Source organism: Balaenoptera musculus, chromosome 18, assembly GCF_009873245.2.
Source record: "Balaenoptera musculus isolate JJ_BM4_2016_0621 chromosome 18, mBalMus1.pri.v3, whole genome shotgun sequence".
Classification (NCBI taxonomy): Eukaryota; Metazoa; Chordata; class Mammalia; order Artiodactyla; family Balaenopteridae; genus Balaenoptera; species Balaenoptera musculus.
The window spans coordinates 79,541,907-79,663,398 of record NC_045802.1 but is presented as its reverse complement, the minus strand read 5'-3'; the positions used below and the strand labels follow the sequence as shown (position 1 = coordinate 79,663,398).

The 121,492-nt window shown below is 42.6% G+C and overlaps 3 protein-coding genes across 16 annotated transcripts; 1 reads left to right on the top strand and 2 right to left on the bottom strand.

The window, feature by feature from the left end:
• The first annotated feature begins 1,004 nt into the window (after positions 1-1,004).
• Positions 1,005-10,007, top strand: CHAMP1 (chromosome alignment maintaining phosphoprotein 1). 4 transcript variants are annotated; one of them, XM_036831860.1, is made up of 5 exons: positions 1,005-1,418; positions 4,095-4,218; positions 5,394-5,624; positions 6,146-6,218; positions 6,508-10,007. In XM_036831860.1, the coding sequence occupies exon 5, from the start codon at positions 6,546-6,548 to the stop codon at positions 8,991-8,993; it is 2,448 nt and encodes an 815-aa protein (XP_036687755.1). In that variant the 5' UTR covers positions 1,005-1,418; positions 4,095-4,218; positions 5,394-5,624; positions 6,146-6,218; positions 6,508-6,545; the 3' UTR covers positions 8,994-10,007. The 4 variants fall into 4 exon arrangements, with proteins under 4 accessions (XP_036687755.1, XP_036687753.1, XP_036687752.1 ...); XM_036831858.1 differs by lacking the exon at positions 5,394-5,624; XM_036831857.1 differs by lacking the exons at positions 5,394-5,624; positions 6,146-6,218 and having other exon boundaries at positions 1,006-1,418.
• An 8,536-nt stretch (positions 10,008-18,543) lies between these two features.
• UPF3A (UPF3A regulator of nonsense mediated mRNA decay) lies at positions 18,544-47,937 on the bottom strand. 9 transcript variants are annotated; one of them, XM_036832090.1, is made up of 10 exons: positions 47,619-47,937; positions 46,781-46,887; positions 45,046-45,152; positions 43,765-43,863; positions 43,520-43,630; positions 40,164-40,219; positions 39,892-40,074; positions 31,384-31,544; positions 29,372-29,666; positions 18,544-19,663 (listed from the first exon to the last, which is right to left on the bottom strand). In XM_036832090.1, the coding sequence occupies exons 1-10, from the start codon at positions 47,823-47,825 to the stop codon at positions 19,511-19,513; spliced, it is 1,479 nt and encodes a 492-aa protein (XP_036687985.1). In that variant the 5' UTR covers positions 47,826-47,937; the 3' UTR covers positions 18,544-19,510. The 9 variants fall into 9 exon arrangements, 6 of the variants coding, with proteins under 6 accessions (XP_036687985.1, XP_036687986.1, XP_036687987.1 ...); XM_036832091.1 differs by lacking the exon at positions 29,372-29,666 and having other exon boundaries at positions 47,619-47,932; XM_036832092.1 differs by lacking the exons at positions 29,372-29,666; positions 31,384-31,544 and having other exon boundaries at positions 47,619-47,923.
• Positions 47,938-63,901: 15,964 nt separating this feature from the next.
• On the bottom strand, positions 63,902-92,220 carry CDC16 (cell division cycle 16). 3 transcript variants are annotated; one of them, XM_036831963.1, is made up of 19 exons: positions 92,081-92,220; positions 90,777-90,831; positions 90,579-90,676; positions 89,431-89,469; positions 89,031-89,171; positions 86,727-86,886; positions 85,648-85,739; positions 85,015-85,148; positions 84,100-84,179; positions 82,969-83,018; positions 82,002-82,075; positions 80,299-80,424; positions 74,603-74,755; positions 73,250-73,313; positions 70,737-70,798; positions 69,692-69,827; positions 68,015-68,105; positions 64,129-64,380; positions 63,902-64,024 (listed from the first exon to the last, which is right to left on the bottom strand). In XM_036831963.1, exons 1-19 carry the CDS (start codon positions 92,126-92,128, stop codon positions 63,987-63,989), a joined length of 1,893 nt encoding a protein of 630 aa, XP_036687858.1. In that variant the 5' UTR covers positions 92,129-92,220; the 3' UTR covers positions 63,902-63,986. The 3 variants fall into 3 exon arrangements, with proteins under 3 accessions (XP_036687858.1, XP_036687859.1, XP_036687860.1); XM_036831964.1 differs by having other exon boundaries at positions 63,902-64,380; XM_036831965.1 differs by lacking the exons at positions 90,777-90,831; positions 92,081-92,220 and adding an exon at positions 89,764-89,980.
• Between the last annotated feature and the right edge of the window lie 29,272 nt (positions 92,221-121,492).

Genomic DNA, 121,492 nt, shown 5'->3' with positions numbered 1-121,492 from the left:
CTTTTTCATAAGTTAGGAGACAAAAGTTCATTCCAGGGTTGGGCGTTGGAGGATGGGAAGCGTTTGTCTAGGTAAAGACGAATGGTGTTCATTTACTTGTGGTCCCGTCACCCATTCCCCCTCCCTCTCCCCTCCCACCAGTGAGTTTACAGCGCACCTGGGCAGGTACTCTTCAGCCCAGGCGGTGCCTCCATCCAGGAGTCCACGCAGCTCAGGTAAAAGATAGCTGAGAATTGTAAAGCCTTTAATTACGTGGAAGGTCTTCCTTTAAAGCTATTACATCTAGGGCTTCTCTGGCGGTGCAGTGGTTAAGAATCCGCCTGCCAGTGCAGGGGACACGGGTTCGAGCCCTGATCGTGGAAGATCCCACATGCCGCGGAGCAACTAAGCCCGTGCGCCGCAACGACTGAGCCTGCACTCTAGAGCCCGCGAGCCACAACTACTGAGCCTGTGTCCACAACTACTGAGCCTGCACCTTAGAGCCCATGCTCCACAACAAGAGAAGCCACCGCAATGAGAAGCCCGCTCGCCGCAACTAGAGAAAGCCCGCGCGCAGCAACAAAGACCCAACGCAGCCAAAAATAACTAAATAAAGCTATTAAAACCGGTCAAAAGTATGGATCATTTTGCTACAAAAACAAAAATCTGAAAATTTCCTAGAAAGCACCCCAGTTACTATTTAAAGTTAGACTATTTTCATTAGTTAAAAGAATGCAAGGTTTTAAATTTGGCGTGAAAGTGAGCATAAAACAAAAAACACAGGCATAGACCAGAGATGCCTGCAACTCAGGTAGTGGATGCCCTTGGCTCCCGCAGGGAACCTGGCGGCCAGCCGTTTCCCTCCCTACGCAGCACCGTCTCGGCGGGGCACTTAAGCGCTACGGAGCTGTTAACTTTAAAGAACCCGGCCAAAGACAGAAACAAATCCAAAACTCATAGCGGCCGGGTGGTCCCAGGCCGCGGATCGGACCCGCGACCCGGCGGGAGGGACAAGTGCGGCCGTCCTCCCACCGCTCACCGTCCAGGGCAGCAGAGCCACTCCCTGAGGCCCGCCGGCTCGCTGGAACTTCTGGGGCGGAGCCGGGGCGGGCGCGTCCGGGGGCGGAGTGGGAGTACGCGTCACTTCCGGGGGCGGGTCGGGCCGCTCGACAGACCAGCGCTCTCTCCACACAGCGGCGCTCCGCGACCAGCGATCTGATTGGTCTTCGCGGGAGGGCGCGCGGCGCCAAACTCGCTTCCCGTCAGCCCCCTCCGGCCCATTCTGTGGCCGCGCGCACGTTCGCGCGCCCGGAGCTCGCGCCTGCGCCTCGTCGCCATTCGGGAGGCCGCTGCGCCGCAGGGCCTCGCGGAGCCGTCTGGGACCGCGAGCCCGGCCTCCCGCAGTCCTTCCCCGCCTGGACGCCGCCCGCGGCCCACCGGTGAGAAGCGGGGCGGGCAGGGAGGGGCGTCGTCCGGGCCGCAGTCCCGAGGAAGCCTGGGGCGGCCGCCGAGGAGGGGCCCAGTCGCTGGCGCCGGCGGAAGGACCCCTCCCCCCAGAGCCGCGGGCGGGGTGGGGCCGCCGGCACTAGGGGCGGGAGGCCCTGCGTCATCCCGTGGAGGCACGAAACGTTTTGTTTAAAACCGCGCTGGGAAGGCGGGACCCGGCCCCGCGGGTCCGGTCCTGGAGGCAGTTTTCTCTGCCGCCCTCGGCTGCATGGGCTTTGTCATCAGTGCTGTTCAGAAGTCGGCGGGGCAACCCACGGAGGGGGAGAAATGTGGTGTGCATCTGATAACCCAGCAACAAAAAGCTGTGTAAAAGTGGGCAGAGGGCTTGAGTGGGGGTCTCTCCCGGGAAGATGTGCAGATCGCCAGGCAGCACGTCAAAGGATGCTCTTAGCCGTCAGAGTTACGGAAAGGGAATCCAGAACGAGATGCCACTTCACACCCAGAGTGTTTGTTCGGACGTGGAGAAATTAGAACACTCCTGCACTGGTGGCTGGGAATTAAAATGGAGCGGCTATCAGCTGTGGAAAGTGGTTCAGTGGTTCCTCAAAAGTGTCAACATGCAGTTGTCACATGATCCAGCACTTCCCCTCCTAGGTGTGAACTCCAAAGAATTGAAAGCAGGGACCCAGGTACTTGGACACCAGTGTTCAGAGCAGCCTTCTTCGAAGCAGCCAAAAGGCGGTGACACTAAATGATCATCAGCAGGTGAACGGGAAAAAAGTTGGAATGCTGTTTATCCTTAAAAAAGAATAAAATTATGATACATGCTTCAGTTTAGACGTGCTAAGTGAAATACGTCAGACACAAAAGAGCAAGTGTTGTATGATTCGACTCAGAGGGTATTGTTGAACGGGTATAGAGTTTCTGCTTTAACAGTAACATGTTATTTGTTTATCGGTTGTAACAAATCTACCGCACTATACAGGGTGTTAATAATAGGAGAAAGGATGTGCAGGGGAGGAAAGGAGGTATATGAGAACAGAGAACTTTCTGTTCAGTTTTTCTTTAAACCTAAAACATCTCTAAAGTTTAATAATTTTTTAAAAATCAGCAAGGGTGAAGAGCCGTGCTACTGTGTATATATTAATAGAGCAAATTAGCTTTAGACATGCTCTACATATTGAGTTTACATGGGAGAGCTGTGCATCAAAATGTTTTAAAAGACCAATGGTGCTAGATGTTAAGAAAGAAATTGGATGGAAAATGGAAATAGGTGTGATACCATATGGTAGAACTTCACTGAAAAATACAGGATGATGGACTGGCAAAACACTCATGATTAAAACTTATGTTTTTTAGACACAATATGTGGTCTGTAGAGGTGAAATGTAGGATGAGAAATTTTTATTAACCTGCACAATGTAGAGTTACTTTCATAGTTAGGCTAAGGAACTCTGAAACTTAGGGGGAAAATTGCTATAATCTGGAAGCTGGAAGTAATCTCAGTTTCTAGCCTCTACCCAGCAGCTGAATTCTGAGCTCAATTCTGCAACATCCCCATGGGGAAGACATCATTATTGTTACAGCAGAGATCCAGAGTCAGGAAATCAGGGTCTTCTGTTGTTTTCTTTGACCTAATTGTTGTGATCTTTGACAAGTCACTTCTCTCCCTCAGCATCACTTTTCTCAATTATAAAATGATACGGTTGGACTTAAGTCCGCTGAGGATCCTTCTGGTCCTGTACTAATCATTGGCCCCCGGTTACGGAGGGCTCCTGCCTGACAGAGCAGCTCATTCTAGTCCGTGATTGAGTACTTTGTAAAACTTTATGTTGAGCTGAAATCTCTTTTCCTGCTGGCTTCCACTTGTTTTTGGACAGCTTGCATATTATCCTTAATTCTTCCTCTTTTGAAGTTAAGTGTCTGTGCTCACAAATGACGTGTTTTTAAGGACTTCCTACCATTCTGTTTGCTTTCTTTTGCGTATTCCCAGTGTTTGGACTCAAGATCTTAAAGTGTCCTTCCTGCTCAGAGCTGGAGACAGTGATCCACTGGGATACTGCCCAGTGCAGTTCACTATACTCCGGTGCTTTGTAATTGATATTTGGATTCTAAATGTTTGATAAATTTCATCTGTCTGATTTGGGCCCATTTACTGGCTTTACAGGATCTTACTAAATTCCACTGTATTAGCTTGGTCAAGATATATGACAAAGAGACCTGGATAGATAGCGGAACGTTAGTATGGTCCTTCATCAGACGCGGACTGCCTAACCTTGAGCAAGTTATTAATGTCTAGGTTTGAGTTTCCTCAACTGTAAGAAGTTTTAATCGACAAAATAGCCTGTAGTCACGGCAGGAGTCTTCTGAGTGCTTGTCACGTTAGCCGAAGTTAGATGGTGGGTTTGAGAAGGGTTTGGCTGGGTTAGGGTCACGCATTAATTCCATAGTGGATCATTAAAGTAAAATTCAACAAGGATGGTGTCGTGGATAGTATCTGCTGTAGTCTTTGGTGTCGTTTCATTAAAGTTAGTGTCCAGGCTTTGGATTGGACCCCTCTTGCTGTTGGAAGGGGCAGGATAGTGAGGGAAATTGGCAGAATTCTATTACAGAGGACACAAATTTTCACAGAGAAGTCATTTTGATTACCCTTCCTTTGTTTTTTTCAGGTTCAACTGCTCATCTTTGTCCTTCTTCACGTACTACACACTGTCTTCTGTGGTTTAGTCGAAAAGCCATGTAGACTTGCCTGCCCTTTGAAGACCGCTTTTAAGACTTCTAGTAAGACAGCTGGTAAGTCTACTAGGGAAAAAGCATGTTGGTCTATATTTCTTCCCCATTCTAAAAGTACTTGTCCTGGATTTATATTGTAAATTAAATATACAATATTTAATAACGGTATTGTACCAGCATTGCTCTGCATGTATTTTTGTGTGCTTTTAACATTTCTTTCTAACGTTTAAGAGAATATTTTATGATGAGTACGTTTTTAAAAAGCGCTTGGAGTTCTTGAGGGAAAACTGTAAAAGCATACACACCCATATATATGATGATGCATGAATATGTTAGTTACAGAGTCTGTTTCAGCAGTTGTTGGATACCCACGCTAAGAAGAGCATACCAGATGGAGCTGGTGGGGAATAGAATAGAGCCCAGAGTAGCATCGTACACAAAACTTAGTAATTGCTAAATAGAACATTACGTGTCATTGGTTACATGTGTAATCAATGTTGAGACGACTGAACTATCCATTTGGGGTCAAAAATAGGCTGGATCCCAGAGGATTAAAGATACAAATGTAAGAAAAGAATGAAGTTATCATTATCATAGGGAAAATATTGAGTGATTAAAAAAATAATGGAATGGAAGGCATAACTTAAAACACAGTCATAAGGGAAGCACTTTTAAGTTTTTAATTTTTATGTAAACCAATTGTATGTAGTAAAAAAAAAAAATCATAAAGTCGAGACAAATAATAAAGTGAGAAGATAGTTTCCATAAAAGGACTGACTTCTTTCACATACAAAGACTGTTTACAAATAATTAAGAAAAATGGGCAAAGCACAGCCTAGAAAAAGAAATACACATGGCTAATAAACACGGGGAAATATTCAGTCTTTGTCATTAAACTACATTAAAACACTAGTGAGATATCAGTTTTCACCTAAGAAGTAGAAAGGATTAGAAGTTTAACGATACTGTGATGCCGAGGGAGCTGGGGAGTTAGTTTTCACGTCGACACTCTTGGTTGGTGTGAAATAGTACCACAACTTTTTGAGAGTTTGGTAAAATGTCAGTTTCAATTGCAGATAGCCTTTGAACCAGGTAATCCATTTCTAGGAATTTCCCTTTCAGAAATACTCTCCCATTCAAAGGAAATTCAGTGCTTACTCTGTATGTAAAAATATCCTAGAAAATGCCTTCTAATTCAACAGAACTCCTGAAACCTGTATCTGCCCTTACTATAGAAACACAGAAACCTGGCCCAGTTGTTTCCAGAATCACCAAAACATGTACTTCTCACTTCCCTGGAGTCTGGCCCTGTTGTTTCTCCTGAGCCACAGACACCTTCTCTTCCTTAAATGAAAGCTCGTTGCAGAAAAATATGCTTAATATCTCATTTGTGTAGAATGTGTAAACATAGACCTTCTCTTCGGTGACACATAAGTACAGTGGCTACCCCTGGGGAGTGATACTGTGTGAGTACCTTGTACTGCGTGAATGAGTATGTTTTTAACTGTGAGCTTCTGTTACTTTTACCACCTTAACAAGGCTAGCTTAAAAGTTTAAAAGTCTTGTTTTCTGGCAAGCAAGTTGCCTCAAGGGTGTCCTCCATCTGAATTGCCGTTTTTGGCAAACTCCATCACATCATTCAAGATCTCTGCTTGAGTGCCTTCTCTGTGTTGCCCTCCACATTCTTATCTTCCCAACTGATATGAGCACCATATTGCAAGACACCCCTTTAAACCCAAGCACCTAGAAAAGCATGGGGCACAAAATAATTAATTTATTAAATGAATGGGTAAAAGTATATTAGGATGGATAAAACATTACAAGATATGTTGACTTTTTTTTAAAGCTGTCTTTTCATGTTAGATTTAGTTTAACAAGTGCTTTCTGAAATGGACCTAAAGTTTCTTGCTCTGCCTTAATAGCCTAGCTTTAGCTTTGATATTTACTCAGCTTTGCGTACTGACAGCTTGTTGATTCGCGGTTTTAGAGTCAAAGTGTAAGGCACATGCAATACATAATTCTGGAGTGAAGCTTGGGTCCCTGATAGTCCTATAACCTGGGTAAGTCATTTCTTTGAACATTATTTTCTTCATCTGTAAATGAAAGTGATATTTGAGTCATATTGTTAGGAGTGTTAAATGAGATGATGTATGTAAAAATAGCAGAGTTCTTGGGACTCACTTTAAAATTAATTATATTTTTCCCATCTCTTCAAAATCTTTATAGAGATATTATCAAATAAGTGCATGTGCCATTCTAGACTTATTATGCAAGTATAGAATGGACTAGAAACAGCATTTTATTCAAAATTATGTTCTCTGAAAATCATTTATCTCCACTTTATTGCAGCACTGTTTTTAAAGAATATAATCGTGTATGTTAGAAAAATGGAAGTATTCCAGGAACTTCGTAAGCCATCGGCACGTTTGGAGTGTGACCACTGCAATTTCAGAGGCACGGATTATGAAAATGTACAAATCCACATGGGTACCATCCATCCAGAATTTTGTGATGAAATGGATGCTGGTGGGTTAGGTAAAATGATATTTTACCAGAAAAGCGCAAAGCTATTTCACTGCCATAAATGCTTTTTCACCAGCAAGATGTACTCTAATGTATACTATCACATCACATCCAAACATTCAGCCCCAGAGAAATGGAATGAGAAACCAAAAAATCAGTTAAACAAAGAAGCAGATCCTGTGAACAGCCCTTCTGTTCCTGAACACCAGAAAATGGCCTCTAATTCAGCAGAACTCCTGAAACCTATACCTGCCCTTTCCATAGAAACACAGAAATTTGGCCCAGTTATGTCTCCAGAATCACCAAAACCTACTCCCCTTACTTCCCTGGACTCTCAGAAACCTGGCCCTGTTGTTTCTCCTGAGCCACAGACACCTTCTCTTCCTTCTCCCGAGCCTCCAAAACCTGCCCCTGTTTCTTCTCCTGAACTTCCAAAACCAGTCCCTCTTGTTTCTGAATCTCAGAAACCAGTCCCTGTTCCTTCTCCAGAACCACAGAAACTTGCTCCTGTATCTCCTGAGCCAGTAAAGGCAACTCTTACTAATCCCAAACCCCAGAAACACTCCCATTTCCCAGAAACACTGGGGCCACCTTCAGCCTCATCTCCAGAGTCACCAGTTCTAGCTGCCTCCCCTGAACCTTGGGGACCATCCCCAACTGCGTCTCCAGAGTCTCGGAAGCCAGTCCAGACTGTCTCCCCTGAGCCAAGGAAGCTGTCCCCATCGGAGTCTCCTGAACCTTGGAAGCCATTCCCTGCTGTGTCCCCAGAGCCTCGGAGACCAGCCCCAGCTGTGTCACCAGGTTCTTGGAAGCCAGGGCCACCTGGGTCCCCCAGGTCTTGGAAATCCAGTCCGTCAGCATCATCAGGACCTTGGAAGCCAGCTAAACCTGCTCCATCTGTGTCTCCTGGACCTTGGAAACCAATTCCTTCTATATCACCTGGATCTTGGAAACCAACTCCATGCATGTCACCTGCGTCCTGGAAGTCTTCATCAGTCTCACCTGGTTCCTGGAAGTCTCCCCCGGCATCTCCTGAGTCGTGGAAGTCTGGCCCACCAGAACTCCGAAAGACAGCTCCCACCTTGTCACCTGAACATTGGAAGACAGTTCCTCCAGTGTCGCCTGAGCTTCGCAAACCAGGCCCACCACTGTCCCCAGAGATCCGTAGTCCAGCGGGATCTCCAGAGCTCAGAAAACCCTCAGGGTCTCCAGAGCTCTGGAAGCTTTCCCCTGATCAGCGGAAAACTTCTCCTGCTTCACTTGATTTTTCTGAGTCCCAGAAAAGTTCCCGTGGTGGTTCCCCTGATCTCTGGAAGTCTTCCTTTTTTATTGAACCTCAGAAACCTGTCTTCCCTGAGACCCGGAAACCAGGTCCTTCTGGGCCATCTGAGTCCCCTAAAGCTTCCTCTGATATCTGGAAGCCCGTTCTCTCTATTGATACTGAACCTAGAAAACCTGCCCTGTTTTCTGAGCCTACCAAAACAGCCCCTCCTGCTTCTCCTGAACCACGAAAACGTGCTCTTTTTCCAGAGCCCCGGAAACATGCCCTTTTCCCCGAACTTCCCAAAGCTGCTGTCTTCTCAGAATCTCAGAAGGCAGGTGAGCTTGGCGATGAACTACAGGCAGATGCCATAGATGATCAAAAGTGTGACGTTTTGGCTCAGGAAGAACTGCTAGCTACGCCTAAGAAACTCGTAGAAGACACTTTATTTCCTTCCTCAAAGAAGCTCAAGACAGACAACCAAGAGAACTCGGATGCTGAGCTTAGCAGCAGTGAGTATATAAAAACAGATTTGGATGCGATAGATAGTAAGGGCCAAGAATCGAGCAGTGATCAAGAGCAGGTTGATGTGGAATCTATTGATTTTAGTAAAGAGAACAAAATAGACATGACTAGTCCAGAGCAGTCCAAAAATGTGCTGCAGTTTACTGAAGAAAAAGAGGCTTTTATCTCTGAAGAAGAGATTGCAAAATACATGAAGCGTGGAAAAGGAAAGTATTATTGCAAAATTTGTTGCTGTCGTGCTATGAAAAAAGGTGCTGTTTTGCATCATTTGGTTAACAAGCATAATGTCCACAGTCCTTACAAGTGTACAATTTGTGGAAAGGCTTTTCTTTTGGAATCTCTCCTTAAAAATCATGTAGCAGCTCATGGGCAAAGTTTACTTAAATGTCCACGTTGTAATTTTGAGTCAAATTTTCCAAGAGGCTTTAAGAAACATTTAACTCATTGTCAAAGCCGGCATAATGAAGAGGCAAATAAAAAGCTAATGGAAGCTCTGGAACCTCCACTGGAGGAGCAGCAAATTTGATTTTTAAATACAGTGTGGTTATATGCTCTACAGAGTTGTTTATTGAACCCATTTGTTGAAAGTATAGTTAAATAGCCTAGTTGGATCAGTAGATGTTGACGTGTATGGTGTACTGTGTCTCAGTAGTGTTACAAAGCATAAGCGTTTGGTTATTTTTTTCTTGATCTCTGTTTATGTGGTTGTCGTGTAAGTCAATAAATTCATATTGTATATTCCAGATGGGTAAAATTAATTTCAATATATTTGAACAATATGAAGAGGTAGGCATTCCATTTAACAAGAGCAAGTTGTACTCAATTTAAAACATCTAGTTAAAGTGTATCTTTTTTTGTGCAACTAATTTCAGACGTTGGAAATTATTCGTTAGAATGTTTAAGAATTAGGCATGAAATTTTTGAGAAATGTTGTTCTCAAGTATTTTCACATCATAAAAATTATTTTAAAGTTTCTATTTGGTCATATAAAATTAATTTATTTATAAATCTTGAACCACTTCTAGGTGTTTATTAACTTTTATATTATGGAAGATTGGAGTCTCAGGGTTGCTGATTTTCTGCTAAAAGTGGGGAAATTGAGTCCACTTAAAAAATAGTTTGCAGCCTCCTCCTGTAGGAAACTGAGAAACATGAGTGTGATTTTAGGTCTTGTCTTTAGTTGTTTCCTTTGGAGTCTTCCATTCTGGACCTTACCCCAAGATCTGGCCCTTCACTTCCCTGTGAGCTCAAACCAACAGATGATCCTTATTTGCCAAATGTTTTAGAGTTGCACCTCCTACTCCTGGGCCTTATGCACCATCTGTCGGGGCTTCAGACCAGGGTAATGAGCAGAACTGAAAGTCTTCCGGATTCACAACAAAAAATTTTATAAATAGACATTACTGTTTAAGAGTACATCAGTTTTATGTTTTTCACAGTTGTTACTGTAAATACCTTGTGCCTGTTAATGGATTATTTTATTCTAAAATATTTTGTCAACTGTGTATCAATCAAATTAAAAACAAAGGCTTTCATGTTAGCAACATATTCATGTGTGTTTTCTTTTGTGTAACTTTCATTGTATGATACCAAATTCCATTATTCTTTCCTATTTCCACTTGTTTTTAGCATACTAATTTTCATACCTGGAGCAGCATTTTCTAAGCTCGGTTTTCTCAGAGTTCTGTGGTCAGGTAGGTTTAGGGAAACACTGTACAGTCATCCCTTGGTGTCCACAGGGAATCAGTTCCAGGACCCCCTGCAGATACCAAAATCCAGGGATGCCCAAGTCCCTTACATAAAAGCATGTAGTATTTGCATACAACCTACACATGTCCTCCCATATGCTTTAAATCATCTCCAGATTACTCATAGTGCCTAATACAATGTAAATGCTATGTAAATAGTTGCCAACAAGTGGCAAGTTCAAGTTTTGCTTTTTGGAACTTTCTGGAAATTTTTTTCTAATATTTCTGATCTGTGATTGGTTGAATCCACGAATGTGGAAACCAAGGATACAGAGGCCTGGCTACATTAGGCTCTCTGTATGAAAATTCTCATTAATCCACATTAGCCTATTAAAGGTCATTTAATCTCAGTGGTGGTCAATCCTGAGTGCTTCATTTAAACAATGGGAAGCATTTAGTGCCATAAGGACTCTGATACATAGCCAGGGTTGAGATACTGGCTTTTATCAAGGTGTTCCCAGACACTTGAACAAGGAGCGCTTTATTCATGGCATCCAAATGAATATGCCAGTTGGGAATACAATGTTTAGATAATACTGGGAAGATCTTACAAGCTTCAGACCTGTCACTTCTTTGGAGAGCACAGTCTGGCAGGGAAGGTACTGGTTGATGGGATTGTTGGTTTATACTGGGCACCTTGACAAGAAGCTTCCAGTTCTGGAGTTTGCTTCTAGGCATGATGCCAACAAGTAGGAGAGGTAAGATATCTTGGCTATATCTGTCTTGTATACTGACTTGATTAAAATTATGGGTAGAAAAACGGGCCTCCAGTGCCCAGAAACCCTTTTGAAGCCTGCGATCAAATCAGCCATGTTTGAGCATGTAACAACATGCAACAGATTCTTAGGACTTCACACTTTCTGGTGCAGACTTCTCAGAGTCCTTCCTATATCTTTGCTCAAGGGGGAGCTAACTAGATCCTACGACTTGCCATCTCATGTTGGTTTTTTAATAATATTTTTATAAGAGGATATTACACTAGGGTAAGCAGTGGTGATGCCTGTGTAGTTTTGGCATTAAAAGACCTTAATTTTAGTTGACCAAACCACGATGTTCTTGGCTCACCCCAGTTGTGGTTTCCCACTTTTTTCTCCTTTTACCTCCAAGGTCAAGGGTTAGCTGTGCCCTTACTTTAGAACCTGTTTACGTTCCTTTTAATCGTTGGTAACTTTGCCTTCTATACAATAGCAACCCTCACTAATCAATATGACCCACTCTGTATCTTTTCATTTTCTTATTTACCTGTGAAATTACAACTTTCTAATGAACCCTCCAGTGATTTTACATAACATGAAAGGGAATAAAAGTTACTGTACCATTTTTACACAGCATTCATGGTCTTGATGCCGTTATATTTTAGGTGGCCAATTTAGTTTTCATTAATTTGACTCTGAGTACATGAATTGTAATGTGTCTGTAGCAGATGCTGCTTTTGTTTTTAATATTGGTGTAGATTCCATAGCTTTGTCTTGCATGAAGACAGACTGATGCTTAATCAAATCTGATCTGCAAGCATCACAAAATGAAGAAGGGTGCCTCTTTAAGATGAATTACACCCTTAGATTAAAAAAAAAAAAACACCCGGAAATTGTCTCCTTTCTCAATCTAGCTATTTCTGTTCACATGTAATTTTGATCATTCATTTCTTATTGCTGCTATACATTGCATGAAATTTTGTGGCTTGAAACAATGCAGATCTGTTTTCTTACAGTTAACGAAGTTCACTGGGCGGAAGTCAAGGTGAGAGCAGGGCTGCGTTCTTTCCTGGGGGCTCTAAAAGGAAATTCATTCCCTTCCCTTTTCCAGCTTCTAGAGGCCAGCTGCACTCTCCTCATGGTTCCCTTCCTGCATCTGTGAGCTAGCACATAGCATCTCTGACCCTGCTTCTGTTATCACATGTTTCTCTGACTCTTTCCCTCATACACTTAAGGACCCTTGTGATTACATTGGGCCCCTAGATAATCTAGGATGATCTGTATTTTAAAGTCAGCTAATTAGCAACCTTACATCTCTGACATAAAAACTACCACACTCACAGATTCTGGCAATCTTGTACTTTGGGGGCCATTCTGCCTTCCACACCTGAGCTTGAAAATTGGGGTTTTGATTCCTCTGCTTAGCCTATAGCAAGCCAGGTTGGGTTTCTTTGGCAACATGTCTGTTGCTACTGCCTCACAGGTCTAGGCCCTCATCGTTGGTGCAGTAGACTGCTCCATAGTCTGGGGCCTCCAGTATCAACCCCAGCCCACCCTTTACACACCAAAATAAGGTCTCCACAATACTGATTGTGTGTTGCATTCTTTATACAAAATTACCCCTTAAGGTACAGTTACTTAAGGCCTTCCATTGGCAAACCACACCTTACTCAATAACCTTCTCACCCCACCTCATAATACTTGGTCAGTCTTTCCTATTAAAGTCCTACCCTTACTAAGCCTGGCACGGTTCTCTCCACCTTCCAAGTCTACTATTGCAAGACTACTTTTTTCATTTTATGAATTGAGGAAAACCTATAGGACTGATTTGGACCTAATTTAGCGTTAATGCAACACGGGAATGCTATTTGTTGTTACAAATACCCCACACTGGATGCTACATTCAACCCTAAAACTGAAAATGCTGTTGGAATAAAATATGACATTTCAACCCCTTTGATCCTGATCAACTACCAGCTTAGTTGGATTGAGCATACTTTCAATTAACTTTGCTTCTAACAAACACCCACCGATCTCTTGTAAATGTTTGCCATGGGCCACAAGGAGGATTTGATGAAGTCGATGGGAAGCCTACTAAATTTTTACTAGATTTGTATAAATGGAAGAGTTCTAGGTCAAGTGAACAAAATTCTAACTTGAATCATAAAAACAGTCATGGCCCCTCAGTCATTTCCCAGACTTGAGCCAGTTTACAGACCTTGAATGAAGGGGAGGCTGGGTCCCCTTGAGCAAGAATCCCAGTACACTGCCAAAAATTTATACTGTTAACCTTTTTCCCAGCCTTCCCCAAAGGTACAGATGGCCATTTACCAGGGTGGCTGCACTGGGGAAAAGGAACTAATCAGACCCTTCAGGAATGCCTGGACACTGGTTCTGAACTGACACTGATTCCAGGAGACACCAAGCATAACTGTGGCCCTCCAGTCAGAGTAGGGGCTTATGGAGGTCAGATAATCAATGGAGTTTCAGCTCAGGTTCATCTCACAGTGGGTCCAGTATCCCCAAACCATCCTGTGGTCATTTCTCCAGTTCTAGGATGCATAATTACAGTAGACATACTCAGGAACTAGCAGTATCCCCACGTTGGTTCCCTGACCTGTGAGGTGAGGGCTATTATTGTGGGAAAGGCCAGTAGGAAGCCTCTAAAATTGCCTCACCCTAGGAAACATGTAAATCCAAAGCAATCGGGCAGAGAGGATTCTGGGAAGATGGTGGAGTAGGAAGCCCCAGGAATCTGTCTCCCCACCTAGACAGGAACTGCACTGGCAGAATTCATCTGATATAACTATTTTGGAACTCTGGAGTCTGTTGAAGGCTTCCAACTTCCAGGGGAAGAACTGGACAGAAAATTGTGGTTAATTTTGGTCAATTTTGGCTTTTTCTACTTTTCACAGAGTAGCAGCTACTTGTTCCCTACCCACAGCCATGCAAGCATCTTGCACACAACTTGCAGGTGCTAGTGTGGGTAAAAAGGGCCCTGTCTTGCAAATACCGAGCATCTGTGCTTTGATTTCTAGTTGCTGCTTTTGATCACAGAGGTGCAGACAAAGAGGCAGGCAGCCATTCCTTTTGTAAATACCTCCACCTCTAGCTGAAGTGACTTACAGGTGATTTAAAGGGCCAGCACCCTCTCCCACCTCCTGCCCCTGACACACTTCATTTTTTGCTTTTCTCCTTTTGGGAGCCAGACGTTAAATACTACTGCATATACAGGGAAAATTAGAAAGTGACTGTGCCTGACCAAGGGCAGGCTCAGAAGAGACATAAAAAAAGACATTATTTGCACTTCAGGCTGATCCTTGGCACAGAGACAGCCTACAACAGTAAAACAAATAAGTACATAAATAATAAACACGGCAAACCCTGGGGAAGGGTTTTTTTCATGTTCCTGTTGGCCATCTGCATTTCCTCTTTGGAAAGATGTCTATTCAGTTCTTCTGCCCATTTTTTAATTGGGTTGTTTTCTTGATGTTGAGTTGTATGAGATGTTTATATATGTTGGATATTAACCCCTCATTGGTCATATCATTTGCAAATATTTTCTCCCATTCAGTAGATTGTCTTTTCATTTTGTTGATGGTTTCCTTTGCTGTGCAAAAGCTTTTAAGTGTAATTAGGTCCTATTTGTTTATTTTTGCTTTTATTGCTCCTTGCTTTAGGAGACAGAGCCACAAAAAGATTGCTACAATTTATGTCAAAGAGTGTTCTGCCTATGTTTTCTTCTAGGAGTTTTATGGTTTCTGGGCTTACATTTAGGTCTTTAATCCATTTTGAGTTTATTTTTGTATATGGTGTTAGAGAATGTTCTAATTTTACTGCTTTACATGTATCTGATTTTGCCAGCACCACTTATTGAAGAGACTGTCTTTTTGCCATTGTATAATCTTGCCTCCTTTTTCGTAGATTAATTGACCATAAGTGCATGGGTTTATTTCTGGGCTGTCTATTCTGGTCCATGGATCTGTGTGTCTGGTTTTTGTGCTGGTACCATACTGTTTTAATTACTGTAGCTTTGTAGTATAGTCTGAAGTCAGGAAGCATGATACATCCAGCTCCGTTCTTAAGATTGTTTTGGTTATTTGGGGTCTTCTGTGTTTCCACACAAATTTTAAAATTGTTTTAGTTCTGTGAAAAATGCTGTTGGTATTTTGATAGGGATTGCACTGAACCTGTAGATTGCCTTGGGTTATATAATCATTTTAATATTAATTCTTCCAATCCATGAACACAGTATATCTTTCCATCTGTTTGTGTCATCTTCAATTTCTTTTATGTGTCTTATAGTTTTCCAAGTACAAGTCTTTTACCTCCTTATATAGGTTTATTCCTAGGTATTTTATTCTTTTTGATGTCATGGTAAGTGGGATTGTTTCCTTAATTTCTCTTTCTGATAACTTGTTGTTACTGTTTAGAAATGCACAGATTTCTGTGTATTAATTTGTATCCTGCAACTTTACTGAATTCATTGATGAACTCTAGTAGTTTTCTGGTGTCATCTTTAGGGTTTTCTATATATAGTATCATGTCATCTGCAAACAGTGACAGTTTTACTTCTTCCTTTCCAATTTGGGTTCCTTTTATTTCTTTTTCTTGTCTGATTGCTGTGGCTAGGACCTCCAATACTACTTTGACTAAAAGAACCACTCTGTCTTTAGATTGGAGAATTTAGTTCATTTACATTTAAAATAATTATTGATATGAACTTACAATTGCCATTTTGTTAATTGTTTTCTGGCTGTTTTGAAGTTCCTTTCTTCCTCTTTTGCTCTCATGCTTTCTGATTTGATGATTTTCTTTAAAGGTATGTTTTGATTCCTTTCTCTTTATGCCTTGTGTATCTACAACAGGTTTTTGCTTAGTGGTTACCATGAGGCTTACATAAAACATATTAAAACTGTTCACTTTTAGCTGATAACAACTTAACTTCGAATGCATACAAAAGCTCTACATTTTTACTTTCCCACCCCACATTTTTTTCTTGATGTCACAATTTGCATCTATTTATATTGTGTAGCTATTACCAAATTATTGTAGTTACAGTTATTTTAAAACTTTTGCCTTTTAACCTTTATACTAGTTATAAGTGATTTACCCACTACCATGACAATATTAGAACATTTTGAATTTAACTATATATTTACCTTTGCACCAGTGAGTTGTATACTTTCATATGTTTTCCTGTTGGTAATCAGTGGCCTTTTGTTTCAGCTTGAAGAACTCCTATTAACATTTCTTGTAAGGCTAGTCTAGTGGTGATGAACTCCTTCAGCTTTGTCTGGAAAACTTATTCTCCTTCAATTCTGAAGGACAACTTTGCCGGGTATTCTTGGTTGGTGTTTCCCCACCCTCCCCTCCAGTATGTTGAATATAACATCCCACACCCTTCTGACTTTCAAAGTGTCTGCTGAAAAATCCACTGACAGTCTTGTGAGGGTTCCCTTGTGCATAACAAGTTGCTTTTCTCTTGCTGTTTTTAAGATTCTGTCTTAACTTTTGACAATATAATAATATGTCTCAGTGTGGGTCACTTTGGATCCATCTTATTTGGTATTCTTTCGGCTTCCTGTATCTGGGTGTTTCTTTCCACAGGTTATGGACGTTTTCAGCCATTATTATTATTTTTTAAATAACGTTTCTACCCCTTTCCCTCCCTATTCTCCTTCTGGGACCCCCTATAATGCACATATTGGTCTTCTTGTGGTATCCTATAAGTCCCTTAAGCTATCTTTACTCTTTTTTATTATTTTTTTCTTTTTGCCCCTCTGACTGGATGAATTCTACTGCCCTACCTTTGAGTTTACTGATCCTTCCCTCCACTCAATTTAGTCTGCTGTTGAACCCCTCTATTGAAATTTTCAGTTTAATTATTGTAAGATTCAGCTCTATGATTTCTGTTTGGTACTTTTTAATATTTTCTATATCTTTGTTGAAATTCATACAGTGTTCATGCATTGCTCTCCTGACCTCAGTGAGTACCTTTGTGACCATTATTTTGAACTCTATTGGGTAAATCACATACCTCCATTAAGATCAGTTTTGAGATATTTACCTTGTTCTTTTGTTTCAAACATATTCCCCTATTTCTTATTTTCCTTGAGTCTCTGTGTTGGTTTCTGTGCATTAGATAAAACAGCCACCTCTCCCAGTCTTGACAGACTAGTCTCATGTAGGAGATAAACCTTGTCAATCAGCTTGGCCTGAGTATGTGGTTGCCTCTCAAACCTTTATGATTGTCCATGCTCCTGTCTTTTTGTTCTTAGTGGCTTCCAGTAGTGGAAGGTGTGCCAAGACCCATCGATGTCTCAGTCCACTTCCACGCACGTGCAGGCTGATTAGAATCTGGGCCCTCAAGTAGCAACCAGGAGAGTACACAGTCAAACCCTTCCAGGGAGAATCTGGTAGATGAGTGTTTTTGCCTGCTCCTTCTGTGCGGAGACCTGGGGGGATAGCTGCAGAGAGGGCTCTCGTGCACACCTGTCTTGTGGGTCTCATGGACAGAAGCCCCATTGGCTTTCAGAACTAGGTGATTTAAAGGTCCATCCCTCAGATGGGGAGCCTTAAAAGTTGGGGTGCTAGATGTGGCAGCCCTAGCTTTTCTTCAGGAAGAAGTTGGGAACTGGGGGTTCCCTTCTGATTGTATGGTGCTGTGCTGGGGTTTGGGCTTATGGTGAGAGGTTGTCTCAGACTTTCCCACCTGTTTCGATGTGGGTATTGGTCTCATTTGTCTGGTGTGTAGGAGTCGCTTGGCTAGTTTCTGGATTTTTCTCTGAGGGAACTTCTCTGTGTGTAGCTGTACATTTGGTGTGTCTGTGGGAGGAGGGACGTTCAGGAGCCTCTGATGTCACCATCTTGGTCCCTCCCTTGGGTATAATTACGCATTAAGACTAAAAGACATTACTCGCCTTTTTACTGTGATCTTCTCACGGGTGTATAGTGGAGTTTTCCAGAGGCTAGAATGATGTGTGTTGATGTTATTACTCTGACAGCTATAAAAGGAACATGTGTTTATGTATTCTTGTGCTTAAACATTTTTGCTTTAATTTTGAATACAGTAAACATCAATAGATATAATCTAGCTAATAAACAAAAGTCCTTTGGGGTTGTTAATAATTCTTAAGAACGTAAAGTGTTCCTGAGACCAAAAAGTATAACAACCATTGTTTTAAACCATGAATCTTGAACACTAACCAACTGTGGCCCACAGGCCAAATATGGTGTGCTGCCTGTTTTTATATATTAAGTTTTATAGGAACACAGCCCTGCCCATTCATTTTCTATTGTAAATGTATTTTAAGGCTCACTATGATGGCAGAGTTTAACCGTTGTGACAGAGACCGTATAGCCTATAAAGTCTAAAGTGGTTACTATCTAGCCCTTTTCAGCCAGAGTTGATGCTGCTGGATCACCTGGAACTCACTGAATCCACAGCAAGTTCTTCTCTCCCCTCCCCCACCTTCTGGAGCTCATAAGTCAAGAACAAGAGCACAGCAATGCTTGAAACTGACTGTATGTCTAACAGTCAGAGGTTTTTTTTTAATAATAAATAAGTCTCAGTTTTTTTAAAACATTTTATATTTTATAAAGAATAGATATAATAAGCAAAATATTCAGATGATTAAAGCTGCATTTTAAAAAGCAGTATTTTGTTACATATAATTCTATATAGGAAAAGTACCATAACTGGAGTTCAAATTCATAGCAACCAAAATTTTTATTTAATAAATGGTTCAAAGCACAGTGCCAAAAGCATTAACATTTAAAAATTTCACTAAAAGGAAAAAATACTGTAGAATGCACAGCTGCAGAAAGCTACATTAAGTTATCATAAAACTGCCTCAGACTGCAAAAAGAAAAACTCCAGATGCGATACCTAATTATTCCTCTCTAAAATAATGCCATTTATGTTATAAACCACGAGCACGCCATCAAAAGACTGGAACTATTTTTGTTAATTCAGTGGCCATATTGTTAAAAGGGCAACAATTAAAGCTGTTGGGCTTTATACAGTGTTAAAGTTCCTATCAGAGGGAATACAGCACAACAGACTTCAGCTAATCCTTATGACAGAAGGTGCATGAATGACTGAATTACAATGGTTATAAGAAATGAGAGCTGCTCACTTTCCAGAAACTACAGCTCACAGAAAACCAACAAAAAGCACAATGAGATACAGATAACTGACTTAAAAATGTGTAAAACTGAAAGTCCAAGTTATTCCTACAACATGTTTAAAGTGCTTCAGAATTCACACTGATACAATAATAGCTTTCTTCTGGTTTTGGTCATACTTTTCTGCTTTCTGAAGGAGATTATTTTTCTTCTGCTTTGGCTAAATTATATATACTAGTTTATATCAGAAATGGCAAAATCTATAACTCTGTTCAAAGTTTTAAAAGATCGCTTGAGAATGGTTTCTAGGTATTTCTACGCCACCTTTATAGTTCTAGTTTCTCTATAAGGAGTAAATTCACCTTGTCGGTTTTATTCCAGGCTAATTTATGCACTTCCAGAAGGAATGCCCTCTCTAATCCACAGAGTGTGGGTGGGAGACCACCCACGTCACCAACATGCACATTGACTCACTCTGCCTCTTTGCTCTTCTCAGCTCCAGCCCCTGTTGAATCTTCCACCTCACCCCTCCTCCTGTCACGGCCCTCCTCAGGGGATCTTCCATCACATTCACGGGCTCGGATGCCACCTCTGGGCTGGTACAGCTGCAAGCCTGGTCGGTCCTGCCAGGACAGAGGGCGTGTTACTCTTCCAAGGGCCAGAAATACAGGAGGAGGCAACAGCTCTACCTATTTCTAGGGCCTGATAATCCTAATTATCTAAAGAAAATCAGTCTTGCAGCTAAAAATCAGCCTTTTTCACAGCACTATCTCAGAAATCAGGCATTTTGAGATTAAAAAAAAAAAAGAGCCATGAAAAGAAAGACAGTTAATAATAACTTGGAAGTAAAGTTAGCGTCTGGGAAAGTGTTACCGCTCAAAGCCAGAACTCTGTGGAATTAATACAATCACGGCAATTCCCTCCTATTCTGAGAGCTGAAAACTCAAATGCCCTCATCTCAGCCCCTCAAACTCGCCACACAGGGTGGATGCAAAGTCTGGAACAACGTGACATGCGGCATGGTCTCTAGAGAGATGGCTCTTTAGAGCTATGAACTGAACAGTCACACACATTTGTAATTAGCAATTCCTGTGCAGCTCATTCCTCAGCTGCCCCTTCATGGAAAACGCTAACCAGCTATCACACGAATCTCTTGGAGGTGGTGGGTACAAACACTCCTGGGTAAAGCACACGGAATGAAATGAAACTGCTTCAGGGCATGAGGAAAGCAAAGCCGGGGAAGGACAAAGCGATTCTACAGGCCAGGACCAGCCTTGGGGAAGCCAGCTCTCTGCCGTGGACCCACCCCTGAGGGGGCCGTCTGCTTACGTGGGCGGCGCAGCGGCCTTAGCCTTCCACGGCCACCTGGGAGACAGGGCAGTGTGACTCAGGTGGGCACGTCCTATGCTGTTTCTCCAGGGCTCACCACTCACCTTTGCCCACTCCTGGGCTGTGTGTGGAGGCCCCACAGTCACCACCATGGGGTTTACCAGAATGTTCTTTTCCTTAATATCAGCCTGGCCAATGAGAAGGGTGGGAAAGGGCTTGGCAGGCCGTGCAGACCCGAATCCCGTGTAGACAGAGAGGCAGGCTTCACACACCACCTCTGCCTGGGGCCAAAAGCATGGCTCTGCTTTCGCAGGGTAACGTCTGTGTGTACAGACGGATTCTAGAAGGACATCACAACTCACCTCGTGAGAAAGGAGCTATGACACATAGCACCTTATTACCACTACAGCACCACAGCTTTAACTGAGCCGAAGAGTCACCTCAGGTTCCCACTCCCCAAGCTGTGCCAATAGCCAAGTCACTCGCTGCTGCTAAATGCAGAGGCAGGTGAAAAACCAGTGCTCATGTGAACGAACCCAGCAGAAAGCCCTGAGGTTACAGTAACTGCAGAAACCTCTGAGTGTATGGACGGGGCCGGTCAAGGCTGAAGATGAGTAGACTCCCTCTGGCTAGGGCTGGCCTTGCCTTCACTGCAGACACTTTAAAAATCAACATAGTGGGACTTCCCTGGTGGCGCAGTGGTTAAGAATCCACCTGCCAATGCAGGGGACACGGGTTCGAGCCCTGGTCCGGGAAGATCCCACATGCCGTGGAGCAAATAAGCCCGTGCACCACAACTACTGAGCCTGCGCTCTAGAGCCCGCGAGCCACAACTACTGAGCCCGCACACCTAGAGCCCACATTCCGCAACAAGAGAAGCCACAGCAAGGAGAAGCCCGCGCACCACAACAGAGTAGCCCCTGCTCACCGCAACTACAGAAAGCCCGCGCGCAGCAATGAAGACCCAACGCAGCCAAAAATAAATAAATAGATTTATAAAAAATATAAATAAATAAATAAAAATCAACATCGCTGATACCCACCATCCCCTGGATGGATCTGTGGGGGTTATGCTGAGTGAAAAAGCCAGCCTCAAAAGGTTACATGCTGTGTTCCCATTTCTACAGCTTCCTGAAATGATAGAATCAGACACAGGACAGAGGGAGGCTGCCAGGGTCAGGGGTGGCGGGAGAGGTGGATACGGCCTGCAGCCCAGGCCTCCGTCCCCTCAGCTCACCTGGACGCCAGGCTGTGAGGGCTGACCAGCACCATGGGGCCGGGCCTGGCAGGGAGATGACCCCATTACAGTGCTTCTCTGCAACGATGTGATCCCAATCCCATGCCGGTTGTGCAGAGCTGACCTGGGCGTTTATGGCCACCTCATTATCCACTAATAATCAGAACAGTCTTGGGGGGATCAAGATGGAGGAGGACATGGAGCTCACCTCGCCCCCACAAACACATCAAAAATACATCTACCTGTGGAACGGTTCTCACAGAAACTGGCAGAAGACCCCCTACACAGCCAAAGCTGCAAGAAAGAGCTCCATGTAACCGGGCTGGACAGAAGAAAAGGCATCGGGTCAGGACCTGTGCCCCGGGGAGATCTGTAAGGAGGAGAAAGTCCTCGTGGGTGGACCCTCGCCCTGGGGAGCAGGCAGGCTGAGCAACAACCTGGGCATCCCAGTCCTGGGGTCCCGCACGGAGGAGACGGCCCCCCTGCCTGCTGGGAAATCCGCTGAGACAGACAGAGGCACTGGAGAAGCTGTGACTCTAATCACAAGGAGTGCCTGTGTGCAGCGTGCTGACAATCAGGGTGGAGAGAGCTTTGCAGTCGCAGCTGCCACCTCTCTGCACTCCAGATCTGAAGGCGTGAACACCCTGGCAGGGCTCACTGCACACCACAGCCTGGCGTGAGATCTGGGCAGAGACTCGGTCTAGCAGTGCAGAGACAGACCTGTGTCTGGGGTGGGGTCCAGGTGGGGCGGCGACAGCCATTGTCAGTGGGAGCCCCTGGCTCCGCCCAGCCCTCACGGCAGCTTAGTGCCGGATGTGGGGCAGACAGGTCTCCCACAGCAGCGCAGCCACCTCAGTTCCTGTACCCGCAACGTCCCAACCCCCAGCCCCAGCCTACTCCACACCACAGCCTCGCGTGAGATCTGGGATGAACACACCAGAGAAAGGGATGCGACTCCGGGCTGCTTCCGAGCAGAACTGTGGACACCTACACAGGTGACGCCTAGGTCCTCTGTGGCCTCACCTGCTTCAGCACTCACCTCCTTTGGGGCAGACACTCAAGAGCAACAGAGCCTGATCGAACTCAACCCTCAGAGCTCCTACTCCAACAACTGGGGAGCAGAGCCCCCGCCCCCGACAGGGCAGTGACAGCCACGGAGCAGAGAGGAGGCCCCACCTCACACCCAGCCCAGGCTCTGGATAGTACAACACTGACCACACCCCTATCAAGGGGCTTACAGACAGCACACCCTGAGGAATGACGTGGCTGGCGGGCATACCAAAACCAGCCCTTGCACCAAAAACACTGAATACACACAGTCTGCACAGGGACATTCCCACATAAAAACACACTTTCAAGACCACAGTAGATAACTGTTTCTCCTAAATTCTTAGAGACAGAAAATTAAGTAGGATGAAAAGGCAGAGGAACTCCCAATTAAAAGAACAAGAGAAATCCCCTGAAAGAACAAATAATGAAACAGAGCTCATCAGTCTACTAGACCCCAGGTTCAAAAAGGAGGTAATAAAAGTGCTACCTGAATTAAGAAAGATTATTGATAGAAATGTATATCACTGTAACAAGGAACTAGAAACTATAAAGATGAACCAACCAAAAATAGACAATTGCTGAGAGAAAAAACAATCAAGCAATGAACAGCAGACTAAGTGACGCAGAAGAATGTATAAGTGATCTGGAAGATGGAGTAATGGAAATCACCCAATCAGAGAAGCAGACAGAAAGACAAATTAAAAAAAAATGAAAACAACATATGAGATCCATGGGATAATATAAAATGTGCCAACCTACACATAATAGGGATTCCAGAAGGAGAAGAGAGAAAGAAGGGGATTGAAAATGTATTTGAAGAAATTATGGCTGAATACTTCCCAAACCTAAAGAAGGACACAGATATCCAGGTATAGGAAGCACAGAGGGTCCCAAACAGGATGAATCCAAACAGACCCACACCAAGACACATAATTAAGATGACAAAAGTGAAAGATAAAGAGAGGATTCTAAAGGTAGCAAGAGAAAAACAAAGAGTTAGTTACAAGGGAACCCCCAGAAGGCTATTAGCTGATTTCTCTGCAGAAACTTTCAGGCCAGAAGGGAGTGGCATGATATACTCAAAGTCCTGAAAGGGAAAAACCTGCAACTAGGATACACAGCAAGATTATCATTTAGAATAGAAGAAGATATAAAGAATTTCTCAGACAAGCAAAAACTAAAAGAATTCAGCAATACTAAACCTACCCTAAAAGAAATATTGAAGGGTCTTCTCTAAATAGAAAGGAAGCAAGGATCTATAGGAAAGGCAAGTATATAAAATGATTGAAGATCACTTAAATAAGCCAGTACATAGGTTAAAAAACAATAAAAAAAATTGTAAAAGCAATTATAACTACAATTAACAGTAAAAGGATAAGCATGAACATGTAAAACAGGACATTACAAGTCATAACATGTGGGGGAGGGGAGTTTTAAAATGTAAGTATTTTGGAATGTTTTTGAACTTGAATTACTATCAGTGTAAAGAAAGTAGATATAGTGATGGGTTAACATACTCAAACTCCATGGTAACCACAAATAAAAAATACACAGTAGATTCACAAAAACCAAAAAGAAAGAAACTCAAGCATACCACGAAAGAAAATCATCAAGCCACAAAAAGAAAAACAAAAAGAAGAAATGAACAAAGAACTACAAAAAACAACTGGAAAACAAGGATTAAAATGTCAGTAAGTACATATTTATTGATAATTACTTTAAATGTCAATGGTCTAAATGCTCCAATCAAAAGAGTGGTAGATTGGATAAAAAAAACAAGAACCTACAATATGCTGCCTACAAGAGACTCACTTCAGGGTGAAAGACACACACAGACAAAGTGAGGGGATGGGGAAAGATATTTTATGCAAATGGAAATGACAAGAAAGCGGAAGTAGCAATACTCAGATCAGACAAATTAGACTTTAAAACAAAGGCCATAAAGAAAGACAATGAAGGGTATTATATAATGATAAAGGGATCAATACAAGAAGAGGATATTATACTTGTTAACATACATGTACCCAATATAGGAGCACCTAAATATGTAAAACAAATACTAACAGACATAAAGTGTGAAATTGACAATAATATAATAATAGCAGGAGACTTTAACACCCCACTGACATCAGATCCCTGGACCAATCATCCAGACAGAAAATCAAGAAGGCAACAGAAATCCTAAATGACACAATAGACTAGTTGGACTTAACTGATATCTACAGGACACTGCATCCAAAAAACCCCAGAATACACATCTTTTCAAGTGCGCATGTTACGTTCTCTAGGACAAACCATGTATTAGGTGACAAAACAAGCCTCAACAAATTTAAGAGGACAGAAATTACTTCAAGCATCTTTTGTGACCACAGTGGTATGAAACTAGAAGTCAACCACAGAAAGGAAAATGGGAAAAGAATGAACCCATGGAGACTAAACAACATGCTACTAAAAAACCAATGGGTCAACGATAAAATCAAAGAAGATATCAGAAAATACCTTGAGACAAAAAAAAATGAAGACACAACCTTACAAAAATCTACGGGATGCAGCAAAAGCAGTTCTAAGAGGCAAGTTCATAGCGATACAGGCCTTCTTCAAGAAACAAGAAAAATTTCAAATAAACAACCTAACCTACCACCTAAAAGAATTAGAAAAACAAGAACAAACAAAACCCAAAGCTAGCAGAAGGAAGGAAATAATAAAGATCAGAGAGGAAATAAATGAAATAGAGATTAAAACAACAACAGAAAAGATCAATAAAACCAAGAACTGGTTTTTTTAAAAGATCAATAAAATTGACAAGCCTCTAGCCAGGCTCCCCAAGAAAAGAGAGAGGACCCAAATAAATAAAATAAGAAATGAAAGACATGAAAATAACAACCACATAATAATACCACAGAAATACAACAAATCATAAGAGAACACTATGAACAGTTATATGCCAACAAATTGGACAACCTAGAAGAAATGGACAAATTTCCAGAAATATACAGCCTAACAAAACTGAGTCAAGAAGAAACATATAATTTGAACAGACGAATCACTGGATGTGAAATAGAATCTGTAATAAAAAATAACTCCCTACAAACAGAAGTCCAGGACCAGACAGCTTCAGTGGGAAATTCTACCTCACATACAAGAACTTATGCCTATCCTTTTCAAACTATTCCAAAAAATTGAAGAGGAGGGAACACTCCCAAATTCATTCTATGCAGCCACCTTCACCTTGATACCAAAACCATACAGAGACTCTACAAAAAAAGAAAATTATAGGCCAATATCTTTGATGAATATAGATGTTAAAATCCTCAACAAAATATTAGCAAATCAAATCCAATAACACATAAAAAGGATCATTACACCATGATCAAGTTGGATTCATTCCAGGCTTGCAGGGATGGTCCAACATATACAAATCCATCAATGTGATACACCACATTAACAAAAAGAAAGAGAAAAACCACATGATTATCTCAGTAGATGCACAAAAAGCATCTGACAAAATTCAACATCCATTCATGATAAAAACTCTCACCAAAGTGGATATAGAGGGAACGTATCTCAACATAATAAAAGCAGTTTATGGCAAACCCACAGCCAACATAATACTCAACGGTGAAAACATAAAGCCTTCTTGCTAAATTCAGGAACAAGACAAGGATGCCCACTCTCACCACTTCTATTCAACATAGTATTGGAAGTCCTAGCCACAGCAATCAGACAGGAAAAAGAAATAAAATGTGTCCAAATTGGAAGGGAAGAGGTACACTGTCATTATTTGCAGATGGCATGATACTTTCTATAGAGAAACCTAAAGTCTCCACACATAACTATTAGAACTAATAAATGAATTCAGCAAGGTAGCAGGATACAAAATTAATATACAGAAATCTGTTGCGTCTCTTTACACCAATAATGAAATATCAGAAAGAGAAAGTAAAGAAACAATCGCATTTAAAATCATGTCAAAAAATAAAATACCCAGGAATAAATTTAACCAAGGAGGTGAAAGATCTATATGCTGAAAACTATAAAACATTGATAAAGGAAATTGAAGATGATACAAAGAAATAGAAAGATTTCCCATGTTCTTGGATCAGAATAATTCATACTGTTAAAATGGCCATACTACCCAAAGCAATCTACAGATTTTATGCAATCCCTATCAAAATACCCATGACATTTTTCACAGAACTAGAACAAATAATCCTAAAATATATATAGAACCACAAAAGGCCCAGAAGTTCCAAAGCAATCCTGAGGTAAAAGAACAAAGCTGAAGGCATAACCCTTTCAGATGTCAGATTATACTACAAAGCCACAGTAATCAAAACATCATGGTACAAAAAACTGACATATGTATCAATGGAACAGAATAGAGAGCCCAGAAATAAACCCACACACCTATGGTTAATTAATCTATGACAAAGGAGGCAAGGATATACAATGGAGAAAAGACAGTCTCTTCAGCAAGGGGTGTTGGGAGAGCTGGACAGCTACATGTAAATCAATGAAATTAGAACTCTCCTTCACACCATATACAAAAATAAACTCAAAATTGTTTAAAGACCTAAATATAAGACATGACAGCATGAAACTCTTAGAAGAGGACATAGGCAAAACATTCTCCGACAGAAATCGTAGCAATATTTTCTTAGGTCAGTCTCCCAAGGCAAAAGAAATAAAAGCAAAAATAAACAAATGAGACCTAATTAAACTTAAAAGCTTTTGCACAGCAAAGGAAACCATCAACAAAACGAAAAGACAACCTACAGAAGGGGAGAAAATATTTGTAAATGATGTGACAAACAAGGGGTTAATATCCAAAATACATAAACAACTCATAAAACTCAATATCAAAAAAACAAACAACCCAATCCAAAAAAATGGGCAGAAGACCTAAATAGACACTTTTCCAAAGAAGACATACAGATGGCCAACAGGCACACGAAAAGATGCTCAACGTCACTAATTATTAGAGAAATGCAAATCAAAACCACAATGAGGTATCACCTCACACTGGGCAAAATGGCCATCATTATAAAGTATACAAACAGTAAATGCTGGAGAGGGTGTGGAGAAAAGGGAACCTTCGTTCACTGTTGGTGGGAATGTAAATTGGTGCAGCCACTATGGAAAACAGTATGGAAGTTCCTTAAAAAACTAAAAATAGAGATAACATATTATTCAGCAATACCACTCCTGGGTACATATCTGGAAAACACAAAAACTCTAATTTGAAAAGATACATGCACCCAATGTACACAGCAGCACTATTTACAATACATAAGTCCCCTACATATGAACCTTCAAGTTGCGAACTTTCAAAGATGCAAACGTGTGTTCCATTAACGTCAGGTGTGAGTGAGATTGCAGCCTGCCCTCCATCTCCTATTGCTGACGACCCTTCAACTCTACCATCTCCCACCTCCTCTCCCTCCTCCAGTCAGTAACTCTTCTTGCCTGTTCACTTGATGCCAGCCCCTGTATGCCAGCTGTTGTACTGGACTACTGTACTTTTCAAGGTACTGTATTGTAAGATTAAAAATGTTTTCTTTATTTTTTGTTTTTTTATATATTATTTGTGTGAAAAGTATTATACACCTATTACAGTACAGTACTATATAGCCGATTGTGTTAGTTGGGTACCTAGGCTAACTTTGTTGGACTTACAAACAAATTGGACTTACGAACATGCTCTAAGAATGGAACTCATTCATATGTAGCAGACTTGCTGTAGTCAAGATATGGAAGCAACCTAAATGCTCATCAACAGATGAATGGATAAAGAAGATGTGGTATATATACAATGGAATATTACTCAGTCATAAAAAAGAAGGAAATTCTGCCATTTGCAGCAACATGGATCAACCTAGAGATTGTCATACTAGGTGAAGTTAAGTCAGACAGAAAAAGACAAATACTATATGATATCACTTATATACATAATCTAAAGATAATACAAATGAATCTATATATAAAACAGAAACAGGCTCACAGACATATAAAACAAACTTATGATTATCAAAGGAGAGAGGGAAGGAGGGAGGGACAAATTAGCAGTATGGGATTAACAGATACAAACTACTCTACATAAAAATAGATAAGCAACAAGGATTTACTGTATAGCACAGGGAATTATATTCAATATCTTGTAATAACCTATATTGGGATATAATCTGGAAAAAAATGTCTGAATCAGTTTGCTGTACACTTGAAACTAACACGATATTGTAAATCAACTAAACTTCAATTTAAAAAAATCATAACTCTGTTAATGATGTAAAAGAAAGCACCATGACATGTCATTAATATTTTCCTTACTGTCTTAGGGGTAAAATGTATAATCTTTCCATTACTTATTCTCAAGCAAATAGTGTGAATGTGCCAGTTTTATACTAAATAAAAGGTTCTTTTTCTTTCCTGGTTAAAAAAAAAATTGATTCTCTGAGAAAAGATGATGCTGGTTTCATTTCAGGACTTGGTGCCCTCTCACTGGACAAGAATAACTGCTCTGCAAATACAGACTCTCAGGGCAGTGAGCTCCCTAGGACGCTGTCAGAACCTACGATCCTGCACCTCAAGACACCTCAAGACTCTTGGTTAGGTAAAACATTTCTGCTTGGAAAAGCAGTTGTAAGCCTGCAGGATTACAGCTGACTCTGAGCAGACGAAAACGAAGTGAAAGACTATCCCCAGTGAATAAGAGAACCTTGCTTCCCGTGCGCTCCTTCTCGGCTGCCAGCCCACCTTCACTCTTCTCCCTTCCTGGTGTCTCTGCTGCCCCCACAGGGCCGCCCCCATCCTGGCTCCCCTTCTTCCCTCGGTCTGGGGTGAATCCTTTCCCCCTTTTCAGCTCTTCTGCGCTTCTTCCTGAAAACTTATCCAACTCATGGTGAGCTCTATGTTTTCTGCTGTCATCCAAGTGGTATCTTTGTGCTTCAAGTTCTTTTTCTCGGAATCTTCTCTCCATGTCCCTTTGCTCTTTATCACTGTCATTTTGTGACCTGTGATTCAACACAAATTATCAATAATCTTACATAAACTGCTTGTCAGTTACCTGTCTTCCCTTCCAGACTACAAGTTCAAAAACAGGCAGGGGATATATAAGTCTGCTCACCACTGCAGTGCCAAGTTTGCACACGATGGGCACACGACAGGCATTCAACAAGAAACTTTTGAAAACATGAATAAACAATAGTAATAACAATATTTACTGTTACACTTGAGTCACACATATGTAACAGGCACTATGCTAAGGTACCATATGCACATATTTTTATAATTCTTAGTAAATATAATCCTCCCTTTTTTTACAGATAAAGTAAATGAGACTAAAAGTACTCAAGGGACTTTCCTAGTAGCCCAGATGCACATCCATCGTGACACAGAGCTGGTATTTACAGCTGAGTTTCTGTTCCAAGCAGAGCTAAAATTAACTAAAAAAATTAATGCACACATATATCAAACTGTTAAATGAACAGTAAGTAAATAAGCGGCTGCTTAGCTCATCTGGTTCTTAAAGTCTTTCTCTCCACGAGCCTCACGTACCGTCTGTGGCTCCCCGCACGCAGTGGCCGCAGGGCTGATGGGAACAAAAAGAGCTACAAGCACAAATCTGTGCCAGAAACATGACAAAGGCACTGCTGTATCATAAGCAATAATAAGAGATATGCCTGTAACATAAACCAGAGTGATCATAGATTTGATAGTCATGTACAAATTAATCTTATAAACAAACCAATTAACCAGAACTCCTATAAAGAAGAAAGAAAACCTTTATCACAACTCTGTGCAAGAAAGGTAGTAAGAAGTCATTCCGAGTACTGTGATTCTGGCAAAAAGCAGCCTAATCCCATGACCTTGCCATCTCCCCTCCAAACTCAAATCTACTTCCAGCCACCCCTCTGAGCAGAGTGGTCCTGGGCTCCAGGAAGCTCTGCAGGCGTCCACATGCAGGACATGGGGAGGAGCCCTGGGCCAGGGGAACAAGAATCCCAGCTGCACATGGCCCCCTGACCGTGGACCCAGGAGGGAGGGGCTCCCTGCTCAGAGACTGCCGTGCGTCCTGTCCCCAGAGCACTGCTCAAACTCCTCTCATGGGCCGCTTGTGCGTGAGCAGGCGCAGGACACCCCCGCCGCACAGAGGCAGGGCCGGTGGAACACCAGCATCCAGAGCCGCCGGGCAGATCCTGGCGGGACCGGAGGGCTGACCACTCCAACAGAGGAAGGACAGCACTTGGGACTCCATTTCTGTATCACAGAAGATCTCCAGCGCCTAAAAGTTTGGGCTCTCCAATTTACAATTCTGCAGATACACTGAATGTGGTCTGGAAGATCAAATGGGCAAGATATCTCAAAACACAGAGGAAAATTACAAACTGATAAAAATCACCAAGTAAAGAGAGTGGGAAGAAGATCTTGAAGATGGGAAGTGCAAAGACAGGAACCCAAGAGAATAACCAGGAGAGGAGATAGTGGAGGAAACAATACCAGGACACTTCCCTGTTTGAAGACAGCCTTGAGGAGGCAGACTGAACAGTTCACCATCAGCGTGACTGCTGGCCAAGGAGACAAAGATGTGCGCAAGCGCATCCCAGCAAACTCCTGAATTCCAAGTAGATTATGAAATATAAGCACTCATACTGACAAAGGATATACAACCACAACTCAATGACAATCTTGGGTGCTTAACATGGTCAGAGAAACAAAAGCACGGCTCACTTTTCCCTGAGTTCCTCCAGCGAGCTCTCCAAGGTCTTGGGCTTCATGACTACACAGCTGGGACCGGGTTCCTGTTTCCCATCTCTGGTGTCAATTTCCTCTCCTCTTTCTTTTGGCTTCTCAGTGCTTGACTCCTCTCCCTTTTCTGATTTCTTGAGAAGCTGAGAAATTATAATGCTAGTAAAATATCACTTTAGGAATATATTATAAAAGAAGGTATTTAATAAATAATTTAAAATATACACCAATATTGAGCCCAAATGTTTGAATAGCAAAAAAACATAAGCTAAAGGTCCAATGAACAGGTTTTTGGTTAAATACACAGGGGAACATTCTTTCAATGAAATACTTTCTAGTTATGAAAAACAATTTAGGATAATGTGATAAAAAGATATTATATTAATGAAGAAAAGAATGTTACAAAGTGGAATGATCCAATTCCTATTTGCATGTTGATTCACACACATAGAAAAACGTCTAAAAGGCTTACAACACTGTTAAGAGTTATTATTTTTAGTTGGCAGAAATTAAATTATTTTCTTTCCTTTCATCTACAGGTTCCAGTTTTTCTTAAATGAACAAGTATTACTTTGGTAATAAGGAAAAAAATGTTTTTAAAGGATGGCTTTATATTAATGACTTTGAGAATCGTTTTAAAAACACCTATTACTCTCTTTTGAAACAGATTTAGAAGGTTCCTATGATACATTCATTTTGGTATGAAATTGGGCCTTCCTCCCTGTTCTTGCTCTTTGAACTCTTAAGTACCACAGGTAGAGTCAGTTTGTAGAACATGAACCGAAGTCTACTTGTGAGGATTTTGTTCTCACTTATAAAAGTGAACTTATGTAAGTTGCAGTAGAGAAAAACTATACACAGATACACTTAGACTAAATGAGTTCATTTAAGGATGAAACATAGACTGTCAGGCAAATGCTGCAAGCTGCTTCTCATCAGAGGTGTGGGCTATGTTACCTGCCTATGGGGGATCCTTTCAGACAACAGTGTATCTTTTTTTTAGTTAAAAAAGTAATATATGCAAACCACAGGGGAGTGCAACAGTTTAAGTCTCCATCCATCCAACAAATAATTTTGTGCACCTATGAACTGTTTTTACAATATTTCTAAAACCAAAGCTTTTTCCAGCACCACCTCCCCAGCTGTCCAGCACAGGCTGGGTGTCCTATGACTCAACCCAGTTCTGACACTATCCAACTGGAATCAATGTCAGATCCCACAGGACTGTCCCCACTTCAGAGGCCTGTTGCAAGTCCCAGGTTGTCACCAGTACTTCTGACTGGCCGGCTATAAATTCAGGGGGTTCTTGAATGAGACTGACTCACGGAACTCAGGGAAGTGCTTTACTATTACTGGTTTATTATAAAGGCTACAACTCAGGCACAGCCAGATGGGAGAGATGCACAGGGCTCCCTCGGGCTCCACCCCCTTGGCAGCGGGATATGTGTGTTCACCAGCTTGGATGCTCTTCAAACCCCACGCTTCAGGGACTTCTATGGAGACGCCGTTACACAGGCATCATTGATTAAACCTCTGACCGTTGGTGACTGAACTCAATCTCCAACGTTTTCCCTCTTTAGAGGTGGGGATGGGGCTGGAGGTTCCAATGCTCTAATCACACCTGGTCTTTCTGATGAGCAGCTCCCATCCTGAAGCTATCCAGGGTCCCAGCCACCTGTCAGCTCATTAGCATACAGAGGACACTCCTGTCACTCCAGAGATTACAAGGGTTTTAGCAGCTGTGTGCCATGAACTGGGGTAAAGACCCTGGGCTCAGTGCTAGGAATGCAGTTGTGGGTAAGAGACAAGTGCCCACAATTAAGGACTCACACTTGATAGTCTTGCCAAGGCAGTGGTGGCCATGGGGGTGGGAGAACGGTATACACAGTGACAAAAATAGAAAACTGTGAACCAGATAATCTCAGGTGGTATGAAACGCTACAAACACATGATAAACAGACTAAAAGGACAATGAGGTGTGGGGCAGGGGAGGAGGAGGAATGGTTTCTCAAGGGGGTCAGGGAAGGCAGGGACCAGACAGTGAGGTGGGCCACTCATGAGAGGCCGTGAGTCTGGTGGGGGGAAGCTCCCTGCGAGGGGAGAGGTGGTGGGGGGGAGGGAGCGGGGAAGGCAGCAGGGGTCAGGCCAAGTGTCCCTGGGCAGCCCACATCTGTGCTTGTTCTACATGCATGTAACCTGATCTCACACACACATCTGTTTTTTTTTTTTTATGGTGTGTTAGTTTCTGCTTTATAACAAAGTGAATCAGTTATACATATACATATGTTCCCATCTCTTCCCTCTTGCATCTCCCTCCCTCCCACCCTCCCTATCCCACCCCTCTAGGTGGTCACAAAGCACCGAGCTGATCTCCCTGTGCTATGCGGCTGCTTCCCACTAGCTATCTACTTTACATTTGGTAGTATATATAAGTCCATGCCACTCTCTCACTTTGTCACAGCTTACCCTTCCCCCTCCCCATATCCTGAAGTCCATTCTCTAGTAGGTCTGTGTCTTTATTCCCATCTTGCTCCTAGGTTCTTCATGACCTTTTTTTTTTCTTTCTTAGATTCCATATATATGTGTTAGCATACGGTATTTCTTTTTCTCTTTCTGACTTACTTCACTCTGTATGACAGACTCTAGGTCCATCCACCTCACTACAAATAACTCAATTTCGTTTCTTTTTATGGCTGAGTAACATTCCATTGTATATCTGTGCCACATCTTTATCCATTCATCTGTTGATGGACACTTTAGGTTGCTTCCATGTCCTGGCTATTGTAAATAGAGCTGCAGTGAACATTTTGGTACATGACTCTTTTTGAATTATGGTTTTCTCAGGGTATATGCCCAGTAGTGGGATTGCTGGGTCGTATGGTAGTTCTATTTTTAGTTTTTTAAGGAACCTCCATACTGTTCTCCATAGTGGCTGTATCAATTTACATTCCCACCAACAGTGCAAGAGGGTTCCCTTTTCTCCACACCCTCTCCAGCATTTATTGTTTCTAGATTTTTTGATGATGGCCATTCTGACCGGTGTGAGATGATATCTCATTGTAGTTTTGATTTGCATTTCTCTAATGATTAATGATGTTGAGCATTCTTTCATGTGTTTGCTGGCAATCTGTATGTCTTCTTTGGAGAAATGTCTATTTAGGTCTTCTGCCCATTTTTGGATTGGGTTGTTTGTTTTTTTGATATTGAGCTGCATGAGCTGCTTGTAAATTTTGGAGATTAATCCTTTGCCAGTTGCTTCATTTGCAAATATTTTCTCCCATTCTGAGGGTTGTCTTTTGGTCTTGTTTGTGGTTTCCTTTGCTGTGCAAAAGCTTTTAAGTTTCATTAGGTCCCATTTGTTTATTTTTATTTTTATTTCCATTTCTCTAGGAGGTGGGTCAAAAAGGATCTTGCTGTGATTTATGTCATAGAGTGTTCTGCCTATGTATTCCTCTAAGAGTTTGATAGTGTCTGGCCTTACATTTAGGTCTTTAATCCATTTTGAGTTTATATTTGTGTATGGTGTTAGGGAGTGTTCTAATTTGATACTTTTACATGTACCTGTCCAGTTTTCCCAGCACCACTTATTGAAGAGGCTGTCTTTTCTCCACTGTATATTCTTGCCTCCTTTATCAAAGATAAGGTGACCATATGTGCGTGGGTTTATCTCTGGGCTTTCTATCCTGTTCCATTGATCTATATTTCTGTTTTTGTGCCAGTACCATACTGTCTTGATTACTGTAGCTTTGTAGTATAGTCTGAAGCCAGGGAGCCTGATTCCTCCAGCTCCATTTTTCGTTCTCAAGATTGCTTTGGCTATTCGGGGTCTTTTGCATTTCCATACAAATTGTGAAATTTTTTGTTCTAGTTCTGTGAAAAATGCCAGTGGTAGTTTGATAGGGATTGCATTAAATCTGTAGATTGCTTTGGGTAGTAGACTCATTTTCACAATGTTGATTCTTCCAATCCAAGAACATGGTATATCTCTCCATCTATTTGTATCATCTTTAATTTCTTTCATCAATGTCTTATAATTTTCTGCATACAGGTCTTTTGTCTCCTTAGGTAGGTTTATTCCTAGATATTTTATTCTTTTTGTTGCAATGGTAAATGGGAGTGTTTTCTTTATTTCACTTTCAGATTTTTCATCATTAGTGTACAGGAATGTTAGCAGAAGGAAAGAAATCATAAAGATCAGATCAGAAATAAATGAAAAAGAAATGAAGGAAACGATAGCAAAGATCAATAAAACTAAAAGCTGTTTCTTTGAGAAGATAAACAAAATTGATAAACCATTAGCCAGACTCATGAAGAAAAAAAGGGAGAAGACTCAAATCAATAGAATTAGAAAAGAAAAAGGAGAAGTAACAACTGACACTGCAGAAATACAAACGATCATGACAGATTACTACAAGCAACACTATGTCAATAAAATGGACAACCTGGAAGAAATGGACAAATTCTTAGAAATGCACAACCTGCCGAGACTGAACCAGGAAGAAATAGAAAATATGAACAGACCAATCACAAGCACTGAAATTGAAACTGTGATTAAAAATCTTCCAACAAACCAAAGCCCAGGACCAGATGGCTTCACAGGCGAATTCTAGCAAACATTTAGAGAAGAGCTAACACCTATCCTTCTCAAACTCTTCCAAAATCTAGCAGAGGGAGGAACACTCCCAAACTCATTCTACGAGGCCACCATCACCCTGATACCAAAACCAGACAAAGATATCACAAAGAAAGAAAACTACAGGCCAGTATCACTGACGGACATAGATGCAAAAATCCTCAACAAAATACTAGCAAACAGAATCCAACAGCACATTAAAAGGATCATACACCATGATCAAGTGGGGTTTATTCCAGGAATGCAAAGATTCTTCAATATACGCAAATCAATCAATGTGATACACCATATTAACAAATTGAAGGAGAAAAACCATATGATCATCTCAATAGATGCAAAGAAAGCTTTCGACAAAATTCAACACCCATTTATGATAAAAGCCCTGCAGAAAGTAGGCATAGAGGGAACCTTCCTCAACATAATAAAGGCCATATATGACAAACCCACAGCCAACATGGTCCTCAGTGGTGAAAAACTGAAACCATTTCCACTAAGATCAGGAACAAGACAAGGTTGCCCACTCTCACCACTATTATTCAACATAGTTTTCGAAGTTTTAGCCACAGCAATCAGAGAGGAAAAAGAAATAAAAGGAATCCATACTATACATAGAAAATCCTAAAGATGCCACCAGAAAACTACTAGAGCTAATCAGTGAATTTGGTAAAGTAGCAGGATACAAAATTAATGCACAGAAATCACACATCTGTTTTTAAAGAGCTTCGTGGAAAAGATCGCACAACTCTTTCAGATAACAGTATTTATAGCCTACAATTTATATACAGTATTCGGGAATTTTACTCGTGACTTTGGTAACCTGGCTTCCTACTTCAACTTGAGCTCACTGCTTAGTTTTCAAGTCTCAGAGGAAAATAAACCACTGGGTGGCTCTCCTTGAATCATATTCTTCTTTACTGTTTAAAACAGCCATGAGGACCTCTCTCTGCCTCTTTACTTTTAGGGTATTAATACAAATTCTTTCGGGCTTTCTTTACAGATTTTATTTTTTAGGTTTTCTTTTTTTTTTTTTTTTTTATTTGAATTCTCTAGATGAATCTTAGGTCAGAGATCCCCAAATTGAGCACAGACGCTCATTAAAGGCTACGCTTGGTGGGCTTCCCTGGTGGTGCAGTGGTTGAGAATCTGCCTGCCAATGCAGGGGACACGGGTTCAAGCCCTGGTCTGGGAAGATCCCACATGCCGCGGAGCAACTAGGCCCATGAGCCACAATTACTGAGCCTGCGCGTCTGGAGCCTGTGCTCCACAACAAGAGAGGCCACGATAATGAGAGGCCCGCGCACCGCGATGAAGAGTGGCCCCCACTTGCCGCAACTAGAGAAAGCCCTCGCACAGAAACGAAGACCCAACACAGCCATAAATAAATAAATAAATAAATAAATAAATAATTTAAAAAAAAAAAAAAAAAAAAGGCTACGCTTGGAGTCAAATATGTACTGTCAGGTCAGAACACCAGACACTCGAAGGACAGAGCTGTAGGCGTCTCATGTCACTGGGGTTTAATCTGCCACCAGGATTCTGTTTTACCAGATTCAATAAGACTAAGCCTTTGTCTTGCTGTGCCTATGTTTTGGTTTCTTTTTTACTATATGAAGAGTCCTACAGTTACTTTTACTGACATAATTTGTTTTTATTTCTTTGGTTTATTTCGGATTCTAATTCCATATTCAAACATGTAAAAATAAAATGCTATATTCCAAATACTGTAAGTCTTACTTAAAATTATAGTCAAAATTGTAGGCTACTTGTTTTAATGATTCTTCCTGAAAAACTCTCAAAGCTGTTGACAAAAATGCTTTTCAGAATATAAAGCATTAGGTGCTATTATTCTTTGCTGAGAAAGGTAAAGGAAAAGGTTAGACAATATTTGCATACCTGTAGATGTATACCTACTTCGCCCCTGGTCATGACAGAGCTGACTTTCTAAGATGACAAAGGCCTTCCCGTAATATTAAGGTTTCATTTTATTATCCTTCAAGGGCTGTTAATTTATACTGTTGAGACTATGTATGATTGTTATAGGAAGTATATCTGCTACACTTTTGTTATGAAGAATTGTGTTCATACTTAAACCACATGGACAAACAGAAGACACTCTCAGAGTTGTTTCCAGAGGGACACCCTGGCTATGCCCAGTATTAGGTCCATGTCCTGGCAGAGGTGGGATGGATGATCTTCATTTAATAATCTTGGCTGGGTTCCTCAATTTCATCAATGTTATTATCAGATTATGAGATTTTAAAACTACATAGATCTGTAACAATTGTCATCAAAGCCAAAATGAAGGAAACCACTCTGGCTGATTTCTTGTGGGTCAAACGGCTACCTACTCATCTTGCCCACTGAGGTTTTATCTTTGCAGTAAATGTGCTGCAGCAATGTGACCTGGCCCACACCTTCCATCAGGTTGAGTTTTTCAGCAAATCCTTAAACTTAAAAAGAGACATTTCAAGAAACAGTCTTCAGAGATTATGTTATTCATTAGTGCTGTTCATCAGATATTTCAGGTTTTCCTCCTAGCACTTGCAACGTCCCTCAGCTTGAGATTAGGTGGAGACGTGCACCGTGTTTTGGCCAGTGAAATGTGGGCAGATGGGACCTGTCACTTCCGTGTCGAAGGTTTAAGAACCAGTGTGCAATCTGCTGTGTTACACACCCCCTTCCCCTTCATAACGATTGTGGAAGCAAGTGCAAGATGGAGCCTCATCAGCTTGGCTCACTGAAAGGCTATGATGAGCAATGCACAATGGACACGTAATGTGAACAAGAGGAGAACTTGAGCTGCATGAAACCAATGAGATCTTGAGACTATTTTTACTGCAGCATAACCTAGTCAGTCCTGATCGATATAAACGGCTGTGTGTTTCATAGGAATATGGTTAAGAAATTCCCTCCATTGCTAGTGAACCCCATATGACCACCTATGAGAGACATTGTTTTAGAAGCAAAGGCCTAGAAAAAGCTTTGCTTTCCTTGAAGAAATGGCATGTTTTCTCCTCATGGATAATGAAAACTACGTTTCTGATCAACTTTTCTGTTTTTGACTGCCGAGCATATCAGAAACTAATCTATGGCTCAACTATGGCAACTGTGATCTCTTCCCTATCCTTTCCTTTCTACCTCTGTTCCCGCAAGTCCCGACCTTTCATTTTTTTCCTTTATATTATACAATTTTAGTGAATCCCTAAAAGGCACCTTAAACCCTTTGTGGAAGAGGTAAGATTCACATGAGGTTGAAATCTAGGCTTAAAGTCATCTGAGCAGAATACTAAGAAGGTAGGGGCTGACCCCAATTTGGGCAATAAATTTTACATAGAGAATAATTCCCTCTATGGGAATTAAACCACCCTCCTAAATGAATGCATCAGTCAAAGGAAAAATTGGGCAAGAGATGTAGAAACCATTGCTGCTACCACAAAAGAAATGATACAACCCAGTTCTATGAGTCAGTCGGCATAAAGAAAGGCCAGTAGACCCAAAGCCAGTGGGTTTCCAATGTGTCGTTTTTTAGTCAGGAAATCTTTCTTGAAAGGCAAATATAAGCAGAAGCCCAGCCTATGACATTTAAATGTGGGCTCCTCTGGGTGAAGTGCTTCTGTCACACCCAGGAACCTGGTCCTCGCCCACTCTTCCACCCATGTGGTAGCCCAAACACAGCATGCTCAAGAAGCCCCTGGGGCTCAGGGAACACCATCTGAGAACTACTGTCATAGAACAGAGAAAAAGAACAATAATAGTGAAAGACTAATGAAAATGTTCTGAAAGTTCTGAAGAGCTAAAATACCTAAAAGGCTGAACTATTTTTGGAAAAAAGAAATAAAATGTCTCCTCAAAATTACCTTCATCCTTACTTCTTTCTCAGCAGTTTTCTTCTGTTTTTCTGCTGCTTTCCTCTTACATTTCTCCTCTTCCCTTCTCCTTCTTATCTCTTCTTCCCTTCTCCTTCTTATCTCTTCTTCCCATAAGTGTTTCCTTTCCAACTCCCTCCTCCTCCGTTCTTCTCGCTTTTCTTCTCGAATTCTCTAAAGATGTGGAAAGTATGTGTATAAATTGTCTGCACGGACATGATGGGGACAAGAAGGCTATTCATTGGGTAAAAGGCCAGACCTACCTGCTTTTCTAATTTTCTATTTTTAATATATTCCAAAAGAGGCGTGGTTCTTCTAGCTAAAATACAAAAATTGCAATGTAGTATTTAATTCTAAACTAAGATTTCTTTAAATACTTGCTTTCAATTTAATCTTTAAAATAATTAAGGGAAGATTATATCATTTTAAAACTTACATGAGCCTACACTGTATTTGGGGGAGCTCCTACTCTATCACTATAAAGTCAAGTAATTTGGAGGTACTGACAGTCTTATACACACTAGGCATTTAATTCCTGATTCTTAAGCGAGTCCCATACATTACTCACAAAAATGGTATAAAGCAAAAAAGCAAAATGAAAACAATACATTAAACTTCCCAAACTTTATAACATATTTATATACAGACGGCCCTCCATACCCACTGGTTCCACATCCGCAGATTCAACCAACTGTGGATCAAAAATATATGGGAAAAAAAATTCCAGAAAGTTCTAAAAAGCAAAACTTTGACTTTGCAACTCAGTGGCGACTATTTCCACAGCATTCACAGTGTACCAGGTATTACAAGTAATCTGGACATGACTTACAGTATACAGCAGGACGTGGGTAAGCTGCGTGCAAATATAACGCCATTTTATAGAGGGGACTTAAGCACCCACAGATGTTGGTACCCATGAGGCCAGGGCGGGGCTGGAGAGGAGTGAGGACTCTGCCCTGCACTGTGGTGGTTCTGGGCTTGTCAACTAGGGCAGAGCTGAGACCCACCTGGCTGGGGCTGGGGAGCTGATGCTGAGGCCCCACCTGCCTTCCCTCCTTTCTTACAAACACCTGCCTTGCTCCCCGAAAGGACTGATGTGGTGGGTAAATGGGACCCTGTATAAGAAAGTGCTTTACAAACCATAAAAGTGTATCATTTACTAAACAGAAGATGCACAACCACGCAGTACCACACTGATTTAACCAACAGCAGAACCGTTCTCGCTTACTAGGCTTGGCGACAACCACCTACGAGGAAGCCAGTCCCACGATTGCTGAGTCTCGGAGCTGGGACCTGAGCCCAGGCCTGTCTGCTCTAAAGACCCTGATGTGCCCGCACTAACCTGCAACTTCACAGTGACCGAACATCTGCATTCAACCCACACCGCTCAGCCCTGACCACAAGAATCCACTAAAGGTCAAAATCTAAGAAAAGAAAAAGGCGTTTGCCATGAATTGCCGGATTAAGACTAGATTTAAATAGGCAGAAAGAGGAATCACAAAGTTCTATAGTCTCGTCCTGGGCTAGTGGATTCTAAGTCACATTTGTTCATTCAGTAAATAATTACGGAGCACCGACTGTGCACCGAGCACTGGGCGAGGGAACAGGAGAGGACAGGCACGTCCCTCCTCTGCAGGAGGGTGGCTGGACTCTTGGCGGGGGGGGATGTGTGTGTGATCAGCAAGTGGATATCTAACAACTGCCCAGAAGTGAAAGATCTTGCTACTTCCCTGCAGCAGCCCTGTACAAGGGCATTTAAGAAGCAGGAAAGAAACAGGATGAGGAAGGTGAGTTCTGTAAATAATTTCTAATTTGCTGCTTCGTGTAACTCTTCTTAAATTTACCATTTTCTACAGTGAAATCGCGATTTGCCCTCAATACTGTTTCTTCCCCATGTCAGTCCGGGTGCCATAACCCACTGACCTGCTCAAGTCAGGCTCCTGGAGGCCTTGATCCTTTCTGCTTTCTTACCCTCCCACCCAATCCTCAGCCAGTCTGGTCAGTTCAACCTCCAGAACACATGCTGACTCTGCTGCCCTCGTCCAAGCAGCCTTCCTTGATGACAGCAAGAGCCTCCTAACCAGAGCCCAGCTTCTCCATCTTATGGAGCAACCAGAGTGACGGGGAAAAAAATCAATCAGACCACATCACTCCCTCGGTCCCCAGCTGTCCCTCAAATAAAATCCAGCCCATCATGCTGTGGTCCCACCTCTCCAGCTACTCTGCTCCTTGCCCACCATGTGCCAACCACACAGGCGTGTGCCCCACTCCTGCAGGCCCAGACCTCCAGCCTCCAGCCCTTGTGTTTGGAGTTCCCTCTTCTTCTGTCTCTTGGCCCAGCTCAAATACGGTCTCAGAGGGGCCTCTCTCTCTATCCCATTCTTCTATTCCATTACGTCTGTGGCACTTATCACAGGTGGAAATGCTCTGGCTTGAGCATTTCTGCATGTGTTTGCTACAGTCACCCCAGTAGGAGGGCAGCTGCATGAGGGCTGAAGCCTGTGTATCCTGTTCCGGTGCTGTCCCCGTGCCCAGGCTCAGAGTCGGTACCCAGTCAACATGTGCTAAGCACATCTCCATAAATTCTTTAGTGAATAAAGATCCTTTGAGCCACACATTAAATCACCTCTTATAAAATATAAAACTTCATTATTAGACTAATGAAGAATGCTTCAATAATGTTAACCTTTTTTATTAATTTACTCAACACATATTTACCAAATACCTAAACTTGTTCAAGCAATGTGTTACATCCTAAGACTACAAAGACAAAAATACATTTCTCTTGGGGGGGTGGAGAGACAAAGTGAGAGGAGAGTTAATGCAGAGGGAGACAGACAAATAAGAAGATACATTATAAACAGTGTAACCATTCTGTCCTGTAAGTCTTAGTGGGTGAGCAGGAGGTAGGCATGGGGAAGGGAGGGCAGAACAGGTGGGAGGAGCGCTGGGCTGCAAGGTGAGGCCCCACCCCAGCAGAGGCAGGAAGGGAGACACTCCAAGCATGTTCGGGAGAGACAAGCAGGTTGCCTGATAGAGAAAGGAGTTTCAAGTCTACTCTTGAGTTCTGGGGGAATGCTACTAGGAGAGAGCCATTTCCAAAATATTCCACTCGGGGGTAGAGGGTTGAAGGCCTGATTCAAACCAGATTCTGTGCTCTGGCTGGGCTTACCCACTCATCTGCCTCACTCACTCAGGGGCCTTGATAGTTTTTTGAACAACAGCAAGATGACCTCATACTTAAGCAAAGCATCTCCTGCTCTTTGCAAAGATGACTGACTTCAACTTTGAGACGTAAGCTTACCTGACGCAGCCCGGCACACAGCACTCAAATGTCTTCTCTACAGCTCATTCAGAAGCGTCACAACTTTGAAACAAAATGACTGTAACTGAAAACTCAGGTGCTCTCCCTCCATCAACAGATGCTCAGAAATATTTTCCCAAGTTACCATCCTGCCACCCTTTTCCTTTTGTCAAAACTGGGAAATACTCTGTATTTCTGCCAAGCCTGTCACATGTGTCAATTTTCTATAATAATCATGAAAAAGGAAAACCAAATATATACTCTATAAATACATATCTCAATAAAGTAAAGAGGAAAAAAATGAGCAAAACAGACCAATAAGTTCTCTTGTCTTTGCCTCTATGTCTCCCAGAAGAGTTTCAGGATTGGCACTAGTTTTCTCCTCCTCCACACAGTAAGTTTCTAAAAACTTCTTATATTCTGGATCTATAAATTAAGATAGAAAGAAAATCAATATATTCTTCCCCATATAGGGAGAGAAATTATATTTGACCAATGTGTCTAATTTGACCAATGTGTTTAATGCAGTTTCACAATCCAGCATTTGAAAAAGGACTCACCATCTTCAATGCTTCCGGCTTGGGCGTCTTTTTTCTTTAGCTTCTTTTTGGCTGTCTTCTGGAATGGAGCAAATTCTACCACTGCAGGATATTCTAGGCCTTTAACAGGAAGCAAATTACAAAAGCCATTCTGAAATTCTACTGTATTCATTTTAAAACAATAGTCTAGCTTACTTAAGCACTGAGCATAGCATTGACAATATTACTGTTTAAAATATAATTTAATTATACTTTCAAGTAACAGTAATCTTAGCACATCAAACTCCAGATTTAAACAAAGGATGAGCACTTATTTACTAAATAACACAATTCCTCATATTGTAGTTGTGGTTACATGACTGAATACATTCAAAATTCATTAAACTGTATACCTTAAAGTGGTTTTTTTTACCATATGTAATTTCTACCTCAATAAACCTTATCGCTCTCCCACCAAAGAGTTTATTTTGGAATACCTTTCAATAGGTGTCCTAGTCACATCTTACATTTTTTAATTTTAAAAGGTTAATTCAATTATCAATCTGGTATATGAGTTCAAGGAAATGACTGTTTACAAGAGACACTCAGCTAAAAGAGAGGGTTTCAAAGGGTGTTCATGATATCCAGGTAAGATTTGCTTCAAATAGAAAAATCTAGAATGAAAGTCACTTGAAGCTGCCTCTGTTGTTATGTAGGGGTGGCGGGGAACAGACACACAGGAACGCTCGCGGAGAGCATCTGCCTCACCGAGAGACGGAACACTTCTACCCTGCTACCAAACCCGCTGAGTGATCGCTTTCACATTTGCCAGAGGACTATGATACTTTAACTCTCATGTATCTGGAAGACACTTTTGAGTATTTATTTTATTCTCAACTACTCAGAATAAAGTCAAGAACCAGGAGGAGAGCAGGGCTTCAGACAGACAGGGACAATGCCTGCTTCATTTTCAATGCTGCATCCATGATGCCTAGTACATAGTACCAGAATAAAATAATTTAGTTTGGGAACGTAAAAGAGTAAAGTTCACTTATCCAGAAAACTCATTTATGTGAAAAACTTCGCTCTCTGATGATAATACCTAAATAGGTTGTCACTACACAAAATTGCTATAATTCTTTGGTTTATATGTAATTTTAGTTTTTAACATAAGCCCATAATCACAATAACATACTCAAAATTTATGAATTTATTTTAGATTAGCATCTAAGGACTCTTAATTAAAATTCACAAACATCCAGCAAAACTTAATTAATGTACTTAGAAATTATAATAAAGAGTTTAAAAAGCCAATGACCCAACCTTTACTGTCAATGAAGATATATCCATCAAAACGATCTCTAAAAAGCAGGATGTCATCAGGATTTCTAAAATTAATGTACGCTCTTGAATAGAGATGAGGATGAAGACTGAAAGAAGAGATAACAATGAAAATAGTAAAAAAACTTAAGACTTCTTTTAATATTGTCTTTTTTTTTTTTTTTTTCTGGATACAACAAACTACTTCAGATAAAACCTTTATGCCAAAGAACCATTTCTCAGTTAATTACAACAATCTGGATATTCTTTAGCAAATAAACCAAAAACAAACAAAATATTAACCGAGATCTTTTTAATGATTTGGGAGAGACAATTTAGGTTGGTTTTTCTACTGCACAGAGCCAGGGTTAAAATACTGGTCCTCAGAGGTAGAAAATCAAAGGCAAGGTTATTCAAAGATCATTCCTAATCATGTATCATGACTGCAATAAAACCTAATCACAATTCATTCAGAGAAGGAAATGTTGTATTGTAAAAGAGCTCCTTTACTGATTTAGAGAACACATTTAGGTATCTTAAAAGGGTATTTATTGTAGCACATGGCATAGGATCTACAGAAGAACTAAGCCTTTCCCCTCTAGCTCACAGCTACCCATATCCTTCATAGGTGGGAACTTTCAACCCCATTTCACAGATGAGAACACTGAGGCTCAGAGAAATTAGGTGCTCACAGAGGGAGGAGTTAGTAAAATGGTGGGACTGGGATTCCAATCTGAGTCACTCTGAGTCCAGTGCCTGACATCCTGTAACTGTACTAGTTTTCTTAAACTTTATTCATTTCAAAAAATCATGTTTATGTTGGGTTTTTTTTAACCAAATCTACATTTACCTGTGATATTTTTCTTTGACTGAACTGACATTTTTTACTTAAATGTATTTATTCAAAAGGAAAGTTTATAATGGCTACCATAAATGAGAACTCATGATATGAAAGAGAAAAAGAATAATAAAGATAATAAGAAATCACATAGTGAAAATCACCAAATTCTAGCTGAACTGTCATCTGTTGGGCTAACTTGAGGTCTGCTCTCTTTTTTAATAAAAAGAATATTTTGAAGTGCTGAATTATTGTCAGAAACATCTTCCTACCAAGCTGTAAAAGGGAACTGAAAAAGATATAACTTAGCGGGGGTGGGATGAGGGTGGGGATGTCAGTGATAGAAGGGAACACTAGGGGCTTCTGGGGTCTGGAATATTCTGCTTCTTTATCTGGTCTTAGTTACATGGGTGTGTTCACTTGTAAAAATTCATTAGGGTTATACATCTATTATTTATTCACTTTTCTTTCTTATATCTTAATACAATTTACTTTAAAAGGTTATATGAAATAAGGTTTACTGATATCCAAAATAAAAAAATTAAGTAATACGTTGTTAGACTGCTTTTCATTTTAGGCTATGGTGGTGCTATGGAGATCTTCAAATCTGTTTTAGGGAAATTTAATTATCTGCCTACTTAGAAATAACTTGCAGAAATAAAGGCCTGCACTGATTTCGCGTATATGTGGGAAAGAAGATGGAAACAGAGATGGCTTCTATTATCTATATTACTTTACCATCAACTGACAAAACCTCTCGCCTTTTTCTTTTTGGCCATGCCGCACAGCTGGTGGGATCTCAGTTCCCCGACCAGCGGCTGAACCCGGGCTCCGGGTCCTAACCATTAGGCCACCAGGGAACTCCCTCTCAGCCTCGGAACGTTGGTAAAATCTTCTCACCTGAGATCAGCAGTAAAGAGCCCGAAGTAGTCATGTGCGGGCAGCGGGTGAAGCTGCTCTTCCAGCTGCTCCTTGGTGAGGCTGGGAGGAAGCCGCCGGATGACCACCTGGGGAGAAACGCTGGCTGGGCTTCCTTTCACTAGCACTGTATTAAGCTTGCCTGAAAGCTTGGTCACCTGTGTTTCTGCTCAGAGTAAAATCTAACCCAGGAGTCCAGCAGAAACACGCATTTTAGTAAAGATTAAGGAACATATGCATGGAGAACATGGCTGTCAAAAGAATAACGAGGGCTGAATAAAGTAAAAGGGATCGGTGAGGTCAGAAAAGGCTGGGCGTAGCAGCCGTTTTTCATGAAATCTTTTCATTAAAACCAGATAACTGTTGGTATGTGCCCGCCTCCACGCTCCCTACCAGGAGGTAAGGTATATGCAGGGCAACATCCACAGCAGCAAAGCACGGGGTAGACACCTTCCGCCTCCCGCCCGCAGGGTCCACCCGCGTCCACTCCAGCGCCACGGGCTCTGCTCTCCCGGCTGCGCCGTCTCCCCTGGACCGGACCGGACCCTCGGCAACGTGGAAGGCTACTGCCCGGCACTGGTAAGCCCAGCGTCCCAGCCTCGACGGGAAACACCCACAGGCTGAAGTGACTTTTCTTCCTCCAAAGCCAGAAAAGATCGCGTCAAGGGCGCCCTAGCAGCCCAGACGCCGCTGGGGCAGCGCAGCCCGGCCGCTGTCCGCGGTGCTAAAGCGCCCGCGGCTCCGCCCCGGAGCGCAGGGTTACGGCTCCTTCGGCCCCGCCCCTCACGTCGCCCCGCCCCTCACACCGCCCCGCCCCCACCTTGCTGAGGACCGTCCTCTTTTCCTCGCGAGGTTTGACTGCACCGCCACCACAGCCGGAGGAGGAGGCTACCGGCGCTTCAGGCTCCCGCCGCTGAGACTCCCGGCGGAAGTGGCTTTCTGTGGGCGACGGCTTCTCCTTCCCGCTCGGACCCCGCGTAGTAACGGCCACCCCTGGGCCCACCTCTCCCTCCTTCTCCGAGCGCATCCCACACCCGCCGCTGAGCCGCCGCAGCCTCTCCTCAGGGCCGAAATCTCGCGAGGACTGGGCCGCCCCGCCCAGTCCCCACTGTTCAGAGGCCGCACGCCCCCTCCCCCGTCCCTGACTGCACGTCCGCATCCCCTTCCCGTCCCCCGACTTCCGTTGCCGCGCCCGTCCGGGGCCGGGGGACGCGCGTGGGGAGGGACGTTCGGCTCCTGGACGTGGGGGCGGAGGGGGGGGCGTGTGCGGGGCCAGGACCTGGAGCTGGAGCTGGGCTGCCGAGGGCGGGCCCTGGCCCTGCGGGGGCGGCCCCGAGAGCGGCGGTCAGCTCGGGGCCGATGCCCCGGTCTCCGTGCAGCCCGACTTAGAAGGGTCTGGGGGTGGACGGGGGCTTGGCGGCCTCGCCCAGGAGCGGGTCAGCGGGAAGTTCGGGACCTGAGGACTTGGCTCAAGCGGGAGCCTTGAATTGGGCTGTGCAGGACTGGATCTCTTTCCCACCGAGAAGAGCTGGCCGTTTGGCTAAACATCCCAGAGAATGACATACACGTGCTTAATAAAATGTTTACAGCTATTTATTCTTTTCCAAGGAAATCTGAACGTTTCATCAGAGAGTAGCAATTACATTCAAGAAAACGCAAGCGATTGACAAAACAGCACAAATCAGTACATGGCTTTCCTCTACGGAGTAGAATAAATGCCCCAGAGTTGAGAGAAGAAATTGGCCGCAGAGAAAGAAGGCTCACTTCGACGGTCCTTAGGACTCAGGTGTCAAGAAATGGAGTAGCTCAGACTCAAGGCACTCAAAACAGGGCCTTAATGTTTTCCAATATAATTTTCGCTCAAATTTTTGAGGCGCTCCATGGGACAGCAGCCATGTTTTTCTTTTACAAACATTCAGGCAGAAACACTTTTGGTTAGAATAATTCATATAGAGGTTAATTTTTAAATGCCACGTTTTTTCATATTTTCAACTTATTCGTGTTGGCTATGTTTTTCATTCGTAGCACCTTTCTTCCCAGAACTTTAAGTACCAACAAACATAGAAACTGGAGAATAGAGTAATCGAGGCATTAATTAAGAGATTAAGGGAATCGCTGGCAGCCACTCGGAGTAAATCCAGGTTTAACTCAATCCAGTCCTTTATCCCTGAACCACTCACTACCTATGAACACAATTGAAATGTGTTATTTTAAATGGGCTGAAAGACTCAAAAAAGCAGTTCCAAAACTGAGTTCTCTAAAACCCCAGAAAGGAGGCCAGGAGCAGTTTTCATTATTTCAAATAAAGTCTAAAGGAATCCTATAGGAACAAAGTATGATGAAGTTGCACACACTAGATCCACAGTTTCCTTTTCTGTCTCCAGTCAACTCGGTATTGAAAGACTAGTTCTGCTGATCAAAAGCTGTTATTGTGACAAAGAAAAGGAAAATGTGGTTGTCGGAGAAGATGGTTTATTATATCCCGAGGGTGGGAGGTAGGGGCAGAAGGGGCTGATGGTGAGAAATGGCAGAACTTTAGAATTCACGTTGGATGGAATTATTCTTTAAATACAATTTTATAATACAAATTTCAAGACAGTGAATGACATACACTTGTAAAATCGCTTATGATTTTATATGAAAGAAAAGTACAGCACAAAGAGTATCTATCTTCCTACACATTACCCAGCATGTTTTGTTTAAAATACACATAGAATTACATCCAAAACAAAGCAGTATTAACTAATCTCCAAATGTCAGTGAACCTAACCCTTACTGAACACTCCACCCATGAGCGTGGTCCTGGTCATAGGAAGGGTTACATTTTGCTCCAGAGCACGGGTCTAATTGATGGATGACCATGACCTAAAGCAACTGGTGACCGTTACACTCTATTTTTCTTTAAAGATGACAGCACAGTCACTTTAAAGGTGGCAAGAAGGCTGACTTTTTAGGAAACTAGGCATTATTATGAGATACTAGAGTCGTGTCAGAAAAATACTTGGCAGTACAATTACACATTACCCTTTTTTTGACACTTTCTGAAGACTAAACATTGATATTAAACTGTTGTTGATGTGAAAAACAGCTTAGTCAAATGTCTTGAAGCTCTTGTTCTTTTATGTCTTAAAGCACTGTCAACAAGGTCATGGGTTAATTATCAGGCGTTCACTTTTCCAGAACATTAAAAAAATCACACCACGTGATGAATGAAAAAGCTAAATGAAGCAATGTTATTGTCTGGTGGGTAAAATAAGTGTGCAAGAGTATTAATACCTTCATTTTTATTTTTTTTAAAGTGATTATTTTAAGTTCCATCATTTGATTTTCTAGCCCAGCTAAAGAGAGGGGAGGCATAAAAATAGGCACATGTGATGCTTGACAGAGAAGAGACAGAAAAGCCATTTGCCTGACAGAGAAGAGATAGAGAAGCCATTTTAAAAGAAGAATGAAAACTCAGGAACACACTATTTGAGTCTAAATAGCAGTAGGCAACTCAGGGGCTCTAAGTGCATCACTGCACGCAGCTCATGTGCAGCGTGAGGGGCTGAGACGGGAAATGGGGCCTGTATGCTGCCTTGGATGCTTCGCTAGTTGTGCTCAGATTCCTCATCTGTACAAGGTCTTACTCCAAAGACTTACGGGAGTTATTAGCACATGGGGACCTCAAGAAATGAGAGCTATTATTCTTCTACCTTATAAATTATCTATATTTTTCTGCCTTAGCTATTATATTTCTAACCCTCAAAAAGGTAGAAATATATAAGATACATTTTAGGTTAAGATAAAAAGTTTTAGTGTTTAAGGGAGAATATTAGGTGCTTGGAAAATTCATTTCTATACAATACCTTATTTGTTAATGATGCTGTAAATAAACGTCTTGGAATAAAACATTTTTCTATGAAAAAATAGGATAATGTGTCTAATATCAGGATAAGAGCTTGAAAGAAAAGATTTGAACAAATGAAGGACCTAATCCCATCTCTTTATTAGAATGACTAAGAGTTGTTCTGTTTTATTATAAATTAATTTATTTATTTTTGGCTGCATTGGGTCTTTGCTGCTGTACTAGCTTTCTCTAGTTGTCGTGAGCGGGGGCGACTCTTTGTTGTGGTGCGCGGGCTTCTCATTGCGGTGGTTTCTCTTGTTGCAGAGTATGGGCTCTAGGCATGCAGGCTTCAGTAGTTGTGGCTCACGGGCTCAGTAGTGGTGGCTTGCGGGCTCTAGAGCGCAGGCTCAGTAGTTGTGGCGCATGAGCTTAGTTGCTCCACGGCACGTGGGATCTTCCCGGACCAGGGATCAAACCCGTGTTCCTTGTGTTGGCAGGCAGATTCTTAACCACTGCGCCACCAGGGAAGCCCTGTATAAACTTTTTAAAGACAATTTTAACATGTCTTTCATGGAATAAATCACCTGCCAATGTGTGAAACTATGAGAAATTTTCTTTCTTGCCCCCAACAAATGTGCTACATCATTTCAATCAGTTCTGCCACAACTGATCCAGATGCTTGGACAAGACAGTTATCTAAGCTGTGACATATTAAAAATGATATATTACAGGAGAAAAGCAGCTCTAAAACTAAGACTCCCTAATTAGCTCAGGCTCTGGCCCAGAGGACTGTGCGTGGCTGTATTTAACTGCCTGGGAAATGGCTCTGGAAAGATGCTGGCTCAGCATTACAAAATTCCTGGATTGGCCAAGATGGCAGAGTAGAAAGCACCTGAGCTCACCTCCTCTTACAAGCACACCAAAATCACAACTACTGGCAGAACAACCATCAGTGAAAAAGACTGGAACCTTCCAGAAAAGATCTTCCACAATTGAAGACAAAGAAGGAACCACGAGATAGGTAGGAGGGACGGACTTGCGATATAGTCAAGTCCCATACCCCCAGGACCCAAAAACTTGAGAATAATTACATTGCAGAGGTTCTCTCAAAGGAGAGAGGGGTTTGAGCCCCATGTCAGGCTCCCCAGCCCAGGGGTCCTGAACTGGGAAGACAAGCCCCCAGAGCATTTGGCTTGGAAGGCCACAAGGACTTACTTTTGGGGGAGCCAGAGGGTTGAGGGAAATAGACTTCATGCTTAAAGGGCACACACAGAATCTTACACACTCCAGGACCCAGGGCAGGGGAAGTAATTTGACAGGAGCCGGGGTTAGACTGGCCTGCTGATCTTGGAGAGGCAAGAAGCTACTGCAGCTCATCCTGGGGACACAGGCGCTGGCGGCAGCCATTCTTGGAAGCTCGCTCCTTCTACCACATGGACACTGGTGCTGAGAAGGGCCACTGTGGAACCCTCCCTCTAGCTTATTAGCCCCAGGACACAGCCCTGCCCTGGCCCAATAGCTTGTAGGCACCACTGCTGAGACGCCTCAAGCAACTAACTAAGCGGGGACACAGGCCCACCCATCAGCAGACAGGCTGCCTTGAGACCCCCCGAGCCCACAGCCACCCCTGGACAAGGCCCTACTCACCAGAGGGCCCAGGAACCAGCTCACCCACCAGTTGGCAGGCACCAGCCCCAGAATCCCCTGGGCCTCAACCCTGCCCTTCAGGAAGCCGGCTCTAGCATCCAGACCAGCCTCATCCACCAGGGGGCAAACACCAGACGCAAGAAAACCACAGCTCCACAGCCTGCAAACCCAGTCTGCCCACAGCCAGCCAGACCCTACCCTGGGACCAGCTGGGCCCCAGCCCTGGCCACTAGAAGGCCAACACAAACTTCAGGACACCCTGGACCCTGTACCCAACTGTGTCAGAACTAGCCCCACCAACCAGAGATCCAACACCAGCTCTGGGACCCCTGGGCCCTGCAACCAGACCCCAGGACCTGGCTCTGCCCACCAGTAGGCTGGCACTAACCCCAAGACCTGGGTTCACCCACCAGTGGGCAGGCAACAACCCCAAACTCTTCTGGACCGTGACTCCGCCCACCAGTGAGCCAGCACTAGCCCTGGAGGCCCCGGGGATTCTGCAGTCAGCTGCCTGCTGACCAGGCCCCACCAACCAGGAGCTAGGAGCCTCCACACAAGGCAGAGCTTGGCAACCAACCAAACCAGGTGCCAACCAAGCCTACCAGACTGCCCACATAGTCAGCTTGCCAAAACAGAAGGACCCACGCAGTCCTCACAGGGGGAACACCTAGAGCATACAGCTTGGGAGACAAGAGGGGAGTGCACTGCTGCATAGGACGTCTCCTACAGAAGGCCACTTTTCTAAGGTTGTGAAACATAACCAACCTACCAGATACATAAAATTACAAACAGCAACTTAAGTGAAATGAGGCAACAGAGGAACGTGTTCCAGACGAAGGAACAAAATAAAACCCCAGAAGAGCTAAGTGAAGTGGAGATAGGCTACCTACCCAAGAAAGAGTTCAGAGTAGTGATTATAAAGATGACCCCGGAACTCAGGAGAAGAATGGATGCACAGAGCAGGAAATTAGAAGTATTTAACAAAGAACTAGAAAATATAAAGAACAACAAAACAGAGATGAAGAATACAATAACTGAAATGAAAAATACACTGGAAGGAATCAACCATGCACTAAATGATGTAGAGGAACACATCAGTGAACTGGAAAACAGAGTAGTGGAAATCACTGATGCCGAATAAAAGAAAAAAGAATGAAAAGAAATGAAGACCATTTAAGAGACCTCTGAGACCACATCAAGTGCACTGATATTCACATTATAAGGGTCCCAGAAAGAGAAGAGAAAGAGAAAGAGGCTGAGAACATATTTGAAGACATAATAGCTAAAAACTTCCCTAACCTGGGAAAGTAAACAGTCACCCAAGTCCAGGAAGCACAGAGTCCCATACAGGATGAACCCAAAGAGATACACACCGGGCTTCCCTGGTGGCGCAGTGGTTGAGAATCTGCCTGCCAATGCAGGGGACATGGGTTCGAGCCCTGGTCTGGGAAGATCCCACATGCTGCGGAGCAACTAGGCCCGTGAGCCACAATTACTGAGCCTGCGCGTCTGGAGCCTGTGCTCCGCAACAAGAGAGGCCGCGATAGTGAGAGGCCTGCGCACCGTGATGAAGAGTGGCCCCCACTTGCCGCAACTAGAGAAAGCCCTCGCACAGAAACGAAGACCCACCACAGCCATAAGTAAGTAAGTAAGTAAGTAAGTAAATAAATAAATAAATAAATAAATAAATAAAAATTTAAAAAAAAAGTTTACCAAAATAACAGGAATACATAGCATTTAAAAAAAAAGAGAGAGATACATATCAAGACACACAGTAATTAAAATGGCAAAAGTTGAAGATAAAGAGAGAACATTAAAAGCAGCAAATAACATACAAGGTAACTCCCATAAGACTATCAGCTGACTTTTTGGCAGAAACCCTACAAGCCAGAAGGAAGTGGCACGATATATTTAAAGTGATGAAAGGGAAAAACCTACAACCAAGAATATTCTCCCTGGCAGGGCTCTTATTTAGATTTGATGGAGATCAAAAGCTTTATAGACAATAAAAAGCTAAAAGTGTACAGCACCACCAAACCAGCTTTACAAGAAATGTAAAGCTTCTCTAAGCGAAAAAGAAAAGGCCACAACTAGAAACATGAAAATTACGAAAGGAAAAAGCTAATCAGTAAAGGCAAACATAAAGTAGAGGTAGGAAATCATCTAAAGCACAAAGCTAGTAGGAAGGTTAAACGATAAGAGCAGTAAAATAATCTATATCCACAATAAGCAGTTAAGGGATACAGAAAACAATCAGATGCAAAATATGATATCAAACATAGTAATCGTGAGGGGAGGAGAGTCCAAAGCAGGGATGTTAAAATGCATTTGAAATTAAAAGATCAGCAACTTAATTCAATCATGTATACATACAGATTGTTATATAAAAACCTGATGGTAACCACAAACCAAAAATTTGTAATAGATACACACAAAAAAGAAAAAGGAATCCAAATATAACACTACAGGTAGTCATCAAATCAAAGCAGAAGAGAACAAAAGAAGAAAGGAATGAAACAGACCTACAAAAACAAACACAAAACAATTAACAAGATGGTAATAAGAACATAATATCAATAAATACTTTAAATGTAAATGGCCTAAATGCTACAATCAAAAGACACAGAGTAGCTGAAATCAACATGAAAACAAGACCCATATATATGCTGCCTACAAGAGACTCACTTCAGATCTAAAGACACACCCAGACTGAAAGTGAGGGGATGGAAAAAGATATTCCATGCAAATGGAAATCAAGAGACAGCTGGGGTAGCAATACTTATATCAGAAAAAATAGACTTTAAAATAAAGACTGTTACAACAAAGAAGGACATTACATAATGATCAAGGGATCAGTCCAAGAAGAATATATAACAATTGTAGATACACACACCCATCATAGGAGCACCTAAATACATAGAGCAAATACTAACAGACATAAAGGGAGAAAAAGACAGTAATGCAGTAACAGCAAGGGACTTTAACACTCCACCTACATCAATGGACAGATCACCCAAGCAGAAAATCAATAAGGAAACACTGGCCTTAAATGACACATTAGACCAAATGGATTTAATAGATATATAAAGAACATTCCATCAAAAAGCAGCAGAATGACATTCTTTTCAAGTACACATGGAACATTCTCCAGGATAAGTCATATGCTAGGCCACAGAACAAGCCTTGGTAAATTTAAGAAAATTGAAATCATACCAAGTATCTGTTCTGACCACAATGCTATGAGACTAGAAATCAACTACAAGAAAAAAACTGCAATAAACACAAACACTTGGAGGCTAAACAACATGTTACTAAACAACCAATGGGTCACTGAAGAAATCAAAGAGAAAATAAAAAAAATACTTCAAGACTAATGAAAATGAAAACACAACCACCCAAAATCTAGGGGACACAGCAAACACAGGCCTAAGAGAGAAGTTTATAGAAGTACAAACTTATCTCAGGAAACAATAAAAATCTCAAATGAGTAACCTAACCTTACACCTAAAGGAAATGAAAAACGAACAAACAATATCCAAAATTAGTAGAAGGAAAGAAATCATAAAGATCAGAGCAGAAATAAATGAAAGAGAATTTAAAAAAATAGAAAAGATAAATAAAAGCAAGAGCTAGTTCTTTGAAAAGATAAACAAAATTGATAAACCTTTAGCCAGACTCATCAAGAAAAAAAAGAGGGCCCAAATGAATAAAATCAGAAATGAAAAAGGAGAATTTACAACACCACAGAGATACAAAAGATCATAAGAGACTACTAAAAACAACTAAATGCCCATAAAATGGATAACCTAGAAGAAATGGACAAATTCTTAGAAATGTACAATCTCCGAAGATTGAACCAGGAGGAAAAGAAAATATGAACAGACCAATTACCAGCAATGAAACTGAATCAGTAATTTTAAAACGCTCAAGAAACAAAAGTCCAGAACCAGATGGCTTCACAGGTGAATTCTACCAAACATTTAGAGATGAGTTAACACCTATTCTTCTCAAACTATTCCAAAAAACTGCAGAGGAGGGAACACTTCTGAACTAATTCTATGAGGCCAGTATCACCCTGATACCCAAACCAGACAAAGATATCACAAAAAAAGAAAATAGGCTCAATGATGAGCATAGATGCAAAAATCCTCAACAAAATGTTAGCAAATTGAATCCAACAATACATTAAAAGGATCATATACCATGATCAAGTGGGATTTATCCCAGGGAGGCGAGGATTTTTCAATATCCCCAAATTGATCGATGTGATATATACCACATTAACAAGCTGAAGAATTGAAATCATATGATCATCTCAATAGATGCAGAAAAAGCTTTTCACAAAATTCAACATCCATTTATGATAAAAGTTTTCCAGAAAGTGGCATAGAGGGAACATAACTCAACATAAATAAAGGCCATATATGACAAACCCATAGCTAACATCATACAAAATGGTGAAAAGCTAAAAGCATTTCTTCTAAGATCAGTAACAAGACAAGGATGCCCGCTCTCACCACTTTTATTCCACACAGTATTGGAAGTCCTAGCCACAGCAATCAGACAAGAAAATAAATAAATAAATACATGGAATCCAAATTGGAAAGGAAGAAGTAAAACTGTCACTGCTTGCAGATGACATGACATTATACATAGAAAATCCTAAAGATGCCACCAAAAAACTACTAGAGCTCATCAATGAATTCAATAAAGTTTCAGGATACAAAATTAATATATAGAAATCTGTGCATTTCTATACACTAACTTCAAGTTATCAGAAAGAGCAATTAAGGAATTAATCCCACCTACCATCACATTAAAAAAAAATACCTAGGAAGAAACCTACCTAAGGAGGTAAAAGACCTGTTCTTGGAAAATTAAAAGATACTGATGAAGGAAACTGAAGGTGAAACAGATGGAAAGATACACTATGATCATGGATGGAAGAAGTGATATTGATAAAGTGACCATACTACCCAAAGCAATCTACAAATTCAATGCAATCCCATCAACATACCAAGGGCATTTTTCACAGAACTAAAATAAATAATCCTAAAATTTGTATGGAAACACAGAAGACCCCAAATAGACAAAGCAATCTTAAGAACAGATCTGGAGGAATCATGTCCCTAACTTCAGACTATACTACAAAGCTACAGAAATCAAAAAGCATCATACTGGCAAAAAAACAAAACACATAGATCAATGGAACAGAATAGAAAGCCCAGAAATAAACCCACACACTTATGGTCAATTGATCTGTGACAAAGGAGGCAAGAATATACAATGGCAAAAAGACAATCTCTTCAATAAGTGGTGCTTGGCAAACTGGACAGACACATATAAAACAATAAAATTAGAACATTCTCTGATACTATATAAAAAAAATAAACTCAAAATGGATTAAAGACCTAAATGTTAAGACCAGAAACCCCAAAATTCCTAGATAAAAACATAATTAGAACAGAACACTCTTTGACATAAATCGTAGCAATATTTTTGGATGTCTCCTAAAGCAAAGGAAATAAAAACAAAAATAAACAAATGGGACCTAATTAAACTTAAAAGCTTTTGCACAGCAAAGGAAACCATCATCAAAATAGAAAGACAACCTGCTAAATGGGAGAAAATACTTGCAAATGATATGACTGATAAGGGGTTAATATCAAAATATATACACAACTCACACAACTTAATATCTAAAAAAACAAACCCAAGTAAAAAATGGATAGAAGACCTGAACAGACATTTTTCCAAAGAAGACTGCAGGTGGTCAACAGGCACATGAAAAGATGCTCAACATTATTAATCATCAGAGAAATGCAAATTAAAACCACAATGAGATATCACCTCACACCGGTCAGAATGGCTATCATCAAAAAGAACACAAATAACAAACGTTGGCGAGGATATGGAGGAAAGGGAACCCTTGTACACTGTTGATGGGAATGTAAATTGATGCAGCCACTATTGAAAACAGCATGGAAGTTCCTTAAAAAACTAAAAATAGAACTACCATATGACCCAGCAATCCCACTCCTGAGTATATATACGAAAAAACCCCAACATTAATTCAAAAAGATACGCACACCCCACCATTCATAGCAGCATTATTTATAATTGTCAAGATATGGAAGCAACCTAAGTGTCTGTCAATAGAAGAATGGATAAAGAAGTGAGATATATATATATATATATATATATATGTATGCTTATATATAGATACACACATTTCTTCTAAGAACACACAATGGAATACTACTCAGCCATAAAAAAGAATGAAATTTTGCCATTTACAACAACATGGACAAACTTCAAGCATATTATGGCTAAGTGAAATAAATTAGACAGAGAAAGACAAATCCCATATGATACCACTTATATGTGGAATCTAAAAAATACAACCAAATAGTGAATGCAACAAAAAAGAAACAGACTCACAGATATAGAGAACAAACTAGTGGTTACCAGTGGGGAGAGGGAAGGGGGAGGTGCAAGATAGGAGTAAGGGATTATGAGGTACAAACTATTATGTACAAAATAAATAAGCTACAAGGATGTATTGTGCACACAGGGACTATAGCCAGAATTTTAACTATAAATGGAATATAACCTTTAAAAATTGTGACTCACTATGTTGTACACCTGTAACGTATGTAATATTGTACATAAACTATACTTTTATAAAAAAATTTTTAAAAAGACATATTAATGATCACCTGCTTATTTCACATGAATTCAGAAGCTGTAACAGGTATAAATATATATGCATCTGATAAGAGAGTACCAAATATATGAAGCAAAAATGAACAGAATTGAACGGAGAAATAGTTCTACAATAATATTTGGAGACTTCAACAACCCACTTTTAATAAAAGAACAACGAGGCAGAAGATCAACAAGGAAATAGGAGACTTGAACAACACCATAAACCAATTAGACCTAACATACATATACAGAACATGCCACCCAACAAAAGCAGAACATACAATCTTCTCTAGTGAACAGGGTACATTCTCCAGAGGGACCATAAATTAGGCCACAGGAAGAGTCTTAATACACTTAAGACTAAAATCACACAAAATATCCTTCTAAGCACAATGGAATGAAACTAGAAATCAATAGCAGAAGGGAAACTGGAAAACACACACATGTGGAAATTAAACACATTCTTAAACAACCAATGGGTCAAAAAAGAAATCACATGGAAAACTAGAAAGTACCTTAAGACAGATAGAAACAAAAACAGGAAAAGTTATGGCATGCAGCAAAAATGGTGCTCAGAAGGAAATTTATAGCTATAAATGCCTACATTAAAAAAAAAAAGTGTTAATTCAATGGTCCAACTGTACACTTTCAGGAACCAGAAAAAGAAGAGCAAACTAAAACCACAGCTAGCAGAAATAAGGAAACAATACATTAGAGTGGAAATAAGATACACATGAGAAAAACAACAGAGAATGTAAACAAAATTAAAAGTTAGTTTTTTGAAAAGCCATAAAAAATTGGCAAATCTTTACCAGATTTACAAAGAAAAAAAAGAGAAGACTCAACTTTCTAAATCATAAAAGGGAAGAGAGGAAATTATTACTGACTTTACAAAAATAAAAAGGATTATAACAGGATACTATGAACAACTGTACACCGACAAACTGAATAACCCAGATAAAACAAATTCCTAGAAACATAAAAAGTAAGAAAACTGACTCAAGAAACAGCTATAACAAGTAAGGAGATTGAATCAGTAATCAAAAACCCTCCAACATAGAAAGGCCCAGGACCAGAGGGCTTCACTAAAGAATTCTACCAAACATTTAAAGAATTAACATCTATTCTCAAACATTTCAAGAAAATTGAAGACTTATCTCAGGACTGCAAGGGTGGTACAGCATAGGAAAATCAATAGAATGAAGGGGAAAAAACCGGAAAGATGTTACACAAATGACTCAAATATGGCCCCTGCATATTGATCCTGATGTTGTTTACTTCTTCACAGCAGGCTAGGACGGTTAGCTTAAGTCCACCAGAGCCAAATCAAAATTTTCACATGCAACTGTTTATATATAGCCCAAACAAGCATATTTTCAGCCATTTAGAGCCTATTTTGCATACTCATCAAAACTACACCCAGCGTCTGGTAGCTGTAAATAAGACAAAAAAGACCCCAAGGTGCTGCTGCACTTTGTACTTCTGTAACCCAGAGACCCCCTGCATGCTGCTAACTCCATCATGGAGACATGTGAGCCCCTCTGGAACTTCCCTCTGCCCCAGGAGTTCCATTGCCCTCTTCCCCTTCTGGGTGGTGACCTCATGCTGCTGTCTCTGGAAGGGGCTACCCCCTCTTGCAACCTATCAAAACAGGGCTCAGATAAAGCTACCCCAAATAAAGCATGCGACTGCCATTTATGGTTGTGTCTTTTCCTTGAACAGCTCCGAAATCCTAGAACTCATTAAACCTGAACATCTCAACTGATCCAAAAAAAAGCATTTGACAAAATCAGCACCCTTTCCTGATTAAACAAAACACTCAATAAACCAGGAGTAGAAGAGAACCTCTCCAACACTAAAAAGGACATCAATGAAAGGCTAAAAGCTTTTCTTTTAAGATCAGGAATGCCTACTTTTGCCACTTCTATTCAATAAAATACTGCAATTCTAACCAGAGCAGTTATGTAAGGAAAATAAATAAAAGGAATCTAAATTGGAAAGGAAAAAGTAAAACTATCTCAACTTGCAGATGACATGATCCTATTGTGCAGAAAATTCTGAAGAACGAACACGCACACACAAATTGTTACAGCTAATGAACATGTTCAGGATACAAAGTCAACAAACAAAAATCAGTTGTATTTCTATACACTAGGAATGAGACAATCCAAAAAGGAAACTAAGAAAACAATTCTATTCACAATAGTATCATAAAGAATAAAACACTTAGGAATGAATTTAATCAAGGAGGTGAAAGACTTATACAACAAAAACTGGAAAACATTGCTGAAACACATTAAAGACAAATAAATGAAAAGACATCGTGTGTTTATGGATTAGACATATACTAAGAAGACATAGATATTCAATTAAATCCCTATCAAAATCCCAGTGGCTTTTTTTTCAGAAACGGAAAAAAAATCTAAAATTCATATGGAAATTCAAGGGACTATAATAGGCAAAACAACCCTGAAAAAGAACAAAGTTGGAGGACTTACACATCCCTATTTCAAAACTCACTACAAAGCTACAGTTGACAAAACAGTGTGGTACTAGCATAAGCATACACATATGGACCAATGGAATAGAACTCAGAGCCCAGAAATAAACCCTCATATTTATCATCAATTCAACATGGATGCCAAGACTATTCAATGGGAAAAGAACAGTTTCTTCAAGAAATGGTGCTAGGAAAACTGAATATCCACATGCAAAAGAATGAAGTTGGACCCTAAACTTACAACATTTAAAAAAATTAAAATGGATCAAAGACCTAAATTTAAGAGCTAAAACGATAAAAATCTCAGAATATCAGAAGTGAAACTCCGCATAACCTTGGATTTAGCAATAGTTTCTTAAATGACACCAAAAATGCAGACTACAAAAGTCAAAAACAAAAGAAAAATAGATAAATTGGATTTCATTAAATTAGAACTTTTGCGTATTGAAGGACACTATCAAGGGAGTGAAAGGACAACCCAAAGAATGGGAGAAAGTGTGTGCAAAATATGTATCTGATAAGGGTTTAATATCAAAAACCTATAAAGAAATCCAACAACTCAACAACAATAAGATAAACAACTCAATTTTAAAGTAAGCAAACGATTTGCATAGACATTTCTCCAAAGAAGATATACAAATGGCCAATAAGCACAGGATAAGATGTTCAACATCACTAGTGATTAGGGAAAGGCAAATCAACCAACATGAGATACCACTTCCACCTACTATAATGGTTACAGTAAAAAGCAAAACAAAACAAAACAGAAAAACAGTAAAAAGCATTGGTGAGGATGCAGAGCAATTGGAACCCTCGTGCACTGGTGATGGGAATGTAAAATGGTACAGGCACTGTGAGAAAGGTTTGCTGGCTCCTCAAAAAGTTAACCATAGTATCATCATATGACCCAGCAATTCCACTCCTAGGTATATATCCAAAGGATTGAAAACAGGGACCCAGATAATCACGCAACCATGTTCACAGCAACATTATTCACAACAGCCAAAAGGTGAAAACAACCCAAGTGTCCGTCAACAGATGAATGTGGTAAATATACATAGTTTGGAATAGTATTCAGCCATAAAAAGGAACGAAGTTCTGATAAAAGCTACAATGTGGATAAACCCTGAAAATATTATTCTAAGTAAAATAAACCAGACACAAAAGGACAAATATTGTGTGATACCACTTACATGAAATTATCTAGAACAGGCAAATTCAGAGACAGAAATTAGATTAGAGGCTACCAGAGCTGAGGGACTTTCTGCTTAGTGGGCACAAAGTTTCTGTTTGGAGTGAAGAAAAAAGTTGGAAATAAATGCCACTGAATTATACACTTGAAAATGATTTAAATGGCTACCTATCCACACATGCACACACTTTATTTCTTCATTTACAGAAAAATGGGACAGAAAGCAGAGTTCCCATATACTAACCGTCTCCCCATATCCCTATCTTGCATTGATGCGGTACAGTTGTTACCAAGAGTGATGCATTATTATCAACTAAAGTCCATAGTTTATGTTATATACATACATTTTACCAAAACAAAGGAAAAACGAGAAGAAAAAACAAATGGATGGAGGCATGTCACAAGGACATGAGCCAAGCTGAAAGACCTCCAATGGCCAAAGCTGAAACAATTGAAGCCACAAAATAAATAACGTTAGTATAAAATTATAACCTAAAATAGAAAATATGTATACATGAGTTTATGCTGATAAATAAATGGGATAAATAAATAAAATGAAGAAATGGGAGAGAACAGATGAAACCACCAGGGGATGGAGCTTAACTTAAACCCCTTGTCAAACGGAGGGTAGGCTGAACTTAGTGATTTGCTTCTAAACTGTGGGAAGAGGGAAATAGTGACTTTGCAGTGGGGAAACCTGGCAGACACCATTGTCACCAAGTGATCAGGTCCACACCTCCTGTGTAAGTCATGCTGATAACATGTACCCCTGACACAATGTGGTGAGAAAGGTACTTCACACCCAAAACCCCAGTCCAATCATGAGAAACACCTGAAACAACTCAAACTGAGGGACATTCTACAAAATATGACAAGTCCTCTCAAAACTGTCCAGGTCACGAAAGATAAGAAAAGTCTGAGACACCGTCACCGCCAAGAGGAGCCTAGGAAATCTGACGGCTAGTTGCAGTGTGGCCCCCGGATGCAGGCGCGGAAAGAGGACATTCACGGGAAAACTGGTGTCCAAAAAAGTCTGGAGTTCGGTTACTAGAAACCAACGTGGATTTCTTAGTTATGATAAAAGTCCCACAGTCACATAAGATGTTAACAATGGGGGAAACTGGGTGAGGGTACATGGAAGCTCTCAGTACTACCTTTGCAGATTTTCTGTAAGTTCAAAATTAGCCCCAAATAAAAGTCTATTGAAAAAGAAAAAACGACTTAAGACATGGTTTACCTTCTTTATTTCACTTTGTATAACTGTTCTGTAGGATCAGAAAACATCTGTTGCAAAGGTATGCAGTCCAGTCTCTTAAGGCAGGTCTCCATTCCTAAGTGCAGAGGTGGGGTCTGGGTGCATGTTGAGAAATGGGAAATTTTTAAGACAAGGATGAGAGGAAACACTGACCTACTCTAGGACAAAGGGGAACTGGGACCCGTCTGGAATCACGTACTGTGGTCTGACATAGGCGTCTCTAACATCATGTCACTTTCATTCATTTCAATTTCAAAGGTTTCTTCCAAGGAAGGTCTGGAATCTGGCGTTTTCCTTGAGGTTTCTAATGGTGCAAGCCCTGCTTCTTCCACTGTCTGTTTTTCTACTTCAAATTCCCTGAAATCCCACGGAGGTGAAATAATGTTTTTTAATGTCTTCATTGTATGCACATCAAAGTCGTAACATTTTAATTTGTCTTTGATGTCTGCTCCTAAAAAGAGAGAAATGCCACAGTAAGAACAAAAGAAGAAATTCCATTTACCTGTCATTTCCACCAGTACATAACACTGCTCTATCATTTAGGCCAGATGTCCTTGTAAGAGCACGCGCATAGCTAAGGAGGAGAAACGTTCCCATCGTGCCCCTGCTCCTGTGGTCCTGGGGACGCAGGGAGACTGCAGGGAGACTCCCAGGAGCACAGGCAGGCTCAGCCCCAGTGGGCTCAGCGGCCTCCCCACCTCCACCGACAGGAGCCTGTGCGCGGTGCTTCCTCAGCTGCACCCGGAGAGCTGCCGGCTGGCGCTTGGCCCTGGTGCCGTCACAAGCCTCAGGTATACAGAAACACAGTGAAGGGAAATACATTTTCTACAGATCAAAATCGTGAGAATAATGGATGTATTAGGTCCAATCATTCCCGACATAAACAAAATGACAATTTTACAAAGTTCAAACTAATAGCTTTCAGTAATAGATGTTTTAACAGATAACATCCAAGTCTTCTAAAGATAAAAATAGTACAGCAAGGCGATTATAGTTAATAATACTGTATTACATATTCAAAAGTTGCTAAGAGGGCTTCCCTGGTGGCACAGTGGTTGAGAATCTGCCTGCCAATGCAGGGGACACGGGTTCGAGCCCTGGTCTGGGAAGATCCCACATGCCGCGGAGCAACTAGGCCCGTGAGCCACAACTACTGAGCCTGCGCGTCTGGAGCCTGTGCTCCGCAACAAGAGAGGCTGTGATAATGAGAGGCCCGTGCACCGCGATGAAGAGTGGCCCCCACTTGCCGCAACTAGAGAAAGCCCTCGCACAGAAACAAAGACCCAACACAGCCATAAAAAAAAAAAAAAAAAAAAAAAAAGTTGCTAAGAGAATAGACCTTAAAAGTTCTCATTGCAAGAAAAAACTTTTTCTAACTATGTGTTATGACAGATATTAACTAGACTTACTGTGGTGGTCATTTCACAATGCTTACGAGTATTAAATTATGTTGTACACCTGAATTTAATATAACATTATATGTCAATCTTACCTCAATAAAATAAAATAATATGTAATGAACAATACACTTGGAAATCTCCTTTGTAAGACCATTACCTTTGTGAGGACAGGCAAAACGTCCGTGTTATTCAGTACTGTATCTCCACACCTCTCTTAGCCTTATAGGACTTTTGCATTTAAGCTTCACAACTCCTCCTTGGACAAATGTGGAAACTGAGGCTCACACCTGTCCCAAAGCCACAGGGCTACTGAGTGGCAGAGCTGAGATTTCAACCCAAGGTCTTTTTTTTTTTAAGTTTTAAAAATTGAGCCATAACATACAAATTGTGAAGTGTGCACAGCTGGATGAATTTTCACATATGTACACACCCACATCACCACCACCAGACCAAAACAGAACATTGCCAGCTCCTAGAAAACCACCTCAGGCTCCCTCTAGGGAACCTTCCCTTTTAATCACTGCTCTCATTCTTCTATCACCACTGATTAGTGCTGCTTATTACTAATCTTCGTATAAATGGAATTAATCAGTATATATTCTTTTCTGGTCAAAACTTGTGAGACTCATGTATGTTACAACACAATTCAGTCGTTAGTTCTTCTAACTGTGCAGTGTTCTCCACTCTCCTATTGGTGGACCCCGGTTATTTCCAGTGAGCTGCTGCGGGAAAGAAGCCACTATGAACAATCCTGCGTGTGAATTCTGGCTTACCGCGGCACTTGCTTCTCTTGGGCATAAACCTGGGAGCAGAGCTGCTACACTGTAAGATCAGCATGGAAGGTCACTGCCTCAATCGCCCCCAATGAATCACACCTCCCAGCACCCACGCCCTTGAATAAGCCCTCCTGTGCTGACGCTGCACTTAATCACGACTCATTTTGAGGAACAGAATGTGATGGAAGTGATTTGTGCAACTTCCAGCTTTCAAGGGGTCCTGATGCTTAGTTCCTGCCCCTCAGGACCCTGAGACGACCATGCTGTAAAGAAGCCAGGGCTAAAGACCCATGGAGAAGCCCAGCTGCGTCACTGAGGTCCCCCTGTGTATGAGGCCATCTTGGACCATCAGCCCCTCCAAGTGAAGAAGACCAGCAAGAGAGCCATGAACTGACCCGCAGGACTGTGGGAAATTGGCCAGAGTGGTGTGTTAGGCAGCAAAGGCCTGTTTAACTTTAGCAGATGTGCTGTTAAACAGTTTCCCAAAGAGGTCTGACCTGTTTATAACCCCGCCAATAATCAATAATACACAAGAGTTCCAGCTGCTCCGTGCCATTGCCAACACTAGTTACTACCAGTCAGTATTTGTCACTTTTAGCCATTCTGGCAGGTTTATAGTGGTGCCTCATTATGGTGTGTTTTTTTTTGTTTTTTTGTTTTAATTTAATTTAATTAATTTATTTATTTTTGGCTGCGTTAGGTCTTTGTTGCTGTGTGCAGGCTTTCTCTAGCTGCGGCGAGCGGGGGCTACTCTTCATTGCAGTGCGTGGGCTTCTCACTGCAGTGGCTCCTCTTGTTGTGGAGCAGGAGCTCTAGGCACGTGGGCTTCAGTAGTTGTGGCATGTGAGCTCAGTAGTTGTAGCTCGCGGGCTCTAGAGCGCAGGCTCAGTAGTTGTGGCGCATGGGCTTTGGTGCTCCGTGGCATGTGGGATCTTCCCAGACCAGGGCTCGAACCCGTGTACCCTGCACTGGGAGGCAGACTCTTAACCACTGCGCCACCAGGGAGGCCCTCATTATGGTTTTTATTTCACTTTCCTGATAAGTAATGATACTGAGCACCTTCATTTGCTTTGTAATTACCTGAATAACCTCTTCAGTGAAATTCCTGTTCAAGTGTTTTGTCCATTTTTGATGGAATTTCTACTTATTGTAGGATTATGCATGGGACTTTTTGTATTCTAGACGCAAGTTCTTTGATGAGTTTATGTATTGTGAGGGACTTCTCTCAGTCTCTAATGTGCCAGTTTGCTCTCAAGTTTTTAATTTTATTGAAGCCTAATTTAACACTTTTTCCTCTTATGCTTTTACATCCTGTTAAAGAAGTCTTTGCCTACCCCAAAGTCCAGATCTCAAGATGTAACCTCACTGCAATGCTCTTTCCCTTACAATGTTCGTAACTAAGTGGGCACCCAAGTACAGCAACTCCATACCAACTTACCTTATGACTTGCTAATCATTAAAAAAAATTTAAAGAATTACATAGCATTGTAATGTGAATGTAAGCCAACCTAACAGTCCACTGAAGTGCAAAGATTTACGTGCTATACTCTGCATTGTAAAATATTAAGGCAAGAGCCCTTTCATTTACTTATTAGAAAAATTTGTCTTAAGATTTTTTTCAATTATGCAATTAGATTGATTGTTGTGTGTCACAGTGCTTTACACAAATTCTATAACTGTATTTTGCATATAGCAAGTACTCAACTTTAAACTGAATGGATACTTAATGAATCATTAATTCCCACACGTTGTTCCACTGAAATAAATGGAGTTTCTTAATATTAATGTAGCTAGAATCATTAGAAAAATGAACTTAGAACTTTACATGAGAATCTGAGAAACCTAAAAAGAGATATACAACAATCTAAAAAATGGAATACAACATCAATAAGAATAATTATAATCTTACCAATATAAGCTTCAGAATCACCAATGTACATTTCAATGCAATGACCAAGCATTGTAACAGAAAATGTATCATCTCGCCTAAGACCAAGGGCCTGCCAGAAAAGATTCAGCAGGGTTATTACAAGAAAATTTGTTTCCTTTTCTTTGGTGTAAAACATTCCCACAGGACTCATTTCTAAATACTCCAGGGAACCCAGGGTAGAGGTGGAGGGAGGCTGTTAGTGGGGATACAGTTAACATGAGTAGCAAATAGTTGATGACTGTTGAAATTGGGTGATGGGTACATGGAGGGTCATTACATTATCCTATTGTTTATGTTTGAAATCCCCTCCTCCAAAAAGATTTAAAAACCTGTATCTCCACAAAAAGCCTTTGAAGACTTCTGTATTAATTAAATCATAGAAGAGAGGTAAATTACACAATGTTCAAATACAGACATTTGAAAGATCACAAAAACTATTAACACTTCTAAACACTTCTGCCTGCTCAGAAAGTATTCTGGTTATCTCAGTGGCACCTCACGACTTCACCTTACCTGAAAATCTCTAACCAACCTTTGCAAATCAGTTACGAATCTATCACTCACAAATTTATCTTTGAAATATTGCATTTTCTCATATTTTATCTCTTTCTCCAAAAACAGTTATTTCATCGATTCTAAGACCCACATTTTTTCAAATTCTAGCATTTCTGAACTTGGGAAGTCTTTCAACAGGTGGTTTCTTACTACTGCTGTCCACCGGTCACAGCCATGATACGGGAGTCCGTGACAGCAATGTGGGCTTGGCGGCCACATCAACAGCACAGACTAGACCACAAACCTCCTGAAGAACACCTACAGAAGATATCTGAGTTGTGGTTGTTGTCTAACAACCTTTTGGGGACACTTTCTGACAGAGCCAATGTCTCTGGCTGGGAGGAACCTGAGTGAAATGGGGCATGTGTACCGGCACACGGACACAATTTTGGGAAAACAGGAATGACCACCTGGTACAAAAGTGATTCAGAAGGAGCAAACTCTGAATGGGAAGAACTGAATATCTTAACTATTTATTTCACTTATACTTTCTTTTTTATGTAGGTAGTAAAGTGATCCCTGATAAAAATCTATGTCCTAATATGTCCAAAAGAGCACTTTTTCTAAGTACAGAAAAACTAAGTGATAGGAAAGAATTATGATAAAGTGTAAACGGCAGCGTATTTTTGTGTGTGGTCATCTTGCTTATTAACGGTGGCTTAGAGCTGATGAAATACTGCATATGGATTAAGGGGAGAGTCTTTCCCAGTGATGAATGCACAAGCTTTGTTCATCTATAAACACGATCTAAGGGAATTACTTTTAAGTCATAAATAGAAAGAATGGAGTTCCCAAAGGGCTCCTTAGATGTACACCCAGCTCAGCTGCGCTGACAAACACTCCTGGACACTTGTGTTTCTCACTGACACTCAGGACAAGGCTCACATCTGTTCTAATGTGATGAGTACTACACAACATTCACGTACTTTTCTCTGCAAAGAAAAGAATAAAATACAAGGTTGCCTGAGGAATTTTAAAATGTAAATTTTAAACTGCACTTCTGTAAAGTAACAAAACATTGCCTAGAAAAGATCTTTAAAAAAAAGTGGTAACTGTTAACCAGATTTAAAGTTAGGTACAAACAAAAGACGAAAGACGTACTGTGTGGAAATAGTCCACAGCATTTTCAAAGTTGCCCATCAGACTATGGATGTACCCTATGGCAGAATAGGTGGACGCATTCTGAGGAATCAACACCAGTGCCTGCCGGTGATAGTCCAAGGCTTCAGCATACTTCCTGGGAGAGAAGACGAGGGAGTCAAGGGAGGAGAGGAGAATAGAAAGAAAGAGAGAAAGCTGTCAGTGGGTACAGTGGGTACTCCTTGATGTAACCACGTAAGAACCACTTTCCTATATCAGAGAAACAGTCTAGACGGCAACGGTCCTTCGCATCCACTGCGTATCTTCAGTGTGTCTTCCTGCCTTCCAGCTGAGGGTGGGCACTCCCGCAGGGCTACCAGCTGAATCCCATGCTTGACCCTTGGGCCTGTGCCCCATCGCACAGCAAGACCTCTTCTACGTGAAGACAAGCCTCCTACACCAGGGATGGTTACAAGCAACCAGATGGTTTTGCTTTAAGGTCCACAGGAGTTACTGGGAGCATCATTTCCCCAAATTCTCTGCAATACCTGCTCTGTAAAAACTCTTGTGAAAAAAGGTTTTGTGCTTAATAATGTTTGGGAAATGCTGCAGTTCATAATGCATAGTAAAGACTGCAAGAAATCCTAAAAAACCTGCTAAATTTTGAGTAACCTCGAGGTTCCCAAACTTATTTAACCAAAGAATCTCTTTTTCAATTGTCATCTATTATCACAACAATCATCACACCACAAAACTGGTATCTGGAGGAGAAGAGTGAGTTAGGATATGGATATGGCTTTAATTAGCTCCTACTCTCCTAATTCTTCTAAATTAATTTTGAACACTAAAATTTTTTAATTCTAGAAAATAGAAGTTATTATAATTCTCAATATATTTCTAAAATAAAATTATACCAAGAGAGGTAATAAAAACATTTGTTTTGTGCTTGTTATATCTGAGTAGCCAAGTACAAGAAAGCTAAATAAAAATATGGAAAAGAGCTATACAAAATTAAGTAAACTTTTAGTCACAAAGAATATTTCTGAAAATGCTTTACTTCACTTACTTAAGTTTTCTGCAGACATGGCCCAAGTTGTTCAACAAAGGTTCCCATTTGTCAACTGTTACCTAAAACAAAGCACATCAGACCCATGATTACAAGCTACTTTTCAACCTGACCCGTTTGCACTGCATGACTTCACTCATCTGTGCGAGAGGGGCTCTCTCCTGGTGCTTGCACAGCACTAGGCAAGAGTGTTGTTTTTCCAGCTTTCCTACTAGAAGACACTTCCTGAGGGTTATTTTATTAGCACTATTTTGTCAGAGCCCATCCATGCCAAAGAACTTCAAATTCTGTACCTCCAGCCCAGAGCTTTCCATCTGCCTAGTAATGTTGCTACTCAGAAGCCTCACAAGCACTTCAAGCCCAACACACCACATGCTAACCTCTCATCCCCTCTCCCCTGTCATCCCAGCTCCCTGACCTCACCCCTTCTGGTGCTCCGCCATTCAGCACACAGCACCGTGTCACCCCTGACCCCTCCAAGAATGGCTTATCAGCCTCCTCACCAGAACGCCACCCCCATCACTAACACGTCTTGTCTGGGCCCCATCATAGGAGTCTGACCACGTCACCCGTCTTAAAGCTCCTACTGTCCCGCCACCTCACAACAAGGTGCAAACTCTAACATCACCTTCAAGGCCCTTGGAGACCCACACTTACCCCTCCTGCCCCATTTCTTGACGTTCTCTGTGAACTGAAAATCCAAGCCATACTGAATTAGCTCCAGTTTTGCACATACCGTTCTCTATACCTGAAATACCCTTTTCCTTACTTTCGCCTGGCTAGCACCCATCCTCTAGGACTGAGGTGCATTTCCTTGAACCCAGAAGGCCTTCTTGACCGACCATCAAGTCTGTGTGGAGTCCTTTACTTCCTCAATCACAGCCCTTTCTGTGCACTGTATTATTACTGCCCATTTATTTATCTGCACTGATCCGAGGGCATCAACATCAAACCAGTTTTCTGTTGCCTCCCAGCCCCTAGCTCAGAGCTTAGGACACAGTCGACACGCAGCAGTAAGTCAGAACTAAGGGAATAAACAGACCCGGTCACACCCTCTAACTCCCCTGAGCCCAGCTCTGGGAGGCACCGCCCATGTGAATGAAACAAACCCTCTACGATTCTTAGGCACAACTGCTTTCCTGCGCTACTCTGACATTTGCTGCAGTTTACAACTAGATCACACAATATCTTCCCCATCTAACTTTTTAATGAGCATTTTGAAAGTTTAATAGTATTGTGCTTTTGTATTTAAACCATTACTTTAAATGTCTGCAAGAATCCAAAGTGTCTTCTGATCATCAAAGATGTATATAATTCCAACTTTACATGTGGGTTATGACAGTGCGTCTCAAACGTTTCCGCGCATGAGAATCACCCGGGGATCTTGCTAAAACTGCAGATTTTGCTTCAGCAGATATGAAGTTCTGCACTTCTAATGAGCTCCCAGGTGACGCTGATGCGGCTGGCCCAGTCCGAGGAGCAAGGTCCTAAGGTATTCAGTTCTTTGAAAATGGGCAAGGTGATAAGTGGCAACCCTATATCAACAGAAACACATGTATTATCCAGACCACCCAAGACTGAGCTGTGGAAGACCTGCTTTATATACATACATGTGCAAACACACAGATATATAGTTTTTAAGTTCATATGACACTTAAGAAGAGACCAAAATAAACAAAGCTGTGTCTACAGGGACAAGTAAACCGCCACCTGGCAGGGAGCCCAGGGGAGCTGTGTCTGTCTCAGTAAAGAGGAACTTACAGCCAAGGAAGATGTATGCTGTGGGCAAGTGTTCCTGGGGGCAGGAACAGAAGGACACTGGAAGTGATCATCAGAACAGAGTAAGACAACACAGGCATGAATAAAAAGAATCAGGAACCAAAGAGCAACAACATGCAAATCTCTGACCTACAGAAGTTTACAGTGTCCAAAACTGTTAGCATTTAATATAATACCAGTGTTTACACATCCATGATAGCTGGAAGGTTAATTCATGAGCACAAATTCATGCACCTCTCATATGACAGAACCTGGTTAAAGATCTAAATATATACTAAGTATCAGGTAAGGAAGAGCAATGATAGGTCTAATTTTAATGACATTTGGCCCTATTCCTGCAGAAGTGGGATCTGCTGCTACATGTACCCATTGGTCAAAGAGGTTCTAGACAAGGACAAGTCAGATGCTACAGTGCCTACCAGCTTCCATGTATAATCACATATTCCCCGTATCAAATAATCATCGAATATACTCTGATTACACCCACAGATCAAAACTGGAGCCTCTTAAGAAGCAAACAGCCAACACCTACCCTCTCAATTAGAAAGACTCATTTTGTACCATGTAATAAAACACTTCATACCATGACAAGTCAAACATTAACAAACATCTGCTATGATAAATATTAGGTTATTATATTCTAGGCAAGACAGACGGTCTAATATTATCTTCCTCATTCAATACTAAACACACTCATGAGTGTGTGTGTGTATTACAGATATTATATAGAATACCTCATTCCCAATTGCTTTAATTTTTTCCAAAGCATCGAGAAACCATTTTTCCGCTGTTTTCCATCTAAAATAGAGGGGGGAAAAGTTGCAGTTTATTCAAAATTAGCATGTATAAACATTTTAAGAAAAACTTGAATATCTCTTTCCAGTAATATTAAAATGAAATGAGGTAAACTTCTGTAAACAGTTTTTTAAAAGTCAAATTTAAGTGAGATAAATGATTACTTTTATGGCATTAACATCATAAGAGTTCAAGATTTTAGGAGATACAGCATATTCTCAGTAATTAGGTTCTATAAAGGCACTGTTAACACTACTTTAGCCAACACCAAACCATTGCTCCCAGTGGAAAAACTACAATCCTCTGCTCACATGTTCACCAACTGTTCAATGTACCTGGTTTCACATGTGCTTCTGTTTGGCAACACCTTACTTAATGTATATTGTTGATGTGTTAACACTGAACTCACAGCCAAAAGCACTGTAACTGATGCCTGAACAAAGCTTATCTAACACCTGTATTCTGACCAAGGCATATCTCAGCCTTCCTGAGCTTAGGACACTAGACAGCACTTGGCATTCCACTTGGGGATCATTTTAAACTGTGAAATAACCAACATAAGGCACAAAAAAGGGAAAGGCATAAAATAGACTATAAATAAATTGACTGTATATGAAATTATTACTATAGATTATTTTAAAAGGCTCCAAACTCTTTTATAAATATTAGATAATCGAATTTTTAGAATACACACAAATGCCACAAAAAACACTACAGTAGTACTAATTTACTGTTTTAAAATTTAAGTATAGTTCAGTGCAAAGGACTACAGATAGTTCCCTCTTTGAGTATGACACTGAATTGCCTATTCTATAAATATCCAAGACTACGGTAAGCCTCAACTACTGACCAGGAAACTCAGAGACTGGGCCATTCTAATTGGCTTAATTTTTGGATTATCTGCAAAGGAAACATTTTTGTTCCAAAATTGTGAGAAATCTTTCTCAAATGTATGAATCCAATTCCTAGTCAACAAAGGGACGACTAGGGATTCTGCAGTGCCTCCAGAACACCCTGTGGGGTCCAGTGACTTAACAGAGTTGGCAACAACTGTCCAGTCCAGGACCTAAGAGCTTGTGACAGCTCACAGCAAAGGGGACCAAAACCCAGGTTTAGTATTTTTAAAGAATTCCAAGATAACACTCACTGTTTTCTTTTTTTACCTGTTCGCCTCCTTCTCCTAAAATGAAATGTCTATGAAGAGCCACTCTGATGGGCTAAACTCTGGTGACTGAGGTTTTGCTCTCTGTACAAAAAGGAAACAGAGGGGCCTCTGGCCTTTCAGTACTTACTCTCCATTCTGAAATGCGACCACGCCAACCTCATGCATAACAAAAGGGTCTTCTGGTGCGATGCTTAGAGCTTGGCCAAAGAATCTTTCAGCCAATTTTGAGTTATTGGTCAATCCATATTCTAATCCAATATAAAGCATTGGCAAATGACACCTAAAAATATTGGAAAATTTCACATATTCAACACTCAAAACTTTATAGTTCAGATTTCAAATCCTGTCTGCAAAATAATTTTAACATAGCCAAAAATAGAGTGCTTACTTGTTTTCTAACACTTCATTTACTAATATTTAATGGATATCTAACAGGCTCTTAGACTAATCAGCTGCCACTTCTAAAATCTACCAACAACCTATTCACCCTTACTTTTCATTACTCTACAGTAAAGATACAAAACAAAACCCCTGTAAAGCAGAGGGCAGGCCCCACTGTGCCAGCACCCAGGCCCAGCCAAGACTGCCTTCCTCCCTCACTGACTCAGCAACACAGACTCTCATGACTGTGCTCAGTTCCACTTGCCTCTATGCAGTTGCTTCGGACTTCCAGCTAGACCACCCCCTACCCCTCGTGTGGGTCTCCACTATCGGTTATTATCAGTTCTATGCTGCAGAGCTCTGAATTATGTCATGTGTATTCTACTCTCATACCCTCTGAAAACAGTTGTAGGCGGAGTAACTAGTTTTAATTGAATTTCCATCTCTTCATCCTGTCAGACCAGTGATCACAGTAAGATAACCTTTCCCCAAAGATGGATCTGACAACGTCAGTGAATACTGACTGCCTGGCTGGGAGGTGCCCGGGCTCTAATCTAGAATCACGACTGAAGTTACAACTGTAGTATCTACAGAAGGGTCATGAAGAACCTTTATGGATGTACCTGGAGGAAATAAGAAATGCACAGGAAGGAGCTCCAAAAATCTATTCCTCCATAGAAGCAACAAGAACACTGCCAAAAATTGTCAAAATAAACTTTTCCAGAACTTTGCAAGTTAACCAAAGCCTTACAACAATCTGAGGGGTATTTATTCTAGAAAAACAGCTGAGTCTCAGTAAGAACAGCAAACTCTATGACATTTAACTTGTCTGATTCCCATCTCCCTTTCCCCAGCTCACATTAGCCTAGAAAATCAGCAGTCTGACAGCCACTGGAGGGGACAAAAATTAGTTTGGAGCTTCTGAAATACCACACAGAGACCTGTCACTATTTGACACATCTGGCAGCTCCCTGGAAAAGCCCCATTCACAGCTGTCTTATTTGACCTGGCTCAGAGCTCACGCAGAGAAATGTCTACCCCCAAGGCATTTGTTGAAAACAATCAGTGGTAACTGTTTAACACTAACCTGAGGCAGCTACACCAGAAGGCCACACACAGGACCACATGCACTGCATGCACAGGAAGGGCTGGAGAAGGCCCTAACCTCTCATCTCTGGACGCCTCTGAGGCTCAGTGCGAGCAGGAGTTGACGAGGGCTAAGGCCGAACTGCCAGCCATGGGAACACTGCAGACATGCCCCTATACACGTACAGGGTCCTTCAGAAAAGGGGGGAAAGCTCAGCTCAAGATACGAAAAGAAGCCCTGAGCTAACTGAGCAGAGGCTCCAGTGGCCTCAGATGACAAAGGACACAGACTTTACAAAATTTTTAAAAGCCCAGCAAAGTCACCAAACAAACAGCCACAACAAATAGCAACAACAACAAACCCTGGGGTGGCGTAGGGTAAATGTGATTTCCAGAATTGCCACATTATATTACTTTAAATGTGCAGTTTCAACAAAAAATAAAGAGACATGGAAAGAAACAAGAAAGTATGGCAATATATAAGGGGATAAAAGCAGGCAACAGAAACTACCCTGGAGGAAGACCATACACTGGGTTTACTAGAAAAACACTTTAAATAAGCTATTTTAAATATGCAAAGAACTAAAGGAAATTATGTCTACAAAACTAAACTATGAGAACAATGCCTCACCAAACAGAACAACAAAAGATAAAAATTGTAACAAACGATCAGAAAACCTGGAGTTGAAAAACAAAATAACTAAATAAAAAATTCACTAGAAGGGTTCATCAGCAGTTTGAACAGGCAGAGGAAACCATCGAACATGAGTAAGGTCAAATGAGATTACCCAATCTGAGGAACAGAAAGATAAAAGAATGACGGAAAACAACAGTTGCACAGAGTTGTGAGACGCCACCAAGCATCCCAACGTGTGCATAAAGAGAGCCCCGTAGGCGAAGGGAGAAAGTAAGGGGTAAAGAAAATATTTGAAACCAAAGAATATTTAGGCCAAACACACCCCAAAGCTCAAAAAACTCCCAAAAAATTCCCACCTAGACAAACCATAGTCAAACCACTGAAAAACACTAAATAAATACGTAAATAAAAATCTTTAAAGCAGTAACAAAATATAACACATGAGATCCCTGATCACCTGACTTCTAACCAAATACCTGGAGGCCAAGAAGGCAATGGATGACACTCAAAGTACTGAAAGAAAAAAGACAACCAAGAATTTTATACCCAGCAAAACTATCCCTTGAATATGAAGGTGAAATTAAGACATTCTCAGGGACAAAAAAACTGAGAAATTTTGTTGCAGACTCACCTTACAAGAAATACTGAAGGAAGTTCTTAAGGGTGAAAGAAGTGACCCCAGACAGTAATTCAAATCCACATGAAAAACACAGTACCAGTAGAGGTGATTACATTTCATCTTTCTTCTCTTGACTGACTTAGAAAGCAATTGTATGAAACAGTATGATTAGGCCTAACGTATGTAGAAATGTAATGTTTACCACTAACGGCACAAAGGAAGTGGCAGGAGCAAAGCTGTACTGGGGTAAGGAAGCGACACCAGACAGTATCTCAAATCCACAAGGACAAATGAAGAGAACTTGAAATGGTAAAAAAGGTCAACATAACAAATGACATAAATATACACCTGCTCGCCTTTCTTCTCACAGCTTCTTTGAAAAATAACATTACACGTGGAAATAATCATAACAACGTATAACTGAGAGAATTTGTTGGTAGCAGACCTACCCAACAAGAAATACTAGTAGGAGTCCTCAAAGGACACTAGATAGTAACTCAAATCCACAGGAACAAATAGAGTTTAGGCGAAGTAACCACATAAGTTAGGATAAGACAGTACAAATGTATTTTTGTCTGCAACCCTTCTCTACTTGCTCTATTGAAATTGAGTTGGTGCTGTAAAGTAAGAAATACATTTGGTTTTTGTCTCTGGTTGCTGGCACAGGGCTCCTAAAAGCCCTGGGATTTCCTGAGCGAGAGGAGTGTCTTTTGTTAATGAGCCCCTTCTGATCGCACCCAATTTATGCCACTGGCGTGACTCACAGTGGGGCTGGTTACCAGGAAGACCAAGTGATGAGAGCACTGGAACTTTCAGGCCCACGCACAGACCTCCTGGGAGGGAGGCTGGAGCCTGAGCTCTGTAAGAACTCTTGAACAGTTAGCTTCAGAAGACTTCCGGGTTGGTGAACATACTGAGGTGCTGGGAGCATGGTGCCCAGAGAAGGAATGGAGGCTCCACGCACTCCCACTCACGTACCCTGCCCTATGTATCTCTTCCATTTGGCTCTTCCTGAGTTGTATCATTTATAATAAGCAAAATGCTTTCCTGAATTCTGTGAGTCATTTTGGCAAATGATCAAACCTTAGGAGGGGGTTGCGGGAGCCCCTGGTTTGTGGCCAGACAGTCAGAAGTACAAGTGACCCAGGACTTGCGATTGGCATCTGGAGTGGGGAGGGGCAGTCTTGTGGGACGGGGCCCTTAACCTGTGAGGTCTGCACTAACACTGGGTAGTTAGTGTCAGAACTGAATGGACTTGTAGGACCCAGCTGGTGTCTGGAGAAGCAGAGAACTGGTTGTTAGTGTTGGAAAGTGCCCCAGTCAGTATTAATCCAAACTAGATTGGATAAAAGCTGTTCTGATGAAAAAGTGAAACTGAGAGAAGAATGTCTATCCTGATGAGCTGATTTGAAAATTTAATTAGAAAAGTGTCAGACTGGGAAACATTAAAAGTATTAATCATGTCATTAATTATCATTGGTTTTGACTCTTAGCTAGTAACTAACTAATAACTAGTAATAACTGTTCTGGGTTTGTGAGCACCCAGAATAGCAAAATAAAATTAGCAGACTCTAGCATTTCCTCATAAGAAACAACCCACAGTAAGTTATTATTTGCTGCCGGTTTAGCAGATTGATGGATTAGGGGTATGGGCAGACACTGGAGCCCAGCTTCAGCAGGGCACTGGAAAGGGTCTCGCATGTCTTGGTGAATAGGATGGACGGGGTATGAGGACCGTTTAGGTGGATCAGTCACTGGCTGAACAACTTTAACCTGGAGGATTACTCTAGTAATATGTTAGTATCATGGACTTACGGACTGAATGTGTGTCTGCCCCCAAATTCGTATGTTATGCCCTAACCCCCAGTGACTATATTTGGAGAGAGGGCCTGTGAGGAAATAATAAAGGTTATGTGAGGGCATGAAGGTGAGGCCCTAATACGGCGGGGCTGGTGCCCTTATACGAGACACTAGACCTAGCTCTCTGCCCTGTGAGGACACAGTGAGAAGGCAGCCGGGAAGAACCCACCCCCCTCCCAGGAACCCAATCAGCCAGCCGGCCAGCCAGCCTTAGAACCGGGAGAAAATAAACTGCTGCTGTTTAAACCACCCAGGGTATGGCGTTTTGTTATGGCAGCCTGAGCAGACTAACGCAGTCAGGGAGCTATGTCTTTTACAATATTTTCATGGACAGCTAGTTAGATATCAAAGTCATACATATCAAATTTAACACAACTAAACAAGCTGGGGCCATAAATAATACAGATGCAGAACTGGGTGCCAAAATGAGTCTGATAGTCTGGAAAGGTAAACCAAACCTAACAAGATGAAATTCAAGCAAACAAGTTAAGGCAGCTAACTTTTACTGAGTGCTTTCTATGTGTCGGAAACTGATCAAAGTCTTTAACTGGAATTACCTCAATTATTCCTCACAGTAAGCCTAGGTGTTAAGTGTTGCTATTATTCCTATTTTTCAAGAGGTACATAGCTCGCCAAGATCACCAGGCAGTCTGGCTCCAGACCAGCCCTCTGCACCCCGGCACTCCCACTACCTCTCCACACAGAGGTGGGGCGGCAGACAGCAGAAGCAGCCTGCACAAGAGAACGAGGCAAAGTAAAACCGACGGCAAATCCAAAAAGTCAACAGGAATAACAGCAATGCTCTGCTCCCCAAAGTAACATGCTCTTAGGGCACACCAGTTAATACCAACACATTTAACACTGATATAAATCTACAACACTGGCAAACTCAGTCCTCAATCTGAATGATGAATTAAGCCACATAAATACCTTCTGGACATAAGTAGGATGTAAATAATAGCTTTGCTCACGAATACTTTCCTTCCTACATGAGCATGTGGAAAACAGCTTCCACCCTATTCTGTTTCCTTAGCCTAACTTGCTAGTCCCCTTTTGTACTGGTTAAGATAAACTGCTAGGCAAAATCACTACACCAGCTTCTTTCCCTCTCACTTCCATAGTTATTTCACAATCATAAGCTACTAACATGATACATTATTCTTTTGTTCAGTTTATCAACCAAATGGCAGAGATAGTAATAATAAAATTTCGCTTTGCTTAATCAACCCGCTCTGCGCACCCTTTCATCAGCTGCGCCGCCGTGAAGTAAGCAGCCATCGCTTGGTCATGTTCACTCTCAACTGCGAAAGAATGCCCGTATGCGATCCATGCCGGCCCGTAGGTCTTCTCCAGCGTCGTAGCTTTGCTAAAACAAGAGATTTCATTCGAGTGTGTAATATTCATTCTTAAATTGTTAGGTTAATTTTATGTAAGTTCACGGTTTCAAGGACATCAGAATTAATGAATGAGTTGTCAACATATTAAACACTAATGTGACATTTATGTTAATTCACTTGAAATAAAATGTTTAATAGTACAAGCAAATTTTTAAGTAATTTTAGGAGAGGTCCACAACTTCTTAGGTACTACAGTGGAACCCATTAGCTTTCTGTATACAATTTACAAATATTACTTAATCCAGGAGTTTCATTTCAAAACCTAGTAGATAAACGGTGGTAGCAGCAACCACTTAATGAAGGCCTATTTTGTGCCTTATATGCATCACCTAATTCTCATAACCTTCAAGATAAATTACTATTTATATTTTAATGATAAGTATACTGAGGCTGGAAAGATTAAGTGACGTCCTACAGATGATTAAGAGATTCATGCTGGTTCCATGGACTGGACTATTTACATAGTCTTAACTAGTCTTCAACTAGGTGACCCACAATAAGGAATAAAGAGAACACATCACAAAACATAGAAAATACAGAAGGTGAGATACCCACTTCTTAGCATTTTATTTCCTAAGTTTTCTTTTACCCAAATGTTCCCTGTTTCATGCAGAATTCATCACTGAATAAGCACACTAAGTCAAAGAAGCATAGTTCAAAGGAGCTATTATAACGTGAATCATCCTGCTCCCGAAAAAAACACAAGCATCCCTATTCTAAAATGCAACAGTCAACTAATCAGAGAGCTCGCCCTAATTTTTTCCTAGTGCAGGATCCTCTCCTGTCATCTTATCAATTTTCCTAACAATCCTGACATACAACTACATCATTCCCATTTTTACAGAAGAAAGGGAAGGTCGGAGAAATGAACTCTCCCAAGGAATTATAGCTAATAAGTGGCAGAATCTGGATTAGAATTCAAGTCTGTGTCCAAAGTTTATGAACTTTACCACAGATCCATTTTCTATTTTGTTCACATGGAGGAAATCACAGGTATTATTAGACATTTTTCTATACTTGTGTAATTGAATAACACTGGTTAAGCAGCTTGATTGGGCCGCATGGAGTTCCTCAAGCTAAAACCACAGCAGATCCTTACATAAACCAGTTTACTATGCCAAGAATTCTGTTTTATAGTCACATTTAGTGACCCTAACCTCACATAAAGTGTCATGTAATTTCACAACTATTAACAAAAGAAGTCCTAAGAGTAAGAGGTTAATAGTATCTCTATAAATAAAAAAACTTTCGAAATACTTTGTATTATTCCCTATTTTTTCATATTTATTCTCATTTATAAATAAAAGTTTAAATACATCATAAGCTCCTTGAGGACAAGGTCTATACCACTGACTACTTTTATCTCCCCTCATGGCATCTTATAAAGAGCAGGGTAAATAATGGATGCAACTGAATGGAATCTGAAGAAAACATTTATTCTTTCATACTGCTTTTAAAGTACTACTAATTACTGCATTAAAGCAGATGACCAAGAAATTACTTCCTATAGGTTCACTACAGAGGGAGGAAGACAATAAGTTCATACCTGAGATATCTTCTGGCATGTTCATTTTTATGACCGACCATGAGATAATAGCATCCCACTGCAAACCAAGACACCTAAAAAGTTGAAAACATACCATGACCAAAGACGCTTAACCTTGAACCGGGAATCTGTAACAAGTCAGAGGTCCCAGCATATATTCTAGTTCAAGTCAGAAACTTCTCTGAGACAGGCTGTCTACTAAGGGTCCTGGATGAAAAGAGACCAGATTCTCTATAGCTCTTGCTCCAGGTGCTTCCCACTGCATCCCTGCAGCATCTGAATCTCTTCCTATTGCAACGCCAGCCTGAGTGCCAGCCTCCCACCTGCACTGTGTCTTCCCCGCCCCACCTTGGTTCTACAAATTCCACCTCTTTAGCTGACTTCTCTTGCACTGCTTTTGCTTCTTTATAAATTGTTTTCACACTGGTCTGGGGTGCAGATTCTTGTCTGAGACTTAAACCCTGACCCCTGACTTTTGTCTTTAAGAACATGGTTCCTGATTCCATTTTCAATTTCTAGGTCTTCATTCTGATCCATGGCAGTTTGGAAGACACAATGATTCAATTCAGTGCATAATTCAGTAAGTTATCATACATGTAATGTGAGAAAGCTACCAAGCAGTTATTAGCATTGCTTATGAGAGGTATGAGTATGACTTTCATTTTCAATATTTAATTTTTCTGTATGTTAGCTATTTCAAAATAATGAGCATATATAATTTCTGTAATCATAAAAAATAAAGATTTTTAAGTTATATACTAAAAAAATATACTCTCATGAATTGAAAAACTGAATGTTGCTTCTAATTATCATAAGCACTAGGAGATTCTGCTCCAACACCTTAAAATAAAGCATTATTTGCTTGAATTTAAATTTAGCCTCTGTCTAAACACCTGTTAAGTATTTTCTTAAAGTTCAGGTAAGAAAAAAGACACTATAAGGGAAAAAAAAGTTTATATTTACTTACAGGATTACTAGGATATAAATCCACCAATTTATGAGAAAGATAGAAAAGTTCTACATTAGAGAAAAAGAAAAAAAAGAATAAAATTATTCACAGCAAATGAACTTTAAGATACGAGTTTCCCCCAGTTACAGCTCTTCGCAATCATATAAATCTTGTTCTCGCAGCAATGATTTCATACGTTTCTTTCTTCCTGGATACAAAATCCATTTACCTAATGCCATATAGAAACTCCACGGAGCAGATACTACGGCTGTTTCATGTACCCCCACCTCCAATCCCTCACCCCACTCCAGGCACTAAGTGGGCGCTGAGCGCTTATCGAGTGGACTAGTGGCCTGGATGAGAGGCACACAACAAAGCACTCCACGTGCTGAAGAGGCTATTTCAAAGGGCCTCGCCTGTCTTAAAGCCCAGGTTTCTTACTCCACGGGCCTATTACAGACCGTCTCAACCACCCACAGCCAATCTGGTTGACCAAAGTCTCCCGTTTATCGAATCAGCAAGATGATTTGCTCCCGAGTAACACAAAGCCCCGGCATGTCACAACGACGTCTCCTAGGGCTCAACAGGCCAGGGCGGCTAGAGAGCCGGCACCTCCAGCAAACTTCCAGGAGACGTGATGCCGCTGGTCCACAGACCACACCTGGAGCAGCAGGGGCCCCAGAGCTGGGCTGCCTGGCTAGCTTTCCTCCTGACTGAGCTGACGAGTCAGTTCAGAAGATTTAAGGGCAAATACAGTCCAAACCCTCTAAATGTTTCTAGAATATGGAAAACGTGAGTAAAAAATCTGCCCCCTTCCAATTTCTAAACAGTTACTGACTCTTGCCATACCAGCTTTCTTATGGATTTTACAAGAAAAAGAAAAAAGGCAAAACTGCCACCCAATGCTCTAAAGCTAACATACCTTGGAGCACAAATTACATTTGAGAAAAGGAAGCAGGAATTAGGGATATAGAAACAGTGTGTTCTGCTGAATTAACAGAAGAGACTGCTGGTTACTTTGATAAGCATTTCTTCCCCCAGTTGTTAACCTGCAATCTGAATTATCCAGGATTTGTGAGACAAAATTTCCAGAGTTACAGAATATTTTTTGTCTTAAAAATTGTTATTTTAATTAAAAAAAATTCTTACCATTTGCTTTATTCAGCTCCACAAGTGTCCCTATATGTACAGGTAAACAATTTGCATGGAAAGGATCTTTTTCCATTACTCTGAAAGTTAAAGAAACACACTATGTACATACGTACAAACAGTATGTAACCACACTCATTGCAATTAGCTATGCTTATTCAAACAGTCATTACCACATTACATACAATACTGTGGGCTATAATACATTTTTACTTTCTTAACTCCATTATCTTCAGACTTGTTCAGTTAAGGCAATGATTAGGTTTTAAATGAAAGGGAAAATCCTGATTTATTCAGAAGCAATACAAATAAACATCACCACATACATTTACTTTAAGCTAACAGAACTGTACCACATAAAATTAGTGGTCTAATTATTTAGAAGGATCAAAAATAATATGAAATATTAAATGAATCCTAACTATCTGTCAATTAAAATTTTTGTGAATTCAAGGATTTTAAGCAACCCCAAAGATCCATTAAAAACAGTCCATGTAAAGGACAAGCGTGAACTACGCACATGAAGAGACCGGCGCTGGGGGAGGAAGCGCGGCCAGTCAGTGCACCTGACACCCAGTACCTAGAGGGTTTTATTAGCCTCTGCTTTAACAAGGAACGGACTTTATAAAACTATGCGCCAGACAGTATTCTCAAACTTGCAAATTATCTCCTGGGAGGGACACGGATACTCCCAAGTTAACAGAATAAAGCAACGAATGTGCATATACCTGTGTCAGTAAATCGCTCTTTTGAGATGACACCCACCCTCCCCCACCCCATACTCTGCAAATGGAAAAGGCAGCTTAAATGATCATACATCAGTTTGACATTATTCAGAAAGCAGGTCCCACACATTTCTCATGTAAAATGGACTAAACTATACATTCCTGCACAAAAATAAGTGGATGTACTTACACAGAAGTCAGCTTGTAGCACATTTTAAAATCACAGTTATAATAATGTCTTTCAGCTAAAGACACGACCACATCCAGATTCTCCTGCAAACCATCTACAGACTCGGGGATGACAGTTTCACTAGGTTTATTATACTGAAACAGAGAAATGCAAACATGACTCAGTGTGCAGCACCGAATCAAAAGGCAGACTCAACTTGGCCCGAGTGTTTCAAAGTTTAACACGACACCTGTGAGATGCTCGAAACTTTTCTAACATCAAGTATCATCAGTAGTCCTCTCAGCAAGTCTAATTCTCTTCTCAATTTTATCACAGAATTCCATGGTAGGAAGTATTTTACAAAATAGTAGTTCAGGAAGCATGAGGAAAAAATCCTCATTTTCACACATCATTGATTATCTGATAGTTCAATCTTTTAAAAGTATGAGTTGTTCCTGGGAGGAAGACAGATACTTTGGGAAGCTTTTTCAGGATTCACATCATATATTTTAAATAATCTATATCTGTTCTTGCAAATGTGCTAAACTAATAAAAATTAATTTCTAAGTTCTTAACCTGTGAAAGAATAGAGGCCAAATTTAATGAAATAAGATGCTTATACAAAGCAAATACTAACTTTGTGTTTTTACTTACCTTTTTCAATTTGTTTTCAAACAGAAAACGTAGCAATTCCTGTTCTTCAGTACAGAGCTTGCTAAGAGGTAGTGATTCAAGAAGTTCTTTTTCTAAAAAATGTTGAGAAAAAAGGAACGTTCTCACAGTATTTATGGGGAAAAAAAATCAGCAATGAAAAATATTCTTCTATAGTTCTTGGTTTAAGTAAATTGAGCTCAAAAGAGAAAATAACAAGATAGAATGAACTGGAGAAAACTAAGACAGTGGTTCCAGACCCAGGTAATAAGAATCACCTTGAGGGCTCTGCATGAACCTGCCGGGCAATACTAGTCATCACGAGACTTGAGAACCACCAAGCCACTTTCCCAGCCTCAGCACTACGGACACCGTGGGGACAATTCTCTGCCGTGCTGGCTGTCCTACGCACTGCAGGACGTTCGCAGGACCTCTGGCCTCTACCCACTAGATGCCAGCAGCAACCTCCCATGCCCTACCCACTGGCAAGTTGTGACAATGAAACTCTCCCCAGATACTGCCAAATGTCCTCTAGGGGGCAAAATCACCCTGGTTGAGAACCACGCGTTAGGCTAAAATGTCTGAATGCCATGAATACAACATCTCCACTTTCTCTGTTTCTCTTGTTTATCCACCTCACACCATTGGCAACATACTAGGTCAATGGTTCTCAGCCCTTGATGGACCTTAGGATCATCTGGGAGCTGTAAACCATCTGATGCCAGGGCCCCACCACCAGATTCTGATTCGACTGGTCTGGAGTTAGGACCGGCACAATGATGTTTTTAAACCTCCTGGGGGTTTACAGTGCAGCCATGTTGCAAATCACTGAATCAGATCCTGAATTCTTTACAACTTTAAATTGCTCATCCCATCACAATCCCTGAAGATTCTGACTGCAAGAAGCACTGCACAATACTGTACTTTGCCATGTGCTTCATGTTTGAAGATGTGAAGGAAGTTAATAGGTTTATTTAAACCTGTACATAAGAGCCTGCACTTGATTCTACAGATTTCAGGAAAAAAAAAAAATCCAAACAGTATTAATTGTGCTAAACATAAAAACACCTGGGTTTCCAAACCTTCTTGGGCTGTCAACATGTGGTGTGATGTTAAAAGATCAAATGCTTCAAAGCAGTAGACGTCAAGCTTCAAAGCTTCTTTATAGCTGTAAGTAGCGAGGGTTCGGTTATCTAGAGCATCATAGATTTTTCCTCGTAAGAGACAAATAGAACTCTTTATCTGTTGGAAAAATGATGAGTGACATACTAAGTCAGCACTACTGAAATTAATTTCTTATCAAAAATCATATATTGTCTGAAGGCTAAGACTCTTTTTTTTTTTTTTTACATCTAAAAGGATGTGCTCCATCCAATGTCAGACACAATATAAATTAATAGGAACATAAAAGCAAAGTAAAACTTCTCTCATCTATCTTCCTTAGGCTCTCCTCACTTCAACAAACCTTTATAACTCGCTTACACCTTACTGCTACTTTGTTCATTACTTGTTCTGTCTCAAATAGGGTAATGATTTAGAGACAGCATACAGAGCATATGTATATTAAATCAAACACGAACACCGTTTGACAGGTAGATCTCAATGAACGAACCTTAGTAAATATTAGAAAACCGGCAGCAATGCAGCACAGGGGTTAGGAGCATGGCCTTTGGGAACTGGACAGACCTGAGCTCAAATCCCAGCCGCGACACTTACGAGTGACCCTGGACAATGCTCTAACCTCTCGTGACTCAGTTTCCTCCCCTCATCTAACTCACAGGCTCTGTAAGGATCAGAGGTGGTACCATCTGTAGGCAGCACATGGTAAGCTGCTCACACAGCAGCCACTTCACTACTACCATTAACAGGAGGATGTAGAAATCTGATTTATGTTCCAGATTCTGAACCTCAAAAAACAAATAAGTGAGCTTAAAGATGGTCCAGAGGTGCAGCTAAAATTGGTAATGGGGACTTCCCTGGTGACACAGTGGTTAAGAATCTGCCTGCCATTGCAGGGGACACGGGTTCGAGCCCTGGTCCGGGAAGATCCCACATGCCACAGAGCAAACTAAGCCCGTGCGCCACAACTACTGAGCCTGTGCTCAAGAGCCCGAGAGCCACAACTACTGAAGCCCTCGCGCCTAGAGCCCGTGCTCCGCAACAAGAGAAGCCCATGCACCGCAACCAAGTGTAGCCCCCGCTCGCCGCAACTAGAGAAGGCCTGTGCGCAGCAATGAAGACCCAACGCAGCCAAAAATAAATAAACAAACAAACAAATAAATAAAAATTGCCGTCTCTCAAACCACTAAAAAAATAAATAAATAAAATCGGTAATGGGATTCATCATAAAATCACAATTCAAAAATAGTAGAGGATATTATGAGAGAATCTTAGACCTATGCAGTATCCTATGAGTTATTAAAAAAAGTAAACTCATAAAATAAATAATGCATTACAAATAAATCATGCATTTCTTAGCAGTTAATGGATAGGAGGTCCAAGAATAATGATAATCCTCCCTCATAAACGTATTTCTTCACAAAAAAATGTGCTTCTTAAAAAGAAAAAAACCTAAGAATGTATAGTATTCCCACCTTCTTGAGATGAACAGTAGTGTAACCAAGTTCCTTCATAGACATGTTATAAAGAACAACTGGGAAATGGGGGATTGGTGGGTAACAGCTATAGGGTACAGGGTTTCTCGCTGAAGTAAAAAAAAAATGTTCTCAAACTGACTGTGGTAAGGGTTGTACAGCTCAACGAATATATTAAAAACCGAGGTACTAGGCACTTCAAATGCATGAGTTGCATGCTATGTGAATTACATCTCAAGAAAGCTGTTAAAAAAAAAAAAAAAGAAAAGAGTAACAGTCCAGATTAGCAATCTGACCGAGGATGTTATTGATCATGTTACATTGTATCAGTGTAATCTCTGCCAGCAAGGAGTTTGCAATTTTATGCAGGTATGAAGTATACAAACTGAAATACACGAAATAACATACACCTAACACCACAGCACTCCCTGGAAAGAAACAGTCTAAGGTAATCAAGGTTTCTTGGGGGTAAGTACAAAACACTGTTGAAATACAGTAAGAAGGGAAAATATTATTCCACCTGTGGGGAGGAGTTTAAGGTATCAAATGTAAGAAGAAAGAGCTTAAGTCTGCCTATTTCAGATTCAAGCATCTGAGGACACAATTACAACTTCTAACTGATGGCCCAGAAATGTCTCAGAATCTTCTTGGGTAGGGAAAATTAAGTAAGTTGGCAATCAAACTATTTTAACATGATTGTACTCAAGTAAAAGAAGGCGATTTACATTTGCCCTATCATGTGGGCAATTCTTACTGATGTTACGGAAGCATAGTTATTGCAGTATTACTTACTGAGGACTGTGACATTTCCCAGTCACTGGAGGGGTCTTTCAAGCTACTTTCATCCTTCAAGCATTTCTCAAACAGTCTTTTGTTGATCGGCTCCTCCATATCAAGAATATCAAGAGCTTGCTGGTGTTCTTTTGCAGCAAACTGTGTAGAAAACAGAAACAGCGTTTGTCAACCATGACTTCTGATGCTAGATACACAATTGCAGTAGATTTTAAAAGGGTAATAAATATTATACCCACTCATTACTTAAATTTAAAATGTCTAAAGTAGAATTTCCTTCATGCATATGAGCTTTTCGTAAATGGAGTCAGTATTTTGAATTCTCACACTCATGGGAGGGATGTGTAACATTCACTTCATTAAACCTTTATCAAATAAAACAAACTGAGAGCACACTTACATGGCATCTAGCTGCAAGGTAGCGACACGCTTCATACAACTAGGAAAGAAATTAATCTATTAAAAAAGTGATCAAGATAATATGCATCTTCAATCAAAAAGAAAACTATAACCACGAAGTGAAGAAAGCCATTTTCATAATTCCTCTTTTACTCTCGCAGAGGAAAAAAAAGTCTTTTTAACCCATATTCATCATGAACCTACTGTTTACCAGTCACCGAGGATTCAAAAAGGAATAGAGACCTGCCCTCAAGGACGTTGTGGCAGGGGAGACATAAACACAGCACATAGTTTCTTTCATAAACTATGAAAGAATCGCATAAAAAATACTAACCAGTTGAATAAGAAAACATCTCCAGGGGAGAGGGTAACTTAGGAGTTGGTCAGCATTCCAGCACTGAGTCTGAATAACTGTCACACATCTAAGGAACTGCAAGCAGTCAGCATGACTGGATACACATTCCATGCACTGATGGTGGTGGTGGGTCAGACACAGACTGGAGAGAAATCAAGAAGCACCTGGGGTGCCTATGAATGCATCTGACTTTATCCTGTAGGCAATAGGAAATCACTGAGTTACACTGTGAGTGATGTGATCAGACCTGTTTTAGGAAGACCACCCTTTGACAGTTTAAAAGATGAACTGGAGACAAGGAAGGTGGGGTGTGGGAAAGATGTTACTGGAGAAAAGAGAAAGGAGAGAGGCTAAAACAACAAAACAGACAAATTACAGGCCTGACGTGTGTGAATGGTAATGAGGTAGAAAGGACTATCCACACTTTCAGAGCTATTTAGGAAACAGAATTTTCAAAACTTAGTGATTAGATAGGGGGGTGGGGGGAGGAAAAAACAAAGTGACCGAGACTAGGAATAAGAAATTTTCTCTTGGACTTCCCTGGCGGTCCAGTGGTTAAGACTCTGCGCTTCTAATGCAAGGGGCGCGGGTTCGATCCCTGGTCAGGGAACTAAGATCCCTCATGCCGCGCGGTGCAGCCAAACAACAAAAAAAGCGTACACAAGAAATTTTCTCTTTACATTTAATATGAAAAATTGAATCCTTAAAAATATTTTGACATAAAAAGAACATATACCTAAAATACTAATCTAATAACATTTTTAAAAAGCTTTAAGGTTCATACAATCACTTACTTTGTCCAGTTTTCGTGACCGAAGTGCATGAGCTGCTCTATGATATTGGGCTGTCAGGTAAAGACACTGAGCCAACCAGTAAATGTCCTGGGGTTCCTCTGGAGGGAAAATTACATAAATGGTCAGAGGTGCAAGGTAAAGCAGAAAGATTTTTAAGGATAGAGAAATCAGAAAAAAAAATTAGAACCTGTCACTTACCATGAGAGAGTGAGGCTACTTTATCCGCCCAAAACAGAGCACTCTGATACTGTTGCTGTATCCAAAAACAGAAAAAAAGCGGTAATTGCCCTGTTAACTTCAATAGTTTTACACAGACAGATAATATTATTAGAATGCTACATAATAAATCAACATCTCAGGACAATAATTTTTTACGTGTAGTAAAAGGTCTATCAATCATATCTCTATCTTATATCTCAGGTAGGTGAGTTTTAGTTCAGTGGTGCAATAAAAATATTATTGGAAGACCTTTGATATATACAGTTGAAGAAGGTAGTTTTTTTTAACTTATACATTGCAAAATTATATCGGCAGGTATCTAAAGAAGTAGATAACTTAAGTGATCATTTTGCAACATCTAGCCATTAGTAAGGTTCTCAGTCTTTGCCTCAGTCCTCCTGGATGCAAACCAGCAACTCTGTCGCCAGTCAATTTGGGAGGAGGAATGCTTCTGGGACGGTTACAAATCGGCTCAATGTTAGTGCCTGGAGGGTGGAACCAGGCCTGTCTCCTTCCTCACTGCATCCCCAGAGCCAGAGAAAAAGTGCGCAGGAAGCATTTATTCAATTCAGCTGACTTATGGCAAACCAAAATACAGCCCTTCAGCGTGCTGCAAACATTCAGCTGCTACATTTCACATCGAACAGTTCACAGCGAACACCCTTTTCTCTCCCCTTCTTGGTTTCCAATTTACTGGGAGAGCATACATTTTACAAAAACTAAGTGACATCGCAGATTAAACTGATGCTGCTGATTCTGGAAACATTTCTTTCCCTTAAACACTGTTTGCTGTTCATTCAAGAGGAGTGCAGGGGATGAAAGTGTAGTTAACAGGAACTTTTTAAAGTACTGATTTTGAGACTACAGATTTGTTTTTATCTTTATTCAGTTAAATTCGGCCAAATAAGAATGACAACTAAAGTTCTCAAAAATTTTCTATCAGCTAGCTAAATTCAAAGGCCACCCCGCAACTTTCCTCCTAAGATAATCCTTCAACTTCCACTTAGCACGAAGCATGTACTGAGCACCTCTGTGGCCGGGGTGGGCCGGCTGCGGAGCGGGGCTGAACACGTGTAAGGCTCGCCGCGCGCATTAGTGGCTTCACGCTCAGCGTTCCTCAGCCTCCCGGCTGCAGAGGGCGGGGGGCTCGACCCCTCCCTTCGGGGGCTTTACCCCGAACCAAAGCCCAGGCCCTTAGGACCGCGCGCCGCCAAGACCCCGACAGCAGCCGCCCCTGCTGCCTCCCGAGCCCCGGCCCGCGCTCCCCGGATCGGGCCGCCCACCTGGTCCAGGTACTGCCGGACGCGCTTCCGCAGCCGCTCCAGGTTCATGGCTGCGTGGCCGGGGTCCGGCGCGCGCCCGCCCTCCTGCCGCCCGCCGGGCAGACCCGGCCCCCGCGCCGCCACCGCCCCGCGCCCCAGGCCCGGGACCGACCCCAGCGGACCGCGCGCGCTGCCCGGAAACTTCCGCTCCCGGCCCGGCCCCGCCCCGGAAGTGCTCCGCCACCGCGTCCCCCCTGGCGACGGAAACGGGCTTCGCGCCGTTAGTGCCGAGGCTCTCTCCTGGCCCTTGGGTGGCCGGGGCTCTCGTGCGGCCGCAGACGCCTTTCCTCTGCGACTCTGGCCGCCGCGGACGCGCAGCCAATGACGTGTCCGAGCGCGGTTCGCTAAGTAGCTCGTTCGGAGTCGGGAGCTTGGCAGCTACGGCCCCGCGGGTTCCGTGGTTCCAAGTGTGACTCGTGTTTCCCGTGTGAAAACGGCGGTAACCACCTCAGAGGCTGGTTGTGCGGACCGGTGGGCGCACACGCCGTCCCGGCACGTGATGTAGAAGTTCTGCCTGTGGTCGCCATGGCCAAGTGTCCCTTTCAGATTGTCCTTTGGCAAAGCCCAGAGGCTCATTCCTCAACCTCAGGTAGAGAGAGGAACCCCTGATCAAAAACGAGTAAGAACTGGAAAAGCGGGGCTATTAAAACCCTGGATCCATACAGTGGAATATTATTCAGCAGCAACAGTGAATGAGCTGTTGACACATGTATGAACCTTATGCTGAGTGAGAGAGGCCAACCGCAGAGGACCTCAAGTTGTATGATTCCGTTGACAGATTCTCTCATTGACCAAAGTCTGCCCAGGCTCCCCGAACTTTTTTCAGCTAGGCCTGGCTTTTGGACTTCCACGTTCCCTTCTGCATTGTCCAATTTTTGCAAGAATTCTGATAAGTCGGTTTAGCCAGAATCCCCCACCCTGTACCTTCCTCATCCACTACAGTCTCCCAGGTGATATCTGATCACCCTGGCCCGCCTTCAGGGAGAATCCTAACCCCTGATGCTTCCTCTTAGCCACTTCCTACTGGTGGGCCCCCACCCGGCTCCTTGGCTATGCATTCCCACGTGCCTGTGCGGCGTTCTGAGTTGACCCCAATCTCTCCCTCGCTGCAGATTTCCATCTCAATGGTCCCTATACCTGTGTTGGTAGTTCTCCACCTTTGAGTAACATCTTACAGTGCTTTAACAAATGTCATTTGAATATTTTTTTTCTTTAACACCACTTAAATGAAATATCCAGAATAGGCAAATCAATATAGATAGGTAGTTGAGTAGTAGTTGTCAGGGGCTGGAGTGAGGGATGGGGTTGGGCGGATGACAAGTGACCGCTAAAAGGTCTGGGGCTTCTTTCAGGGTTATGACAATGGTCTAAAATGGATTGTAATGATTGCTGTGTAGCTCCGTGAATAAACTAAAAGCCACGAACTCTACACTTTAAACTTTATGGTATATGAAATATATCTCAATAAAGCTGTTAAAAACTCCTTTTTCTGATAAGTTGAACGCAGAAAGAAACATCATTTGACAAATATGTTTCACTTGACTTAATCTGCACAACATGGTGCCAGCAGTTAGCTGTGCAAAGATGAAAAAGTTATGCACACTACCTGAGAGCAATCTCTGCACGTGTAAAATGTTCAGTCTAGTAGAAGGAAACATGTGTAGATATGTAAGTGCAAAGTGCAAAGATGCAAGACTCAGGAAGGAGTGGAGGGACTAACAGGGAACAGTCAGTACTACCCAAGTGAGAAATCAAGTGACATGGAAGCAACTGAAGTGGAGATGACATAAGCTGAACCTTTCCTTCCCCATAATGAAGTTCAACTTTTAAAATAAAGGCAATGCGTTCTCATTACCTAAAACCAATTTAATGTAGACAGACAAACAGCAAATGAAGTCAAAAGACAAGCTAGGGAGAAATTTGAAATCTACCATAAGATGCTAATTTCCTTTGGATGTGATAAGCCAAAATAAAGAGACTGATGGCTCAAGAGAAAAAAATGGGTAAATGACATGAAACTACAGTTCGTAGGAAAAGAAATGCAAGAGAATTCTAAACATATGAAAGAAAGCTCAACTTCACTCATAATAAGAAAAATTAAAATAGTGAGGTATCACTTTATATACAGCAGCAAAGATCAAAAAGTTTGGCGACAATTTGTTGGCAAGAGTAGGGGAAACAGGCCTCCTCATATATTGTCTTTGTGAGTGATGTTGATATACTCTCTATGGTGAACAAATTGTCATGTCTTCCAAAACTAAACATGTATATACTCTGCCCTAACACTTCCAATTCTGGGAAACCTCTTACAGAGATGCATATTGCATGTGTGCAGAGTGACCTCTCCCATACGGATAGTCATTACAACATTGTCTGCAAAAGCAAAAAATTAGGGACAATTTAACAACCCATCAGGTAGGAAACTGATTAAGGAAGTCACAGCATACTCACGTAGTGGAATACCATGCAGCTGTTTAAAAGAACAAGGCAATTCTACGTGTGGATATGGAAAAACCTCCAGGATATATTAAGAGGGAAGAAACACGGGATAGGGAAGTGTTTATCATATGTGATCGTTTGGGTAAAATAGAAAACTAACTAAAGAATGGGTAGAAAGATCATTAAACTATCCCTGGGAGGACAAATTAGGCCATTGGCAACAGTGCAATGCCTTCTGGGAGAAGTGCTGGAAGTTAAACGATGGTGGACGTGGGAGAGACTTTTCCCTGGGTATGTCTTTGAGCTTTTTGACTTTCAGACCATGTACTGTATTGCCTTTTAAAAGTAGATACAACCTTTATCAATATAAAATCCTAGGAAAGAAAGAAAATGCAGAGAAGCCAAAAGAACATAAAGCTTCCCATAAAGATTCCATGTACTCAAAAACTCTTCTCTCACTACTTTTGTGAGTTGCCTGCCGTGTCCTTTTTCTGTGCATACACATACACTGGATAATATTTTGAAACAGTCCCTTTAAATTTCTTCTCCTGTGTCTTTCCCTTTCCTTCTCCTCCTTTCCCACCCCTTCCATGCCAGCAGGTAATAATCAGCTCTATGCTCATTAACTTGGGGTAGGCATACGGCAGGCTATAGTTCAAGCCATATTTTCAATTGCTTCTTTCATTTAATGATATTATATATAATTATTTGTGCATTACCTCCTTAGATTTTGTCTTTTTTTGTCACTTAAGTTTCACATGGATGCACTCTATAAAAGACTCCCATGATGATGGTGTATACAGACTGTGGACATTCCCCAGACCCGTCCCTCCTCCTCTTCTCAGAAACTATCACTGTCAATTGTTGTGCATTTTCTACTCTCTTTTCTGTGCTTTGAATGCACATATGCACATTTACAAATATATCTTTTTCTTTTCTACAAAAATGAGGTGATACAGTATGTAATTTTTCTGAGAATTGCCTTGTTCACTGGTATACCTTAGAGAGGTTCCCAGTCAGAACCTGCTTTGTTCTTCCTGATGACTGAAAAACGTTTCACATTATATTCATCAGACTAGGCGGAGTGATGATGCTTTACAAACTGACACTTCAGGTCACACCTCAGTGGCTGTGGTGGTTGATTTTATGTATCAACTTGACTGGAGCACAGGATGCCAAGATCTTTGGTTAAACATTATTCTGGGTGTGTTTGTGAAGGTGTTTCAGATGAAATTACGTTTGAATCAGTAGACTGAGTAAAGAAGATTGCCCTCCCCAATGTGGATGGGCCTCGTCCAACCCATTAAAGAGCTGAATAGAACAAAAAGGTACAGCCAGGGACTTCCCCGGCGGTCCAGTGGTTAAGACTCCACGCTTGCACTGCAGGGGGCACAGGTTCAATCCCTGGTTGGGGAACTGAGATCCCACAGGCCGCATGGCGCCACCAATTGATAAAAGCAAACAAACAAATAAAAAAGACACGTTGCATATCAGAGACACAAGTTGGTTCAAAATCCATTTGATACAATCACCAGTTAACAAAATAATGGAGAAAAATGTGATTTTTTTTTTTTTTAAAAAGGGTGCAGCCAGACAGAGTTTGCTCTCTCTGCCTACCTGCTGGGTATTGACCTTCTCCCGCCTTTGGACTAGGACCGGAGCCCACAGCGTCCGCTCCCCAGGTCTGCAGCTCGCTGACTCAGGCCCTGGCACTGCTCCGCCTCCACAGCTGCATGAGCCAGTTCCTTACCGTAGGTTAACATGCGTGTAGTCGCAGAGAGACATGTATCTTAAGACAGCAAACGTTTCCTCCAGGAAACCTTTGAGCCCCTCCAAGTTGGGCTTACGTGTCCCTCCTATACTTTGTAGTAACACCATCGTGATTGCCAGTTCCTTTTCTCACATTGCCCTGTAGTCTATATGTCCCTTGGGAGCAAACACTGGTGGAGAAGGTAAGGAGAGGAAATAAACAGTCAGCCACCCCTGGTAGAGCTCTAATTTTGTTTCCTAATCTCCAAGCGCTACCTGAAGTGGGTCTTGACTGATGTCAAAGTGTGGGCAGGGCTGTGCTCCTTCTAGAGGCTCTAGGGGAGAATCCGACCCCTTGCCTTCTCCAGCACCTAGGGGCACCTGCGCTCCTTGGCTCCTGGGCTTTAAAGCCAGCAGCACAGCATCTTCAAACCTCCCTCTGATTCTGACCCTCTTGCTTCTCTCTCTCACTTATAAAGACCCTTGTGATTATAGTGCTTCCACCCCAACTACCCAGGAAAATTGCCTTATTTAAAACCCTTAACTTAGTCACCTCTAAAAAGTCCTTTTTGCCACTTTAGGTACCATATTCACAAGTTCAGGAATTAGGCGTGGACATCTTGGGAGCTGTTACTCGGCTCACCACGTTACATAACCTAGTCGGCCACCCAAAGGCATGCCTTTATTACACCAGGGTAAGAAAATATAAATGAATCAGACAAAAGCCATCCTTTCTACTGGAGGCCAACTCAAAGTGCATGGACCGCCACTTCCAGGACCATATTTTCTTTCCAACACCGTAGGCAAGTGCTTTACCCACTGTTACTGGAGGGTAGTCGTGGGGTGGGGAGGGCAGCCAGAGGCAGACGTGAAGATCCTATGAAAACCTCAGAGCTGCACCGTGGGAGGCAGCAAGTGTGCTGTCTGGTGGGAAAGGGTCTCTGAAGTGAGACTGCCTCGGTTCAGATCCGGAGCAGAGGTTCCTCGACCTCTTGGTGTGTCATTTTCCTCATCTGTCAAATAGCCCTTACTTCATAGGATTGAGGTGTGTGAGGCCTTAATGAGATAGTTCATGTAAAGTGCTTAGAATAATGCTGAACACTTTCTTGTGATTATATTAACATGAATATCAGGATATATTGCATTGCATTACATGATATTATGTTATGAGTGGCTTTATTACTAGTGGCAATAGTTGTAGTAGAAGTCTTGCTAAGAAGCCTGGGTGGCACAAACCAGCAATGTGAAAATCTATCTCAGCCATTTCTGGGTCCATCTCAAGGCTAGACAGTTTGCTCCACTCCACTTGAGGTCTCTGCACCAAGACAGCTCTTGTTTACCTCCTGCCCCACTCAGCTCCATGGAATGGCTAAAACGCAGTGACCAGGCTGCCAAACAAAGTTTCTGGAATCACAGGTAGGCCTGGAGTTTCAGGCTGGCCAGGTGACTTGTCATACCCAATTTCATGTTTAGCGTCTTCACTGAACATTTTTTTTATTAACTTATATGTCTGTGTTAAATCATATATTTGAGATGAATAATTAGTAAAATCACAAATATAATCTAAAATTTTCTTTCCATCAAACTCATTTTTAAAAAGACAAAATAAAACAGTGAATTCAGTTTGCATTACAAGCCCTCAGGAACTGAATCATACTGACATTTTCCAGATGTGTTTGAGGATCATACATCTTTTATTTCATTCCATGAGGCCAGGCTCTCCAAATGTCTTCAGGTATTAAAAGCTTTGCTGCAAAAGGATTTCATAAAGTAAACACACCCTTGAAAGCACAGCTTATCACTTTTTTCCAGTTCGTTCTTTCCTGCGCTTTATGGCAGCTACAGAAACTTCTCCACTGCATGCAAATCAAGATGCTCTCTGTGACACTTGACTATGCGAAGAATCTAAACCTTGAAAAAGTTTAATGTCAAAGTCCCAAGAATCTTTAAGCAGTAACCAATACCCAAACGAGATTTCTCCACTTTCAAAGTAGCCTCGCGTGTAGCACATCTCTCACCTCACCACCTCGGGGGTTGTGGCAGTGTCACCCCCTTGCAGGACAGGGGTCTGAGTCCCAGGGATTTACTGAAGGGTCTTGTGCCCTTTCTGGCCACTGCACTGAAGGGGCAAGCAGGACCCTTGGCTACAGGAGAATTTTTGCTAATGAGTCCACTGCATCTAGCTAAGACCATTTCTTTATCAAATGCTGTTGCTGGAAATATATATAAACCATATTAGCCTATATTAGTGAGTTAGTAAGTGTGGTAGGGGAACCATAGTGATGGAAGGTTCAGCTCCAGGTGTGTCATTTTAAGATCAGTGATGACGATGTGGCAGCAGGTGGCAATGGGTATAGGAGGGAAAAAAGTGCAAGAATAAACCAGGAGGCTGCTGTAGACTGAATATTTGTGTCCTCCCAAAATTCATATGGTGAAACCTAACCAAGAGTTAGGGGTTACTAACACCTGCTCCTCACCTCCCTCAGGACTGTGGCCTGTTGTTCGCCCAGCAGCTCCAGGCCAGTGTCGGCCTGGCCAAAGGGCAAACTCCTCGGCCATCCAGAACCATCCCCCTCCTCCCCCTCCTCCTCCCCCCCCACTCCATCCTCCTTCCGTGGCCACGGTGGCAGTGGGAAGGTGGCATGGTCTCCCTCCGCTCGGACGGCCACTTGCTCGGTATCCAGGTGGCCAGCCCTGTGTCCTCAGGGGTCCTGGGTGCCAAGGCCCAGCCAGCTACTGCAGGCCAGGCTGACTGCCCTGGGCCTCCGCCTCAGAAGGAGCAGCAGCTTTTCTTTCTGGAATAACCACTTGGTCTGGACTGGGATCTGCCTTCCCTGCCCTTCATGTTTCTGTGGACTTTGCAACTGCTGCCTTTGTCTTCAGGGCTCTAACCAAGGATGTGAAGTAAAACAGCAGCCCGTGTCCACAGGGCTCACTGGACGCACCGCACACGGGGATGGTCACGTCATTTTCGGCAGCAGCAATTTGAAAAGACGTACAACCAGGTGGGCACCTGTGTGTGTGGTGGGAATGAGGCTCCCTCCACTTGCCCCCTCAAACCTACAGCTGTGACCTAAATGCACCAGTTAGAGGTCACAGCTCAGGTGTCTGAGGGGTGGTAAAGGCCAAGGGCCAGCGAGGGACGTGGGACAGCGGGCAGGGTGCTTCCCTTACCTCCCTCAAATTGCCTGTTTTTCAGCAGGAGTCATTTCCACTGTCTTCGAAGCGGGACAATGAAGAATCACACATGGAAAGAGAACAGGACCCTGATATCATCAATCGAGTCATGAATTACATTAGACAATAGTACAACTTCATCCAAGAGCTTCTAAACCCCTACCCTTTCTTGTGTGTTAATTTGTCTGAAGTCAGCCAAATACTGGGGAACAGCTGCACACTGATATTTTTATGCAGTACTGACTTTTGTGAAATTGCACGTGTATAAGTCTCTGTTTTGCTGTTTGCTTTAATGAGCCCTTCCTTAAACAGTCCATGAAATACAGTCAGGAAAACAGGACACGGATTTTCAGTCTGACCAGAATATTAAACATCTCAAGAGGTTTCTCAAGAATTTAAATTACTCAGAAAAGAATAGAGAGCAATCTTGCTCACCGGAGTGAGGAGTGATGTGGTCAGGCCACTGCAGGAGAGTAATTTAAGAATTGCTAGACTCCTATTGGCTAAAGTTGAAAGGACACTGATAATTCCTAGGAAGACAGTGATTTGCAATTATTCTGTTGTCGTTTTACAACGACAACTCTACAAATTTGGGATTAACCTCTATCCAAACATCAGAAAAACATTGTTTTTTTGATATTGAGCTGTATGAGCTGTTTGTATATTTTGGAGATTAATCTCTTGTCAGTTGCTTCGTTTGCAAATATTTCCTCCCATTCTGAGGGTTGTCTTTTCGTCTTGTTTATGGTTTCCTTTGCTGTGCAAAAGCTTTTAAGTTTAATTAGAAGGACAATTTTTTAAAAATAGCAGCAGTACATCACTGAAAAAAGGTGTGAAAGTGTTTAAGCTAGAGATACACACGTGTCCTTGTACATACCTACATGCACGTGGTCTTATTAGCAGCCGAACCTTCCTCCACACCTGGTCCTCAGATATCTAGATTTTGTTGGGCAAATACTTTTTAGCTACTCAGCGTGGGATGGAAGTTCCACAGGAGTCCTATTTAGGGAACAAAAGGATGGTTGCTGAACTGCTGATAAGGGCAGTAGGTCCAGCTTGATGAAGAGGTCCTGGTTTTGTTGAGTGTGAGGTGCAAACTGAGGGCTGGAGTGGAGTTGCCAGGGAAGAAAGGACATCTAAGGAAAGAAGGAAGCAGAGAAAGGAGGAGAGGCAGTGGAATTCAGAGTACAGAGTCAGGGGAACAGAGACATTTAACAAGAACTTTGAAGGAGGCTTACTGTGTGGGGCTCCATCTACACCAGCATTTCTCTCGTTCCATGAAGCTGTTGGTGACTCTACACTTATGTCAAGTGTGTGTGGGCAGGAGGTCTTGTCCGGCGCTGCCAGAGGCCTACAAGGAGCAGAGTAGGATGCCCTGGGGGACACTGGGGCTGGGTGGGGCCCACGCTATTGGACAAAGGGAAACCTAGATGCTTTAGGCAGCGGGGAAAGGGTTCAATAAACATCAAACACCATGGTGTTCCAGAGGAGAAGGAGAAGCAATGCTCTTTCGCATCAGTGACAGAGGTCAGGCGCTATCCCCTCTGTGCACCTTCGGAGAAAATGTGCCTTGTGCCAGCAGAGGACACTACCATGTGAAAAAGGAACACACCGGGATGAAGAGACACAACAGTGTGTACACCACTGTCTGAATTCTCTTCCGGCAGCAACGTGGTAAGCGGTGATTCACATGGAAATGTTATTTTGAGTGGGTTTTAATAAGGATCTGAAGGGGATCAGAACATGCCACCCCAAAGTACACCACTTTGGCTTATTGATTATTTGGAGAAACAGCAGATGCAGGAGGGCTCTCTGCCCTCCCCCTTTCTGCCTAAAAGCAGGGCATAAATTTACCTTGAGAAGGATGCCCTCCTGCACCAAGAAGAGGCCGACGCTCTTAGCACCAGAGACCGGAGTCGGCGGAAATGGGTCTACAAGCAAACCTACGAAACAACCCTTATCTTCCACTAACCCATGCATCCCCCAGTCATGGCTCCACAGGGCACTCCCCAGCCCAAGCCCCTCTTTCTTGTCACATCCCCACAACTTAGCGTTCTTGGTTTAAAAAGGTACGTAAGGTCTTGAGTCTATTGGTTTCTTCAGTTTTTCATTTTCCTTTTGAAGACTCCCATGTTCACTTAAAATATTAAATAAGCTTTATGATTCCCTCCTGTATTTTATCTGTCAATTCAGTTCTTTGGCCGGCCACAGATCCTCGGAGGGTAAAAGGAACCTTTTTCCTCCCTGCAGATCTTATTCCCGCTGCTTCTAAACACAATTCTGTTCAAATTCCTGGGGACTCTAATATTTTCCCAAATTGGATTTCATGACTTGGAGACCCTTATTATAAAACAACAGCCCATACAACCGTGTTGAACAGCTGCTGATCTGAGCGCAGGTCACACGTGGTGACGGGGTACATTCACCCTTCTCTATCAGGCCGCAGTATTTTGGGTGACTTAGTACATTTTGGTTGAGAACAATTGATTATTTTGCTACAATTTACAAACTGATGAAGATATTGGAAAAAACATGAGAGAAAGAGTGCTAATTTGGGGGAATTGGAATTGTGGGCTCCTGGACAGTTCTCATCAAACTGTAGGAAGGGAGAGAACTGGGGGCTCTGCCGTCCCACCCAGCCCGAGCTGGGCTGCGGCCCCAGGGCCACCACCAGAGGGCGCGCCTCCACTGGCTTCTCCAAGGCCCGCAGGCCCAGGGTGCCGAGCCGGTCGGTTCCGTGGACGCCTCGGGCCGGACAGGGGCTGGGTCAGGCGAGGGGCCTCAGGAGGCCGGCAGCAGGGCCGGGTCAAAGGCCCTGAGGACCAGTGAGGCCCTGTCTGTTTCAGCCACTGTTTCCAGGGTCAGTTTGCTATGTGGTTTCCCCAACCTATTCCTGGATTACGTGGAACTGAGCTTGTTTTCTAAGTAACTAACCAAGAAGTGTTGTTCAGCTTCTACAGCGTGTTTTTAGGACTTTGTAGTTGACTTTGGGAAGAGGAGACAGACACCGCACGGCGACTGTCCCAGCTGATGGGGACCAGGGCTGCGGCGGCTTCCTGAGCTGCCTGACCGCACGGGCACCACGGCCTGAGCACACACTGCAGTTTGTTTCTTTCACCTCATCTTCAAAGTCAGTTGCTCTTGTTTCCCAGTGGTTCAAGCCCGTGTCACAGTTTCCAGTTTTCATCGTTTCAATGTGCACCCTAGGTTCTGCCCGCCCGGCCAGTGGACCCGAATTTCTCACAGGAGTTTGCTTTCTCTGCTGGGCACATCTGACCACCAGGGCAGACCACTGTTTCTGGAAGTTAGAAGTTATAGACCTTCAGCACCGGACACTCTATCCAGCGCCCACATCTGCATTTCCAGAACATTCCCTCACATTCAGGACTCTGCTCGGCAACCAGAGGAGGGGCCTGCGTGCCCTCCGAGCCGGAGGAAAGGAGGCCGCCCTTGCAGAGACCTCCTTCTCCGTCTGGGATACAGGGATCCAGGAGCTACGAGGGCGGCCTTATGTGGCCTTTCTGGGGCCTTTGGCTGATTTAGCAGCAAGCAAGAGGGCGAAGCAAGCAAGTAGTGTAAAACTAGACAAAATCGGCCCCCCAAATTGTCTTTGAGAATGAGAGCATGGCTGGGTGATGTGGAGCTTTCTGGGGAGCTGCGGCCCTGGGGCTGGGATGGAGGGGTGCTCACACCCAGCCCCCCAGGTGCAGAGTCGGGCCCTGCAGGCCCCGGGGGCAGTGCCTCCTTGTCTTACCCGGGGTCAGTCTGGGCCCCAGAGCCCCATGCAGGTGGCCCCCGGGGCTCCCCCCTCTCCTCTTCCTCCCCCCACCCCTTGCTGTCCCCGGTCATTACGTTTATGGGGACTTAAAAGCATTCCAAAGTTCTACGTATTTAAACTAATTTGATGCACAGGGTAACATGGGACAAACACCTGAAAACATACCTGGTTCTTTATTTCTCAAGTTATCTTCAAAATAAGAGCTCCTGGGTGGCCAGTTTTCACCCTAAGGGGCCTGTATGGACTAAGACCACTTGCCCAGCACAGACTCTGTGGGCAGAGGCCAGAGAGGAAAAGCCAAAGCCAGAGGAGGCTCCCAGCAAAGGAGAGCCGCTCCTTGACCACATGGAGCAATTCAGCAGCTTTATAAGCTGTTGACTCTCTGGGAAGTGGCAGGTGGAAAAAGAATTACGTTCTTATGACCAAATAGCAACGTTTCCAGTTACAGAATCTTTTGTGCTTCTTTTGTTGAACTTTTAATAGTCTCTTTAGTGAATACAGGTAGTTGAGTAATTGTTTCAAAAGCTCAACAGGTGACACATTTCTTTTCTAGAAATAAGACATTTCTTGACAACCTTACCAGGTATAACAAATCTTTTTTTATTCCCTTGTGTTCTTCCAAACTTCCTTTTGGATTTTGGAGTTGAGTGCCATGGAGACTCAAACGTCAAAAATATATTGTCTAAATTCATTGCATTTGGGTTTTTCAGGACTAAGCTGCAGAACCCCAGCTACTAAAACTCAGCTCTGGGAGTAATGTGGTCACTGGGGTGAGGATCAAGGCAAGACGAATACTGACTACCAACAGGAAGTGCTGATGTTGGCCCTAAACTGCCACGGTTATAAAGGAGGGACGGATACGAGGGCTCGTAAACCAAGCATTCAGTTGCTACTCGGAGGGATTTTCTGTCAAATTTATCACTGAGCTCAAGACTCTTAACACAGTACTGTGCCCAGTTTGAGGCTTCCTGACAGGAAAGGGGTGCGGACAGCCTGCAGGGGCTCTGGGATCGCCGCCCCACAGCACACTGAAGGCCGAGCTCGCAGTCGAGAGCCAGGTTCTAGCACAAGCTCGCTCTACGGACGGGGGTTCAGAGAGGCTGAGTAATCTTCTCACAGCCACTCAGAGAATCCTCTGAAGGGTCAAAACTCACATCCAGGTCTGTCTGACTCCAGGCCCGTGATTTTAAACACTGTCATTGGGGCTTCCCTGGTGGCGCACTGGTTAAGAATCTGCCTGCCAAGGCAGGGGACACGGGTTCGATCCCTGGTCCGGGAAGATCCCACAGGCTGCGGAGCAACTAAGTCCGTGCGCCACAACTACTGAGCCTGCACTCTAGAGCCCGTGCGCCACAACTACTGAGCCTGTGAGCCACAACTACTGAAGCCCGCGTGCCTAGAGCCTGTGCTCCGCAACAAGAGAAGCCATCGCAATGAGAAGCCCGTGCACCGCAACGAAGAGTAGTCCCCGCTCACCCCCACTTTGTTGCGCACAGCAACGAAGACCCAATGCAGCCAAAAATAAATAAAAAATAAACACGCTTTACAACAAACAAACAAAAACACTGTCATTGAAGGGCCTGCCTACCAGGAGCAGGGAGGAACCTGGGTGATTCCACATAGGCATGGAAACCTGAGAGGAGACAGGCCCTTGATCTTCAAGGGTGCTGTCAAGGGTTTGAGCAGGAAGGAGTGACATGAGCTCCTAGTTCTCCTCTTTTGCTTTAGTAGAGAATTCAGCCTAAACCTGCAGCACGAATTCAGTATAGCCTAGAGTACTAGGTGCTGTGATGCTACCAAGGGTCCCGCTCCGTGAAGCGGGGACCACGTCAGTCTTTCTTGTCTTGAGCCCCGGGCCTGCCCCAGGGCCTGGCACATACACAGAGTTTGTTGATAAATGAATGTGTCTTTTCATCTTTTTTTTTTTTTTTTTTTGAGGCCTTAACTATAAGATAGATGTTCGTGGTTGTGGAAAGCATGATCTTACCTGGGCGTGCAGAGGAAGGAAGCAAATTCCGAGAGCCTCTCAGCGGTGCTTAGTCACTCTAACCAAGACCTACTGATTCCTTTTACGTCTTATATTGTGCATTTTGGGGTCAAGGTGTAATTTCATCACACTGAGGAGTTTTAATCTGATTTATTTAGATATTTGTTAAAGTAATAATCACAGATTTTTAAGGCAAATTACACAAATACACCTGAGAATTATAAACAAATCCACAACAGCACAAAATATGGTAACAGAGTAAGAATTAATAACTAGAAAACAAAATCCATTTCAAAAGCCCTTAACTCCCAATATTACTCTGCATAATTTGTTTCCAGCTATCAGCCCAAGAAGCACAAAAAATAGTTTTGCTGCATCATCTGGTCAAACACATCCTGTGAACACACACAGTTTCGGAGTGCTGACTCACGTGCATTTAAGCTGTCCTCGTGTGATAATCGAGGAGGGCCTGCCCTGGCCAAGGTCAGGGCCAGCTCTCTGAGGACCGGGGTGGCCGTGATGGCCTTGCCATTTTCCCGTCACCACTTCTCACACGCCTTCTCTTCCAACGCTGTGCTCCGAGTCCTCCCCTCCACTTCACTTTTCAGGCCCAGGATTTGTCGTCGCTAAATTTCAGTTTCAGTTCCTGTTGGATCAAAAATGCATGTTGGAAACAAACTTTACTTTCCTTAGGTAAGGACAGTAAAATACCAATTTACTGGGATGCATGGGAAATGGAGTATTTAAACTCATTGACAATTCTACTTTATTTAGAATTAATCATATAATCCGTTTAAAAAATAACAGCCTTGTGGAGACATAATTCTATAACATAAAATTCATCCTTCCGAAGTGTATACTTCGGTGGTTTTGGTGTATTCAACGTTGTGCAGTCATCTCCGAATCCAATTTTAGAAGGCTTTCGTCACCCCTCCAAACCCCCGCGCGCAACTGTGGCTCCCGGCTGTCCTCCTCGGATCTTGGTAACCACTAATCTACTTTGTGTCTCTGTGGATAGGCCTATTCTGGACGTTTCATAATAATGGAACCATATGCTATGTGGCTGCTTGTATCTGGCCTATTTCACTGAGCATAATGTGTTCGATGTTCAGCTACAATGAGGCATGTATCAGAATGTTATTCCTTTTTATGCTTGCATAATATTCTAGTGTATGGTTATATCGCATTTTGTTTACTTGTTCATCAGTTGATGGAACATTCTTATACAAGTTTTTGTGAGGACATGTGTTTTCAGTTTTCTTGGGTGTATACCAAGGAGTGGAATTGTTAGGCTCTATGGTAACTTTACGTTTCACTTTTTGAGGAACAGCCAGACCATTTTCCAAAGTGGCCGCGCTACTTCACATCCCCACTGGCAGGGGGAGAGCGTCCTGTGGCCACATCCGGGCATCGCATCCCACATCCTCAACACTTACCTTCTGTCTTTTGATTCTAGTCAACTGGTGGGTGTGAAGTGAGGTCTCATTGTGGGTTTGATTTGCATTTCCCTAATAACAATGAGCATCTTCTCATGGGCTTATTGGCCATTTGTACATCTTCTTTGGAGAAATATCTATTTAAATAATCAGATCGTCTTTTGCTATTTCAATTTCATTGTTGAAAATCTTTCTAAAATCGGTCAAAGTACTTTTACACTAGATTGGTACTTCCACGATTGCACTTTGAACCTGTTGGCTTGTTGGTGTTGGATGTTTTGCTGGGCCTTTAGGACGTCAGCCAAACCCCAGAGTTTTTATTTTTTCTTTTATTTCCCTGAAAGGCTGTGCTGGGAACTGCCTGTGGATAGAGTCTGGGGTAATGGGGCCTAGCTGTCCAGGTCTCCCAGGGAAAGGGTATGGACTCATTAGGACTTGGAAGAGGGGAGAATGAAGGCTCCCTGCCGTGTCCTGCCCTGGAGAGTGTCCGCTTACCCTGACCTTCCACAGTGTGTGTGTCAGGGGGACTACATAGCACAAATCAGTGTTTCATGTGAAATGCTAGGAGTTGAATTCTTACAGTTTTATTTATTTGAACAACATAGTTAAGATATAATCAGGCAAACAACCCATCAAGGGATGGCCTATGTGATCACAAAATATTCCCAAAACATATATAGCTCAAGGGGTAGGTTGAAAAGCCACCTCAATAAACATACTGATGGATTCCTATGGCTTAAAATAAGCCACATTAGTTTTTTCCATTATCTTAAATCGCTAAAACCTGTAAATAGAACCTACTGGATTCTCTTTCAGTTTTAACTAGAAGCCTAAAATAATAAATCCCTGTTGGATGCTGAATGCTTGGTAAGTGGTAGGCTCTCAAAAAACACATTAAACGATAATACAAGAATATTTCATAATTAAATCCAGTTACCTATGGAAAAATGTCACCCTGTTCCTCATGCAATATTCTCAAGTAAGAATCGAAATAACCTTAACGGCATCCCTGGTCATTCATCATCCATTGATTTCCAACACACACACACACACACACACACACACGATACACACACACACACACATACCGTACACACACACACACACCACACACACACACACACACACACGATACACACACACACACATACCGTACACACACACACACAACATACACACATACACACACCACACACACACATACACACCACACACACACATACACACATACACACACCATACACACACATACACACCATACACACACATACACACATACACACACCATACACACACACACATATCATACACACACATACACACATACACATAAACACACACATACCGTACACACACACATACACACATGACACACACACACAACATACACACATACACACACCATACACACACATACACACACACCATACACACACACACACCATACACACACACATACCATACACACACACATACCATACACACCAAGATTATAAAATCCTTGAGGTGGGCAAATATCTTAATGTACCACTTGCCCACCATGTGTTCTTAATGAAGGATTTTAGATAAACAAAATTTAGGGTTTGCATAAATGTTAAAGGCTCTGTCTTTACTTTTTTTTAACCTTTTGATCTCCTTCACGCATTTCTCCCACCACTCACCCCCACCTCTGGCAACCACCAATCTGTTCTCTGTATCTATGAGCTTGTTATTATTATCATTATTGTTAGACTTGACATATAAGAGAGATCATACAGTATTTGTTTTTCTCTGTCTGACTTCTTTCACTCAGCATAATGCCCTAGAGATCCACCCATGTTGTCACAAATGGCAAGATTTAATTCTTTTTGATGGCTGAATAATATCTATATGTATAACTATATATCTCACAATTTCTTTATCCATTCGTCCATTGATGGGCACTTGGGTTGCTTCCATATCTTGGCTGTTGTAAATAGTGCTGCTGTGAACAGGGCGAGTGCATATACCTTTCAAGTTAGTGAGTTTTTGGTTAGTATTTTTATTCTGTGTGGCAGATGCATACAGTAAAGGAAGAAAGAAATAATATTTCATTATTTCATTGCTTGCCAAGTAAATGCCAGGCACTTTTGTAGTCATTTTTGCAAATGTTTAACCCTGACATGAGTTCTGGGAGAGGGTTCATATTCTCTCTTACAAATGAGCAGTGGAGGCTCACGGGGGCCGGGCAAGCTTGGGATCAGCCTCACGTCTACTGCGTCTCCACCGAGCCCTCTGCGCTGGTTACAAAAACACTGAACCATTGCTCTTCGAGGTCACTTGTGTTTGTTCGGTTTTTGTTTCCTTCTCACGTAGGTGGGTTATTTGGGATTGGGGTGCTAGACTAGAATAATACACAATTCCAGTAACTGAGGGCTCCAGCTGTTCCAGGATGGCTAATGGGATTTATTGGTTGATCTTACAGAAATCTTATCCTCCCTCGGTGAAAAGTTATCAATCAGTTAAGTAATTTCTAAGTTTAGAGGTAGGGATAAATGAGGATGATTTGAGAGGGTAAGGAGGATGAAAAGTTGAAATCCTTCCTTCAAAATATTTGAGATATTTTGCAAGTTAACATTTAAACTAGCAAAAAAAAAAAAGAAAGAAAGAAAGATTGAAGAGACATCCAGACGAGCTGGCAGTTCAGCCCTTCGGCAACTTAAGAAACGTCCAGTGTTCCCTTGGGAGACACTGCTCTGGAGGAGAAGGAATCAGGGCTCTAGGCAGGAAGGGCCGTTTTCTCTGCCAAGTCAATGAAACCCATATTTTCTGGAATTTTAAACATAAACTGCAGCATATCCTGTCTGTGCCAGACCAGCAAAGGCCCCAGACCCAGCTGACTGGACATTGGGTAGGTGACATCTGGTCAAGGGTGGCTACTGGGATTTCTTTGGACCGTCTTCCAACCTTCTGGTCCTATAAAACAGAGTTCTTTCCTCCCTAAACCTGCGGTTTTCAAATAGCTGGGTTTTGTCCTTCTACCCCTGCTCCCACCTGAAGGCTCACCAGATCCCCGTGTTTCCAAGGATGGAAGGCAGGGCTTGTCAAGGAAAAGTTCAGGTACGCAGTTCAGAGCAAGTCCTGCTAGTTCAAGGCAGGGAAGGGGTCTTCCACTGAGGAATTCCACAGCTGGGTGTCTGTCCCTCTGCCCTGGGCCTGTCACCACCCTCGTCCTGCACACAGAAGCTGAGGCCCTGGAAACTTCAAACAGGGCATGAAGGCCACTTGTGAGAGAGCTGTCTTTGGATTTGGATTTTGACACTCAGATCACAATTTCGACTGGGGATCCAGAGGCAATGAGCTGGCAGTTGTTTCCTTATGCTTTCCCTGTCTGTTTTTTCATGAAGAAGGAAAGCACAGAGCAGTGATAACCTGGCCAGGAGGCCCAGCCCTGGGAAACCTGCCTGCCCCACTCCCTAGGGTCTGGTCTTTGTCAGAACTGAGTGCTTTTCCCCTAAGGCCCCTGTCCTAGTCCCCCGGCAGCTCCTGGCCCTACACTTAAACACTTAGCAGAGCCGGTGACACTTCAAATAAAGTGCAGGAAACCCTATTAGTAGGAACTTCTGTTTTCCCTTTCTTTGTTTTACTTTATCTTAACATCTCCCTTTACTCTTGGGCTTTATCTGTTTCCTGTTTTGTAAAAGGGGGATTTCAAGAGAGTCAAAGTAAATAAATGAAGGATGGATTTGAAGCACAGATTCCAAGCATTTTCTTGACATTTGCTAAAGAAAACAATAAATGGGGAAAAAAAGTAAGGAAACAAAAATAAGCAAAAAACTAGAAACGAGAGCAAACATGATATGATACTTATGTCAATAAATATAAATGGATAAAACTGGGGAAAAAAGCCTCTCAGACTAGATCATGAAACAAAATTACAGTGTTCTGCTTAGAAGACACAAACCTGAAATAAAAAGACACAGAAATATTAAAAATAAAATGATGTCAAAAAACAAATTAGATAGATATAAACCAAAGGAGGGCTTCAGAGGAATAAATACATGAGATCCCAATAGAAAAGGGCCCTAGGACCCAGAGAAGTCAGTGAGGCGACCCCATGCGATGGGCACATTCCTCCCTCTGTCAGGGAGGACCTAGGAGAAGCCTTCTGTGCTGCTGGGGTGTGAGCCACTGTAAACCTCCAGAAAGCAGTTTCTATCAAGTGTAAAGAATAGGAAAAGCTTTTGATGTTACAAACTGGTGTTTTTTAAGCAATAAATTTGGGGAAAATGAACTTATATCTCAGACTTACACAAGGTACAAAAATTCCATATTTATTAAATTCTATATTAATTAAAGATTTAAAGTGAATCAAGAAAACTATGAAAGAATTAAGGGAAAATATAAGAGAATATTTTTCCAATCTTAGCTTGAGAGAGCCCTTTCTCTGTATGGCACAAGAACCAGATGCCATAAGGGAAAATAGTGACAGATTTGACGACCTAAAAATAAACTAGGTGAAATGATAAATAATAACGTGGGAAAAATATTTGTGACATTGCGAATAGGAAAAAGTAAATACTAAGCATACATATTAAAAACTAAAACAGATACACCAGTAGGAAAGTGATCAAAGGTATGAACAGATATTTAATCCACAGAAGAAATCAGAAGGAAAGAGTGTGAGGAAACGGATATTTCAGGTGAAGCCATTGCATGTAGACGTGCAAATTGCTGGACCCTTTTCAAGGGCAGTTTGGTAGCATCGAAAAATTAAATGTGCATACCTTTGGATCGAACAATTTCACTTCTAGGAATATAAGTTGCAGAAATAATAAGTGTGAAGATCCACATGGGCTAGGATGATTATCACGGTCTCATGCGGAATAGTGAAAAACTGGAAACAACCTAAATTTCTATAGTTAGGGGGCTGATTAAATAAATTAAGGCACATCAGAAAACAATACTTTGTAACTGCTAAAAAGGAATGGAAAAGATCTTTATATACTGACATGAAACTATTTCCATGATATGTTATTGAATGAAATGAGCAACTTACAGAAAACTATGTAGAATGTGATCCCATTTTTGTTTAAACAAGCGAATCTATGTAAGGAGAAAAGTCAGAGCTCACAAACAAGTTGTTGACAGTGATCACTTCCAGGGGTCCAAACCAAGAGAAGCCTGCCTCTTACACACTCTGTACTGTTTTATATTTTATTTTTTACAATAAACAAATATTAGTTTTATAATTAAAAATAAAGATTTGTAACGAATTGTTCAAGTTTTCAATGTAATTTGCAAACTAGGTTTTCTGAATGTCTTAGCACCTTGTTTTATTGTATTCCACAGACATTGCGTTTTTTTACAAATTGAAGGTTTGGGGCAACCCTGCATCAAGCAAGTCCATTGGCTCCATTTTTCCAACAGCATTTGCTCACTTTGTGTCTCTGTGTCACATTTTGGTAATTCTCGCAATATTTCCAACTTTGTCATTATTATCATATCTGTTAGGTGATCTCTGGTGTTACTACTACCACTCACTGAAGCCTTAGATGATGGTTAGCATTTTCTAGCAATAAAGTGTTTTTTTTATTAAGGAATGTACTTTTTAAGGACATGATGGTACTGCGCACTTAATAGACTACAGTATAGTGGAAACATAACTGTTAGATGTGCTGGGAAACCAAAGCATTGGGTCTGTCTCGGGGTGAGGGTTGGGCACCGAGTGTTTATTTAAACTTTGATGTCTCTGCATTGTTCCCTGTGATGGACTAGATTTCAAGGGAAAGCAAGTCCCCAAAACATAATGTATACAGATGGGGGGGGGGATGAGTGAAGATTTTACAGCTCTTCAGTTTGATTCATCGGGACATTCATAAACAGGATAATTAATGACAAAATTAAAGTATCTTTTTTTTTCATTCGGAATTATTGTTTTTCCAGCCACAAGGACGAGATTAAGAGGGAGAGTTTAGAGCTTAAATTATCTGCCACACATGTTCAGATTATTTTCTTTGCCTTTCTGGACACAGTGTGCGACTGCTCTTTCAGGATTATCACATAATTTCCCACTGAGGTTTATGCAGACTATCCTATTCAGAAAGGTTTTCACCAAATCTTTCTCCTATGACCTATAATCAATCAGCTGAGCTCATTTTTATCTCCTTATAATCTGTTTTGGTGAGGAAATAGTGGATGAATTCATGAGTTGAGTCATTGTTCTGTGTCTTCTGTTATTAGGATATGACCACTTGGCATACGCTTGCTGACAATAGAATAAAATGCCCTAAAATAGCAAAGAATCAGTAAGTCCATATGTTTGATGAATGTGACGAAAGGAATGGAAGTCTCAAACAGCTATGGGTTGGAAAGCAAAAGGAATGCGCAGTACCTTCTCAGTCGGCGGGTCTGCCCCTCCCAGGGTGCCTGGTGACAGTGTCCTGGCTCTGGGCTCGATAGGATGGCCCTGAGTTTGTGATCCTTTCCAGAATGATTTTGTTTTCTCTCTGCACTCTACGAAGCTCTTGTTCTCCTTTCTCCCTGTTTAGACTCCAAAGAACAGCGTTGATGTTGAAACATGCAGAGGGTTAAAGCCTGTGACAGAGTCCCCATTTCAGGAGAATGAGCTGAGTGCCATCTGGGCAGGAAGGGCTCCCAGAGTGGGAGTGTCCCCCTCGTTCCTTTGTTTCACAAACATTTGGAAGCCCACCCCTCTCTAGGTGCCTGGTTGGGAGGTGCTGGGCTTTGGAGATGAACAAACGCAGCCCTGAACTCGGGGACCTTGTGGCCCCGTTGGGGAGGTGACATGTAGAGGAGAATATGCAGACGGTGGTGTTGATGCACTGGGGGCCGAGGGGGGGACACTCAGAGCCTCCTGAGGGCAGTGGGAGGAGGCGGTGACCAGGGCAAGTGATGCTGGGACAGAGCCTGAAGGCAGGGCAGTTGTCACAGGCCAGACGGAGAGGAAAGATGTTTCAGGTGGCCTGGCATGTCTGGAGAGGTGAGCGGGAGGTCAACAGAGGCAGGACTACTTTGGGTACATGTAGCTCAAGGAGTTCTGACTTGTCCTGAAGGCAGTGGGGAGCCATCAGTGGTTTTAAATCACACTCACACGTGCATTAGAAAGATGGCTGGAGAGAGGGCGGAGGAGGAATCAGAGTGACACCGGAGGGGCCACCGACTGGGAGCCCACTGCTGCAGTGCAGGTGAGGATACGAGGGCCAGAGTCAGGCGGCTGCATCTGGGGGGGGGGCGCTGCCCGAGAGGAGGGACCAGGAGCAGCTGGCCCTGGCTGGCTGTGGGAAGGCGGAGGGGTGGGAGTGAGGACTGCACAGGTCCTGGGACAAGGTGACCGGGTGAGCACGGGGAGAGTGGCTGAAATAGGGAGTGACAGCGGGGTGCTACCCGCACCACCGTCAGAACGTTTACTGAGTACCGTCCTAAATACTTCAGACACACCGTTCCGTTGATGACAGATGCCATCCATTGCTGTATATACCACCAGAAAGAAAACTGCTGCCAGCAAAACCATGCCGTGCTCTGTAAGACGTATTCCGTCTCCAGAGCTGTTACAGAGTGTGTGTGTGTGTGGGGGGGGGGGGGGGGTTGGGTGTAGGGGGCGCGAGTGTGTCTTAGAATCTATGAAATGTGATTATCTCACTCAATCCTTAGAGGCAGGCACTATCATTAGCCCTGCTGAGGTGGAAGACGTGTCCAGGGTCACAGAGCAAATTGATGGTGCAGCTGGAGCACATGCCCCAGTGGGTCTGAGTCACGTGGAACGTCGAGATGGAGTCACCTGTTCAGCTGAGGACGTGGGTGTGAAAGGATGGGCAGCTTGGAGGGGCGCTGACGCGGAGGCAGAAAGGGCGCCCGCTGTGTGGGGAGGAGAGGGAGACCGGAGGGCAAACCAGGGCAGACGAAAATGATCAGGCAGAAAGGAGCTGTAAGACGGGAGGAAGAGTTAGAGCCAGCAGGGAGAGGGCACTGATGTTAAGTTGACATTTTTTTAGGTCAGAAACAACGAAAAATCAGCAATTTCATTCAACACACACGGAGTAGAGCTGAAAAGAGTCTGCATGAGAATTAGTGCATAAAGACGTCCGTCTCCGCATCACTTATGACAGTGGAAATTCTCAATTAATCTAGTGGCCTAATAAGAAGGAACTGACTGAGCAAATAAATGATGCCATTGTATTAGAACATGTGACAAACCCACTAAATAATGTTCAAGAAAACATTTTACAGGCTACAGGTTATAAAAGGATTGAGCACTTCTGAAAAAAGCCGCCTTCATGACAATAATCCGTCACGGTCACTACGTTAAAGGACCATGATGGAGCCAGTGAGCACGTGCTGGGGTGTGTAGGGTGCAGGGGACAGAGGTTATTTACCTTGGAAAGACGGGCTTTTAGGATTCGCGACTGTCTCTAAGCATTTGCAGGGTGATTTTAAAGACTGTGGCGCCTGCCGTCCTCCACGTCCACAGAGAACTCTACTTTGGGTGAGAACCCGGGGTTGTGGGAAGGCGGCAGCAGCACCCTGGCTGGGAGTGTAGCCGACGGGAGCAGGATGCAGGACACGGGAGTAGATGACCTTCCGCGCTCTTTCCAGATACCGGGCCCAGGGGTCTGCCAGCAGAGAAACGAAACCCTATCCTGGAAAACCTCCTGGAAGTGGAACTTTTGAGAACCGCCTGGCACAGGCCCTGGGGCACGGCCACTCCGCCAGGACGCTGTGCTCCCCCACTTTCTAGCTGCCGCCCCGCCGAGTTCTGTGGCCGCTGGGCCTCAGTTTCCTCATCTGTAAACCGGGAATGCAGTAGCCTCTCCGTCTCTGGGTCACTGTGAGGGTTAAAGAGTCCCGGCTTAACAGGCTCATAAGGGCCCATGTAGACTGGGAGCCCCGGGCCACAAGAGCTATTGCTCGGGTCCCGGTCTTGCTGTAGGTGGGGAACCAGCCCGGGTCCGGGTAAAACCTCGATTCACAGACAGTGTGCAGCTCTCTCTGGAGAGGGCAGAGGCGCCTGGCTCTGGCTCGTGGGCAGACCCTGCTCACCCTGCGCCCAGGCTCCATGTCCACCCGGCTCTGGTGCTGCCTGTGGATGGGGGCCCCTGATCTCCTGTGCTCGCAGACGTCTCTGCCACAGGTCTGCACCCCAGTCCTCATGACGTAGGACCCCTCCACAGCAGCAGACGGCTGTCCCTGTCGATGACGGGCAGCCGGCCCTCCTCCAGCTGTGCAGACCCACGGGGGCTGTGCCTGGGCCACCCTGGGCACAGGTCTCTCTGGAGGATCCCTTCAACCCCACCCTTCCTGGGGTTTAGGTCGCCTCCTCACGCACCAGCCAGCGCTGCCGTAGCAGCTTCCTGTGTGACGCCGTGGGCCCCTGTGTCTGTGAACTGGGACCCATTAGGATGGGGCCAAACTTCACATGCTCGGAGTGGAAGTTAACAGTGAGGACGATGTGATTCTTCGTGAAATTAGGTCATCCTCAAAAACTCTGAGCTGTGTCAGTGAAATATAAAGGAAATCACTTTATATTTTAAGAGATAGCTTTTATACTGTCCTGAAGAAGAGATTTGAGGCCAGAGGGACCAAAAGCCCTCTTGTTCTAGGGTTTAAATTGATTGATCTGTTGGCTTGCTTCTCTTTTGTTCTGCCCAGTTAGGCTGGCACCCGGCAGGCACATAAAGAGCACACAGCATTTTGCTTCTGGAGACATGACCATCAGTATAACCGTGTGATTCTTCGTCTCATCAGATGGCTTAAACTTCAAGAAATAAATATTCTGAGGTGGGCACAAAATGGTCTGGTTTAAAGGAACGACGCTAGATCTGCACTACTAGATCTAATTACTCTAGATCTGCACTGAATAAATTGCCGCACCTCCTGTTGCTGGGTTCCTGCCAGGTCAGCAGGGAGACTAGAGAAGATTTCTGGTGCAGTTACCACCACTCCTTTCCAGGTGAGACAGGCTTAATTGGTTACTTAGAGGCATTTTATTTTTGATACGTGACTTGTGACTTGTTTCTTCCTTACGAGAAACCTGCCTTTTTCATTTTCCTGGGTTGTAAGCTGACATCTTCAGTGTTATGTTAGTTAGCTATAACAGTAGCTGGAGTAGAACTGAAAGTTACCTTGAGCTTCCCGAGTTTCAGGCGGAGGTGGCGAAGGGTCGGCGGGGCGCAAGTGTCCACCAGCGGCAGGGCCTCCTGCACCTGTGCCGAGCAGGCGGTGTGACCCGGCACACTCTTACCAGGCAATTACCCTAGCTTTGATCGGGCAGCTCCTTGGCTGCAGGAACTGGGAACGTGTGTCGATCGTTATTCACGGCACCAGAGATTTCAAGCTGGCCTGGGCAGCAAGTTCTGCATGAGGCTCAGGACTCAATTCAGGGCCTGAGCATACCCTGGAGGCAACGAGGCAGGCCTCGGAAATGAGCCTACATGGTCATTTTCAAGTAGAGAATCAGGTGCGTGTGGAGGGAGATCTCATAAAACGTAACTGCCAGCTGACTTTCTACTCTGCACTCTGTTGCCAAAGGGCTTTGAGACAGTGAATTATGTCCCTGAATCCACCTGACTCTAATTTCTGAGCCTCTGGCAGTATTTTCAGAATGAGCACCTTAGCCATTCCATGCAGAGTTTCCTATCAGAAAATGTACAAACAAGGGAAGAATTTATACTGTAAAATGTGATGGACTAAATGCACAAGGGCTGTAAGTATTATCATTTCCAATAAGAAGGAACCCCCATATTCTAGACACTTCCTCACAAATCACCAGCTGCTGATCTGGAAGCGGCAGCTTCCCCAGCTGCGTCTGTCCAATGTGACGGCTGAGCACCAGACACCTGGGGCCCAAACCCACCGAGCCGAGTGGTGATGGAGCCGGCACGTGCGCAGAGAGCCAGGAGGTGGGCAGAGGGCTTGGCTACCATGCGCAGGAACCAGCACTTGTGTCCTGAAGTAAGCGGGCCCCTGGAGAGCAGAGGCAAGGGAGAGGTCCTCTGCCACTGCGTGCGGAGGGGGACAAGGCCTCACGCCATCGCGGTCACCCAGGGCCGTGGGGACGTGAGCCAGGCTCGGGCACCTGCTGGGGTGGGGGGAGGGGGGAGGGGAGGGGTGGAGATGGCCCCAGGCTTACGTTAAGGAAACATCAATAGCAATTTCTGTTTTATTAAGGTAATTTTTGTTTTATCTTTGGCATGAATGGGTGTTGAGGTTCTGAGGCTGAGGCCCTGCTGAGACGCGCGGCTGGGGGAGGGGTCTGAATCTGCAGATGCTGTGGGCACAGCCCTCCTACAAGCTGCACCAAAGTCCCTTCCATCCCCAGGGGTCCTTGGCCAAGCTCCTCTAAAGAGCCGAGCCCGCGCTGATATGGAAGAAGAACCGCGGAGATATCAGGCGGTGAACCTTCCCCACCGAGAGCTCTTTGCTGAGCACGCACGACATGCTCTGGGTGACAGGACCAGGCCACCGCCCTCCCAGACTGGGGGGCACAAACTAGAGAACCGAGCGAACACTTTCCATCAATTATGCAGCGACCCGAAGCAGGAGAACAAGACGCAGAGTGAGAGACTGTGCGCCGGTCCTTGTTCTCAGAGAGCCGGCGGGGAAGGCTCCAGAATCGGAGGTCGCAGGAAGGGCAGTGAGCCCAGGACGTGGCCAAGAGGCTCCACAGGGCTCTCATGGGGACACGGGTGCAGGGCCAGGTGAGGGGGCCCTGGGCCAGCCTTGCACCCAGGCACGCAGCACCCCGGGAGGAGCAGGAACCTTGGGTTCACTCCTGGGGGGCTCCTTCAGATCATCCCAGGGCACCCCGGTTCCCAGAACGGCCGCTTCTTCAGAGCATTCCTCAGCCTTGACGACCAGCCAGCACCCTGCACTTGGACGAGTCCGCGAGGTCTCGGGGGCAGAAGGCTGCCGGGCTGTTCGGGACCACAGAGCCACCTTCTCAACCGAGTTCCAAGTCTGCGTCAGATACGTGGAGAGAATAACATATCTCCTAACAGAGACAAAAGTCATCTCCTAGTCCCCACTGGAGTATGCTGTTTTGATAAGGGAAAGGGTCCCTGGGCTCTTTTTGCCTTTTGGATCATTTAGGAAAAGCTAAGTACTTTATAAACACGTGCCACGTTTGAGAAAGGATGGTCCTAAAACATAGCACTTGAAAACCATAGTCTGTTTAATGGAATTTTTATTGTATGGCAACATATATGACCAACCTTTTAAGGAAATGTCATTTCAACTATTCCATCTCTGAAAAGAAAATTCGCCTTTGGCTTCCAGGGGAGCCCTGGCATCCGGGGTCCAGCTCTGTGCCCCTGCCCCCTTTCTCCTGAGATCCTGGTAGGCTTTCTCCCACGTGCCCTGAAGGCAGCCCCTGCCATGGGGAAGAGTCAGCCGGGGGGCTCTGGGAATCTCCCACAGCAGAGAGGAGCCCCCGGCCGTGTAGCCCTGGAGGGACGGTGTTTGCTGGGTCACATGACAGTCGTCATGGCTTCCAAGCTCAGGGGAGGGGAAGAGACCAGAGAGTGGCCTGTGCACTTGGCAGGAGGAGCTGAATGCCCTTCCCTCCAGTGGGTATTTTCTCAGAGATGCCAGTTTCAGGAGCGCTCCTCACCGCCGCACACTCAAGAATAAGGTGAAGAATTTCTCCCCCAGCTAACGTCTCCCCACCCCACCTTCTCCTCCTCTCCTTCCCCACGTTATCCTCCCCTTCCTTAGCCCCTTCCTCTTCTGTCTTTGAATCTGATAATAATTTGGACAACTCCAAATATTTTTATTTGCAGCTTAGGTGGCAGATCTTCGTTAAATTTTTTGTTTGTTTTTATTTTTGGCTGTGTTGGGTCTTCGTTGCTGTGCACAGGCTTTCTCTAGTTGTGGCGAGCGGGGGCTACTCCTCGTTGCGATACACGGGCTTCTCATTGTCGTGGCTTCTCTTGTTGCGGAGCACGGGCTCTAGGCGCGCAGGTTTCAGTAGTTGTGGCTCGCGGGCCACAGTTGCTCTGCGGCATGTGGGATCTTCCCGGACTAGGGATCGAACCCGTGTCCCCTGCATTGGCAGGCAGATTCTTAACCACTGCGCCACTGGGGAAGCCCCTTCGTTAAACTTTTTGGCAATGGACTTGAAGATTAGCCATAGAAAGCTTTAGCTGTTTTAGGCCATTCCTCTCTCCCTGGCTTTTTTCTGGTTGGGATGGGTTTTCCGTGAGACAAATGAAGTAAAGTGATTATAGCATATCTGTCGAGTCGTTCGTCTTTGTCAAAATCATACGCATCATTTTGGAGATGACGTGATCAGAGGAATTGGTTAATGACAAAGTAGCAGTATCGTTTTCAGAATTCTGGTCTTCATTACATTACAGAATCCATTACAAAACCTTTGCAGTGTGGGATTAGCGAATGGGGGCTCACTGTTCAGCTATGTGTAAGTAAAGTGTCGAAAGGGGCATTTTATGAGGAATCGAGTGCTTCATGTTAACATGATTCAGCGGCTGTCAGTCTGAGAGAGAATTAGCCAAGCTTAAGTCGAATCAGACTTACTTGGGAAAAGTAAGATGAAAATAAAATCCGAATATGACTCTCTCCTGTCCTGCTCCAGGCATCTGAGCCACAACGTACTTAGCTGGTTCTAATGATCTTCGAAATTTTGGTAGAACACTTTGCAGGTTGGTAAAAGTGTTGATATGCTGAAAGTTAAAAAGTTATCTGAGTAGAATAAATTATTAAAAGAACTAATTTATTTTAGTTCAGGATTGTTCACAAGTATTAACTTTAGAAAACTATACACATACAGTAGAAGATAGATGTAAGAATTACTGTCTAAAAAATACAGTCGGCACTTTAAGACATAGGCTTCATTAAGATTTCTTAGCCTATAAAACCTGCACGTCACAGTCAGAGGAATTCTGTTAAAATAGTTAATTGTCTTTACCCAGTTATAGTCATTGATCAAGCCCAATATCTGCCATTAATGGTGATGGAAAATGGGACTGATGTTAGTCACTGAGTCCCCAGTTGGGAATCTGAGACTTTTTGTTCAACCATGGGTCTGGGTCTACATAGCTCTTGTCTTTCGTTTCCTGAAGCCCATTGGCCTCACAGGCTGAGAGATTTTTGACAACTTCAGCGTCCTGCCAGGTGCCTGGGGGTGGAGGCCACTCTGTCCAGTTTGCTCGAGGTTGTGTGGACAGCCTGGGGATTGAGCACAAAGTAGAAACTGGACAGGATAAAGGATGTTTGAGGGCTTTTGAATGTGTCGTTTTGCTGCACACGTTGTTATGGATGCGCCCGTCCAGCTGTGTGCTGACCGTCCACCTGGGCTTGCTCTCGACTGACCAGCCACTCGATTCACGTTTGCCACAACTACTGAGCCCGTGAGCCACAACTACTGAAGCCCCACACCCTAGAGCCCGTGCTCCGCAACAAGAGAAGCCACTGCAATGAGAAGCCCGTGCACCGCAACGAAGAGTAGCCCCCGCTCGCCGCAACTAGAGAAACCCTGTGCGTAGCAACAAAGACCCAAAGCAGTCAAAAAAAAAAAAAGAAAGAAAGAAAGAAACAATCTCCAAAAGGAACTGCCGGGTTCCTGCAGAGCAGGCCAGAGAGGGGAGGCCCTGCAGCCCCGCTCAAGTGCCTGGCAGCCAAACACCCTCACCTGGGGCGCTGGCTGAAGCAGCCCTGGACGGAGACGTCCCAAGGTGCCGAGAAAAAGTGATGGCCTCCCTCCCAGGCCCCGAACTTTCCCAGTGTCTCCAGGGCACGACCATCTTACAAAGTGAATCGATGTGAGTAGAACCAGCAGAAACCTCAGAACTGACTCCCAGAGATGACAGCTACTG

Bases quoted from the DNA above. Each gene is read 5' to 3' on its own strand.
- UPF3A (XM_036832090.1), bottom strand. From the start codon at position 47,825: ATGCGCTCGGAGAAGGAGGGAGAGGTGGGCCCAGGGGTGGCCGTTACT. The intron at 43,631-43,764 runs GTGAGTCCTTTT...CTTAATTTATAG, and splicing joins AGCCGGAAGCATTGAAGATG to ATCCAGAATATAAGAAGTTT. The intron at 29,667-31,383 runs GTGAGCCGTGCT...GTTGAATCACAG, and splicing joins CTGGAGGAACTCAGGGAAAA to GTCACAAAATGACAGTGATA.
- CHAMP1 (XM_036831858.1), top strand. From the start codon at position 6,546: ATGGAAGTATTCCAGGAACTTCGTAAGCCATCGGCACGTTTGGAGTGT.
- CDC16 (XM_036831963.1), bottom strand. From the start codon at position 92,128: ATGAACCTGGAGCGGCTGCGGAAGCGCGTCCGGCAGTACCTGGACCAG. The intron at 86,887-89,030 runs GTAAGTAATACT...TTTTTCCAACAG, and splicing joins GGGAAATGTCACAGTCCTCA to ATAAAGAGTTCTATTTGTCT. The intron at 82,076-82,968 runs GTAAGTAAATAT...TCAACTTTTTAG, and splicing joins ATTTATATCCTAGTAATCCT to GTGTCTTGGTTTGCAGTGGG.